The sequence below is a fragment of the Lithobates pipiens genome, unplaced genomic scaffold (genome assembly GCF_037356315.1).
Source record: "Lithobates pipiens isolate NorthernLeopardFrog02 unplaced genomic scaffold, aLitPip1_a1.2 Scaffold_101, whole genome shotgun sequence".
Lineage (NCBI taxonomy): Eukaryota > Metazoa > Chordata > Amphibia > Anura > Ranidae > Lithobates > Lithobates pipiens.
The window spans coordinates 117,335-261,513 of record NW_027507688.1 but is presented as its reverse complement, the minus strand read 5'-3'; the positions used below and the strand labels follow the sequence as shown (position 1 = coordinate 261,513).

The following is a 144,179-nucleotide window of genomic DNA, read 5'->3' as shown; positions in this document are numbered from 1 at the left end:
CACTGATTACTGTGTAAATGTCACTGGCAGTGAAGGGGTTAACACTAGGGGGCAATCAAGGGGTTAACTGTGTTCCCTACTGTGTGTTCTAACTGTGGGGGGAGGGGACTGACTATAGTAGATGACAGATCGTGGTTCCAAGCTATTAGGACTCATGATCTGCCTCTCCTCTCCTCACAGAACAGGGATTTGTGTGTTTTACCCGTTTGGACGCTATTTATGTCGTTCCATGGCGTGCTGGCAAATATCTTCCCTTTACACACAGACATCCCTGTTCTGCCTCTCGTGCCAACGATCTTGTGCGGTCATCGCGTCTGCCGGTCTTGAGCATTGGCACCCCCGTGCAATGCAGCGGGCACACGCATGCCTGCTATCCCGTTTAAAGGAGGCGATGTACAGTGACGACGGCTCGCGGGATCGTGCCGACCTGCCGCAGTATAATGACGGCGGCTGGTTGGCAAGTGGACCAAAATCAGTAACAGTTTGTTCCAGAGGAAGGCAAAAAAAAACTGCGGTCAGGGATGGGGGGGCAGTTTTGTCTCATAAAGATAGATTCCTTGGTGACCTCACACAGGCAGTTGTCGCAATTCCCTGGATCAAACTATTTCCTCTTCAGCTTAATCAGTCAAGCAATGGGAGAAATGCAGAAACTTCTACCAACCAATCAGAAATCATCTATTGCTTCACCTGCTTTGAACTGAAGGATGTTATATGATAGATCTGTTTTATGTCATCCTGGAGCTTCTATGATAATCAATATGACTTTTTTTTACTTTAGTTTTGGATTGAGTCTGAGATGCCCGCTGTCCTACCATCAGAACCCGCCGACATAATATTAGACCTCGAAGATGCCTTTAATGTTGAATCTGGTCTGAGCAGAAGCAGGAATCGTCCCCGCCTGGATGAAGTAAGTATCCTCTATCCTTCTTACATGGCTGAAAAGACTCACCTCTGTCTGGTTCAGTGTTTAACCACTTCAGCCCTGGAAAATTTGGCTGCTCAATGACCAAGCCATTTTTTGCGATTCGGCACTGCGTTGCTTTAACTGACAACTGCGTGCTCGTGCGACGTTGCACCCAAACAAAATTGACATTCTTTTTTCCCCACAAATAGAGCTTTGTTTTGGTGGTATTTGACCACCCCTGCGGTTTTTATTTTTTGCGCTATAAGCAAAAAAAGAAAGACAATTTTGAAAAAAAAAAAAACAATATTTTGTACTTTTTGCTATAATAAATATTCCCCATTTTTGGTAAGAAAAGCAAATTTTTCCTCAGTTTAGGCCGATATGAATTCTTCTACATATTTTTGGTATTAAAAATCGCAATAAGCGTATATTGATTGGTTTGCGCAAAAGTTATCGCGTCTGCAAAATAGGGGATAGATTTATAGCATTTTTATTATTGTTGTTTTTTTTTTTGACCGATAATGGCAACGATCTGGGATTTTTATCGGGACTGCGACATTACGACGGACACATCGGACACTTTTGACACATTTTTGAAACCATTGACAATTATACAGCGATCAGTGCTATAAAAATGCACTGATTACTGTGTAAATGTCACTGGCAGGGAAGGGGTTAACACTAGGGGGCAATCAAGGGGTTAACTGTGTTCCCTAGTGTGTGTTCTAACTGTGGGGGGAGGGGACTGACTATAGTAGATGACAGATCGTGGTTCCAAGCTATTAGGGACTCACGATCTGCCTCTCCTCTCCTCACAAAACAGGGATTTGAGTGTTTTACCCGTTTGGACGCTATTTATGTCGTTCCATGGTGTGCTGGCAAATATCTTCCCTTTACACACAGACATCCCTGTTCTGCCTCTCGTGCCCGCGATCTTGTGCGGTCATCGCGTCTGCTGGTCTTGAGCATTGGCACCCCCCTGCAATGCAGTGGGCACACGCATGCCTGCTATCCCGTTTAAAGGAGCCGATGTACAGTGACGACGGCTCGCGGGATCGTGCCGACCTGCCGCAGTATAATGACGGCGGCTGGTTGGCAAGTGGACCAAAAACAGTAACAGTTTGTTGCAGAGCAAGGCAAAAAAAAAACTGCGGTCAGGGATCGGGGGGCAGTTTTGTCTCATAAAGACAGACGGATTCCTCGGTGACCTCACACAGGCAGTTGTCGCAATTCCCTGGATCAAACTATTTCCTCTTCAGCTTAATCAGTCAAGCAATGGGAGAAATGCAGAAACTTCTACCAACCAATCAGAAATCATCTATTGCTTCACCTGCTTTGAACTGAAGGATGTTATATGATAGATCTGTTTTATGTCATCCTGGAGCTTCTATGATAACGAATATGACTTTTTTTTCTCTTTAGTTTTGGATTGAGAGTGAGATCCCCGCTGTCCCACCATCAGAACCCATCGACATAATGATACACCTCGATGATGGGGAATTCCATACAAGCAGCAGATCTCCAATCAACACGTAAGTTTCTTCATTGGAATTTCCTTTGTACAATGTGACATCACCAATGATGGGGCACTGATCTTTAGATCTGGAGGATAATCTGTAGTGATAGTAAAATTGGAAAAACAGGGTCATGGGAGGGATTTTTGCTACTCTTAATGGAAAGGTTATATTGTATTCTTTGCACAAAGCTCATCTAAGATTCCCCTAATGGTAAATGAATTATGTAAAGTGTTGGTGTCCATGGTAACCAAACTGCAATTATCATTCAGTTGGTTTCCCGATTTCTCGAAACTGATTTGGGATCCAGATGATCATTTGATGTTCTGGATTATTGGACGATGCCAATCACTAATGACTGGAGATGACAAGTCCCATGAGCCCATGATACGAATTCCAGTCACTGGAAGAGAAAACGTCTGGTGGGGAAAAGTGAGAAGAGCCTCTTGGTTAGATAATGATGATTAGTGGTGAAATATGTAACTACCAGCAGCTCACTTTATGAAGAAATAACAAGAGAGCCAGGTCTGCCACCTATGCAGTAGGACCATATAATGTCCTTCCATCCAGCCATTAATGGCATTGCAGATTATGCTGAAGATCCAGATACTAATGTATTCCCCTAGGTGTATATTTGGGTGTGGGGTTAGGAGTGCCGAGTACAAACAGTGTTATTATGTCCTGGGGATTCATTGTACATGTTTTTTAGTTAAGTTGTATACGGCCAAGAAGCCTAGTTTAAGGATAAAATGGCTACATTGTCATGTTCCTTCTAGCCGTATGAGGAGCTATCTCTTTCCCTGGAAACACAGACTAGACCCCCGCATGGGCAATATTCAGCCATGTCCATGGAGGGTTCCTTATTTTCTGGCCAGAAGGTGGCAGAGGAAAGGGGGAGGCAAGACTCCAATACACCACCAAGGCAGCGGCCATGCTTGCTTCCTTCTTGGCCCGGCACATCAGTCCAAGCTCACAAATGATCTCTCCCAGTCCTTCTAATGACATTTTACAACATCTCATAACTTTAGTAGCAAATGATTTACCTTCCAATTTCTCTTACAGGAGTGAAGAAGCTATGGTCACTGAGGATGCATACCCAACTTCATCCTGGCCTGACACAACCACACAACAGACTCACAATGCTGGACTATTCATAAACTTTCTGAGATCCATCCCGATTATCGGGAATATGGCCGGACCATAATAGTAAGTATCCTTTCCTGTAGTTACATAGTTATCTAGGATAAAGTCCCCTGTCTATGAAGTACGATCTCCCATACACGGGGGCAGTTGTGGATTAGAGGAGGGAGAACAAAACCCTTTGGTATCTGGAGGACATTTTAGAGGGGACCAAATCTCAGTTCATATGGAATTTTCCAAAGTTGCAGATCTTTGATGAATGTTCCTTTCCTAGTGTTATGAGGAAGGTGGGGGAGGGGGGGGGGGGTGCTTTGTCCAGGGGGAAGAATAGGGATTAGGAAAGGTTTTCCGGCTTGCTTGGCAGTGGTTGGTCAGCCCAGTTGGGACATCCCATTAAGTGTTCCTCTAACTTCCCTCAGGGATCCCAGTAAAGTAATGTTCTCCTCTATGGCATTTGTTCTCCTCCAGTACCTAAGATGACTTGGCTCATGGCACTAGCTAAACATATAGAGAGGGTTCCTCTACCCAACACCAAAACCTCCGCCAAGTATCTGGCCAGCTGCTTCTGTGGAGAAGACCACCTTATATAAATGGACATTTGGGGAATTGGCATAAACTGATCAGTACTAGAAAACTGAGGGACGTCTTTAATGTAGATGGAAGGCCATAGTCGTGTGTAACATTCTGTAATATCTCTTCTTTTTCTCTTTCCACAGAGCTAGTCCAGTCAAGTGGCCCATTGAACCACTGAATCAGCTCACTGAGGGCTCCATTCAAAGCAGAAGAACCAAAATGCAATGCAGGCCCATTAGGGGCACCAGGGCCCCGCCCCCTCTCTCCTCTCCACCCCTTATATGTATCGTGCTGCAATTCACCTGCTGCCTGACCCACCACTAAGATGGGGTAAGTGGCAGGCATGCAGCAGGCGGGTGTCCTCCCAGATCAGTCCGCACCACTGACCGGGGGGTCTAGGAGGTGGCTGTGTGTCTGTGCTGCTGGCCGTGCATGCCGGAGGGGGTGATTGGTTGGGAAAGTGCACTGGTGGGGGGGAGGGTGTTAGATAAGTCTGCTGGTGGGGGGGAGGGTGTTAGATAAGTCCGCTGGTGGGGGGGAGGGTGTTAGATCAGTCCGCTGGTGGGGGGGAGGGTGTTAGATAAGTCCGCTGGTGGGGGGGAAGGTGTTAGATAAGTCCGCTGGTGGGGAGGAGGGTGTTAGATCAGTCCGCTGGTGGGGGGGAGGGTGTTAGATAAGTCCGCTGGTGGGGGGGAGGGTGTTAGATAAGTAGGCTGGTGGGGGGATGGTGTTAGATAAGTCCGCTGGTGGGGGGGAGGGTGTTAGATAAGTCCGCTGGTGGGGGGGAGGGTGTTAGATAAGCCCGCTGGAGGGGGGAGGGAGTTAGATAACTTCGCTGGTGGGGGGGGTGTTAGATAAGTAGGCTGGTGGGGGGGAGGGAGTTAGATAAGTCCGCTGGTGGGGGGGAGGGTGTTAGATAAGTCCGCTGGTGGGGGGGAGGGTGTTAGATAAGCCCGCTGGAGGGGGGGAGGGAGTTAGATAAGTTCGCTGGTGGGGGGGGTGTTAGATAAGTAGGCTGGTGGGGGGGAGGGTGTTAGATAAGTCCGCTGGTGGGGGGGAGGGTGTTAGATAAGTCCACTGGGGAGTAGGGTGTTAGATAAGTAGGCTGGTGGGGGGGAGGGTGTTAGATAAGTCCGCTGGTGGGGGGGAGGGTGTTAGATAAGTCCACTGGGGAGTAGGGTGTTAGATAAGTCCGCTGGTGGGGGGGAGGGAGTTAGATAAGTCCGCTGGTGGGGGGAGGGTGTTAGATAAGTTCGCTGGTGGGGGGGAGGGTGTTAGATAAGTCCGCTGGCCCAGCCCGCCCCTGTTGGGGGAGGTGCATGCTCACCCCCTCTTTCCTGGCCTGCCAGGCTGGGTGCACGGATGGGGGTCTGGTATAGATTTTGGAGGTCATTTTGTTTGCATGGAGTTCCCCCTTTACAGGTGAGTAGAAATTTTTCGAATGTTGTTGAAGTTGTGCTGTGTGAACGGGAAGACACAACAAATATAAAGCAGTATTGTCAGTGGACTGTCTCCACCATCTATTAGGAGCAAGCCTTCCATTCCCAGGTGAGGTGTCCTGTCCCCGCCCCTTCAGGGTTCAGGTTGAAGATGCGGAGGAGGAGCGAGGGAGGAGGAGGAGGGGAACTTCCCTTTTTAGGTGAAGTTCCACATTAAGATGGGGCAGCACAGAGGCTTAGCGGTGAGCCTTGCAGCACTGGGGTCCTCGGCTCAAGACCTGACCAGGACACCATCTGCATGGAGTTTGCATGTTCTCCCTGTGCTTGCGTGGGTTTTCCCCGGGTACTCCGGTTTCCCCCCACACAACAAAAACATGCAACTTTTTGTGTTGGTGGTGCAGTGGTGAGCACAGCTGCTTTCCAAGCAGACGACCCGGGTTCGATTCCCGGCCAACATAATGGCCAAGATTCTCCCCAGAGACTGGAATTATATATGGAGTGCAGATTAGCGATGGGATAAAATGTAAAGGAATGAAGTGAATGTCGTGGGTTTGTATGGATTTTATTACACACCTTAGAATAGATTTCTTGCAGGTAGGTGTGATTGTTGTGTATTCTCAGTGTCAGCCAGTAGGTGGAGCACTCGGCTACCTTTCAGGTATTTTCTAGGCTCTTCTTCACAACTTTGCTGAAGAAAGGCCGGCTATGTACTATATACAGTGGGGGAAAAAACACCTACCAACCAACAATAACCCTCCCCCCACAGACTGGCTCCAGTAGGTGCTCATGTGGTACACAGATCAGTCCTGACAATGTAAGAAGGTTCTCCTAACGACAACTCGTTATGTGTATAGAAGACGCCTGTCCACAGAATCCCTTCCCTCCAATCCTCACCATCATGGGGAAGACCAAAGAGCTGTCAGAGGACGTCGGGGAGAAGATTGGAGACCTGCACAAGGCTGGAATGGGCTACAAGACCATCAGCAAGAAGCTTGGTGAGATGAAGAAGACAACTGTTGGAGAGATTATTCACGAATGGAAGAAATACAAAATAACCATCAATCGCCCTCAATCTGGAGCTCCATGGAAGATTTCACCTTCATGGGGTGAGGATGGTCATGAGAAAAGTGAGGGATCCGCCCAGAACTACACAGGGGGGAGCTTGTGAATAGGGATGAGCCGAACACCCCCCTGTTCGGTTCGCACCAGAACCTGCGAACAGACCTAAACTTCGTGTGAACTTTAGAACCCTATTAAAGTCTATGGGACTCCAACGTTCACAATCTAAAGCGCTAATTTTAAAAGCTTATATGCAGGTTACTGTCCTAAAAAGTGTTAGGGGACCCGGGTCCTGCCCCAGGGGACATGGATCAATGCAAAAAAAAGTTTTAAAAACGGCTGTTTTTTCAGGAGCGGTGATTTTAATAATGATTAAAGTGAAACAATAAAAGTGTAATATTCCTTTAAAGAGGAAGTAAACCCTGATGAGTTTACTTCCTCTTTTTTTCCCTGCAAAGGTAAAGCATAATGGACTACTATGCATCGCATCACATCGCATCGCAGCCCATTATGTGTCACGTACCTGACACAGGAGCCAGCGAAGTCACCGCTGTCCCCTGTAGTCCGCCGCATCCATCTTGCTTGTCGCGTCTCGCAGCTCCGCCGAATGACAGCGGCGAAGCCGCGATGACGTCACTCCCGCGCATGCGCATGGGAGTGGCGTCTCGCAGCTCCGCCTCTGTCATTCGGCGAAGCCGCGATGACGTCACTCCCGTGCATGCGCACGGGAGTCGACAAATGCGGCAGCTCCATTCTTGGAACTGCCGCGTTCAGTGCGCCTGCGCGCCGCTGTCTACGGCGCATGCGCCGTAGACAGCGGTGCCCGTTTTCGGGCAAATATCTCCTAAACCATATAGGTTTAGGAGATATTTCTTGGACCTACAGGTAAGCCTTAATCTAGGCTTACCTGTAGGTCAAAGTGGTTTGTAAGGGTTTACTTCCTCTTTAAATCTCGTACCTGGGGGGTGTCTATAGTATGCCTGTGAAGGGGCGCATGTTTCCCGTGCTTAGAACTGTCCCTGCACAAAGTGTCATTTGTAGTGATGGCCGAACGGTTCGCCCGGCGGTCGTTTCGCGGCGAATTTCCGACTTTCGCCGTCCGCGGGTTCGAACGCCTTTTTCCGTCGTTCGCCCCGGCGGACTTACGTGTTTAATGTATACAAGAACTTTAACCTTTCGTGACACGTTTATCATGTGTTACAGGACAACCAATTGAGACATGACAGCTCATGGACACTTGGACATTCCCCCTAACCTATAAATACACCCGATCCGGTGGCCATTTTACATTCTTTCTTCTGTCACTGTAGGGAAAGGATCCTGTGTGGAGTAGGGACAGAGAAAACGCTAGCTATTTGGTACACAAAAGTTCTTTTCAGGACTGGTATAGGTGTTAGGTCAGCAGCCTGAGTTTCTTTTGTCAGTTTAGATAAAGGGACAGAGCGCTGTATGCTGCTATTTTAGGGACAGCTCAGCCAGATTAGTCTTTCTTCATCATCATCATCATCATCATCATTAGCTGTTACTATCAGGTCCACAAAAGAGCTGTTCCAGCTAATCGTTCCAGCCTACTCTTTTTTGCCAATTTGTATAGGGACAGGCAGGAAGCAGTGTGTCAGGCAGTGAGGATAATTTTAAAGACTTGCTGTTACTATTAGTTCCACAAAGGTTCTTTTCAGGACTGGTATCAGTGGTACGGTAATAGGCTTGTACACGTATAATATTCTTTCTTCCAAATATAGAAAGAATATTATACTTGACTGCTGCCCTTCTGCTGCAGTCTGCTAATCATTCACAACTCACTTGTTCCACAAAGCTCTTTATCAGGACTGGTAACTTGGTCTGTCTAGGGTGCTACGGTACATAGGCTTGGGTGCGGTACAGTCTGCTGTTCTGTAAGGACCGCTATCGGTCCACAATACATAGGGTTGCCGTGCACTACTGCTGACCGCTGCCCTATACTGCAGCAGTCCTTCATTGGTATAGGGACTGACGTACAGTCTGCTAATCACTAACACACAACCTGCTTGGTCCACAAAAGTTCTTATAAGGACTGGTAACTTGGTATAGGGTGCTACGGTACATAGGCCTGAGTGCGTTACAGTCTGCTGTTCTGTAAGGACCGCTATCGGTCCACAATACATAGGGTTGCCGTGCACTACTGCTGACCGCTGCCCTATACTGCAGCAGTCCTTCAGCGGTATAGGGACTGACGCACAGTCTGCTAAACACTAACACACAACCTGCTTGGTCCACAAAAGTTTTTATAAGGACTGGTAACTTGGTATAGGGTGCTACGGTACATAGGCCTGAGTGCAGTACAGTCTGCTGTTCTGTAAGGACCGCTATCGGTCCACAATACATAGGGTTGCCGTGCACTACTGCTGACCGCTGCCCTATACTGCAGCAGTCCTTCATTGGTATAGGGACTGACGTACAGTCTGCTAATCACTAACACACAACCTGCTTGGTCCACAAAAGTTCTTATAAGGACTGGTAACTTGGTATAGGGTGCTACGGTACATAGGCCTGAGTGCGTTACAGTCTGCTGTTCTGTAAGGACCGCTATCGGTCCACAATACATAGGGTTGCCGTGCACTACTGCTGACCGCTGCCCTATACTGCAGCAGTCCTTCATTGGTATAGGGACTGACGTACAGTCTGCTAATCACTAACACACAACCTGCTTGTTCCACAAAAGTTCTTATAAGGACTGGTAACTTGGTATAGGGTGCTACGGTACATAGGCCTGAGTGCGTTACAGTCTGCTGTTCTGTAAGGACCGCTATCGGTCCACAATACATAGGGTTGCCGTGCACTACTGCTGACCGCTGCCCTATACTGCAGCAGTCCTTCATTGGTATAGGGACTGACGTACAGTCTGCTAATCACTAACACACAACCTGCTTGGTCCACAAAAGTTCTTATAAGGACTGGTAACTTGGTATAGGGTGCTACGGTACATAGGCCTGAGTGCGTTACAGTCTGCTGTTCTGTAAGGACCGCTATCGGTCCACAATACATAGGGTTGCCGTGCACTACTGCTGACCGCTGCCCTATACTGCAGCAGTCCTTCAGCGGTATAGGGACTGACGCACAGTCTGCTAAACACTAACACACAACCTGCTTGGTCCACAAAAGTTTTTATAAGGACTGGTAACTTGGTATAGGGTGCTACGGTACATAGGCCTGAGTGCGTTACAGTCTGCTGTTCTGTAAGGACCGCTATCGGTCCACAATACATAGGGTTGCCGTGCACTACTGCTGACCGCTGCCCTATACTGCAGCAGTCCTTCATTGGTATAGGGACTGACGTACAGTCTGCTAATCACTAACACACAACCTGCTTGGTCCACAAAAGTTCTTATAAGGACTGGTAACTTGGTATAGGGTGCTACGGTACATAGGCCTGAGTGCGTTACAGTCTGCTGTTCTGTAAGGACCGCTATCGGTCCACAATACATAGGGTTGCCGTGCACTACTGCTGACCGCTGCCCTATACTGCAGCAGTCCTTCAGCGGTATAGGGACTGACGCACAGTCTGCTAAACACTAACACACAACCTGCTTGGTCCACAAAAGTTCTTATAAGGACTGGTAACTTGGTATAGGGTGCTACGGTACATAGGCCTGAGTGCAGTACAGTCTGCTGTTCTGTAAGGACCGCTATCGGTCCACAATACATAGGGTTGCCGTGCACTACTGCTGACCGCTGCCCTATACTGCAGCAGTCCTTCATTGGTATAGGGACTGACGTACAGTCTGCTAATCACTAACACACAACCTGCTTGGTCCACAAAAGTTCTTATAAGGACTGGTAACTTGGTATAGGGTGCTACGGTACATAGGCCTGAGTGCGTTACAGTCTGCTGTTCTGTAAGGACCGCTATCGGTCCACAATACATAGGGTTGCCGTGCACTACTGCTGACCGCTGCCCTATACTGCAGCAGTCCTTCATTGGTATAGGGACTGACGTACAGTCTGCTAATCACTAACACACAACCTGCTTGTTCCACAAAAGTTCTTATAAGGACTGGTAACTTGGTATAGGGTGCTACGGTACATAGGCCTGAGTGCGTTACAGTCTGCTGTTCTGTAAGGACCGCTATCGGTCCACAATACATAGGGTTGCCGTGCACTACTGCTGACCGCTGCCCTATACTGCAGCAGTCCTTCATTGGTATAGGGACTGACGTACAGTCTGCTAATCACTAACACACAACCTGCTTGTTCCACAAAAGTTCTTATAAGGACTGGTAACTTGGTATAGGGTGCTACGGTACATAGGCTTGAGTGCGGTACAGTCTGCTGTTCTGTAAGGACCGCTATCGGTCCACAATAGATAGGGTTGACGTGCACCACTGCTGACCGCTGCCCTATACTGCAGCAGTCCTTCAGCGGTATAGGGACTGACGTACAGTCTGCTAAACACTAATACACAACCTGCTTGGTCCACAAAAGTTCTTATAAGGACTGGTAACTTGGTATAGGGTGCTACGGTACATAGGCTTGAGTGCGGTACAGTCTGCTGTTCTGTAAGGACCGCTATCGGTCCACAATAGATAGGGTTGACGTGCACCACTGCTGACCGCTGCCCTATACTGCAGCAGTCCTTCAGCGGTATAGGGACTGACGCACAGTCTGCTAAACACTAACACACAACCTGCTTGGTCCACAAAAGTTTTTATAAGGACTGGTAACTTGGTATAGGGTGCTACGGTACATAGGCCTGAGTGCGTTACAGTCTGCTGTTCTGTAAGGACCGCTATCGGTCCACAATACATAGGGTTGCCGTGCACTACTGCTGACCGCTGCCCTATACTGCAGCAGTCCTTCATTGGTATAGGGACTGACGTACAGTCTGCTAATCACTAACACACAACCTGCTTGGTCCACAAAAGTTCTTATAAGGACTGGTAACTTGGTATAGGGTGCTACGGTACATAGGCCTGAGTGCGTTACAGTCTGCTGTTCTGTAAGGACCGCTATCGGTCCACAATACATAGGGTTGCCGTGCACTACTGCTGACCGCTGCCCTATACTGCAGCAGTCCTTCAGCGGTATAGGGACTGACGCACAGTCTGCTAAACACTAACACACAACCTGCTTGGTCCACAAAAGTTTTTATAAGGACTGGTAACTTGGTATAGGGTGCTACGGTACATAGGCCTGAGTGCAGTACAGTCTGCTGTTCTGTAAGGACCGCTATCGGTCCACAATACATAGGGTTGCCGTGCACTACTGCTGACCGCTGCCCTATACTGCAGCAGTCCTTCATTGGTATAGGGACTGACGTACAGTCTGCTAATCACTAACACACAACCTGCTTGTTCCACAAAAGTTCTTATAAGGACTGGTAACTTGGTATAGGGTGCTACGGTACATAGGCTTGAGTGCGGTACAGTCTGCTGTTCTGTAAGGACCGCTATCGGTCCACAATAGATAGGGTTGACGTGCACCACTGCTGACCGCTGCCCTATACTGCAGCAGTCCTTCAGCGGTATAGGGACTGACGTACAGTCTGCTAAACACTAATACACAACCTGCTTGGTCCACAAAAGTTCTTATAAGGACTGGTAACTTGGTATAGGGTGCTACGGTACATAGGCTTGAGTGCGGTACAGTCTGCTGTTCTGTAAGGACCGCTATCGGTCCACAATAGATAGGGTTGACGTGCACCACTGCTGACCGCTGCCCTATACTGCAGCAGTCCTTCAGCGGTATAGGGACTGACGCACAGTCTGCTAAACACTAACACACAACCTGCTTGGTCCACAAAAGTTTTTATAAGGACTGGTAACTTGGTATAGGGTGCTACGGTACATAGGCCTGAGTGCGTTACAGTCTGCTGTTCTGTAAGGACCGCTATCGGTCCACAATACATAGGGTTGCCGTGCACTACTGCTGACCGCTGCCCTATACTGCAGCAGTCCTTCATTGGTATAGGGACTGACGTACAGTCTGCTAATCACTAACACACAACCTGCTTGGTCCACAAAAGTTCTTATAAGGACTGGTAACTTGGTATAGGGTGCTACGGTACATAGGCCTGAGTGCGTTACAGTCTGCTGTTCTGTAAGGACCGCTATCGGTCCACAATACATAGGGTTGCCGTGCACTACTGCTGACCGCTGCCCTATACTGCAGCAGTCCTTCAGCGGTATAGGGACTGACGCACAGTCTGCTAAACACTAACACACAACCTGCTTGGTCCACAAAAGTTCTTATAAGGACTGGTAACTTGGTATAGGGTGCTACGGTACATAGGCTTGAGTGCGGTACAGTCTGCTGTTCTGTAAGGACCGCTATCGGTCCACAATAGATAGGGTTGACGTGCACCACTGCTGACCGCTGCCCTATACTGCAGCAGTCCTTCAGCGGTATAGGGACTGACGTACAGTCTGCTAAACACTAATACACAACCTGCTTGGTCCACAAAAGTTCTTATAAGGACTGGTAACTTGGTATAGGGTGCTACGGTACATAGGCTTGAGTGCGGTACAGTCTGCTGTTCTGTAAGGACCGCTATAGGTCCACAATAGATAGGGTTGACGTGCACCACTGCTGACCGCTCACCTATACTGCAGCAGTCCTTCAGCGGTATAGGGACTAAGAGTTTTGTCACAGGGTCATTTAAAAAATGACATGCAGAGGAAGAGGCAGGCCCTTCCGCAGGGGTGGTAGGGGTAGGGCAGGAGCAACAGGCTTGAGCCAAAGTGGGAAGTTGCAGAAGGTGCGTTCAATTACTTTAAAGGATGCACCAGACTTGGTTGAGTGGCTCGCTCAGCCTTACTCTTCTGCACCCTCCTCATCCTCTCGATCTGCACCCTCTTCTTCACTCTCTGCTATGTGCACCCCCAAAGACACTACCACCAACAACACGACCACCACCACCACCACCACATACCTTCCGCTTGAGTCACTGGAATTATTTTCCGATCCATATCAAGAGGACATTTCTGATGCGCAGCCACTCTTGGTATTGGATCAGGAAGAGGAGGTAGCAACAAGCGCTACTCAGCAGTCTGACGCCAGTACCCAGATCAGCCCAAGGAGGAGGTTGGTCCCCGGTGTTGCTGCCTACTCTACTTATAGCGGTGGGGAAGGTGACGTTGATGATGACGTGTCTAGTGATGTCACGTGGGTGCCCACAAGAGAGGAAGAGGAGGGGAGTTCAGAGGGAGATATGGACCAGCAGATAGGGAGGAGAAGCAGCAATGACTTACATTGCACAGCAGGGACAAAGCAGACTGCAAATGTATCAGGAGCGAGTCATCGACCATGTACGGTCACATCTGGCGCTCCCAGGACACCGGCACATGGCTCCGCAGTGTGGGCTTTTTTTAACGTGTCCGCTGCTGACAATAGCGTTGCCATCTGCAATCTTTGCAGTCAACGCGTTAGTCGCGGTAAGCCCAATACTCACCTAGGGACGACCGCCTTAAGAAGGCACATGAGCAGCCATCACCGAGCCCAGTGGGAGCAACGGAACACACAAAGCCACACTGCAGGCTCTCACCGTCCAGCCTCGTCTTCTACTTCTCCTTCTCCTCTCTCCTCACAATTGTCCTCCACTCCACCTTCCATCACGCCAAGCTCACATTTTTCTGCAAAAAGGCAGGCTTCCGTGGGCCTAATGTTTGAGCGTAAAAAAATGATGACGCCGGATAACCCTCTTGCCCAACGGTTGGCGGCTGGCTTGTCAGAACTCATAGCCCGCCAACTACTGCCATATAAACTGGTGGACTCGGAGGCCTTTCGCAAATTTGTGGCCATTGGAACACCACAATGGAAGGTCCCAGGAAGGAAGTATTTCTCAGAGAAGGGCATCCCAGAGCTATATGGCCATGTTCAGCGGCAAGTGAATGTATCTCTGGCACACAGTGTCGGTGCCAAGATACATCTGACCACAGACACGTGGTCTAGCAAACACGGGCAGGGAAGGTATATCAGTTTTACTGCCCACTGGGTGAACCTTCTGACGGCCGTCAAGCATGTAACCCGTGGCACCCGTGTAGATTTGGTTTTACCGCCACGGATTGCATGCAGGCCTGACTCTTCTTCTCCTCCTCCTACTCCATCCTCCTCCCTCTCCTCCTCAGCTGCCTCCTCCTTTTCCGCTGCTAGCGTCTCTTCCACTGCACCGCCCAAGCTCCCCAGAACCTATTCCACATGCCAGGTGAGACGTTGCCATGCCGTGCTGCGTCTGTTGTGCCTGGAAGCAAAGAGCCACACTGGCCCGGCACTCCTTTCAGCTTTGCGTTCACAGGCAGATGAGTGGCTAACACCGCTCAATTTGACAGTTGGTAAAGTGGTGTGTGACAACGGTGCCAATCTGCTTAGCGCATTGAAACAGGGCAAAATCACGCACGTGCCGTGCATGGCACACGTCTTAAACTTGGTCGTGCAGCGATTCCTTGTCAAATACCCTGGGGTCCAGGACATCTTGCGGCAGGCAAGGAAAATCTCGGCCCATTTCAGAAGATCTTACACGGCCATGGCTCGCCTTGCTGACATTCAGCGGCGACACCATCTGCCGGTCAGACGTCTTATTTGCGATTGCCCGACGCGATGGAACTCAACCTTCTATATGCTTGATAGGCTGCTCCAGCAGAAACGTGCAGTTAACGTCTACCTGTATGAACTCTGCGAAAGAAACGGTTCTGGGGAGCTGGGTTTTTTTTCACCGCGCCAGTGGCTGCTCATGCGCGACACATGCAGACTTCTGCGGCCATTTGAGGAGATCACCAAACTGGTCAGTCGCAGCCATGGCGCCATCAGTGACATGGTACCTTATGCCTTCTTTCTGGAGCGTGCATTGCGTCGTGTCATTGATCAGGCTGTGGAGGAGCAGGAGCGGGAAGATGAGGAAGTCGCAATGCTGGATGAATTCCCAGGGGGGGCTACTCTATCTGAGACAAGTCAACAACAGGAGTCTGATGAGGAGTCAGAGGAGGATGGTGCCGGGGCGGATGAGCAGGAGCAAGAAGAGCATGCTTTAAACCTTTCTGGGATCCCTGTTGTGCGAGGATGGGGAGAGGAGAATGAAGAGGACGACATTATCCTGGATGATGAGCAGGAGCCAGGCCACCACACCGCTTCCACTTTAGTGCAAATGGGGGCCTTCATGCTCCAGTGTTTTAATAGGGACCCCCGTATAAAAAGCATGAGGGTCAAGGACCAGTACTGGGTGGCAACGTACTTAGACCCCCGGTACAAACACAAAATGGCGGAAATGTTACCGCCGTCGCAGAGGGCTGTCAGAATGCAGCACTTCCAGGCCTTGCTTCGAGAAATGCTGCATTCTGCTTTTGCGTGCGCTGGCAGAGGAGCAATTCCCACTCCCAGAGAAGGATTTGCGGGTACCAATCCAACAGCGCCTGCAAGAAGAGGCCGGTTTGAAGATGTGTTGGTGACTTCGGATATGAGGTCATTCTTTCAGCCGACCCATCGACAGGTGTCATCCGGATCCAGCATCAGGGAACGCCTAGACCGTCAGGTGTCCGACTACATTGGGTTAACGGCCGATGTGGACGCTCTGAGGAGTGATGAACCCCTAGACTACTGGGTGGGCAGGCTTGACCTCTGGCCAGAGCTTGCCCAATTTGCAATCGAACTGTTGGCTTGCCCCTCATCCAGTGTCCTGTCCGAAAGGACGTTCAGCGCAGCAGGGGGGATTGTGACCGATAAGCGTACTCGCCTAGCTCACCACAGTGTTAACTACCTCACATTTCTAAAAATGAATGAGGCATGGATCTCGGAGGAATTCAACACATGTGATCAGTAGACCATGTATATGTCTATAAACAATTTTTGGAATCAAGCACACAGACCTTCTTAATTCATTTGGCTCACTTCCCTGACCCAAAAAAGCACACCGTACTATATGCCCCTACCCTCCTCTTTGAAGAGGTTGAGCGGTGTCATATTTCTACTGGGGCTGCTTATTATGAGGGGTTCCCACCATCCCTGTGCTGTGCTGACTTCCTCCTGGGTGTTCTTATTATGAGGGGCTCCCACCATCCCTGTGCTGTGCTGACTTCCTCCTGGGGGTTCTTATTATGAGGGGATCACACCATCCCTGTGCTGTGCTGACTTCCTCCTGGGGCTGCTTACGGTGCTGCTGTCAGCGCTGTATGTCACGGAGCTGCTGTCAGCGCTGTATGTCACGGAGCTGCTGTCAGCGCTGTATGTCACGGAGCTGCTGTCAGCGCTGTATGTCACGGAGCTGCTGTCAGCGCTGTATGTCACGGAGCTGCTGTCAGCGCTGTATGTCACGGAGCTGCTGTCAGCGCTGTATGTCACGGAGCTGCTGTCAGCGCTGTATGTCACGGAGCTGCTGTCAGCGCTGTATGTCACGGAGCTGCTGTCAGCGCTGTATGTCACGGAGCTGCTGTCAGCGCTGTATGTCACGGTGCTGCTGTCAGCGCTGTATGTCACGGAGCTGCTGTCAGCGCTGTATGTCACGGAGCTGCTGTCAGCGCTGTATGTCACGGAGCTGCTGTCAGCGCTGTATGTCACGGAGCTGCTGTCAGCGCTGTATGTCACGGAGCTGCTGTCAGCGCTGTATGTCACGGTGCTGCTGTCAGCGCTGTATGTCACGGAGCTGCTGTCAGCGCTGTATGTCACGGAGCTGCTGTCAGCGCTGTATGTCACGGAGCTGCTGTCAGCGCTGTATGTCACGGAGCTGCTGTCAGCGCTGTATGTCACGGAGCTGCTGTCAGCGCTGTATGTCACGGTGCTGATGTCAGTGCTCTGTATTACGGTGCTGCTGTCAGTGCTCTGTATCTCCTGCACCCTCTTGTTTGCCTACCCTGGTCCCTGACCTTCCCTCTCCTCCATTGCCTTCATTAGCTCCATAGTCCTGAATTGTCAGAACAATTTCCCAAATAAAAAAAAAATGCTTGTAGTTATCGATCCCAAATTCACCTCATACATGTATTATGCTATTGTCCAGGTGGTGGGACTACGTGCTACCCCCTAATAATTACCCCGTGGCCGCAAATTCGACCTAAAGGTTTGCGAAATTCGCCTCCCATTGAAGTCAATGGAGCCCGCGGCGAACGGTCGTTTTCGCGAACGTTTGTGTCCGTTCGCGTTTCGCGTTCGCGAAACGTCCCGTCGGAAGTTCGTCCATCACTAGTCATTTGTGCAGGAAAAAAAGTCTTTTAAAATCACTTGCGGCTATATTGTCGGCTCCCCGTAATACAGAGAACATTCAATGAGTGTTCTCTGTATTAGCCGACAATTCATTCATTCATTGATAAAAAAAAAAAAAGCGTGGGGGTTCCCCTAAATTCAATTACCAGGCCCTTCAGGTCTGACATGGATATTAAGGGGAACCCCGTGTCAAATTTTAAAAAAAATTGACGTGGGGGTCCCCCTAAATATCCATACCAGACCCTTTGGTTCCAGTGACCCCAATTTTGGAGTTATAATTGCTGAGAGTGACCCCAATGTTGGGGGTTATAATTGTTACCAGTGCCCCCAATGTTGGAGTTTTAATTGCTGCCAGTGACCCCAATGTTGGGGGTTATAATTGCTGCCAGTGACCCCAATGTTGTTGGTAATTATTGGTGCCAGTGACCCGAATGTTGGGGGTTATAATTACTACCAGGGACCCCAATGTTGGGGGTTATAATTGCTACCAGTGACCCCAATGTTGGAGTTATAATTGCTGCCAGTGGCCTCAATGTTGTGAGATAAAATTGCTACCACTGACCCCACTGTTGGGGATTATAATTTCTTCCAGAGACCCCAATGTTGGGGGTTATAATTGCTGCCAGTGACCCCAATGTTGGGGGTTATAATTGCTGCCAGTGACCCTAATGTTGTTGGTAATTATTGGTGCCAGTGACCCTAATGTTGGGGGTTATAATTGCTACCCTTGACCCCAAAATTGGTGGTTATAATTACTTTGTGACCCCAATGTTGAGGGTTGTAATTGCTGCCAGTGACCCCAATGTTGGGGGTTATAATTGCTGTCAGTGACCCCAATATTGGGGGTTATAATTACTGTCATGGGGGGTCCAATCCGGTGGGTGTACAGTAGCTGAAAAAAGTAAGTACACCCCTCAGTAATGTAATTATCACCGGGGGGGGGGGGTATTTTTAACCACTTGAGACCCGTGCTATAGCCGAATGACGGCTACAGCGCGGATCTCCTTTGCCGGGTCTACGTCTATTGACGTCGTCCCGTGCACGAGGGGCGCGCGCGGCACGCTCTGTGATCGGCGAGTCTATGAGACTCGCCTGATCACTGATCCGAGCAAGGGGTCGATCCCGACCCCTTGACACGTGATCAGCTGTCAGCCAATGACAGCTCATCATGTGATATAACGGAGACGGTAATCGGCTATTATTCCTCCTCGCGCTGTCAGCGCGAGGAGAAAAAAAAAGAGCCGATCACCGGCGGCCGTGATCGGGACAGTGCCCACCTGCCCCCTCATCACTGAACATAATAAAAAAAAATAAGTGCCCCCGTCAGTGCCACCCTGCAGTGCCCACAGTGCCACCCAGCAGTGCCCACAACCTGCCTCAACAAAGGTGCTGCACCCCAGTGCCACATATCCGTGCCCATCAGTGTCATCTACCAGTGCCCATCAGTGCTCAGCAGGGCCGCCCAGCAGTGCCACATATCAGTGCCCATCAGTCTCATCTATCAGTGGTACCTATCAGTGCCCCTTAGTGCCACCCATCCGTGCCATCTTATCTGTGCCCATCGGTGCCGCCTTATCTGTGCCCATCGGTGCCACCTTAACTATGCCTATCAGTGCCCACCAGTGCCGCCTCATCAGCGCACTTCAATGAATGAGAAAAATGACCCGTTTGCAAAATTTTATAACAAACTATTAAACATGATTTTTTTTTTTTTTTTGCATTTTTTTTGTTTGTTTAGCAAAAAATAAAACTCCGAGCTGTAATTAAATACCACCAAAAGAAAGCTCTATTTGTGGGGAAAAAAAATGATAAAAATGTCATTTGGGTACAGTGTTGTATGATCGCGTAATTGTCATTCAAAGTGCGACAGCGCTGAAAGCTGAAAATTGGTCTGGGCAGGAGGAGGGGTTTAAGTGCCCAGTAAGCAAGTGGTTAAGTAAATAACAAGGTAGATTGATTTCCAATATTTCATCATAGAATTTGATCAGTGATTGTTTATCATCGTCATGGTGATGGGAATAATTGGTGTCAGTCCCCCCATGATGTGTGGGGTTCCGTGCTCCGGATTTCTGTGGGGGGGTATTGGTTGGTGACCTGAGTGGGGGGTCCTAGCAATACAGACATCCATCTGTGGACTTATAACCCCCAACATTGAGGTCACGGGTGAAAATTGCTACCAATAGGGAATCTAATAAAGGGGGTCCGACCTGCTACTAGCAAGGAGGAAATAATAAAGTGGCCGGTGAGTGTACAGTATATGCAGTATGTGACAAAAGTAAGTACACCCCTCAGTGACATTTCTTCTCTCTTTTCATGTGACAACACTGAAGAAATGACACTTGTCTACAATGTAAAGTAGTGAGTGTACAGCTTGTATAACAGTGTAAATTTCCTGTCCCCTCAAAATAACTCAACACACAGCCATTCATGTCTAAACCGCTGGCAACAAAAGTCAGGACACCCCTAAGTGAAAAACTCCAGATTGGGCCCAAAGTGTCAATAGACGGCACACACATCCAGTGGCGGGAAATGTAAACAGTGTGACGTCCATCACAGGAGGTGGGACTTCGTTACTGCGGCCTCCCGGCCCGAGAAATTCAAATCCAGCTCCATGACACAGCAGGAAATCGCCGCTCTAAACGACCCAGACACTGGTAAGCTGCCTCTGATGGGCGCTGATATTTAAGTAAGGCTGCAGACACGATGCAAGAGAAGGTCAATAGACTGAGGACACGATGCAAGAGACGGTCAGAGACTGAGGACACGATGCATGAGACGGTCAGAGACTGAGGACACGATGCAAGAGACGGTCAGAGACTGAGGACACGATGCAAGAGACAGAGACTGAGGACACGATGCAAGAGACGGTCAGAGACTGAGGACACGATGCAAGAGACAGAGACTGAGGACACGATGCAAGAGACAGAGACTGAGGACACGATGCAAGAGACGGTCAGAGACTGAGGACACGATGCAAGAGACAGAGACTGAGGACACGATGCAAGAGACGGTCAGAGAGGACACGATGCAAGAGACGATCAATAGACTGAGGACACGATGCAAGAGATGGTCAATAGACTGAGGACACAATGCAAGAGACGGTCAATAGACTGAGGACATGATGCAAGAGACGGTCAATAGACTGAGGACACGATGCAAGAGACGGTCAATAGACTGAGGACACGATGCAAGAGACGGTCAGAGACTGAGGACACGATGCAAGAGACGGTCAGAGACTGAGGACACGATGCATGAGACGGTCAGAGACTGAGGACACGATGCAAGAGACGGTCAGAGACTGAGGACACGATGCAAGAGACAGAGACTGAGGACACGATGCAAGAGATGGTCAGAGACTGAGGACACGATGCAAGAGACAGAGACTGAGGACACGATGCAAGAGACGGTCAGAGAGGACACGATGCAAGAGACGATCAATAGACTGAGGACACGATGCAAGAGACGGTCAATAGACTGAGGACACAATGCAAGAGACGGTCAATAGACTGAGGACACGATGCAAGAGACGGCCAATAGACTGAGGACACGATGCAAGAGACGGTCAATAGACTGAGGACACGATGCAAGAGACGGTCAATAGACTGAGGACACGATGCAAGAGACGGTCAATAGACTGAGGACACAATGCAAGAGACGGTCAATAGACTGAGGACACGATACAAGAGACGGTCAATAGACTGAGGACACGATGCAAGAGACGGTCAATAGACTGAGGACACGATGCAAGAGACGGTCAATAGACTGAGGACACAATGCAAGAGACGGTCAATAGACTGAGGACACGATACAAGAGACGGTCAGAGAGGACACGATACAAGAGACGGTCAGAGAGGACACGATACAAGAGACGGTCAGAGAGGACACGATACAAGAGGCGGTCAGAGACTGCAGACTGCATTTTTCCAGAGCTTTTCTTGCAGTAAAAAGGTGCCAATAATGGGCAACAATAATCTCATATTAATTAATATCCTCAATTTAATAAGTCAAATATAATACAATTGTATATAAAAATAAAGGTTTTCGGTTTTCCACTAAGTGCATCCTGCATTTTCGGTTTCAGCACCCCTAATTTTTCGGAATTATGGAGTGTCCAGAATCAGAGCCTGTCGGTGTCGATCGGACGAGGATCTGTTTCTGGCCACTTACAGGACACGGTGTCCCCGCACATGAAAATAAAACACACATCTAGAAACGGTGACACGAGAGATAATTATTTTATTACACGACTACTGAGAGATTCTACATCACTTCCATTAAACAAACTGCATTTCAATATATAGAATTTTTATCTTTTATTTTTTTATTTTTTTGCTGATAGAAATCCACACTGCGGCACACCCGGGAGATGGCGAGGGGGGCGGGGCAGGTGGGAGGAGCCTGGCTCACCCGCTAACCCCCCCAGCTGCTCTATGAGGCGCTGACCAGCGCAAGCTCCCGCAAAACACTGGACCCTGAAAATGCGGCATTACAAGCTGATCCGTATGATAAGAGGCTGCTGAAAGGAGAACAAAGAAGGAATATCGATCGACACATTTATTGTTCCTAAGTGAACAAATAGATTTTACTAGATCACATCCCCGCTTCTGCTCCCTTACCAGGGCTTCAATTACCATCAATAGAGGGGCCCAGGAGGTGGAAGCAGAAGAGGGACTTTTTTTTTTTCATTTCTGGGGCGTAGGTGGATAAAGTCAGTGCTGCTGTTCTGCTACACCCCTTTGTAGGTGAGGTTGGGGGGCCTCATCAGGAAGGATATATGGGGCCCCATGATTTCTAAGTGGCCTTGCCTACATATACTTACCTTTCTGGCAGCTTGTTTCTTGAGAAGCCAATAAGTGGTAAAACAAGCCTTTTTTTTGCACTTGTTGTCCCTGTCGGTATCTTTTAATGTGAACAAAATAGGTCCACTTGGAGGTGTAACTCTAGCATTGCAGTATAAGGATGCTGAGAGCCTGGGGGGGGATTGGTGTTCCAAAAGAGTCATTTACATGAGGAGCCCGGGCACACTGGCAAAGCTGTGCCCATTAAATGTTGCCATCTCTTGGGGCACCATAGAGGTATAAGGAGACGTTGATGCCCATTGTGGTCTCCTGAGGTTGTAATTTGTGCCGTTCTCCTCCACAGTCACCGAAACAGCGCAGTGAGGAAATGTACGGCCAAACATCTGCTCAGGGTGATGGAGCTCCTGGGGGCCCAGAAACTTCTGTGTGGAACCAGACAAAGTACAGACACCTTCCTCCGCACCCTCGTCAGACTGGTTCAGGATGGACAGCAGGATACCAGGTACTTTCATACAGATGTCACCCTCCCACCCATGCCATTTGATGGACTTTGACTTATTATGGGATTATTTTATAGCTCCCTTCCTTGGAGGGGCCCCTTTTCCTCTGCCCAGGGCAACTCACACATGCCATCAGGGCCGCCGATAAGGGGTACCACCAGGCCTCCTGTAGGGGGCCCAGGAACACAGGAGGGCCCAGAGAATTGGCACGGAGGGCTAGAAGGACAAGTACAGAACGATGCACTGTGTCTGTGTCTCTCCCTTCAGCAGCGGAAAGCTGTTTTCTCTCCTCTCCCTCCTGCCAGCTTTTAGCTGCTGGAGGGAGAGACACAGACACAGTGCATCGTTCTGTAATTGTCCTCCCACCATCCCACCGTACTGACCCCCCTCCCTGTGCTGACCACATCTGATTCCCCCATGTACCTCCCCTCCTCCCCCTGCAGACCGCCCCCCCGAATCCAAAGAAAATTCAAAGGGTGCGGGGCCAGGGACACTGGATGTCCTCCTTTTAGGAAATGAGGCAGGGTTTATCTGACTTTCTGCAGCTTCTAATGCCCATTGTGAGAAGCTCACAGTGTGCAGTGACATCAGAGTAAGACATTCCAGTCCATGAGAGCCACTACAACTGTGCAAGACTGAAGGGGGTAGGGGGCGGAGGGAGGATTTAAGTGACCACCTCCCCCACCTACAGTCCTGAGTGTATTCCACACATTGTAATAATGATCACCCGTATTGCAGGTTTTACGGACGTCGGATGTTCAGCCTGGTCATGGCTCATCCCAAGTTCGAGGTGCAGATGGAACGTTTGATCCCGTCACATGAGCTCCGCGACCTCATCGCCACTGTGAAGCAGAAAGTATGTGAGCTGTGTGATGTGCCTCATATGCCTCATATTTCAGGTTTTACACCAGGGGTCTCCAAATGTTCTAAAAACAAAGTGCCAGCTTACTGCCCTTCAAATGTGAAGGGGGCCGGACTGTGGCCAATGGGTATAGAAAATGCCCCGGCATCGGAGGGAGTAATCAATGGCACAGGCTTGGTGGTCAGCGGGAGTAAAATAATCATTGGTGTCAGTGAGAGAATTTGTTTCCCATCTCTGGTATCATTGGGAGGGATAGTGCCCACATCCGGCCCACGGGCCGCAGTTTGGAGATCCTTGTTTTACACAAACTTTATAATACATGATATGATGATTATTCCAGGAGCTGAGTGACAGCGTCTCCGAGATCCCGTCCGCTAGAAGCCAGCGTCCTCCTCAGAAGAATAGCGCCGCCGTGATGACCCAGGATGTCCAGCAACCAGAGGAAAGGTAAAGTGTGCGTGTGTCTGTGTGTATATACATATATATACAGTGCCTTGCGAAAGTATTCACCCCCCTTGAACTTTTCAACCTTTTGCCACATTTCAGGCTTCAAACATAAAGATATAAAATTTTAATTTTTTGTGAAGAATCACCAACAAGTGGGACACAATTGTGAAGTGGAACGAAATCTATTGGATATTTTAAACTTTTTTAGCAAATAAAAAACTGAAAAGTGGTGCGTGCAAAATTATTCGGCCCCTTTACTTTCAGTGCAGCAAACTCACTCCAGAAGTTCAGCGAGGATCTCTGAATGATCCAATGTTGTCCTAAATGACTGATGGTGATAAATAGAATCCACCTGTGTGTAATCAAGTCTCTGTATAAATGCACCTGCTCTGTGATAGTCTCAGGGTTCTGTTGAAAGCGCAGAGAGCATCATGAAGACCAAGGAACACACCAGGCAGGTCCGTAATACTGTTGTGGAGAAGTTTAAAGCCGGATTTGGATACAAAAAGATTTCCCAAGCTTTAAACATCCCAAGGAGCACTGTGCAAGCCATCATTTTGAAATGGAAGGAGTATCAGACCACTGCAAATCTACCAAGACCTGGCCGTCCCTCTAAACTTTCAGCTCAGACAAGGAGAAGACTGATCAGAGATGCAGCCAAGAGGCCCATGATCACTCTGGATGAACTGCAGAGAACTACAGCTGAGGTGGGAGAGTCTGTCCATAGGACAGCAATCAGTCGTACACTGCACAAATCTGCCCTTTATGGAAGAGTGGCAAGAAGAAAGCCATTTCTCAAAGATATCCATAAAAAGTCTGGTCTAAAGTTTGCCACAAGCCACCTGGGAGACACACCAAACATGTGGAAGAAGGTGCTCTGGTCAGATGAAACCAAAATCCAACTTTTTGCCCACAATGCAAAACGATATGTTTGGCGTAAAAGCAACACAGCTCATCACCCTCAACACACCATCCCCACTGTCACACATGGTGGTGGCAGCATCATGGTTTGGGCCTGCTATTCTTCAGCAGGGACAGGGAAGATGGTTAAAATTGAGGGGAAGATGGATGCAGCCAAATACAGGACCATTCTGGATGAAAACCTGTTGGAGTCTGCAAAAGACCTGAAACTGGGACGGAGATTTATCTTCCAACAAGACAATGATCCCAAACATACAGCAAAATCTACAAAGGAATGGTTCACAAATAAACGTATCCAGGTGTTAGAATGGCCAAGTCAAAGTCCAGACCTGAATCCAATCGAGAATCTGTGGAAAGAGCTGAAAACTGCTGTTCACAAACGTTCTCCATCTAACCTCACTGAGCTCCAGCTGTTTTGCAAGGAAGAATGGGCAAGAATTTCAGTCTCTCGATGTGCAAAACTGATAGAGACACCCCAAGCGACTTGCAGCTGTAATCGCAGCAAAAGGTGGCTCTACAAAGTATTAACACAAGGGGGCCGAATCATTTTGCACGCCCCACTTTTCATTTTTTTATTAGTTAAAAAAGTTTCAAAAATCCAATAGATTTCGTTCCACTTCACAATTGTGTCCCACTTGTTGGTGATTCTTCACAAAAAATAAACATTTTATATCTTTATGTTTGAAGCCTGAAATGTGGCAAAAGGTTGAAAAGTTCAAGGGGGCCGAATACTTTCGCAAGGCACTGTATATATATATATATTTATAGCAGGGAGGAGATTCCCTTGGACACTGCAAAGTTGCTCCATCTTTATAATGGGGGCCTTGGTGTGCAGCCTGCATTGTCCCCGGAGGGAACGTCATGGACAGCCATGGACAGCTATGGACAGCTATGGACAGCTATGGACAGCTATGGACAGCTATGGACAGCCATGGACATCTATGGACAGCCATGGACAGCTATGACGTATGAGAACTTGTCCTCTCTCTGGATCCTGAGGATCAGTTTGGAATAAATAAAACATTCTTTTCTGTAGCATTACCAGACCTGCAGATGTGGAAGCAGAAGCGCAGGAATCCCCGGTCCCTGGAAGGCCGCCGGTCCGGGCAGCGGAAGTGACGGAGCAACTGAAGGAGCTCAGCAAACTTCTCTCCGCTAAGGAATATCAAAGCAAAATGGAGGGAGTGACGCTTCTCCTGGAGCGCTGCAAGAACAACGTGAGGTTTGTCACCTCCAACATCACTCCAGTAAGTGGAGAAGCAGAAAAAAAAAGAACGATTTAGAAATAACGATGAATGAGATAAGAGGCTTCTGATCAGTTTAGTTCTGCAGGAGAAACATTATTGGCATCTTGTTATACATTGTAGATCATTTGTTATCCTGTATACACTTACCTCCGTAACCTCTGCTATTGTGGAGCACCCTGCTCTGTAACCTACCTACTCAATAAGCCTTTATTTTATAAAAAAAGAAACATTGTTTCCTGTGACTATAGTTGTGTAATTACTCATTCATATTCACTTTGCTGAAGAATCTGTTGTAGCATGACCACCAATGAGGTCGGTAGTGACCAATCACATTCCAATCCGGCTCTTCTGTAATCTTCAAGACATTTCGTATCTTCTCCAAACCGCTCCATTCAAGAATCTCAGCAATGAAAACTTGGCAGAGGAATCCAACCTTTCCCTAATCTATCCAAATAAAAAAGAATAGATTTGGCTGGAGTTATACTGGAATGCCCCGTCCACACCATCGCACTTCCCCACAACAAAACCGCGGCTCCAACTTGTCTTGTATACACACGGCCAGGGACGGACTGACAACTCATGGGGCCCCCGGGCAATAGGAGAAGATTATGGGGCCCCCGGACAATAGGAGAAGATTATGGGGCCCCCGAGCAATAGGAGAAGATTATGGGGCCCCGGGCAATAGGAGAAGATTATGGGGCCACACAGTATACACACACATACAGTATATACACACAGACACACAATATACACACACAGAATACACACACACACACACACACACACTGAAAAGGTACTGGAGAGGCGGGGCAGCTATAATCTTGGGATTTAAAAAAAACACAGATTTTTACATACTGTCCCTGGTTTTATTAAGGCTGGCAACTCTGATGGGGCCCCTTAGTGGCATGGGTCCTTGGGCAGAGCCCGAGTGCCCGAATGGTCAGTCCGCCCCTGCACACGGCACACAAATGTCGGCCAACAATTCCGAACGTAGTGGCGTACAAGACGTACGATGAGCACGTACGTATGACAGCGGCGACAGAAGACCGGGCCACCGCCTGTAAAAGAGCTACAAGAAGGCGCGGTGGCCCGGCAGAAGAACCGAAGACGGCGACAGAAGAACGGAAGGCAGCGGCGACAGAAGACCGGGCCACCGCCTGCAAAAGAGCTACAAGAAGGCGCGGTGGCCCGGCAGAAGAACCGAAGAGGGGGACAAGACCCCCGAAGTCGGGAGAAGAGGCCAGCGGCGGGGAGGAAGAAAGCCGGACTCCTCCGCTAGCAAAAGAGCTACACACAGATAGCGGAGGAGTCCGGCGAGAAGACCCCCGAAGACGGAAGACCCCCGGAGCTGTGCAATAAAATATTTTTTCCCTGTGTTGTGTTTTTTTTTGTACTTTATTTCACAGGTGAATGGGTAGGGGTACATTGTACCCCATACTCATTCACATAGGGTGGGGGGCCGGTATCCGAGGGCCCCCTTCTTAAAGGGGGCTCCCGGATTCCGATAAGCCCCCCGCCCGCAGACCCCGACAACCAACGGCCAGGGTTGTCGGGAAGAGGCCCTTGTCCTCATCAACATGGGGACAAGGTGCTTTGGGGTGGGGGGGCCGCGCGGCCCCCCCTTCCCCAAGGCACCACCCATGTTGAGGGCACGCGGCCTGGTACGGCTCAGGAGGGGGGGCGCGCTCGCTCGCCCCCCTTTCCTGGCCGGCCGGGTAGCGTGCTCGGACAAGGGTCTGGTGTGGACTTTGGGGGAACCCCCACGCCGATTTTTTTCGGCGTTGGGGTTCCCCTTTAAGCCCATTCCAGGCGGCGGAGCCCGCGACGTCTCCTTCGCGGGCCCCGCCTACCTGTACACGCGCTCGAAATGGGCGGACTTTCCGAGCGGGAACAGTTTGCTCATTTCGAAAGTAGCCTACACACGGGCGGACTGTTCGCTCAAAACACAGTTTCAGCGGACAGTTTTTCGGAATTTCCGAAAGACTTTGTCCGTCCAACTGTCCGCTGAAACTGTCCGCTGAAACTGTCCGCTGAAAGCCCACACACGGGCGGACTGTCCGCCCAAACACTGTTCAGCGGACAAGGTTGGGCGAACAGTCCGCCCGTGTGTACGCGGCCTCATACAAGTTACCGAGATAAAGAATCATACAAGTTACCGAGTTAAAGAATCATACAAGTTACCGAGTTAAAGATTCATACAAGTTACCGAGTTAAAGAATCATACAAGTTACCGAGTTAAAGAATCATACAAGTTACCGAGTTAAAGATTCATACAAGTTACCGAGATAAAGAATCATACAAGTTAATCATATAAGTTACACAAATTATCTACCCTTAAGATTACCCCTCCCAATAACCCCACTGCAAATCCCCCCTTCCAGCACAAAGCGCCCCAATCATCCTTCCTACTACAAATCTTCTTCCCCCCCCATTCCTTCTCCCCCTAAATTTTAGCATAGCCCCGAAATTTCCCCTCCTAGAACAATACTTACTCCCTGCTGCCCCCCAAATCCCCCTTTCCAACATAAATCCCTTCCCCCCTATTTCCTTGTGGTGCCCCCCCCCCACCACCCATGTTACCACAGTGCCCATGGCAGCTGCCCCTCCTGCCCACCCCTTGTCCCGGCCCTGTTTCTAGGGTTGTGATACAGCCGGAGCACCTCTGGGCACACAGATTAAAGGTGTTGAGGGGCTGATAGGATTCCATGATGATCACTTTGGATGAAATTTAAGACTAATATCACGTTTTTTAACTAAACAAAAAATGAATTGGTCTAAAAACTGTAACGTCACATATTGATGACTCAATAATCAATAGACTGAAAACTAGATACGATATATACAATATTCCAAAAATGTATAATCTCCACATCTCAAAGGGCACATCAGTAGAAGACTCCGGACACTGAATAGAAGGACACTGAATAGAAGGACACTGAATAGAAGGACACTGAATAGAAGGACACTGAATAGAAGGACACTCTCAGTAGAATTCCTGGGACACCCAGTAGAAGACCACGGATACTCACTAAAAAACAAGGGCATGCAGTATAAGATTCAGGGTACTCAGTAGAAGATACTGGGCACTTGGTAAAAAAACATGAGGCACTCAGTAAAAGACCCAGGACAATCAGTAGAAGATCTGGGGCACTCAGTAGAAGATTTGAGGCAATTAGTAGAAGATCGGGGCACCCAGTAGAAGACAGACCAAGAACACTCAGTAGAAGACCCCGGGCACTCAGTAGAAAATTCAGGGCAGACCAAAGACACTCAGTAGAAGACTCAGTAGAAAATCCAGGGCACTGAGTAGAAGATTCGGGGGCACTGAGTAGAAGACTCGGGGGCACTGAGTAGAAGACTCGGGGGCACTGAGTAGAAGACTCGGGGCACTGAGTAGAAGACTCAGAGCTCTCAGTAGAATTCCTGGGACACCCAGTAGAAGACCTGGGATACTCACTAAAAAACCAAGGGCATTCAGTATAAGATCCAGGGTACTCAGTAGAAGATACTGGGCACTTGGTAAAAAAACATGGGGCACTAAGTAAAAGACCCAGGGCAATCAGTAGAAGATCTGGGGCACTCAGTAGAAGATCTGGGGCAATCAGTAGAAGATCTGGGGCAATCAGTAGAAGATCTGGGGCAATCAGTAGAAGATCTGGGGCAATCAGTAGAAGATTTGGGGCAATCAGTAGAAGATCTGGGGCAATCAGTAGAAGATTTGGGGCAATCAGTAGAAGATCTGGGGCAATCAGTAGAAGATTTGAGGCAATCAGTAGAAGATCTGGGGCAATCAGAAGAAGATCTGGGGCAATCAGAAGAAGATCTGGGGCAATCAGAAGAAGATCTGAGGCAATCAGTAGAAGATTTGAGGCAATCAGTAGAAGATTTGAGGCAATCAGTAGAAGATTTGAGGCAAACAGTAGAAGATTTGGGGCACTCAGTAGAAGATCTGGGGCACTCAGTAGAAGACCTCGGGCACTCAGTAGAAGACAGAACAAGGACACTCAGTAGAAGACCCCGGGCACTCAGTAGAAGACAGACCAAAGACAATCAGTAGAAGACTCAGTGCTTTCAGTAGAAAATCCAGGGCACTGAGTAGAAGACTCGGGGCACTGAGTAGAAGACTCGGGGCACTGAGTAGAAGACTCGGGGCACTGAGTAGAAGACTCGGAGCACTGAGTAGAAGACTCGGGGCACTGAGTAGAAGACTCAGGGCACTGAGTAGAAGATGATGGGCTCAGCAATGACATGCAATGCCAAAGCAAACAGAATATTGGCATTAAAAAGGGATCAACTCCAGAGATAAAAGGATAATTCTCCCCTCTACAAGACTCTGGTCCGGCCGCACCTGGAGTATACTGTCCAGTTCTGGGCACCAGTCCTCAGGAAGGATGTACTGGAAATGGGGCGACTACAAAGAAGGGCAACAAAGCTAATAAAGGGTCTGGAGGATATTAGTTATGAGGAAAGGTTGTGAGCTCTGAACTTATTCTCTCTGGAGAAGAGACGCCTGAGAGGGGATATGATTTAATTATATAAATACTGGACTGGTGACCCCACAATTTATAAATACCGGACTGGTGACCCCACAATATATAAATACCGGACTGGTGACCCCACAATGTATAAATACCGGACTGGTGACCCCACAATATATAAATACCGGACTGGTGACCCCACAATATATAAATACCGGACTGGTGACCCCACAATATATAAATACCGGACTGGTGACCCCACAATAAATAAATACCGGACTGGTGACACCACTATATATAAATACCAGATTGGTGACCCCACTATATATAAATACCAGATTGGTGACCCCACTATATATAAATACCAGATTGGTGACCCCACAATATATAAATACCGGACTGGTAACCTCACAATATATAAATACCGGACTGGTAACCTCACAATATATAAATACCGGACTGGTGACCTCACAATATATAAATACCGGACTGGTGACCCCACAATATATAAATACCGGACTGGTGACCTCACAATACAGTGGTGTGAAAAAGTGTTTGCCCCCTTCCTCATTTCCTGTTCCTTTGCATGTTTGTCACACTTAAGTGTTTCGGAACATCAAACCAATTTAAACAATAGTCAAGGACAACACAAGTAAACACAAAATGCAATTTGTAAATGAAGGTGTTTATTATTAAAGGTGAAAAAAAATCCAAACCATCATGGCCCTGTGTGAAAAAGTGATTGCCCCCTAAACCTAATAACTGGTTGGGCCACCCTTAGCAGCAACAACTGCAACCAAGCGTTTGCGATAACGTGCAATGAGGCTTTTACAGCGTCCTGGAGGAATTTTGGCCCACTCATCTTTGCAGAATTGTCCTAATTCAGTTACATTAGAGGGTTTTCGAGCATGAACGGCCTTTTTAAGGTCATACCACAACATCTCAATAGGATTCAGGTCAGGACTTTGGCTAGGCCACTCCAAAGTCTTCATTTTGTTTTTCTTCAGCCATTCGGTGGTGGACTTGCTGGTGTGTTTAGGATCATTGTCCTGCTGCAGAACCCAAGTTGGTTTCAGCTTGAGTACACGAACAGATGGTCGGACATTCTCCTTCAGGATCTCTTGGTAGACAGCAGAATTCATAGTTCCTTTTATCACGGCAAGTCTTCCAGGTCCTGAAGTAGCAAAACAGCCCCAGACCATCACACTACCACCACCATATTTTACTGTTGGTATAATGTTCTTTTTATGAAATGCAGTGTTCCTTCTACGCCAGATATACTTGGACACACACCTTCCAAAGAGCTCCACTTTTGTCTCATCGGTCCACAGAATGTTGTCCCAAAAGTCTTGGGGATCATCAAGATGTGTTGTGGAGAAATTGAGACGAGCTTTGATGTTCTTTTTGCTCAGCAGTGGTTTTCTCCTTGGAACTCTGCCATGCAGGCCATTTTTGCCCAGTCTTTTCCTGATGGTGGAGGCATGAACGCTGACCTTAACTGAGGCAAGTGAGGCCTGCAGTTCCTTGGACGTTGTTGTGGGGTCTTTTGTGACCTCTTGGATGAGTCGTCGCTGCGCTCTTGGGGTAATTTTGGGCGGCCGGCCACTCCTGGGAAGGTTCACCACTGTTCCATGTCTTCGCCATTTGTGGATAATGGCTCTCACTGTGGTTCGCTGGATTCCCAAAGCTTTGGAAATGGCTTTATAACCCTTTCCAGACTGATAGATCTCAATTACTTTCTTTCTCAATTGTTCCTGAATTTCTTTGGGTCTCGGCATGATGTGTAGCTTTTAAGGATCTTCTGGTGGACCTTACTGTGTCAAGCAGCTCCTATTTAAGTGATGCCTTGATTGTGAACAGGTGTGGCAATAATCAGGCCTGGGTGTGGCTAGAGAAATTGAACTCAGGTGTGGACAACCACAGTTATAGTATGTTTTAACAAGGGGGGCAATCACTTTTTCACACCACTGTATATAAATACCGGACTGGTGACCCCACAATATATAAATACCGGACTGGTGACCCCACAATATATAAATACCGGACTGGTGACCCCACAATATATAAATACCAGACTGGTGACCCCACAATATATAAATACCGGACTGGTGACCCCACAATATATAAATACCGGACTGGTGACCCCACAATATATAAATACCGGACTGGTGACCCCACAATATATAAATACCGGACTGGTGACCCCACAATATATAAATACCGGACTGGTGACCCCACAATATATAAATACCGGACTGGTGACCCCACAATATATAAATACCAGACTGGTGACCCCACAATATATAAATACCGGACTGGTGACCCCACAATATATAAATACCGGACTGGTGACCCCACAATATATAAATACCGGACTGGTGACCCCACAATATATAAATACCAGACTGGTGACCCCACAATATATAAATACCAGACTGGTGACCCCACAATATATAAATACCGGACTGGTGACCCCACAATATATAAATACCGGACTGGTGACCCCACAATATATAAATACCGGACTGGTGACCCCACAATATATAAATACCAGACTGGTGACCTCACAATATATAAATACCGGACTGGTGACCCCACAATATATAAATACCAGACTGGTGACCCCACAATATATAAATACCGGACTGGTGACCCCACAATATATAAATACCGGACTGGTGACCCCACAATAGGGAGAAAACTTTTTTGTAGAAGGAAGTATAACAAGACTTGTGGCCACTCATTAAAATGAGAAGAAAAGAGGTTTAACCTTATACTATGTAGAGGGTTCTTTACTGTAAGAGCGGCAAGGATGTGGAATTCCCTTCCACAGGCGGTGGTCTCAGTGGGGGGCATCGATAGTTTCAAGAAACTATTAATCACCTGAATGACCACAACATACATGATATACAATGTAACACTGACATATAATCACACAACATACATGATATACAATGTAACACTGACATATAATCACACAACATACATGATATACAATGTAATACTGACATATAATCACACAACATACATGATATACAATGTAACACTGAGGTCGCGTACACACGCGGGGACTGTTCGCCCAACTTTGTCCGTCAAACAGTTTCGGCAAACAGTCCGCTCAAAATTAGCATGGACGGACATGGCCACACACGACGAACGAACAGTTTGCTGAAACCGTGCGCGATGATGTGAACGGCACGTACGACGGGACGAAAAATACGACGTCCTATACACTGCATTATAACTTTCGGCGTGAAAATCCTTTCTGAGCATGCGCGCAACTTTGTTTGACGAACAAGCCTACACACGAGCGGACTGTTCGCTGAAACAAGGTTTCAGCGGACAGTTTTACGGAATTTCCGAAAAACCTTGTCCGTCCAACTGTCCGCTGAAACTGTCCGCTGAAAGCCCACACACGAGCGGACTGTCCGCCCAAACACTGTTCAGCGGACAAAGTTGGGCGAACAGTCCGCGCGTGTGTACGCGGCCTGACATATAATCACACAACATACAGGATATACAATGTAACACTGACATATAATCACACAACATACAGGATATACAATGTAACACTGACATATAATCACACAACATACATGATATACAATGTAACACTGACATATAATCACACAACATACATGATATACAATGTAACACTGACATATAATCACACAACATACATGATATACAATGTAACACTGACATATAATCACACAACATACATGATATACAATGTAACACTGACATATAATCACACACATGGGTTGGACTTGATGGACTTGTGTATTTTTCGTCCTCACCTCCTATGTAATAATATATAATACACCACAATCTAATAAGATCCAATGGTGATTGAGAGACAGGAGAGAAGGGTGCAGGTCACGTGAAGGCAGGGGATGAGTACTCCCGTCATGCCTTCCTCTGCCCTTCTCTGTTGTCTCTGTACATGTCTATAGACACTGCAATGAGGACACATTCTGAACAGGAGTGAATAGTGGGGGTAGTGGAGTATGAGGTCATCGTGACTTCATTTTTAATGATCTCTCTGTGCGCTTGTCTTCCTCAGATGCGGAGAGCCGTCACATATCCGCTGTGGGAAGTGATTTGGATCCAGTCCCCTCCCGGCCGGTGTTACCATCTCTCTCCCCCGATGCCGCACAATCGCCGCCGCTTGTCAGGGACGAGGAGTTGAAGGAAAGCTATTCGCGGGTGAGTCTTCCCTCTGATATTCTCCATGTACGGTCCGTCATATGAAAGCCGCTTGTTTCAGTTTTGGGTGGAGAGGAGCTGATTGTTCTCCTCTGACATGTTTCACCCCCTCCCTCCCCCCCCCCCCACCAATGTGATTCATGTAGGAAAACAGCCCGTGGAGTGTCGCTGTCCATTTGCTCTCAATAAAGTTGTGTTGTCTCCACCAACAATCCTATGTGAGGTGGGCTTCCCTGTTGCTAGGCAACACTGCTAACAGGCGACCCGGCGGTCCTACGGCCATCATCATGCGCACGCTTCTGCTGGTGTCGGAGTTGCTGTTTCTGTCGTTCTTGGCGGGATTGTTAGACGAATTGTTCGATGAAATGTGGAGAAAATTCTGCCAGATCCTCACAGAACTTCTCTGGATTTGGTTCTGACCCGCCTGGCGTGTCGTCACCGGGGGACGGCCTCTGCGCCCGGCTGCCCGGCCGACGGTAAATGGCGATCCGCATTTTTATTCTTTACAAAGAACTTCTGTGAGACTCAACAGACCCAATACACATTCACCCAACATTCACTATACAATAGATCCAACCCCTCCCCCAAAAGAAAATACCCCCCCCCCCATAAAAACAACCCTCACCACAGGAAGCCATGGACATTGGAGATCCCCAAATTATCAGACAGCTGTGCCCTGAAATATGAATGTGGGCGGTCCCAAAAACAACCAATAGAGTGCAAAGTATTCCGCTTGTAGCATCATTGTATCAAACATTCCTATTATATATACAATGTATCGAGCCCCCCGTCCTATCACCTATACCTTATATATAAATACCCATCCCCCAGTCACCCCTTGTCTCCGCCCCCCACCCACCTCCCAGTACCACCCCTTCACAGAATATGTTAACAAAACCGATTCCCTGCACCCAGCAACAGTAGATCCCCCCCCCCACAGCAACAATGATAAAACCCCCTCCAAACAATAGACCCCCCCTCAGCAACCATAAATCTATCCATCAACAATAGATCCCTCAGCAACAATAAAACCCCCTCCAAACAATAGACCTCTCCCCCCTCAGCAACCATAAATCTATCCATCAACAATAGACCCCCAGCAACAATAAAACCCCCTCCAAACAATAGATCCCCCAGCAACAATAAAACCCCCACCAAACAATAGATCCCTCCCCCCTCAGCAACCATAAATCTATCCGTCAACAATAGACCCCCAGCAACAATAAAACCCCCTCCAAACAATAGATTCCCCCCGCAGCAACCATAAATCTATCCGTCAACAGTAGATCCCCCAGCAACAATAAAACCCCCTCCAAACAATAGATCCCCCCTCAGCAACCATAAATCTATCCGTCAACAATAGACCCCCCAGCAACAATAAAACCCCCTCCAAACAATAGATCCCTCCCCCCTCAGCAACCATAAATCTATCCGTCAACAATAGACTAATAGATCACCCCAGCAACAATAAAACCTGCTTCAAACAATAGATCCCACCCCCCCTCCCCCACCCCAGTAGCAACAATTCCACCCAGCAACAATTGATTCTCCCCAGAAACAATAGACTCCCCCCAAGCAGTAATGAAACCCCCCCAAATCCCCCTGCAGCAATAACGGCCCCCACTCCAGCAACAATAGATCCCCCCAGCAACAATAGATCCCGCCCCCTTCAGCAACAATAAATCCACCCTCCAAAAATAGATTCTTCCAAGCAACAATAATAAAACCCCCTCCAAAAAATAGATCCCCCCCCCCCAGCAACCATAAATCTATTCGTCAGCAATAGACCCACAGCAACAATAGATCAATAGATCACCCCAGCAACAATAAAACCCCCTTCAAACAATAGACCCCAACCCCCCCCCCCCCCCCCCCCGTCTTCAGTAGCAACAAATCCACCCAGCAACAATAGATTCTCCCCAGAAACAATAGACCCCCCCCCCAAGCAGCAATGAACCCCCCCCAAAAAATAATCCCCCTGCAGCAATACCGCAATAACTCTCCCACTCCAGCAACAATAGATCCCCCCAGCAATGATAAATCCACCCACCAAAAATATATTCTTCCAAGCAACAATAACAACCAAGCAAACAATAGATCCCCCCCCCCTCAGCAACCATAAATCTAAACAATAGATAACCTCAGCCCCAAGCAGCAAAAGAACCCCCAAAACAATAGACCCCCAAGCAACAATAACCCACAGCAACAATAGATTCTCCCCAGCAACAATAAACCCACCCACCAACAATAGATTCTCCTCAGAAACACTAGATTCCTAAGCAGCAAGAGAACCCCCAAAACAATAGATCCCTCTGCAAATACCCCCAACAAAAGTAGACCCCCACAGCAACAATAGATCCCCAGCAGTCAAGACCAATAGACTCTTTAGCAGCCAGCAACAATAGATCATCCGCCAAAACAACAGACTTTCCAAGCAACAATAGACTCCAACAGCAACAGTAGATCCTCCGCCACAGCAACAGACGCTCCAAACTCAACAATAGACCCCAGCAACATTGGATCCACACAGAAACGTTAGGTCCTCCCCAACAACAACAGACACCCCAAAGCAACAATAGACTCCCACAGCAACAATAGATCCCCCCATAGAAAAGCTTGTTTGCTGATATCCCTTATGGATGGTCGGGGGCCATCATGTGACACTTATAAAAAGCCACTTTTACAAGCGTTTGACTTTTTGTTCTGTCCAGAGCACCCCCCCCCCCCCTTACATCAGATGCCCAAGCACCCCCATCCTCCCCCCTGCCCTCGGCTCTCAATCGATTACAGCAGCGATCCTCTTGTAGGAAAGCCTCCCCACGTAATCAGTGGCCTTTCCTTGTACTGCGGTGGAGGAGCGGGGAGGAGGACGAGGTGGCGGTGCACTGCTGAATTCCGGGGTACTGCTGCTGCCGGGGCGATGCTTCTCCTCCCCGCCAAACAGGAGGCGGGTCCTGAGACCAGTCCTAAGACTCTCGGCCAATGGGGATCTCAGGAGCCACTTCCTGATTGGCCGGGAGGAGAAGCAGGAAGACATTAGTAAATATTAAACCGCTATTGTCACACAACTGGGCGGGATGGGGGTGCAGTGCTCTACGCCCCGAGACCACCCCTTTTTGAAGCCTATTATCATTAAACCCCCCCCCATTGGAATCCATGGTCCGGCGTCCTGCATGTAGTTTAGGGGCCGGGCACATGGATTGGGTGGCGGCATCCCTGTGCCCCTAATGGACGGGCCACCACTGCATCACAGTGCACCCCACCCCCCTCCCATACCATCTGCTGCTGCTGCTGGGAATAAGCTTGGAAGTCGAAAGTGCAGGGTCTGGAGGAGGTCCAAAGGAGGGCTGCAGTCAGCTGGCAGAGTCTGCTAAATTCTGAGACCCCTGATAGGCAAAGACAAAGGGGTGCAGGATCTGGCGGAGGAGTTCTGTCCTCCTCTCTGCTGCTGACTGCTGGGGGGGGGGGAGGGTGGCAGATACAAGCCTCTCTGCAGCTGCATGGAGAGGCACAGGATCTGGTGGAGGAGTTCTGTCCTCCTTTCTGCTGCCAACTAGTAAGACAAGGTGGGGGGCAGAGACGAGGGGGGTGCCGCAGCTGCAGGAGAGGTGCAATGTATAGTGACATTCATATATATATATGTGTGTGTCTTTGTAACAAGAGATACAATGTAACCATTGTAGAGAATGCTAGAGGGAATCAGCACTAATTGTTTATTTCTTACTGTTGGCATTTTCTAGCATTGTTACATTGTATCTCCGGCTACAGTGACCTATGTATTTCCTATGTATTTCCTATGTATTTCCTATGTATTTCCTATGTATTTCCTATTTCCTATGCTCCTCAGCTCCATCTAGTGGCAGATTTTATACTACTGCCCATAATAAAAGAACATTCATTCAGAAGAGAAAACCGACTAAAGAACATTTTGTTTTTGCAATATTTGCACAGAATGAATGTTTGCAGATTTGCCGGACAAATTGCGATGTAATCTACGGGAAGCAGCGATAGGTCATTCAGTAAATTGGACGACCCCTCTAAATGAGACGTAATCATTCGCAGGGGGGTTGGGTTAGCAGCCGATCAAAGAAAAGAAACGATCACTTTGAGGCCAATGTAGGAATCGCCGTCTCTCTGTCATTTCAGGTCAGTTTCTCCATATCCAAGTCTGCTCAGGATAAGATGAGACAGAAACAGCAAGAAATGGAGACGATGCGGATCGAGAGGAGGCGGAGCCAGCAGCAGTTGTGGGAGAAGCTTCAAGGATTGGATGGCGGGGGAGGTGAGTGCCAAATTTACTTCCTTAAAGGACAGTCCTGTCCGCCCCTCTGAAAAGCGATTTGTGCTGGTACACTTTTCAGAGAGTGGTTGACAGGCAGCTGGAAGGCAATATATGCCGCCTCCTCTGCACCTGTTTTATCCTGAAAATCCTGCGCCACCCTGCCACTGTGATCCTGCGCCACCACCCTGCCACTGTGATCCTGCGCCACCACCCTGCCACTGTGATCCTGCGCCACCACCCTGCCACTATGATCCTGCACCACCACCCTGCCACTATGATCCTGCACCACCACCCTGCCACTGTGATCCTGCGCCACCACCCTGCCACTGTAATCCTGCGCCACCACCCTGCCACTATGATCCTGCGCCACCACCCTGCCACTGTGATCCTGCGCCACCACCCTGCCACTGTGATCCTGTGCCACCACCCTGCCACTGTAATCCTGCGCCACCACCCTGCCACTATGATCCTGCGCCACCACCCTGCCACTGTGATCCTGCGCCACCACCCTGCCACTGTGATCCTGCGCCACCACCCTGCCACTGTGATCCTGCGCCACCACCCTGCCACTATGATCCTGCGCCACCACCCTGCCACTGTGATCCTGGGCCACCACCCTGCCACTGTGATCCAGCGCCACCACCCTGCCACTGTGATCCAGCGCCACCACCCTGCCACTGTGATCCAGCGCCACCACCCTGCCACTGTGATCCAGCGCCACCACCCTGCCACTGTGATCCAGCACCACCACCCTGCCACTGTGATCCTGGGCCACCACCCTGCCACTGTGATCCTGCGCCACCACCCTGCCACTATGATCCTGCACCACCACCCTGCCACTGTGATCCTGCGCCACCACCCTGCCACTGTGATCCAGCGCCACCACCCTGCCACTGTGATCCAGCGCCACCACCCTGCCACTGTGATCCAGCGCCACCACCCTGCCACTGTGATCCTGGGCCACCACCCTGCCACTGTGATCCTGCGCCACCACCCTGCCACTGTAATCCTGCGCCACCACCCTGCCACTGTGATCCTGCGCCACCACCCTGCCACTGTGATCCTGCGCCACCACCCTGCCACTGTGATCCTGCGCCACCACCCTGCCACTGTGATCCTGTGCCACCACCCTGCCACTGTGATCCAGCGCCACCACCCTGCCACTGTGATCCAGCGCCACCACCCTGCCACTGTGATCCAGCGCCACCACCCTGCCACTGTGATCCTGGGCCACCACCCTGCCACTGTGATCCTGCGCCACCACCCTGCCACTATGATCCTGCACCACCACCCTGCCACTGTGATCCTGCGCCACCACCCTGCCACTGTAATCCTGCGCCACCACCCTGCCACTATGATCCTGCGCCACCACCCTGCCACTGTGATCCTGCGCCACCACCCTGCCACTGTGATCCTGCGCCACCACCCTGCCACTGTGATCCTGTGCCACCACCCTGCCACTGTGATCCTGTGCCACCACCCTGCCACTGTGATCCTGAGCCACCACCCTGCCACTGTAATCCTGCGCCACCACCCTGCCACTGTGATCCTGCGCCACCACCCTGCCACTGTGATCCTGGGCCACCACCCTGCCACTGTGATCCTGGGCCTCCACCCAGCCACTGTGATCCTGTGCCACCACCCTGCCACTGTGATCCTGCGCCACCACCCTGCCACTGTGATCCTGTGCCACCACCCAGCCACTGTGATCCTGCGCCACCACCCAGCCACTGTGATCCTGCGCCACCACCCAGCCACTGTTATCCTGTGCCACCACCCTGCCACTGTGATCCTGTGCCACCACCCTGCCACTGTGATCCTGTGCCACCACCCTGCCACTGTGATCCTGAGCCACCACCCTGCCACTGTAATCCTGCGCCACCACCCTGCCACTGTGATCCTGCGCCACCACCCTGCCACTGTGATCCTGGGCCACCACCCTGCCACTGTGATCCTGGGCCTCCACCCAGCCACTGTGATCCTGTGCCACCACCCTGCCACTGTGATCCTGCGCCACCACCCTGCCACTGTGATCCTGTGCCACCACCCAGCCACTGTGATCCTGCGCCACCACCCAGCCACTGTGATCCTGCGCCACCACCCTGCCACTGTTATCCTGTGCCACCACCCTGCCACTGTCATCCTGTGCCACCACCCTGCCACTGTGATCCTGGGCCACCACCCTGCCACTGTGATCCTGGGCCACCACCCTGCCACTGTGATCCTGGGCCACCACCCTGCCACTGTGATCCTGGGCCACCACCCTGCCACTGTGATCCTGGGCCACCACCCTGCCACTGTGATCCAGCGCCACCACCCTGCCACTGTGATCCAGCGCCACCACCCTGCCACTGTGATCCAGCGCCACCTCCCTGCCACTGTGATCCAGCGCCACCACCCTGCCACTGTGATCCAGCGCCACCACCCTGCCACTGTGATCCAGCGCCACCACCCTGCCACTGTGATCCAGCGCCACCACCCTGCCACTGTGATCCAGCGCCACCACCCTGCCACTGTGATCCAGCGCCACCACCCTGCCACTGTGATCCAGCGCCACCACCCTGCCACTGTGATGCAGCGCCACCACCCTGCCACTGTGATCCGGGGCCACCACCCTGCCACTGTGATCCTGTGTATCCTAATACTTATATTACCCCTACTACTACTAATACCCCTACTACTTCTGTTACCCCTATTACTTCTATTACCTCTACTACTACTACTTCTATTACCCCTACTACTACTACTACTATTACCCCTACTACTACTTCTATTACTATTTCTTCTATTACCCCTACTACTACTACTACTATTACTACTACTACTACCCCTACTACATCTGTTATCCCTACTACTGCTACTACTTTTATTACCCCTACTACTAATACCACCTCTATTACCCAATGCTCCAACCTCCCTGCTACTGTGAGATAGAGGGACATGTAAGCATACTGTCCAAGATGAGATAGAGGGACATGTAAGCAGACAGTGAAGGTTGTCGCAGCAAAGATGTGGGCGTGTCTTGTTGGGAGTGGGCAGGGCTAAATAGGGTGAAAGTTCGATCAATCAAGATACCCACCCCCATCTTTTTTTCTTTTGCTTGCCTGCATGGGGACGTGCCACAGGAAACTGATCCTCCCAGTGAGCAGTTGTGGAGGGGGGCGTATCAGCACAAGTCTGACCACTGGAAGACAGGTAGGCTGTTCTCCCAGCACAGCCACCAAACTGACCACACTAGGAACAATGTGCTTCTATGCCAAGTGTGGTCAGTTTAAGAAAGGAAAGCAGAGGGACTGACAGGCTTACCAGGGATGGTCACATAGAGGAAGCAATACAAAGAGAACCGGAGACTTCCTCATACCTGTACGTGGGACAGCAGGCACATATCAGGGGGAGGGGATGTTGGAGGGGAACAGATTTTTTAAGGATTTCCAGATAAAATGACACCAAGTGTGGTGGAGATACGAAGGTCTGGAGACTTTGTATGGTAAGTCTCTGATTGGTGTATTCCAGATTCCGTGTCAGTGACCTCTTTCACCCTGAGCGGACTGAACACCGTCCCCATCAGTGCGGAGAAGAGAAGAGGAGGGACCAACATGGCCAACAAGACCAACATGAGCCTCAACAAATGGGTCAGTCGACCATCCCTGCCCAGCATCCCGACCATCAACCCGGAACCTACCGTGAGCGACTTCCGCCATTCTTCCGGTAACTTCCCATGGACATTGAGACTGAGGCTCCATCACGCTGTGCGTTTAGCCCCGGGGCATGAGGCTCTGAGGTTCCGGTGTGGTCAGAGGGCCCAGGCGTCCCCTCCAGTCCAGGCAGGGATAGGTGCTAATCTGTACTGTACGGTGCTGCGCTGTACTGCACGGTGCTGCGCTGTACTGCACGGTGCTGCGCTGTACTGCACGGTGCTGCGCTGTACTGCACGGTGCTGCGCTGTACTGTACGGTGCTGCGCTGTACTGCACGGTGCTGCGCTGTACTGCATGTTGCTGCACTGTACTGTATGGTGCTGCGCTGTACTGCATGGTACTGCATGTTGCTGCACTGTACTGTATGGTGCTGCGCTGTACTGCATGTTGCTGCACTGTACTGTATGGTGCTGCATGGTACCACATGGTAAGGTACCGCATGGTGCTGCTCTGTACCGCATGGTGCTGCTCTGTACCGCATGGTGCTGCTTTGTACTGTATGGTGCTGCTCTGTATCACATCATGTTGCTCTGTATCGCATGGTTCTGCTCTATACTGTATGGTGCTGCGCTGTACTGTATGGTGCTGCGCTGTACTGCATGGTGCTATTCCGTACTGCATGGTGCTATTCTGTACTGTATGGTGCTGCTCTATACTGTCTGGTGCTGCACTGTACTGTATGGTGCTGCACTGTACTGTATGGTGCTGCTCTGTACTGTATGGTGCTGCGCTGTATTGCAGGGTGCTATTCTGTACTGTATGGTGCTATTCTGTACTGCATGGTGCTAATCTGTACTGCATGGTGCTATTCTGTACTGTATGGTGCTGCTCTATACTGTATGGTGCTGTGCTGTACTGTATGGTGCTGCGCTGTATTGCAGGGTGCTATTCTGTACTGTATGGTGCTATTCTGTACTGTATGGTGCTGCTCTATACTGTATGGTGCTGCTCTGTACTGTATGGTGCTGCGCTGTATTGCAGGGTGCTATTCTGTACTGCAGGGTGCTATTCTGTACTGCAGGGTGCTGCTCTGTACTGCAGGGTGCTGCTCTGTACTGTATGGTGCTGCGCTGTATTGCAGGGTGCTATTCTGTACTGTATGGTGCTATTCTGTACTGTATGGTGCTGCGCTGTACTGTATGGTGCTGCGCTGTACTGTATGGTGCTGTGCTGTACTGTATGGTGCTGTGCTGTATACAGGGTGCTATTCTGTACTGCATGGTGCTATTCTGTACTGTATGGTGCTGCTCTGTACTGTATGATGCTGCGCTGTATTGCAGGGTGCTATTCTGAACTGCATTGTGCTGCGCTGTACTGTATTGTGCTGCGCTGTACTGTATTGTGCTGCGCTGTACTGCATGTTGCTGCACTGTACTGTATGGTGCTGCGCTGTACTGTATGGTGCTGCTCTGTACTGTATGGTGCTGCTCTGTACTGTATGGTGCTGTGCTGTATTGCAGGGTGCTATTCTGTACTGTATGGTGCTGCGCTGTACTGTATGGTGCTGCGCTGTACTGTATGGTGCTGTGCTGTACTGTATGGTGCTGTGCTGTATGCAGGGTGCTATTCTGTACTGCATGGTGCTGCGCTGTATTGCAGGGTGCTATTCTGTACTGTATGGTGCTATTCTGTACTGTATGGTGCTGCGCTGTACTGTATGGTGCTGCGCTGTACTGTATGGTGCTGTGCTGTACTGTATGGTGCTGTGCTGTATGCAGGGTGCTATTCTGTACTGCATGGTGCTGCGCTGTATTGCAGGGTGCTATTCTGTACTGTATGGTGCTATTCTGTACTGTATGGTGCTGCGCTGTACTGTATGGTGCTGCACTGTACTGTATGGTGCTGTGCTGTATGCAGGGTGCTATTCTGTACTGCATGGTGCTATTCTGTACTGTATGGTGCTGCTCTGTACTGTATGATGCTGCGCTGTATTGCAGGGTGCTATTCTGTACTGTATTGTGCTGCGCTGTACTGTATTGTGCTGCGCTGTACTGCATGTTGCTGCGCTGTACTGTATCGTGCTGCATGGTGCTGTACTGCATGGTGCTGTACTGCATGTTGCTGCACTGTACTGTATGGTGCTGCGCTGTACTGTATGGTGCTGCTCTGTACTGTATGGTGCTGCTCTGTACTGTATGGTGCTGTGCTGTATTGCAGGGTGCTATTCTGTACTGTATGGTGCTGCGCTGTACTGTATGGTGCTGCGCTGTACTGTATGGTGCTGTGCTGTACTGTATGGTGCTGTGCTGTATGCAGGGTGCTATTCTGTACTGCATGGTGCTGCGCTGTATTGCAGGGTGCTATTCTGTACTGTATGGTGCTATTCTGTACTGTATGGTGCTGCGCTGTACTGTATGGTGCTGCGCTGTACTGTATGGTGCTGTGCTGTACTGTATGGTGCTGTGCTGTATGCAGGGTGCTATTCTGTACTGCATGGTGCTGCGCTGTATTGCAGGGTGCTATTCTGTACTGTATGGTGCTATTCTGTACTGTATGGTGCTGCGCTGTACTGTATGGTGCTGCACTGTACTGTATGGTGCTGTGCTGTATGCAGGGTGCTATTCTGTACTGCATGGTGCTATTCTGTACTGTATGATGCTGCGCTGTATTGCAGGGTGCTATTCTGTACTGTATTGTGCTGCACTGTACTGCATGTTGCTGCACTGTACTGTATGGCGCTGCATGGTACTGTACTGCATGGTGCTGTACTGCATGTTGCTGCACTGTACTGTATGGCGCTGCATGGTGCTGTACTGCATGGTGCTGTACTGCATGTTGCTGCACTGTACTGTATGGTGCTGCACTGTACTGCATGTTGCTGCACTGTACTGTATGGCGCTGCATGGTACTGTACTGCATGGTGCTGTACTGCATGTTGCTGCACTGTACTGTATGGCGCTGCATGGTGCTGTACTGCATGGTGCTGTACTGCATGTTGCTGCACTGTACTGTATGGTGCTGCACTGTACTGCATGTTGCTGCACTGTACTGTATGGCGCTGCATGGTACTGTACCGCATGGTGCTGTACTGCATGTTGCTGCACTGTACTGTATGGCGCTGCATGGTACTGTACCGCGTGGTGCTGCTCTGTGATGCATGGTGCTAATCTGTACTGCGTCATGCGCCACTGTGGCCGATCAACATTTCAGGCCGGCTGATTCATAAGAGATGATTGCACTGAACGCGTTTATTGAGGTGTTTCTGTTGTTTTCTGTCGCAGCGTTTTCCCTGCCGGCCTCCTTGGTGGACCTCTCGGAGTGGGATACAGACTCTCAGGACAGCGGGCCCAGCTCCGGTCCAATGTCCCACCCAGAACAAGGCATGATAGAGGCTCTGAAGTGGCTGAACCACAAGGACTGGTAAGACGCCTCCTGATTTGTGCCGACCGCCATATCCCAACGCACAGAGATCTCTGACTCCTACATCAGATGAACTCCAATCACACTGCTAAACACACAGAAAATACATAGAAGAGAACTGGATCCATCCAGCCCTGAGGTTTACACTGCTCTGCCACTCAGCACAGCCCTGTCTGGTGACCCGACTTTTCTTTACTGCATAAGTAGGTCACCTCCCCACCCCCATCCGGTGATTGGACAGTAAAGGAGAAGCAGCACACTGATGAGCTCATCACTCTGCTCTCTCCTGCAATCACCATGCCCCATGTGCTGATTGGCACCTTCAGCTGTATTTGCACCCCCATCTCTGAGTTCTGCTGTACAGAGCAGGGATGAGTATTTTCACGAGTACTCCTGAAAATGCTCCTGATTTAGAAACGGATACTTTGTGGTGCGATTTGCATCCATTTAAAATGAATGGGTGCAAATTTCACTGCAATGAATTTCATGCATCTCATCACATGCGGTTTCCCGCGCTGCTCCTGTGGGAACCCGGGCTGAAATCACTGTGACAAGCCTGGGATCACACACAGGAGCGATGGGGGAAGCCGCATGTGGAATCGCACCACATTCCTGTTCAAATCGCATGCGATTTTTTTTTTTTTTGCAGTGCAATTCGCGCCCATTCATTTGTATGGATGCAAATCGCACTGCAAAGTATCAGTACTCAGTATCGGAGAGTATTTGACCAAAAGTATCAGTACTCACCAATAAAAAAAAAATATCAGTGCACCCCTAGTACAAAATCCTGGGAAGGTACCTGCATTTCAAATATCACAATTATTATAAAATAAAAATATTTTTTCCAAATAAAATATTAAAAATAAAAAAATATATAAAATATTCTAAAATAATACAATTACTGAATAATAAGTAATAATGATTATCGGGTTACATTAATATAGAATGGAAGTAACAATAAATATTATGAAATGGAAGTAATAATATATAATGTGATGGAAGAAATAATATATGACACAGAATAGGAGTAACCATATATAATATGGTATGAAAGTATCAATATATAATGTGATAAAAGTAACAATATACAGTATAATATATAATATAAAAAACAATAAATAATACCCAATTGAAGTAACAATATATAATTTGGAATATATGTGATAATATATAATATGTGATGGAATTATCAATATATAATAGAAATAACAATAAATAATATCTGATAGAAGTATTAATATATATAATAAGGAATAAAAGTAACAATACTGTATATAATATGGGATAGAAGTAAAAATATATAATACAAAATAGAAGTAACAATAAATATCTCTTTAAAAAAAAATAAAAAAAAATAATATCTGATAGAAGTATCAATATAATATAATAAGGGATAGAATAAACAATACTGTATGTAATATATATGGGATTGAAGTAACAATATACAGTATAATATATAATAGAAGAAACAATAAATAATACCTAATTTAAGTAACAATATATTATTTGGAATATATGTAATAATATATAATATGTGATGGAATTATCAATATATAATAGAAATAACAATAAATAATATCTGATAGAAGTACCAATATATAATAAGGAATAGGAGTAACAATACTGTATATAATATGGGATGGAAGTAAAAATATATAATACAAAATAGAAGTAACAATAAATATCTCTTTAAAAAAAAATAAAAAAAATAATATCTGATAGAAGTATCAATATAATATAATAAGGGATAGAATAAACAATACTGTATGTAATATATATGGGATTGAAGTAACAATATACAGTATAATATATAATAGAAGAAACAATAAATAATACCTAATTTAAGTAACAATATATTATTTGGAATATATGTAATAATATATAATATGTGATGGATTTATCAATATATAATAGAAATAACAATAAATAATATCTGATAGAAGTATTAATATATATAATAAGGAATAAAAGTAACAATACTGTATATAATATGGGATAGAAGTAAAAATATATAATACAAAATAGAAGTAACAATAAATATCTCTTTAAAAAAAAATAAAAAAAAATAATATCTGATAGAAGTATCAATATAATATAATAAGGGATAGAATAAACAATACTGTATGTAATATATATGGGATTGAAGTAACAATATACAGTATAATATATAATAGAAGAAACAATAAATAATACCTAATTTAAGTAACAATATATTATTTGGAATATATGTAATAATATATAATATGTGATGGAATTATCAATATATAATAGAAATAACAATAAATAATATCTGATAGAAGTACCAATATATAATAAGGAATAGGAGTAACAATACTGTATATAATATGGGATGGAAGTAAAAATATATAATACAAAATAGAAGTAACAATAAATATCTCTTTAAAAAAAAATAAAAAAAAATAATATCTGATAGAAGTATCAATATAATATAATAAGGGATAGAATAAACAATACTGTATGTAATATATATGGGATTGAAGTAACAATATACAGTATAATATATAATAGAAGAAACAATAAATAATACCTAATTTAAGTAACAATATATTATTTGGAATATATGTAATAATATATAATATGTGATGGAATTATCAATATATAATAGAAATAACAATAAATAATATCTGATAGAAGTACCAATATATAATAAGGAATAGAAGTAACAATACTGTATATAATATGGGATGGAAGTTACAATATATAATATAAAATAGAAGTAACAATAAATAATTTCTCTTTAGAAAAAAAAAGAAAAACAATAAATAATATCTGATAGAAGTATCAATATATATAACAAGGAATAGAAGTAATAATAATATATAATAGGTGATGGATGTATATCAATATATTACATATTTCCAGCTGTGAATAGAGAGCGGAGATCTGCCCTTTGCTGTGTTTTTCTCTTCGTCTTGCTGTATAAAGTTCTCTTAACTAAAGATTGTTTTGCGAATCCATTTTCAAAGATTCCCACCTGGAGATCCCGCCAGGAACGGCACTTCCTGTCTCAGACTGAGTCCTCTAAGCCTCACAATTAGAAGCAGCAAAAATGATTTGCCATCCAATATTTGTAATTCTGTTCAGCCTGCAGTCTACTTTCTTCACTGCAGGTGGCGCTCAACCGCAGAGGCATTGCAGGGGAGAGAAAGTCAAGAGGAACATGGTTCTTCTATGGTTTCCTGGGTCACTGGGAAAGCTAGCCGATTGGATGCTGCTGCCCCATCATGTGACTCTAGCAGCCATCTTGGGTCAGTCAGAGCCTATTTCTAGCCCTGGCTCTCAGGCTTGGCACGCATTTCCCGTGTGGGTAGCGTAGGGACAGGTCACCCATCTGACATGGACAGGGAATCGTTTTGTTGTCGGGTTGTTTTGTGCAAATGATTTGTGTGTTTTGAAGTTTTGCTTTTTGTTGTAAATTTGAAAACGAAATAAAAAAAAATTACTTGATTAGAAAAAAAAAATAGTGCCAGAGAGAGGTTCTAGAGGGAAAGGATAGAGACCCCCAAACCCCTGTGGAGACCTCCCCATTGGCAGGGCCGGATTAACATAGGGGCTATTGGAGCTGCAGCTCCAGGCCCCTTTCTCAAGATAGGCCCATTTGCCCAAAAAAAAAAAAAAGAAAAGAAGATTGACTTCGAGGATTGTAGCTCGGCGATCATATTCGGGGGGTAGGTAGCTAAAGACCCACTCCAGCACTGGTTAAAATACAGGGCTCCTTGCGCAGCCTGTCAGAAGCTGCATACAGAGCGGCAGTATAAATACAAGCTGGAACACTCTGCAGCAGACGGAGAGGATGAACTCACAGAGCTTATAATAATTATTTGTATATTACTTATGATAATTAACCCCTTGGCAACCAGGCCCATTCTGAGACTTCTCTCCTACATGTAAAAATCATCATTTTTTTATGCTAGAAAATTACTCAGAACCCTCAAGCATTATATATTGTTTTAGCAGAGACCCTATGGAATAAAATGGTGGTATTTGCAACTTTTTATGTTTCATTCATAAAAAAAACCCACTAAAGTTATCACGATTTTTTGTTGTGTATTAAGCGATGCTTTACATTTTTTTACAGGTTACATGTTTAGAGTTACAGAGGAGGTCTAGTGCTAGAATTATTGCTCTCGCTCTAATGATCTTGGCGTATGTAACCTGTGTGTATCTGGCTCTGATACTAACCAGTGCCTACCCAGGGACTGACTAGTATCTCTCCCCAGCCTGTCCCCACACACCCTCTCACCCGCTGACCTGTGAATGGGACAATCTCTACCGCAGTGTTATTGTGTTCTGCCAGTGAATACAATGATTAGTGTTGCTAACTATAGCTGGCAGCACTGATTGTTTTGGGGAAAACCTGACAGGCTGGTTGTACTCAGGTCGTTTAATAGGTTGACTTGTGTAAAACCAGCTAGCCCGTACATAGATCGACTATGGCTGGTCTCTGCTTAATTGGTGTAATTTCAATCCATGTATGGCCCGCTTAACCACTACGCAGTCCCTAATCATCCTTCCACAAACCTTTACATTTTTCCTTCCCAGATTACTTCATCCTCCTCTCCTATACATAGTGCCCACTGTCATACTCTCCACACTTCTCTCCTATACATAGTGCCCACTGTCATACTCTCCACACTCCTCTCCTATACATAGTGCCCACTGTCATACTCTCCACACTTCTCTCCTATACATAGTGCCCACTGTCATACTCTCCACACTTCTCTCCTATACATAGTGCCCACTGTCATACTCTCCACACTTCTCTCCTATACATAGTGCCCACTGTCATACTCTCCACACTTCTCTCCTATACATAGTGCCCACTGTCATACTCTCCACACTTCTGTCCTATACATAGTGCCCACTGTCATACTCTCCACACTTCTCTCCTGTACATACAGCTCACTGTCATACTCTCCACACTTCTCTCCTATACATAGTGCCCACTGTCATACTCTCCACACTTCTCTCCTATACATAGTGCCCACTGTCATACTCTCCACACTTCTCTCCTGTACATACAGCTCACTGTCATACTCTCCACACTTCTCTCCTATACATAACGCCCGCTGTCATATCCTACACACTCCTCACCTGTACATAGTGCCCGCTGTCATACCCTTCATACTCCTCACCTACAGTGGTGTGAAAAAGTGTTTGCCCCCTTCCTCATTTCCTGTTCCTTTGCATGTTTGTCACACTTAAGTGTTTCGGAACATCAAACCAATTTAAACAATAGTCAAGGACAACACAAGTAAACACAAAATGCAATTTGTAAATGAAGGTGTTTATTATTAAAGGTGAAAAAAAATCCAAACCATCATGGCCCTGTGTGAAAAAAAATCCAAACCATCATGGCCCTGTGTGAAAAAAAATCCAAACCATCATGGCCCTGTGTGAAAAAGTGATTGCCCCCCTTGTTAAAACATACTATAACTGTGGTTGTCCACACCTGAGTTCAATTTCTCTAGCCACACCCAGGCCTGATTATTGCCACACCTGTTCACAATCAAGGCATCACTTAAATAGGAGCTGCTTGACACAGTAAGGTCCACCAGAAGATCCTTAAGGCCGGGTTCACACTATAGCGATGCGGGAACGCTGCGAATCCGCGGCATTTTCCCGCATCGCTCACCTCCCGCCGGCAGTTCACACTGCCCTATGCGGACGGCTGGGGGTGTCAATGTTATGTTAATGACACCCCCAGATCCGTCGGCATATCGCAGTGCGATCTGCCGACTCGCACAGGAATCGGATCGCATGGTGTGAACCCCCATGCGATCCGATTCTGTTGCGGACCCAAAAAAGGGTCCCGTGCGAGTTCGCTGCGGGAGCGCTGCGAGTTCAGCCATACTATCTGTATGGCTGAACTCGCAGCGCTACGGAGATCAGATGTGATTTGCTGTGCGAATCACATCCGGATCTCCCCCCGCAGCGGTGTGAACCGGGCCTAAAAGCTACACATCATGCCGAGACCCAAAGAAATTCAGGAACAATTGAGAGAGAAAGTAATTGAGATCTATCAGTCTGGAAAGGGTTATAAAGCCATTTCCAAAGCTTTGGGAATCCAGCGAACCACAGTGAGAGCCATTATCCACAAATGGCGAAGACATGGAACAGTGGTGAACCTTCCCAGGAGTGGCCGGCCGCCCAAAATTACCCCAAGAGCGCAGCGACGACTCATCCAAGAGGTCACAAAAGACCCCACAACAACGTCCAAGGAACTGCAGGCCTCACTTGCCTCAGTTAAGGTCAGCGTTCATGCCTCCACCATCAGGAAAAGACTGGGCAAAAATGGCCTGCATGGCAGAGTTCCAAGGAGAAAACCACTGCTGAGCAAAAAGAACATCAAAGCTCGTCTCAATTTCTCCACAACACATCTTGATGATCCCCAAGACTTTTGGGACAACATTCTGTGGAGCGATGAGACAAAAGTGGAACTCTTTGGAAGGTGTGTGTCCAAGTATATCTGGCGTAGAAGGAACACTGCATTTCATAAAAAGAACATTATACCAACAGTAAAATATGGTGGTGGTAGTGTGATGGTCTGGGGCTGTTTTGCTGCTTCAGGACCTGGAAGACTTGCCGTGATAAAAGGAACTATGAATTCTGCTGTCTACCAAGAGATCCTGAAGGAGAATGTCCGACCATCTGTTCGTGTACTCAAGCTGAAACCAACTTGGGTTCTGCAGCAGGACAATGATCCTAAACACACCAGCAAGTCCACCACCGAATGGCTGAAGAAAAACAAAATGAAGACTTTGGAGTGGCCTAGCCAAAGTCCTGACCTGAATCCTATTGAGATGTTGTGGTATGACCTTAAAAAGGCCGTTCATGCTCCAAAACCCTCTAATGTAACTGAATTAGGACAATTCTGCAAAGATGAGTGGGCCAAAATTCCTCCAGGACGCTGTAAAAGCCTCATTGCACGTTATCGCAAACGCTTGGTTGCAGTTGTTGCTGCTAAGGGTGGCCCAACCAGTTATTAGGTTTAGGGGGCAATCACTTTTTCACACAGGGCCATGATGGTTTGGATTTTTTTTCACCTTTAATAATAAACACCTTCATTTACAAATTGCATTTTGTGTTTACTTGTGTTGTCCTTGACTATTGTTTAAATTGGTTTGATGTTCCGAAACACTTAAGTGTGACAAACATGCAAAGGAACAGGAAATGAGGAAGGGGGCAAACACTTTTTCACACCACTGTATACAGTGCCCACCGCCATACCCTCCATACTCCTCTCCTTTACATAGTGCCCACCTCCATACCCTCCATACTCCTCTCCTATACATAGTGCCCACTGCTATACCCTCCATACTCCTCTCCTGTACATACTACTCACTGTCATACCCTCCACACTCCTCTCCTATACATAGTGCCCACTGCCATACCTCCAACACTTCTCTCCTATACATAGTGCCCACTGTCATACCCTCCACACTCCTCTCCTGTACATACTACTCACTATCATACCCTCCATACTCCTCATATACATAGTGCCCACTGTCATACCCTCCACTCCTGTACATACTACTAACTGTCATACCCTCCATACTCCTCTCCTATACATAGTGCCCACCTTCATACCCTCCCTCCACACTCCTCTCCTGTAATTACTGCTTACTGTCCTACTCTCCTGTATATAGTGCCCACTGTCATACCCTCCACACTCTTCTCTATATAGAGAAGTCTTCTATATAGTGCCCAATGTCATACCCTCTACACTCCTCTGCTGTGCATACTGCCCACTGTCTTACCCTTCACACTCCTCTCCTGTACATAGTGCCTTCTGCCATACCCTCTGCACTCCTCTCATGTACATAGGGCCCACTGTTAGACCCTCCACATTCCTCTCCCTCACCTGCACATACTTCCCACTTTTATACCATCCACACTCCTCCCCTATGCCTCTTACCCACAAAAACTGTTCTTTAAAATTATATGTTAAAATTATATTGTTAGGTGTGACCTCAACAAGTCACCTATTTGTCAGGTTATGTTACCGTTTCCCAATTGTTAGTTAGAGTTCTTATCTGAGCAAAGAGACACAGAAGTATTCAGTATTTCTGCTCAGAAGTCCGTCGTTAACTCTAACTGTCTCTGACTGACTGTGGCTCTGAGGCTTGTTTATTACATCTTTTATAGACAGAAAAGGGCAAACATCAGCAAATGTAAAAAAAACAACATTTTCAAAGTAAAGACAATTCTCCGGGTGTTATCAGCTGATAAGACAATCTTCTGGGCGTAGACTGCTTTTTAGGGCTGATGCGGCCTCTTCTTGATGAGTACGTGACAAAAGATGACGAATGTGGATTTTACAGAGAAGGATAGAAAAATATAAGACATAAGGTCAACCATTTTGTTTCAACATATACCTTAATCCTTACATTTCCCCCTTTGACATCACCCCTCCCTCTTGCCCTGGGTCCACCTGAACAAGTTCTAGTCAGCCTATATCCAGAGTACTCTCCCTGACCGCGAGTTGTCAGAGGGGTATACACCCATCCCCCTGGACAGTACCAACATCTAAAATTCAGGAAGAGTGGCTTTTCTGACAGATGGGTGATGTCAAGAAACTAAATCTACCTATCTTCACAAAAGTTCCATCTTTTCCGCATCATTTACCTTGGCTTTCTTGCAAAAGCACATAAACAACTTAAAGCATGCATAAAAGAAAAATACGAATAAGAGCACCACTATAATTGTCATTGCTGCCTTCTTAACCCAAGAGAATAACCCTGAGAAACTAAAAGTTCCACCAAACGGATCCCAGTCGCGACCAATATTTCGGGCCTTCACGATGTTGTGCAATGATGTCATAATAATCAGGTACCTCAATACTGGTGTTATGTATCCAAGTACAGCACTCATAGTCCTCAGTAGTTTCACAGAGTCCTGTCAGTGCTGCACTCATACTTTCAATTGCTAATTCATGTAATTCTAATTGTTAATGCTACTGTTAGCAAGGTCAGTATAGTTTATAGGAACTGCCATCAGTGGTATACTTGCTGTGCTGGGGTGTAATTTGCTACAAATCCAACATTTCTCATATCCTGACTTCTGGGCATAAGCATATTTAAACTTCAGTAATAACATTTTTTTAGAAAATCCTTCATCCTTGTGTATTTTATTCTGTGAGGTAACCAAACTATTAGCCAGGATTACTGAAACAATAAAAAGATACATGTTGTCATTTGCCAACTGGCTCCTTTTTACAATGAGAAGCGTGGATCCAGGTAGGTTTCCCTTCCAATTTCACTGAGGTTGCTGTAATCAATAGCACCTGGAAAGGACCTTCAAACCTTGGTTCCAGTGTCTTTCTGGTATGTTTCTTTACATACACATAGTCTCCTGGTTGTAGATCATGAGTACCTGTGACAGAATTAGGGTCTGGAAGAGAAGAATACACACTCTTGTGGATTTTAGTCAGACGCTGTTGCAACTGTATTACATACGTAGTTAAACTATCACATTGTAATTGCATACTTTGAGGAAAATATAAACCTAATCTAGGTGCACTTCCAAACAGTATTTCATATGGGGATAACCCTGTTTTTCCTGTTGGGGTGTACCTAATAGAGAACAAAGCTAAAGCTAGGCACTCAGGCCATGGTTTGTTTAACTCTTGCATAGCTTTTTGTATTTTCAGCTTGATTGTACCATTTACTCTTTCTACTGATCCTGAACTCTGTGGGTGGTAAGGAGTATGAAAACTTTGTTGAACCCCTAACATTGCCATCACATTTTGCATTATTTCTCCCGTGAAATGTGTCCCCCTATCTGATTCTATTGTTTCTGGGAGACCAAACCTAGGTATCAGCTCAGTAATCAGTTTCTTGGCGGTGGCTTTTGCCGTAGCTGATTTCACAGGATAACTTTCGGACCAGCCTGAAAAATAGGCAGATGCACACGAGAACAAATTCAAAGGGGCCGCTCTTAGGCATTTGTATGTAGTCAATCTGCAGTCTCTGAAAGGGATATTGGGCCCGGACCTGATGTTTACGTGGGGTTTTCACTCTCTGTCCTGGGTTATTAATCAGACAGATTTGGCATGCAGCACAGTAGTTCCTTGCAGTACTACTGAATCCAGGGGCTAGCCATCCTTGGCTTACAATCCTATACATAGAATTGGAGCTGACATGAGTGGGTAAGTGAACAGCCGCTGCCATTGCTGGGTATAGAGAACCGGGTAGACATATTTTGTCTCCTTCTCTCCATACATTGTCAAGGCCTGGTGCAGCTCCCTCTTTAACCCAACGGTCCTTCTCAATAGCCCCTGCTTGTTCCTGTAGTTCCATTAGCTGCTGCCATGTGGTTTCGGGCATACTCACCTGTACCGTGGCTAAGGTCTCAGGGCTTACTTCCCCTAGAGCTGCCTTCTTTGCAGTTAAATCTGCAAATGCGTTTCCTTTTGCCTCAGTTGTTTTTGCGCTCGTGTGTGCCGCTATCTTCATGATGGCTACTCTTATAACCTTTTGAAGATTGTTCAGGACTCTTTTGATTCCTTCACCATGTTTAACAGGTGTGCCTGCTGCTGTAAGGTAACCTCTAGCTTTCCATATGTGGCCATAATCATGTGCAACACCGTAGGCGTATGCGGAATCAGTGTAAATGTTCCCTTCTTGTCCCTCCAAGTGTTCTAGGGCTTTCTCTAGAGCGGTTAGTTCCGCTTCTTGTGCCGACATGTGTGCTGGTAATGACTTTGCCTCAATTACCTGTGTGTCCGTTACCACAGCATAGCCTGTGTGATATTTACCTTTGTCATCGGCAAATCTACTACCATCTATGTACAGTGTGTGTTCTGCATTTGCAATGGGTATGTCTGTGACATGTGGGAACCCCGTGGTTTCTTGTTCCATAAGTTGAAAACAATCGTGTTCATCAGATGTTATGTCCTGGAACGAAAGTGTGTCAGAATCCTGAGTATCTTGTGCTGTGTCTACACCATTATCATCATTACTCCCCCCTGTCAAATCTGTCTGTAATGGTAAAAGCTGTGCTAAGTTAAAAGAAGTGCATCGCTGAAAGGTAACATTGGGAGGTAGGAGCAAAGTGCATTGTAGACGCAGCTGCCTTGCCATTGATATGTGTTTTGGTTGGAACTGTGATAAGATGGCGTGTATGTCATGTGTGGTATGTACCACTACAGGATTGTCTAAGACAATTTCTGAGGATTTGTCAATGATAATTGACACTGCTGCAACTGCTCGTACACAGGACGGTGATCCTCTAGAGACAGGATCGAGAGCCGCCGAGAAGTATGCTACCGGCCTTTGTTTGATGTGTTGTTGTGTCAACACCCCTGTTGCGTGTCCCGTGATTTCAGCAATGTACAAATGAAATGTTTTGGTATAGTCAGGGATCCCGATCGCAGGTGCCGAAATTAGTAACCTTTTTAAGGTGCTAAAAGATTCATGACCTGCTTCTGTGAGTACATAGGGTACTATTTTCAAGCAATCATATAATGGCTGCATCAGAGAACTGGCATGTGGTATCCATTGTCTACAATATGATACCATTCCCAGAAACATACGAAGTTGCTTAAAGTTGCGTGGGATATTCATTTGTCTTATGGCCTGGACTCGGTCTTCAGTGAGATGTCGAGTACCCTGGGATATACAGTGGCCCAAAAAGACAACCTTTTTCTGACATACCTGTAACTTAGTTCTATTCACCTTGCACCCTTTTTCAGCCAGGAATTGTAACAATGAGAGAGTGGCTTTTAAACAAGTATCGTTATCCGGACAACATAACAATAGGTCATCTACATATTGCAACAATACACAAGTGTCAGGCGGTAGCCATTCTCCTATTTTTACCTTTTAAGGTTTAGTCAGTGGGGCATCAGTCAGGAGTCCGTCATAACCACTTATGGGTATGGTGTCACGGGACGTCATGTGTGGAGGGACTACTGAATCAGACAACAGACTGCGTGACGCTCCTGTGTCAACCAAACAAGGAATATGTTTACCTTCCACCTTCATCAACATGTGGAGCATTTTGTTCTCTGATTCAGCTAGGACTGGGGCAAGTCATGCGGTCGGATCGTCCCTATCATTGGTACGCCTCTGTCTGTAGTCCCTCGTGTCTCTGTCCGTGTTTCCTTCCTGTTCGTCTTTTATTCTTTTCCTACAGTCTCTTTTTATATGTCCCACCTTGTTGCAGTAATAACAGGTAAGAGGTTTACGGGAGGAATTCCCTCCTTCATTGACCCGGGCAACAGTGTTAACTCCCGGTGTCCTTCTGGGTTTAGTTTCTGCTAAATCAGCCTCTATGCCTTGTGCTTTCTGCAACAATGTTCCTCTGTCCCGTATGGCTCTCCATTCGGGAGTACATGCCTTCAGTTTGTCACCTATTTGGGGTACTAGTCCTTCCATAAACTGTCGATTGAAAGCCCTAATGGTGACGGGTAAGGCTAAATCTAGACCTTCGTCAGCCATCATGCTTTCCATGTTGAGGTAAAATTCTGTAACAGTCTGACCTGGGGCCTGTTTTATGGGCGCTGTCGAACCCCTTTCCTGCTGTTTCCCTTGGCAAAATTCTCGTAACTGAGCAATAAACAGGGGTCTAGAGTCTATATGACGGGGGTGTACTCCTGGCGGATCTGCCGCTGGATCCCCTTGTGGTCTATGTGGAGCAATTTCATTCATAAATTGATTAAACATCGTTAGTGTCATTTTATGTCTACACAAATCTTCCCCATCTTGCCAAGTTGCTTCATGTGTGTCTAGTAATTGTGTCACGAATCTACAGAATGCGGCAGGTTTTGCTACGGGATCAGGAGCATTCTGTATTAATGCCATAAGAGTGTCAGCCGACCAAGGTGTCCATGTCCTCAGAACGACTTGTCGGGTCACTGTAGGTGGCTGTCCTGCTTGACCCGCATTTGGATTATTTACTTGTATTACCCTAGTCCGACTATGGACTGGAGCTACGGGCTCTGGTCTTTGAGCGCCGCAATGTACACATTCCTGTGCCCAGTCTGTGTTCTGGGTACCGCATACTCGGCATACCCATCCTCTTCCTCTTAAGGAAGGATAAAGTTTTGGTCTTTCATTACCTGGTGTGGTGGTGTTATAAGGAGGTGGAGTATCTCCCGTATTAACCCTATCGCCGGGAGCAGAAGGAAGACTTTTGTGTCGGACCTTCATATCCCATCCACCTTTTTCCTGACAATACTCCCATCCCTCCTCTTTAGCCCTGTTGGAAACCTTAATTAAACATTGTATTTGTGATACCCATCTGTTCTGCAATATCTCTCCCTGTCTGTCTCTCTTTATTTCTTCCCAACCTTCTACACTTAAGCCATTTTCTCCATCCATCCCCAATTTCTTGAGAATCCTATTTGTGCCCTGTGCCTTATCCTTCCCATACAACATTGTAATTATGTCTTTAACAGCATAACATTTCTGAGATTCCTCCTGGGGTTTACCATGTGTCTGGCCCATTTTGACAGTCCTGCCTAGGTGGCGTTTGGATCACTTACTAAGTGTCTCGTTGCCTTCTCCTCCTAGGGTGCCAAAATACTAAAAACCTCTCCTAGATGAGATTTCTGAAATCGAATTACCTTATATGCTAGCCAACTGACAAATATTATGACCAGACTGACGGCTACAACATATACAAGCATTCCCTTTTGGTGGCCAAACACATATGACTAGGTCTCCGGGCTTTGTGGAGACATTATCCCTTCCCATTACCATGGAATCTCTCAGCATTCGTTTCTTATTCCTGCTTTATTGAGGCAGTCAGGACTTATACTTTCAACCCGTTTTTAGGCTCATGAATCAAAAAGCGTATATCAAACTTAAGTGTCGGACCCCCAAAGTACTCTTACGAGTTAAGGGCGCATTCCGTTACCCATTGGGATGATATATGTTTCAATTCACACCATACAAACAGGGCTTATCTCATTCACAACAGACAGATGACAAGTAGACAGACAAGAAACAACGGTAACATAAGCCAAAATATTAAGTTCAAGACCCGCTTACTACAGAGGTTGGTGTTTACCTGAAGAACAATTCAGACAGATCAGGTGGGCACAAATCTAAGAAGCACAGAGTTTATAAGAAAATAAAGCTTTTCTTACCTGCGCAGGATTTGTCTGTGGTTCTTTGATGTGCCCGACCATTTCGTTCCGTCCTTATGTTCGTTCGCCTCTTGTAGTGTCTTCAGCGAGTCCCTATTCGCGGCGCCAGAAATGTTAGGTGTGACCTCAACAAGTCACCTATTTGTCAGGTTATGTTACCGTTTCCCAATTGTTAGTTAGAGTTCTTATCTGAGCAAAGAGACACAGAAGTATTCAGTATTTCTGCTCAGAAGTCCGTCGTTAACTCTAACTGTCTCTGACTGACTGTGGCTCTGAGGCTTGTTTATTACATCTTTTATAGACAGAAAAGGGCAAACATCAGCAAATGTAAAAAAAACAACATTTTCAAAGTAAAGACAATTCTCCGGGTGTTATCAGCTGATAAGACAATCTTCTGGGCGTAGACTGCTTTTTAGGGCTGATGCGGCCTCTTCTTGATGAGTACGTGACAAAAGATGACGAATGTGGATTTTACAGAGAAGGATAGAAAAATATAAGACATAAGGTCAACCATTTTGTTTCAACATATACCTTAATCCTTACAATATGTTCCTCAATGTTACCAGCTCTAGAATGGGCACTTTTGTCAGTTCAACTAAAGGAAATCTCACAGTCCTCATATTTGTTCTGCCCCATTATTAGTACTTATTTTATTTTGTAATTACTATTGCGATGTATAGAGGAACACGGGGGATGTCAGCTACTCTAAATATAGCACTTGTAAAAAAAGCATCCCTGAAAATTTTTTGAAATGTTGACAACCATGTACTTAGGCACTGCCCAAGGGCCACAGGGTCAGTAGGGGCCCCATGAGAGGCTCCGGTGATAGTAAAGCAGTAGTAAACTTTTCTAACAGTACTACTTTTTAGAGGCCCTGGGGTAGGTTATGCCATAATGTACAAGTATGCCCAGCATTTTAGCACATTAGGGTACACTTAAATTGTCAGACTGAGCCCTCCAGTGCTGTGCTGTGATCAGTCCGGCGGGGCCCGGGCACTTCCACCTTCACCCGGACTTCCTTCTGGGTTCTGTGCCTTCCGTCACTTGCCTTGGCCAGGCTGCCCTGATGTCATTCCCACACATCCTCATGTGCCTCCTCTCTCTCTCATCCCCCCCTTTCTCTCTCATCCTCCCTCCCTTACCCCTCACACCTCTTTCATCCCCTTTCTCTCTCTCTCTCATCCTCCTTCTCTCTCTTTAATTTAATTTGTTATAACAAAATAATAGTTAGCATTTTTATTTATTTATTGTTTATAAAAGGCCCCACCAAAATCCTCAGCACCAGGCCCACAATGTTCTTAATCTGGCCCTGCCCATTGGGGCTCAGACCCCCCACATTCCGTCCCTCAGACAGACGCTATCGGTGCACCTGATTTTCCGATTGGCTGCACATACTTGCTGTGAGTGTCCCCGGTGGTCGGTGTCTACATTAATACAAATTCTGTTCTTTGCAACCGGACTCTGTGAGTTTACTGCCCCCCCCCCCCGCACCGCCCTGCACCCTCCCCCGCACTGCCCTGCACCTCCCCCCGCATGCTAGTCTTGTGATTCTCACACCTCTGCCATGTTGTACAGCCAGGCAGGTGTGTGTCCTTCTCTATAAACTGCCTGCTCATTGGACACGGACTCAGATCCCGGATGGTCCAATCAGCGGATTAGGATAAGGAAGGACTTTTTGCAGTGCATGTGCATTAACAGGGAACACGCTGACAGGAGGAGAGAGCAGAGTGAGTATCTTTGCTGTTGCTCCAGTGGAGGTCATTACCCCGGGATGTCTAGGGGGGGCACTGTGTGTTTTGCACGCCTGGAGTGTAGCTGTAAAATGAAGAGCTGGAAATGTCAGGAGAATTTCCGGAGTGACTGGATTGGTATAATGAGAGATTGTACATTTGATTGGCTGTCTGTCATTTTGCCCCCCCCCCTGTACAAATCATTAGTAAGACCTCATCTGGAATATGCAGTTCAGTTTTGGGCTCCAGTTCTCAAAAAGGATATCGGGGAACTGGAGAAAGTGCAGAGAAGGGCAACCGAACTGATAAGAGGCATGGAGGAGCTCAGCTATGAGGAGAGATTAGAGCGGTGATGGCGAACCTCGGCACCCCAGATGTTTTGGAACTACATTACCCATGATGCCCCGTTACACTGCAGAGTGGATGAGCATCATGGGAAATGTAGTTCCAAAACATCTGGGGTGCCGAGGTTCTCCATCACTGGATTAGAGGAAGTGAATTTGTTCTCTCTTGATAAGAGGAGATTAAGGGGGGATATGATCAACATGTACAAATATATAAGGGGTCCATATAGTGAACTTGGTGTCGAGTTATTCACTTTACAGTCATCACAGAGGACAAGGGGGCGCTCTTTACATCTAGAGGAAAAGAGATTTCATCTCCAAATACGGAAAGGTTTCTTCACAGTAAGAGCTGTGAAAATGTGGAATAGACTCCCTGCAGAGGTGGATCTGGCCCAATCAGTGGATTGCTATAAGAAAGGTCTGGATTATTTCCTAAGTGTACAGAATATAACGGGGTGACATTTATAGGTAAAGGTGATCCGGGGAAAATCCGATTGCCTCTCGGGGGATCAGGAAGGAATTTTTTTCCCCTGCTGTAGCAAATTGGATCATTGGCTCTGCTGGGGTTTTCTCCTTCCTCTGGATCCACTGTGTGTTTATAATTGGGTATATGGGATTGTATGATATTATCATTATTATTATTATTATTATTATTATTTTTTTTTTTGTGGTTGAGGCCGGGTTCACACCACAGCGATGCGGGAAGGCCGCGAATCTGCGGCGTTTTCCCGCATCGCATGCCTCCCGCCGGCAGTTCACACTGCCCTATGCGGACGGCTGGGAGTGTCAATGATATGTTAATGACACCCCCAGATCCGTCGGCATATCGCAGTGCGATCTGCACACTCGCACAGGAATCGGATCGCATGGTGTGAACCCCCATGCGATCCGATTCCGTTGCGGACCCAAAAAAGGGTCCCGTGCGAGTTTGCTGCGGGAGCGATGGGAATTCAGCCATACTATCTGTATACTATCTGTATACTATCTGTATGGCTGAACTCGCATCGCTACGGAGATCGGATGTGATTTGCACTGCAGTGCGGTGCGAATCACATCCGGATCTCCCCCCCGCAGCAGTGTGAACCCGGCCTGAACTGGATGGACTTGCATCTTTTTCAACCTGACTAACTATGTATCTTTGTAACTATGTAACAATGTCGGCTTCTTGCCCTGGAATATATTGGGCCAATCCTGATAATGATCCCCGAATTGTGATCTCTTTAGGGAGCAGAAGGAGAAGGGGCTCCTCAGTGTGCGCTGCCTGGCCTCCTGGCACCCCGAGGTTCTCTGCTCCAGAATCCACGAGGTCTGCATGGCTGTGACCCGAGAGGTAAGTGCACCCGTCCCGTCTGACCAATCAGCACACAGAGATTTCATTGACTCTTCACCTTTACAATCAATGTAAAGCCCAAAGTTAGATTTTGCTTTAGCTGGAGAAGGGAGGAGTCAGAACCTCTGCCAGGTATTTATTGCTGTCTGGGTGCCCTTCGGGTCTGGTATGGATTGGGGGGGGGGGGGCACGCCATTAAAAAAAATATATATATATTTTTATTTGTATCATTTTCCTTCCACTTCACAATTATGTGACACTTTGTGTTGGTCCATCACATAAAATCCCAATAAAATAAATGTATGTTTTTGGTTCTAACAAACTGTGGAGAATGTCAATGGGGTATGAATACTTTTTTCAAAGCACTGTATTTATAGATGGGGTGGCTGCAGTGGTTTTATTTTTTTTCCTTTATCCCCCATCCCCCCCCCCCCCCCCCGGTGATCCCTCCAGTATTTCCCTGTCTTGGCCCCCCTGTTATCACCGGTGGAACTTGTCATGCGATTTGACAGTTCCAGCATCAGAACTGATGTTGCAGCGCTTATGAAAAAGTTTCCCTCACTACTTTTCACTGATTTCATTGCATAGACGGTAGATGAAGTAACAAGCCGCAGGGAAGCCGGCAGTGCAAATCGCAGGGATGTGCCGCACATTGCGCTGAAGTTGTGCAATTTCCAAGCCGCACTGCTGTGAACCGGGACCTGGGCTGACAACGCTCAATCACTGTACTGTCTCTATAGGGGAGCAGTCCCCCGGGGGGCAGGAGGGGTGTCCGGGTTTCTGATCTGGGCTCTCTTGCAGAGTTACGGCCTGCAGCAGAACCTTCGCATTCAACACTTCAGGGTGCATCCAATGTGAGCACCCCACCACACGCTGTGGTTCCATCTGCTACTTCTATCATCAGTACAGGTTCACAGTAGTGAGGTAGGAGTCAGAGGAAGGAACCATAGTGTGTGGCGGGGGGGGGTTTGTGTGCAGACATCGGACGCACCCAGAGGTATTGAATGCGAAGGTTCTGCTGCAGGCCGTAGCTCTGCAAGATCGGAGGAATGGCGGCAGGCCGGGAAACCGATTTGCTTTTCTGCTGCAGTTCTGTCTTTTATCTCCTTGTTTATGTCGGTGACGAGGTCACTTTAATGGTTGTACTCGCCGTCAGGTCGGTAATCTGCGCTCCAAGGTCTCCCGCCACGCCATCAAGACGATCGGCGATCTGTTCAGGTCTCTCCGCAGAAGCGTGGACCAGGAGGTGGAGGAAATCACCCGGGTTTTGCTCCACAAGATCGGCGACTCCAACGATTTCATCCGGGAGGAAGCCGACAAATCTCTGGGGATGATGGTGGAGAACGTGACCCCTTCCAAGGCGCTGTGCGCCCTGATCGCCGCAGGAGGCAGGTGTGTGACCGATCGACTGAAATAATCTGTACTATTTATTAGTAAGCCCATGTTCAGTTCCTCGGGGGCGGAGCTTTGTTAGTGTAGAGCAGGGATATGCAATTAGCGGACCTCCAGCTGTTGCAAAACTGCAAGTCCCATCATGCCTCTGCCTCTGGGTGTGATGCTTGTGGCTGTCGGAGTCTCGCTATGCCTCATGGGATTTGTAGTTCTGCAACAGCTGGAGGTCCACTAATTGCATATCTCTGTTATAGAGAGATGCCTGACCTCTGCCTGGACTCTCCCTATAATACACCCCCGAGACCGATGCCTGAAATACGACACTGTAGGGACGGCAGAGACAAGTATGTAGGTGAAGCAGATGAAGACATTGTCAGGGGGAGTCCCGGGATCTCTATCAGTGGTAATACATACCTGAAAGGGGGTCACTGACACATTACTCCGCATGCATGGACTTAACGTGTCTTAACCCCTTCCCACCTCAGGGTAAAACAAATTTTAATGCCTGAGCACAATTTTGCAACTTTGACCTGTGTTAGTAAAACCGTACATATCATCACATCTGAGATACAAAAAAACACAGTCACTTCCAGCTAATAGGTCTTCCAAGGTGAGGGGTGACAGATGTCAGAAATAATGGTGGTGTGGAAGGTGGATGTGGGATCCCAGAACTGGGTGGATGCGCTTTCCTCCGATGGGGTAATCCGAAAGGAACTACAAGAAGAAGAGAAATGGAAGGCGCACGCACCTAGGGCATTACCAGAGATCATCCAATAAGAAGACATTTGTGTATAAAAGTCTGTACTCACAAAATGCCTAGCTCTGAGGAAGGGGGTGCGTCCCCCGAAACGCGTTGGCTGTGCCCCGTGTTCTGTGCATGTCCATGCACTGGGTTTATGGGCTTTAGTCAGTTGCATTCTGTGAGTACTCACTTTTATACAAGAACTTCTTTTCTATCTCTGCAAGAACAGAGAATGGGGGGGGGGGGGTGTGACTGATCACTGTGGCCATTCTGGGTCCCGATCATTAGAACGGGGCTCGGGGGGAGACCCTGGGTCACTGTGCTGGGTGCTCCAAAGGGAAATACGCAAATATGCGGCCCCGCGGCAAAAAGCCCAGTCCAGTGAGGCTGCATATTTGTGGGACATCGGCATCAAGGGGTTCAGCAGGGGTCTCAAACTGGTGGCCCTCCAGCTGCTGTGAAACTACAAGTCCCATCATGCCTCTGCCTGGGGGAGTCAGGCTTGTAACTGTCAGCCTTGCAATGCCTCATGGGACTTGTAGTTTCGCAATGGCTGAAGGGCCACCAGTTTGAGACCCCCCCTGGGTTCAAGTGACCCTATCAGCCCAGAGCAGCTGGTATGTACAACATACCTGTATACAGGGCCGCTGTACTGGGTCCCCAAGAAGCTTTATTGTTCCTAAGTGAACAAATGGATTTTACTAGATCACATCCCCGCTTCTGCTCCCTTACCAGGGCTTCAATTACCATCAATAGAGGGGCCCAGGAGGTGGAAGCAGAAGAGGGACTTTTTTTTTCCATTTCTGGGGCGTAGGTGGATAAAGTCAGTGCCGCTGTTCTGCTACACCCCTTTGTAGGCGGGGTTGGGGGACCTCATCAGGAAAGATATATGGGGCCCCATGATTTCTAAGTGGCCTTCCCTACATATACTTACCTTTCTGGCAGCTTGTTTCTTGAGAAGCCAATAAGTGGCAGAACAAGCCTTTTTTTTGCACATGTTGTCCCTGTCGGTATCTTTTAATGTGAACAAAATAGGTCCACTTGGAGGTGTAACTCTAGCATTGCAGTATAAGGATGCTGAGAGCCTGGGGGGGGGATTGGCGTTCCAAAAGAGTCATTTACATGAGGAGCCCGGGCACACTGGCAAAGCTGTGCCCATTAAATGTTGCCATCTCTTGGGGCACCATAGAGGTATAAGGAGACGTTGATGCCCATTGTGGTCTCCTGAGGTTGTAATTTGTGCCGTTCTCCTCCACAGCCACCGAAACAGCGCAGTGAGGAAATGTACGGCCAAACATCTGCTCAGGGTGATGGAGCTCCTGGGGGCCCAGAAACTTCTGTGTGGAACCAGAGAAAGTACAGACACCTTCCTCCGCACCCTCGTCAGACTGGTTCAGGATGGACAGCAGGACACCAGGTACTTTCATACAGAGGTCACCCTCCCACCCATGCCGTTTGATGGACTTTGACTTATTATGGGATTATTTTATAGCTCCCTTCCTTGGAGGGGCCCCTTTTTCTCTGCCCAGGGCAGCTCACACATGCCATCAGGGCCGCTGATAAGGGGTACCACCAGGCCTCCTGTAGGGGGCCCAGGAACACAGGAGGGCCCAGAGGAATGGCGCGGAGGGCTGGAAGGACAAGTACAGAACGATGCACTGTCAGTGTCTGTGTCTCTCCCTCCAGCAGCGGAAAGCTGTTTTCTCTCCTCTCCCTCCTGCCAGCTTTTAGCTGCTGGAGAGAGAGACACAGACACAGTGCATCGTTCTGTACTTGTCCTTCCAGCCCTCCGTACCTGATCCCCCTCCCTGTGTTGACCACATCTGATTCCCCCATGTACCCCCCTCCTCCCCCTGCAGACCCCCCCCCCCCCCCCCCCCCGAATCCAAAGAAAATTCAAAGGGTATGGGGCCAGGGGCACTGGATGTCCTCCTCTTAGGAAATGAGGCGGGGTTTATCTGACTTTCTGCAGCTTCTAATGCTCATTGTGAGAAGCTCACAGTGTGCAGTGACATCAGGGGAAGACTTTCCAGTCCAGGAGAAGAGCCGCTACAACTGTGCAAGACTGAAAGGGGGGCCTGAGGGAGGATTTTTTAAGTGACCCCCCTCCCCCACCTACAGTCCTGAGTGTATTCCACACATTGTAATAATGATCACCTGTATTGCAGATTTTACGGACGTCGGATGTTCAGCCTGGTCATGGCTCATCCCAAGTTCGAGGTGCAGATGGAACGTTTGATCCCATCACATGAGCTCCGCGACCTCATCGCCACTGTGAAGCAGAAAGTATGTGAGCTGTGTGATGTGCCTCATATGCCTCGTATTTCATGTTTTACACCAGGGGTCTCCAAATGTTCTAAAAACAAAGTGCCAGCTTACTGCCCTTCAAATGTGAAGGGGGCCGGACTGTGGCCAATGGGTATAGAAAATGCCCCGGCATCGGAGGGAGTAATCAATGGCACAGGCTTGGTGGTCAGCGGGAGTAAAATAATCATTGGTGTCAGTGAGAGAATTTGTTTCCCATCTCTGGTATCATTGGGAGGGATAGTGCCCACATCCGGCCCACGGGCCGCAGTTTGGAGATCCTTGTTTTACACAAACTTTATAATAGATGATATGACGATTATTCCAGGAGCTGAGTGACAGCGTCTCCGAGATCCCGTCCGCTAGAAGCCAGCGTCCTCCTCAGAAGAATAGCGCCACCGTGATGACCCAGGATGTCCAGCAACCAGAGGAAAGGTAAAGTGTGCGTGTGTCTGTGTGTATATACATATATATATACAGTGCCTTGCGAAAGTATTCACCCCCCTTGAACTTTTCAACCTTTTGCCACATTTCAGGCTTCAAACATAAAGATATAAAATTTTAATTTTTTGTGAAGAATCACCAACAAGTGGGACACAATTGTGAAGTGGAACGAAATCTATTGGATATTTTAAACTTTTTTAGCAAATAAAAAACTGAAAAGTGGGGCGTGCAAAATTATTCGGCCCCTTTACTTTCAGTGCAGCAAACTCACTCCAGAAGTTCAGCGAGGATCTCTGAATGATCTAATGTTGTCCTAAATGACTGATGGTGATAAATAGAATCCACCTGTGTGTAATCAAGTCTCTGTATAAATGCACCTGCTCTGTGATAGTCTCAGGGTTCTGTTGAAAGCGCAGAGAGCATCATGAAGACCAAGGAACACACCAGGCAGGTCCGTAATACTGTTGTGGAGACGTTTAAAGCCGGATTTGGATACAAAAAGATTTCCCAAGCTTTAAACATCCCAAGGAGCACTGTGCAAGCCATCATTTTGAAATGGAAGGAGTATCAGACCACTGCAAATCTACCAAGACATGGCGTCCCTCTAAACTTTCAGCTCAGACAAGGAGAAGACTGATCAGAGATGCAGCCAAGAGGCCCATGATCACTCTGGATGAACTGCAGAGAACTACAGCTGAGGTGGGAGAGTCTGTCCATAGGACAACAATCAGTCGTACACTGCACAAATCTGCCCTTTATGGAAGAGTGGCAAGAAGAAAGCCATTTCTCAAAGATATCCATAAAAAGTCTGGTCTAAAGTTTGCCACAAGCCACCTGGGAGACACACCAAACATGTGGAAGAAGGTGCTCTGGTCACATGAAACCAAAATCCAACTTTTTGCCCACAATGCAAAACGATATGTTTGGCGTAAAAGCAACACAGCTCATCACCCTCAACACACCATCCCCACTGTCACACATGGTGGTGGCAGCATCATGGTTTGGGCCTGCTTTTCTTCAGCAGGGACAGGGAAGATGGTTAAAATTGAGGGGAAGATGGATGCAGCCAAATACAGGACCATTCTGGATGAAAACCTGTTGGAGTCTGCAAAAGACCTGAAACTGGGACGGAGATTTATCTTCCAACAAGACAATGATCCCAAACATACAGCAAAATCTACAAAGGAATGGTTCACAAATAAACGTATCCAGGTGTTAGAATGGCCAAGTCCAAAGTCCAGACCTGAATCCAATCGAGAATCTGTGGAAAGAGCTGAAAACTGCTGTTCACAAACGCTCTCCATCCAACCTCACTGAGCTCCAGCTGTTTTGCAAGGAAGAATGGGCAAGAATTTCAGTCTCTCGATGTGCAAAACTGATAGAGACACCCCAAGCGACTTGCAGCTGTAATCGCAGCAAAAGGCGGCTCTACAAAGTATTAACGCAAGGGGGCCGAATCATTTTGCACGCTCCACTTTTCATTTTTTTATTAGTTAAAAAAGTTTCAAAAATCCAATAGATTTCGTTCCACTTCACAATTGTGTCCCACTTGTTGGTGATTCTTCACAAAAAATAAACATTTTATATCTTTATGTTTGAAGCCTGAAATGTGGCAAAAGGTTGAAAAGTTCAAGGGGGCCGAATACTTTCGCAAGGCACTGTATATATATATATATATTTATAGCAGGGAGGAGATTCCCTTGGACACTGCAAAGTTGCTCCATCTTTATAATGGGGGCCTTGGTGTGCAGCCTGCATTGTCCCCGGAGGGAACGTCATGGACAGCTATGGACAGCTATGGACAGCCATGGACAGCCATGGACAGCTATGGACAGCCATAGACAGCTATGGACAGCTATGACGTATGAGAACTTGTCCTCTCTCTGGATCCTGAGGATCAGTTTGGAATAAATAAAACATATTATTTTTTTTTTCTGTAGCATTACCAGACCTGCAGATGTGGAAGCAGAAGCGCAGGAATCCCCGGTCCCTGGAAGGCCGCCGGTCCGGGCAGCGGAAGTGACGGAGCAACTGAAGGAGCTCAGCAAACTTCTCTCCGCTAAGGAATATCAAAGCAAAATGGAGGGAGTGACGCTTCTCCTGGAGCGCTGCAAGAACAACGTGAGGTTTGTCACCTCCAACATCACTCCAGTAAGTGGAGAAGCAGAAAAAAAGAACGATTTAGAAATAACGATGAATGAGATAAGAGGCTTCTGATCAGTTCAGTTCTGCAGGAGAAACATTATTGGCATCTTGTTATACATTGTAGATCATTTGTTATCCTGTATACACTTACCTCCGTAACCTCTGCTATTGTGGAGCACCCTGCTCTGTAACCTACCTACTCAATAAGCCTTTATTTTATAAAAAAGAAACATTGTTTCCTGTGACTATAGTTGTGTAATTACTCATTCCTATTCACTTTGCTGAAGAATCTGTTGTAGCATGACCACCAATGAGGTCTGTAGTCAGTGGCGTAACTAGAACCTTCAGGGCCCCGATGCAAGAAACCATGAAGGGCCCCCCCTTTAGGTGCCCTATTGGGGGACTGTCCCTAGGCAGGATTGGGTCCCCACCCCAGAAGAGATGAGGTCCTTTTCTCCAGGGCAGATGAAGTTACTGCCCACAGGTGAGAAGGGGTCCCTGTCCCCAGGGGAGATGGGGGTCCCTGTCCCCACGTGAGAAGGGGCCTCTGTCCCCTGGGGGAGATGGAGGGGGTAAGTAATGGTGTGTGGGGGATGGGGTCCTCTCACTCACCATGACCAAGCTGTAGGCTGCGCACTCATCCATGTTGGCCTGGGGAGAACAGACATCGGACTGAGAGGCAATGCATGGAGCAGGAGAGGGGTACTCTGAGGAGCCGGCCGAGGACACAGGTCATGCGGGGAATTCACAACTAAAGAGCAGCCAGTGCGATAGTCAAGCATGGAGCTCTGCTAGTCACCCTCCACCTCCAGCCACCCGTGTGCATGGTGCACTGGTACCCCTAGCTGCCTATGCTGCTGCCGGCCATATGTAGAGGGGGTTGCATGGGCCCCCTGCATTACATGGCCCAGTTGCGGTCGCAACTGCTGCACCCCCTATAGTTACGTCCCTGTCTCTAGTGGCCAATCACATTCCAATCTGGCTCTTCTTCTGTAATCTTCAAGACATTTCGTATCTTCTCCAAGCCGCTCCATTTAAGAATCTCAGCAATGAAAACTTGGCAGAGGAATCCAACCTTTCCCTAATCTATCCAAATAAAAAAGAATAGATTTGGCTGGAGTTATACTCGAATGCAACGTCCACACCATCGCACTTCCCCACAACAAAACCGCGGATTATTGTTGGAAGGCTGTTGGCTCCAACTTGTCTTGTATACACACGGCCAGGGGTGGACTGACAACTCATGGGGCCCCCAGGCAATAGGAGAAGATTATGGGGCCTCCGGGCAATAGATTATGGGGCCACACAGTATACACACACATACAGTATACACACAGACACACAATATACACACACAGAATACACACACACACACCCTGAAAAGGTATTGGAGAGGCGGGGCAGCTATAATCTTAGGATTTTTTAAAAAAAAAACACAGATTTTTACATACTGTCCCTGGTTTTATTGAGGCTGGCAACCCTGATGGGGCCCCTTAGTGGCATGGGGCCCTCGGGCAGAGCCCGAGTGCCCGAATGGTCAGTCCGCCCCTGCACACGGCACACAAATGTTGGCCAACAACTCCGAACGTAGTGGCGTACAAGACGTACGACGAGCTGATAAAAAAGAAGTTCTGTAGTCATGTGATCTCTCCATTACCAACGCTAGTTTTACAAGACCTGGCGCTTCCGGCTCATACTTGATTCCGGGCGTGCGTGAACTTTTGTGCGTCAGACTTGTGCGCACACGATCGGAAATTCCCACAACAAAGTTTTGTTGGTGGAAAATTTGAGAACCTGCTAGCCAACATTTGTTGGCAGAAAAAGTCCGACAACAAATGTCCGATGGAGCGTACACACGGTCCGACTTTCAGCCAACAAGCTCACATCCAACATTTCCCATCGGAAAATCCAACCGTGTGTACGAGGCATAAGCCCTTCCCTCATGAAGGCCAAATCCTGCCCCTTGTCAAATGCCAGCACTTTAGTGGGCAGTAGAGCCTCTGGGGCAAGTACTTATCCTCAGCAGGGGGTGGGGCTTATTCTCTTCTTGGGCAGAAGTCCTGGTCTAGGATCCAAGGGATTCTTCAGGGACCGATTTGAAGACCAACACAGGTACCTTTACCATTTATACGAAGCTGCTAAAAACCGCTCTGACCCAAAAGCGGTATATGGATGTGGAGGCTGAAAGGGTTAATGTTTTCACCCAAGATTCTCACAACTTTCACCCAAGGTTCAAATATTTCCCACATAGGATTCCATTAGAAACGAGTGAATCTTACGTGAGAGTCTTGGGAATTTTAAGAGACAACCTTGACAAATAGACCCCTAGTATGGGGAAGGTGAATTTCCAAGGGTAATGGGGACGCTATAATGGAAGACTCCTATAGAAGGTGTGTAGGAGGAACGTCACAAGCTGATCGCTGGGAGATTATAGGTGGCTGTGGAAATGTTTAGTAAATGAACTTTGTTCCAAATTCACATAACTTCATGAAACCGATTCGTATTATACAGGATCCTCGCCAACAACCGTCATTTTATTACATCTTATTTTTATTATATTCACAGATATTTGATGCCTTTAACCCGAGGATGCAGGACGCCAACAAGAAGGTCAATCAGTATGCTCTGGAGTCTGCGGTGGTCATGATCCCGATTCTGAAGGACAGTCTGCACCATGTGTTAGTCCCTATGGTGACCGTCGTTACGGACAACCTGAACTCCAAGCACACCGGTATCTACACGGCCGCAGTGACCGTCCTGGACACACTCATGAAACATATAGGTAAATCATTGCTGACTGTATCCGGTACTCTTCCTTCCCGATAAAGAGGACCGTCCTCCTCCATCCTATATTCATCATTCCTGACGTTATAGCCGGTAACCTTTATTGGGTTTTTTTCCTTTTCTTGCAAACACTCCTCTCACATTTTTTGGGATGAATAAATTCTCATTGACTTCAATGGAGTAGAGTATGTAGCAACCTCATGACCTCCAAGGGCATATGAGGAACCTCAGGCCAACATTTCACCTCTGCATTTAGTTCTCAATGGAGTAGTATATGTTGCAACGCCATGACCCCCAAAGACATATAAGGAACCTCAGGCTAGCATTTCACCTCCTAGGTTTAGTCTTCAGTGGAGTAGTGTATGTTGCAGCACCATAACCCCCAAGGACATACGATGAACCTCAAATGCGGGGCAGGCCAGTATTTCACCCCCAGACCTAGTCCTCAATGGAGTAGTGTATGTAGCAATTCCATGACCCCCAAAGATATGTGAAGAACCTCAGACCAGCTTTTTACCCCCAGGTCTAGTCCTCAATGGAGTAGTGTGTGTGTGTTGCCACCCCATGACCCCCAAATACATATGAGGAACCTCAAATGCTGGTCAGGCCAGTATTTCACCCCCAGATCTAGTTCTCAATGGAGTAGTGTATGTAGCAATTCCATGACCCCCAAAGATATGTGAAGAACCTCAGACCAGCTTTTTACCCCCAGGACTAGTCCTTAATGGAGTAGTGTATGTTGCTACCCCATGACCTCCAAAGGTATATTAGGAACCTCAGGTGCGGGGCAGGTTAGCATTCACGCCAAGGTCTAGTCCTCAGCAGGAGTGAAGCGGTGTGAACAGACGGTCAGTTTTTAGACCAAATAAAGAGTTCATTAGGTTTCACCCAATACTCCCGAAGGAGAGGGCTGGGGCATAGGACACCCATGGACTTGGCATTTCACCTCTACATTTAGTTCTCAATATAGTATTATATGTTGCAACGCCATGACCCCCAAAGACATATAAGGAACCTCAGGCTAGCATTTCACCTCCTAGGTTTAGTCTTCAGTGGAGTAGTGTATGTTGCAGCACCATAACCCCCAAAGACATACGAGGAACCTCAAATGCAGGTCAGGCCAGTATTTCACCCCCAGGCCTAGTCCTCAATGAAGTAGTGTATGTAGCAATTCCATGACCTCCAAAGATAAGTGAAGAACATCAGACCAGCTTTTTACCCCCACGACTAGTCCTCAATGGAGTAGTGTGTATGTTGCCACCCCATGACCCCAAAGACATATGAGGAACCTCAAATGCAGGTCAGGCCAGTATTTCACCCCCAGACCTAGACCTCAATGGAGTAGTGTATGCAGCAATTCCATGACCTCCAAAGATGAGTGAAGAACATCAGACCAGCATTTCACCCCCAGGACTAGTCCTTAATGGAGTAGTGTATGTTGCTACCCCATGACCCCCAAAGTTATATTAGGAACCTCAGGTGCGGGGCAGGTTAGCATTCACGCCAAGGTCTAGTCCTCAGTAGGAGTGAAGCGGTGTGAACAGATGGTCAGTTTTTAGACCAAATAAGGAGTTTATTGGATTTCACCCAATACTGCCGAAGGAGAGGGCTGGGGCATAGGACACCCATGGACTTAACTGGTACCAGGAGAGTGGCAAAAAGTACTTACAGCCTTCACAGATTGAGAACCTTTAAGCCAACCCAACATTCTGTGAAATTAGATACTAAATAGTTCAGTGACCGCCTCCTAGGGGAGAGACCACCACACTGCAGTCAGGGGCAAAGCGTCTGTCCAGTTTCTCAGATACCCGGATTGAAGTTGAGTTCTTCCATGGTGCTTTCACCCCTCACTTACCTCACCAAGTCCCAATCCTTGGCCTCTATCCAAACAAATGGTCACTCTACCCAGGCAGCGGGCCTAAGAGGTCCAGTCAGCCATCTACATCCTCCCACACTCCATGATTAGTGCCGCCCCCCACACCATTCTCTGGGGCACTACCCAGCAGCAGGCAGAAGCAAACGAATACCAGAGAGTTCCAAGAACGACGAACTATCAATCTAGCTCTGGCTGACTACAGCCTAGTAACTCTAATTCTAAATCGATGTTCCTGCTCAGGGCGGGGGGGGGGCTGCATTTAGATGACAGTTCAGAGGCTGCGTTTGGATTTTGCGTTGCATTTCTTTGCATGCAGTGGGTCCAATTGAGGGGAATTTGGATTGCAGGCAAAGCAAGTCCAACAAAGCCTTTCCTTGCCGACCACTGCGGCCTGCATTGGGACGCATGCATTTGTGCAGCTCTGCGTTAGAATGGAGAAGGTTGCGTTTGACTTGAACTCTTCTTCTGCTGTCAGACAGCGTGATGTAGTCGGGGGCGGGGAGAGACGCATTTTTTGGAATGTCGGTCACATGACTGCAGATTAGCGGCAAAGAATGGAGAGAAAAGCGTGAACTCTCAGCTTTCCCTACAAACAGGAAATCTTTATTGACCATCATTTTTACATTACAGACAATCTGTGGCTTCTGCAACCATTCGCCAGCCGCATCCGCTTCCTCAGCGGCCGCGCCATGAGTGACGTGACCGAACGATTGTCAGGTAACTCGCCTCAACGCAGGAAGTAGATTGACTGGAAGGATTAAAGGGGAACCAATGAGGATGGAGACATGGGAGATGCCGTGGCTTTAGAGTTCCATGTTCCTTCATTTTATAGCAAGAAAGGGAAAAGTAAGAACCTTTGTCAGAGTTTTGGTTGTCCGTCTCTGTCAGGGCGACTTCCAGAGACGTGAAGATCGCTGCGTTCCGAATCGGACACGTTTTTCATTATTTGATGAACCCGAATTTCCAAATTACAAGAGAAACAAATTTAAACTGATCCGAAATAATGAAACAAAATTCAGCCGAAATTCAAATAGAAAATTAATAAAAAATTTTATTTGAAAACAAGAAAGAATAAAATAGAGAAAAAAAAAAAGAATAGAACAGATTAGAAAAGAATAGAATAGAAAAAACAATAGAATAGCATCAGAATAATAGAATAAAAAAAAAAAAATAGATAGGCTATAATCACCTTCCGAAATTTGAATTTTGAATAGAAAAGAATATAATAGAATAAAATAGAAAGAAAGATAATACAGTCTTTCAAATTTAGAATAGAATAAATTCGAATGCCGATTCAAATTTTCCAAATTCAACCAAATTGAATTCAATTCAACAGAATTCGGAAAATTTAAATCGAAAAGTCAATAAACTAAACAAATTCCGAAAATGAGTGAAGCGAATTTTAGCAAATTTAACTAGATTCAATTATTTAACAAAACAATTTTTTTCATTCTGCACATGTCTAGTGATTTCTCCTCACTTCCTGTGACGCCTCTAATCAGGACAGGAAGTGAAGGGAAACTTCTGCAATGGAGACACAGCCAACAATAAAAACCTGCCAGAGGTTCCGACTTTTCTCCACTCTATCCAGATCTTCTCCAGTACCGCGCAGTATTCCAAAGAATTCTCACACAGTCATTTATGGATCGCAAGTTTTCATTTTAATGCAAAACAAACACACAACACCATTATACAATACAAACACACAACACCATCATACAATACAAACATACAACACCATCATACAATACAAACATACAACACCATCATACAATACAAACACACAACACCATCATACAATACAAACACACAACACCATCATACAATACAAACACACAACACCATCATACAATACAAACACACAACACCATCATACAATACAAACACACAACACCATCATACAATACAAACATACAACACCATCATACAATACAAACATACAACACCATCATACAATACAAACACACAACACCATCATACAATACAAACATACAACACCATCATACAATACAAACACACAACACCATCGTACAATACAAACACACAACACCATCGTACAATACAAACATACAACACCATCATACAATACAAACACACAACACCATCATACAATACAAACATACAACACCATCATACAATACAAACATACAACACCATCATACAATACAAACATACAACACCATCATACAATACAAACATACAACACCATCATACAATACAAACATACAACACCATCATACAATACAAACACACAACACCATCATACAATACAAACACACAACACCACCATACAATACAAACACACAACACCACCATACAATACAAACACACAACACCATCATACAATACAAACATACAACACCATCATACAATACAAACACACAACACCATCATACAATACAAACACACAACACCATCATACAATACAAACACACAACACCATCATACAATACAAACACACAACACCATCATACAATACAAACACACAACACCATCATACAATACAAACACACAACACCATCATACAATACAAACACACAACACCATCATACAATACAAACACACAACACCATCATACAATACAAACACACAACACCATCATACAATACAAACACACAACACCATCATACAATACAAACATACAACACCATCATACAATACAAACACTCAACACCATCATACAATACAAACACACAACACCATCATACAATACAAACACACAACACCATCATACAATACAAACACACAACACCATCATACAATACAAACACACAACACCATCATACAATACAAACACACAACACCACCATACAATACAAACACACAACACCATCATACAATACAAACACACAACACCATCATACAATACAAACACACAACACCATCATACAATACAAACACACAACACCATCATACAATACAAACATACAACACCATCATACAATACAAACATACAACACCATCATACAATACAAACACTCAACACCATCATACAATACAAACACACAACACCATCATACAATACAAACAAACAACACCATCATACAATACAAACATACAATACAATCATATGATACAAACACAAAATACAAATACATGATACAAACAAACAATACAATCATATGACACAATCACACGATACAAACGCACATAGTATACTTTATTTATGGGGAGCCTGACCTCCCCAACATGTTTATAGGGGAAGAACACAACCATCTGGTTCCTGTAAGTCTTTGTGTCGGTCGGCACACGGCTCCTCGGCTGTTCTGCCTCAAATGTCGCTTTGTGTAGAAGACAAACCTCCTATGACCCAGTCTGTGTGTACAGTGTTGCAATTTGCTGACTCAACAAGATCCACAGCCAGTCTTAGCTCACCAAGAAGACTCAGAGTAAAATCCATGGTGGATCCCTTTTCAGAGGGTGGTAGAGCAACGGCTTCCAAATAGGCCGTGAATCTCCCCAGCGGGCACACGCCACAGAAAAAAGCTGATCAGGATTTCCTTCTCTAAGTTTTGGTTAGACATACACTTTAAGCCCCACCCCCTGCAGTGCTAAACCCCGCCCATCACTAAACTGTCATATACCAGCACTTCAATGGGCAGTAGAGGCTCTGGGGGGCAACGGTTAACATCAGCAGGGGTGGGGCCAGGGGTGTAACTATGAATTATGGGGCTCCTTCTACTCCAGGGCTCTGTGGGGCACTGCCTAGCATCAGCAGGGGTGAACCAAGGAATAATGGGGCCCCTTCTATGCCGGGCTCAGGGGACACTGCTTACCATCAGCAGGGGTGTAACTACAAATTATAGAGCCCCCTTCTAGTCCAGGGCTCTGGGGGCACTGCCTAACATCAGTAAGGATGGGGCCAGAGGTGTAATTACAAATAATCCAAAGATCTGAGGGCACTGGTGGAGCCAGGGGTGCAACTATGAATTCTGGGGCTTCTTTTTCTAAAGGGATCTGAGGGGCACTGCTTAGCATCAGCAGGGGTGTAACCACAAATTATGGAGCCTCCTACTCCACGGCTTCGGGGGCACTTCTTAGCATCAGCAAGGGTGTAACCACAAATTAGGGAGCCCCCTTCTACTCCATGGCTCTGGGGGGCACTGCTTAGCATCAGCAGGGGTGTAACCACAAATTATGGAGCCCCCTTCTACTTCACGGCTCTGGGAGGCACTGCTTAGCATCAGCAGGGGTGTAACCACAAATTAGGGAGCCCCCTTCTACTCCATGGCTCTGGGGGGCACTGCTTAGCATCAGCAGGGGTGTAACCACAAATTATGGAGCCTCCTTCTACTCCAGGGCTTTGGGGGCACTGCTTAGCATCAGCAGGGGTGTAACCACAAATTATGGAGCCTCCTTCTACTCCATGGCTCTGGGGGGCACTGCTTAGCATCAGCAGGGGTGTAACCACAAATTAGGGAGCCCCCTTCTACTCCATGGCTCTGGGGGGCACTGCTTAGCATCAGCAGGGGTATAACCACAAATTAGGGAGCCACCTTCTTCTCCATGGCTCGGGGGGGCACTGCTTAGCATCAGCAGGGGTGGGGCCAGGGGATGTAATTACAAATAATGGGACTCTCTCCTACTCCAAGGATCTAGGGGCACTGCTTAACATCAGCAGGGGTGGAGCCAAGGGTATATAACTATGAAGTATGGGGCCTCGCCTAATTCCGGGCTCTGGTAGGACTGCTCAGCATCAGCAGGGGTTTAACTAGAAATTATGAAGGCCCCTTCTACTTCAGGGATCTTTGAGACACTGCTTAACATCAGCAGGGGTGGGGCCTGCGGTGTGTAACTATGAATTATGAGGCCCCTTCTACTCCTGGTCCAGGGCTCTGAGGGCACTGCTTAGCATCGGCAGAAGGGCGACTAGGGGCATAACTACAAATTACGGGGCCCCCTTTTACCCCAGGTGCCACATGGGCCACTCTGGCTGTTGGTTATGCCACTGGGTGGAGCTTAATCTCTTCCTGGGCAGAATTCTTCATCTAGAATTCAGGGGGTTCAGCGGGGGCTGGGACTGATTTGAAGACTAACACTGGTACTTTCATAGCCTACAAGGTGAGGCACATAGTGCTGTTGCTCTAACAAAAATTTTAGGCCACGTCTGATGGCATTTACAAGACGCCCCTGAAGGCGAATACTGTATTATGTGGCGGGTTCTCACCGCATTATTATTATTATTTCTATAATGAACCCCTCAACATTTCTCCATTGCCCCCCCAGGTCTTGTATCCTCTGTCTACCCCCGGAAACCGCAGGCCGTGGAGCGCCACGTTTTGCCCGTTTTGTGGTTCTTCCTGAGCAATATAACCGGGAACGGAGTGCTGCCCGGCCGAAACGGTAACTTCAAGGACGTCATCACCAAACTTACCAATAACTTACACCGAGTGATGGGGCGGAGCCTGGAGGAGTACGCCTCTGGACAGTCCCAACACGCCACCAAAATGCTGGCCGACATTCTGGGGACCAATAAATAAATACCGACCCCCGATCCACGGTGCCGGAGGAGGCGGAGCACGGTGATGTAATGGGGGCGGAACCTGCGTTCTCTGTATTTAGTGTAAATTCTGTATTTAAGATTAAAAACTATTATAATAGAAGAAGAAGAAGAACTGATTCTTTCTATAGATTGGGAATTTATTAATACGGGATGTGATGCATCTCCGATATATATAACTGAATGGTAGCCTGTTAAAGAGGACCTGTCATGCAAAAGTTCACTATCCTAGTGACGGTACTGCTGTTAGAAATCACGGGGCCCCATACAGCACAGAACCAATCCCCCTGGAGTGCAGCCGGAGGGAGCGAGAAGAGGAGGAGCCAATTTAAGATATTATTCAATGATCTGACACCATAGTAGAGTCTGTCCACATAGCAGCCCATCCTGATGGTAGGTATATATATATATATATATATATATATATATATATATATATATATATATATTGATATGGATATTATATTTTACTATATACTGTAGTTATTAATACAACATGTGAAGTTCTGAAATGAAGACAATCCTATTCCTGAGCTTTCTGTATATTAATTTATAGTCAATATCTGAACAATATGCTGGAATACCCCCATTAAACCCTGATGGAGCTCATGTATGTATATACTGTATTATTGGAATTAGCATTAAATTGTATTTTTATATGTTGTTCTTGTCTTTTTTTTTTTTTTTATAATTCCAAACAATTTGAACTAATTATAAAAAGGTTGAGTTAATCAGATGAGTCAGAGGAATGACTGATCTCCCCCCTTCTCCTTCCCTCCCTGCCCGCTCTCTTCATAGAGGTTTAGGGAGTTTCAATTAGAGAGAGAGAGTCTGAAGGCAAACAGCTTCTGGTTGTTCTTTATAAATGCTCTGTGACACCACTATTGTGTGTGCGTTGGCTATTAATTGCTTACTTGTAAAATGAAGAATATGGTAAGTAAATTAAGATATATATATATTTTTTTTTTTACCATTAGCAAATCAGTATAAAGACGTATAATTCATACAGAAGTAATACAAAGCAGTGTGCAAAAAAAAAAAAAAAAAAATCATACATATGAAATAAAACCATTACAGTGAGATACTAAAGTGAGATATAATCACATTACATCGCATATACAAAAAACAAGTGTTGCGCTAAACATACATTTTGCTCATAAAGTGTTAGAAAAAGTCCAATTGTGAAAAAACAAAAAAAAAACAAATCTGTGAAATTGCAGATGAATCCAGAAGAGCCCCATCTCGTGCAGATACCTCCCCCACAAGCAGCATAGCCTCTTACCAGAGGGCCTGGACCCTTTATTACAGAGGCTTGATGTAATGGTCTTTGCCGGGGTAGTCAGCTGGAGATGTGTCCTCAGATCAAAGTAAGAATTTTCATTGGACAATCGTGGGGCTCCATTCACCCCATGACCTCAATGACGGGTTCCATGGCTTGAATCCAGAACTGCTCAGCTCTTGGCTGGATTGAGGCTTTTCAAGGTCTGAGCAGCAGTAGGGATTGGCGGAGCCGGAAGAGTCTTGTAGAGGGGAGAATTATCGTTTTATCTCTGGAGTTGATCCCTTTTTAATGTCAATATTCTGTTTGCTTTGTTAGCAGCAACTTGGCATTGCTGAGCCTATCGTCTACTAGGACCCCCAGGTCCTTCTCCATCCTACATCCCCCCAGAGGTTCCCCTCCCCCCAGGTCCTCCTCCATCCTAGACCCCCCAGAGGTTCTCCCCCCAGTCTATAGATTGCATTCAGATTTTTGCCGCCCAAATGCATTATTTTATATTTTTCTACATTGAACCTCATTTGCCATGTAGTTGCCCCTCCCCCCATTCATTTGTTCAGATCTTCTTGGAAGGTTTCCACTTCCTGCGGAGAAGTTATTGCCCTGCTTAGCTTAGTATTGTCCGCAAATAGAGAGATTGAACTGTTTCCCCCATACCCATCCTCCAGGTCATTTATATACAAATTAAATAGGATTGGTCCCAGCACAGAACCCTGGGGGATCCCACTACCCACCCCTGACCATTCCGAGTACACCCCATTTATCACCACCCTCTGAACTCGCCCTTGTAGCCAGTTTTCAATCCATGTACTCACTCCTATGGGAGTTATCCAGCCAGGCTTCAGGGGGACAGGAAAGGCCGACAGATCTGACATTTGTAATAAAGAATATTTCTACAAATGGCGCCCTCTATGTGACACTTCAGGGGCCACTTTAATGTAATCGGTGAGCTTAGCCCATGGGCGTCCGCAGCAGGGGGCAAGGGGAGTCAAGTGCCCCCCCCCTGGAATCCCCAAGGTGTTGCAGCAGCCAGCAGCGTCTGCCGCCGCCGCCGCCATGCTGCCTTTTTTTCACTGAGTCCACTGGCAGCTGCATCCTCCGCCCTCTCCTATGGATCACAGCGCTGGCTGGCTGGCTCTGTGTTCGGCGGCCGCGCTGTAACATGGCCCCCCCCCCAAGACCAGCTCGTGTGATAGTAGAGAGAATCAACGTTCCACCTATCACATGAGCCGGTCTGAGGGGGCGGGGCCATGTTACAGAGCGGCCGCCGAACACAGAGCCAGCCAGTGCTGTGATCCATAGGAGGAGATACTGCAGGTACAGCCCGCCTTGTGTGCCACAGTGCCTGGATAGGAGGATCGAAGGGGTGGGGGGGGGGCGATTCTCCTATCCAACTTATTTTACTGTCTCCAGTTCACCTTGTGCTCCCTGCCCCCCCCCCCAGTGCTCTTCTCCACCACCACACTCTCCTGCCCCCCCCACAGTTCTCTCCTCCCCTGTTCTTGCTGCCCGCCCTGCTCTCCAGCTCTCCCCATCCTTCTCTAGCCACCATCCCAGTGCTCTCCCCCCATGTTCCCCCCCAGTCCTATCTCCTCCGTGCTCTTCCCCCGTTCTCCTCCCCAGTGCTCTCCCCCCTGTTTTTCCCCCCCGTGCTCTCCCCCTGTTCTTCCCCCCCCCGTGCTCTCCCCCTGTTCTCCCCCCCAGTGCTCTCCACTCCCTCCAGTGCTCTCCCCCCCAATGCTCTCCCCCTACCCCCACCAGTGCCCTCCACTCCCCCCTGTTCTTTCTCCCCCTTTTCTTTCTCCCCCCGTGCTCTCCACTCCCCCCCCAGTGCTCTCCACTCCCCCAGTGCTCCCCCCGTGCTCTCCCTCCTGTTCTTCCCCGCCACCAGTGCTCTTCAGCTCTCCCCATCACTCTCCAGCCCCCACCCCAGTGCTCTCCAGCCCCCCATTCTCCCCACCCCTGTTCTTTCTGCCCCCCCTGGTGCTCTCCACCCCCCCAGTGCTCTCTACCCTCCGTGCTCTCCACCCCTGTTCTTTTTGGCTCCCCCCAGCACTCTCCACTCCCCACCCCTGTACTCTCCACTCCCCCTGCATTTTGCCCCCACCCATGTGCTCTCCAACCCTACCAGTGCTCTCCACCCCCCATAGTGCTCTCCAGTCCCCCGTGCTTTCCACCCCTGTTTTTTCTGGCCCCCACTGGTGCTCTCCACTCCCCCCTGCTCTTTCTACCCCCCCAGTACTCTCCAGCCCCCATGCTCTCCACCTCGGTTTTTCTACCCCCCCCAGTGCTCTTCACCGCCCCACACTCTTAGCCCCCCCAGTGCTCTCAGCCTACCGTGCTCTCTACCCCTGTTCTTATTGGCCCCCCCAGTGCTCTCAAGTTCCCCCCCAGCGCTCTCTGCTCCCCACCCCTGTGATCTCCACTCCCCCTCGCTCTTTGCCCCCACCCATGTGTTCTCCAACCCTGCCAGTACTCTCTGCCCCCCCTTCTCTCCGACTCCCACCCAGTGCTCTCCACTTCCCCAGAACCAGAGCGCAGGCTGACTGGGGCCGGAAAATGAGGACGGCTGAAGGTGCAGGTGGCCAGGGACCACTCTATCTCACAGCAAACAGATCCTCTGGAAGGAGCACCGTCCCCATCCAAAACGAGAACAGACCCTGCCTGCTGCTGTCCATCATGGATATCCTGATGGCATGCAAGGTACCGTACCGAGCATCAACAACACCCCTTCCCACAGACAGGGACTGCAGACTGGGACATGGGGCACAGGAGGGTCTGCAATGATGGGCACAGTTGAGACTGCATTCACGGCACAGTAAAGCTGCATTTGTTGGGCACAGTGAGGCGGCATTGTTGGGCACAGTGAGGCGGCATTGTTGGGCACAGTGAGGCGGCATTGTTGGGCACAGTGAGGCTGCATTGATGGGCACAGTGAGGCTGCATTGATGGGCACAGTGAGGCTGCATTGATGGGCACAGTGAGACTGCATTGATGGGCACAGTGAGGCTGCATGTAAGGGTGGAGTGAATACGATAATGTAAGGGACACTGATATAAAGGGTTTCCTCCTTATATATTTTTTTTTTTTCACGGTGAATAAAGTTCGCTTTATTGATACTTGACACACAGGTTACAATCCAGAAAAAACAGAGTTAAAACATACAGCAGGAAAAGGAATAGGAATATAGTATATTCCACGTGCAATACAAGATTTTTTGTACAAACTTCTCTGACATTAACCAGGTGAGGCCAGTGGACACCCAGATACCGCAGAACAGTCAATGTAACAAGGTAGCCACTGTACCCCCCATCAGACCCTGCAAGGGGGGAAGGGGGGGAGAAGGGAGGGGGGGCAGGTAGGAAAGGGGAAGGCAAAGGGAGAAGGGGAACAAGAGTAGGAGCATGACAAGGGAAAGAAAAGGGAGAAGGGGGAAGGAAGGGGGGAAGGGAGGGAGACCATCCCCTACGGACCCAGCAGTAGCAGTTCTGATTTCTATATACCCTCTCTATCTCCTCCCGTCCAGGGCAACCATATCAAATTTCTTAGGACACTTCCTGCTTATATATGTCATTATGTATAACGGTAGGGCCTTATTAATGATGTCATCCCACAAAGCCACCGACGGGGGGGAAGCAGAAGTCCAGCGAAGGAGAATGGCCTTCTTGGCATAATAAAGCAAAAACGCTACCAGGAGTCTGGAGTAGCGAGACCGCTGGTCCTCCTCCTGAATGCCAAGAAGAGCCAGCTCTGGGGACCGGGGTAAGGACAAGCCAAGACGCTCATGAATGGTGTCAAACACGTCAGTCCAGAAGCCGGCCACAGCCGGGCAGCTCCAGAACATATGGAAGAACGTTCCCATATCTGTTTTGCACATGGTACAGGCAGGGTCTCTTTGCTGGTACAGTCTGTGCAGCCGCTGTGGGGTATAATAAAATCTATGTAGAAACTTGGTCTGAATTACTTTATCCCTAGATAAAATCACCAGGCCTAGGCTATCCTCAAAGCAGTCATTCCAATCCTCTCTCGCCAGGGTAGGAATATCCCTCTTCCAGGCCTCCCACAATTTCTCCATCTTAGGAGAGTCCACACAAATTAGCGAGATGTATAAGGACGAGAGAGACTTGGAGTGCTGGTCCTGGGTCAATAGCTCCTCCATGGGATCCATAGAGAGGCACGTGACTTCTGGCAGATGCGCCCTGGCTGCATGTTGCAGTTGGTGGTAGCGGAAGTACATCCACCCGGGCAATTTAAATTTGGTGGCGAGTTCCCCATACGACCCCAATCTTCCATCTATGATAATGTCTCCTACCGTCTTCACCCCGTAGCGCACCCACACTATCGGGTCAGGTACAGTCCGAAAATGCGGGAACACAGGGTTCTCCCACAGGGGCTGCCGGGGAGACCAGACCCCTGGCCTAATAAACCGTCTCCTAGCCAACCCCCTACACCCTAAGTGTCGTCCTAGTCGGCAGTGGAAGCCCAGGGTGTGCGCCAGGTCCTCTGTACACTAAATTGCCAAGGTTGTCCAAAGAACCCACTCCAGCTGCCTCAATGCAGACCGCGGCGTTTGTCCTAGAACGGGCAAACCACCAACGGACCGACACGAGGATCGCTGCCCAGTAATAGACCCTAAAGTTGGGTAGGGCCAGCCCTCCACCACTCACGGGTAGACACAGAGTGGATCGTGCAAGTCTAGGGTGGAGCCCCCCCAAATAAATGACCCAACACAACTATCTAGATCAGCAAAAAATACACCCGGGATCAAAACGGGGGAGTTCCTGAATAGATAGATGAATTTGGGGAGGAACACCATTTTCAACAGGTTGATGCGACCCAACAAATTCAGGGGAAGCTTCCCCCAGGAGGCACATCTAGCCTTCAGCTGAAGGAGGGCAGGCTTCAAGTTAAGGTCGTAATAGGTCGACGGGTCACTGCCCACCACCACTCCGAGATACTTAAATTCATTGACCCACTGGAGTTGGGTATCCGCTGCAGCCGCTCTCGACCCCAGGTCCAGAGGAAACAGGACAGATTTGGTCCAGTTTATTCTGACCCCAGAAAAACGACCAAACTCGTTAAAAATTTCCAGAGCCGCTCGTAATGAGGAGTCCGCGTCCTTCAAGTAGAGCAGGGCATCATCGGCGTAGAGCGACACCTTCTCCTCAAGGGAGCCAATTCTCAACCCCTCCACCCTCGAGGACGCTCACAGGGCTACCGCCAGAGGCTCCAGCGCCAGCGCAAATAATGAGGGAGAAAGGGGGCAGCCCTGACGGGGACCCCTCTCCAACTGAAACCCTTCCGATAGCCTACCATTAATCCGCAACCGAGCTCTGGGTCGCCTATAAAGCAGCTGCAGCCAACTCAGGTAATGGGAACCAAACCCATATGTGTGCAATACCGCCATAGGTATCCCCATTCCACTGAGTCAAATGCCTTTTCGGCATCCAGTGAGGCAATGACCCTGGTCCCAGCATTATCATGGGGATAGACAAATTAAGAAACAGATGCCGTACATTAATGTCGGTGCCCTTACCAGGCATAAACCCCGTCTGGTCAACATGGACAAGCTCCTCCAGGACCTGCGCCAGCCGATTCGCCAACACCTTTGCCAGCAATTTGGCGTTGACATTAATCAAGGTTATTGGACGGTAGGACGCACAGTCCTCGGGATCCTTACCTGGCTTGGGCACCAACACAATAATCGCCTCTGACATGGAATAGGGGAGCAACCCCCTCTCCAGAGACTGGGCAAAGATACTAGCTTAGGGGCGACCATCTCCTGATAAATGGAATAAAATTCCACGGTAATACCATCCGCCCCTCGGGGACTTCCCTGCCTGCATTTGGGCCATTGCCACCTGAACCTCCTCCAATGATATGTCCCGCTCCAGGTGGTCCACTGCCCCCCGGGACAGGGTAGGAAGTTCCACCCCGTCCAGGAAGGCCAGCAGCGCCGAGTCATTGTAGTCTACCCTAGTGGAATATAAGGCGCTATAATAGCACACAAACCTAGACAGGATCTCTTCCAGGTCCGGGATAGGGGTCCCCCCTCGTCTCTGACCCTGCCAATATGGGCGCTGGTAGAATGTCCCCGGGCTAACCACGAGAGCAGCCTCCCATTTTTATCCCTATACTCAAAGATTTTCTGAGCAGTGCCCAGCATAGAATTCTTAGTCATGTCTATCCTGTGCAGATCGACCGCCCTAAGTGCCATCTGCCATTCCTGATAGCTAGGGGGGGGGGGGGGGGGTGGGGTCCGCCACGTGTCTACTCTCCTTTTCTCTCAACAACCCCTCTAATTCCTCCAGCAACTGCACAGACCGTTTGCGACACCTGACAATTCGGGAAATGTATTCACCCCTCAGCCAGCCCTTGAACGCATCCCAGACCACCAGGGGTTCGGTAGAGTCCGCATTATCCAACCAGTAGTGACACAGGGCCTCCGGCATATCCTCCTGAACCCCAATATCCGCTATCCAATACCCCGACAGCCTCCACAGTCCCCTCCACAAGGGGAGCCCAAGGGACACCCCAAGGAGGAGGGGAGCGTGATTAGACACCCCCCTAGGCAGAATCCGCACGTTCGCCACTCGCTGCAGAATAGCCTGCGAAACATCCCCCAGGTCTATACAGGAGAAGGTGCGAAACGTGGAGGAATGGCAAGTAAACTCTCTGCCCGAGGGGTGAAAGTGGCGCCAGACATCCATCAACCCAAAAGTATCAGCCCAACGTGTCAGACCCGGCGCCTCACGGGAGGACCGGTGGAGCCTATCCAGCTCTGAGCACGGGGCCATGTTATAATCCCCTATCAACAGAACATTCTCTACGCCATACCTTATAACTAAGTTCATAATGACAAACAAAAGGTCAGTATCCGCAGGGGGAGGCAGGTATATACCCACCAGGACATAGTCCACATTTGCGATGGTAGCATGCAGAACAACAAACCTACCCAGGGCCGTCTTTAATGTTGATTGGGCCCTGGGCAAACATTTTCTTGGGGCCCCCAACTGCTATTAGACATATAACAAATAGCAGCAAGACCCAAATCAGTTTACTGCAGCAGATCAGGCAGCAATTGCAATTGGTTGCCAGAGGATACAGCATATTAATACCGATCACTGACTGGTTGCTAGAGGTTACAACACATAATTTCTGCTTCCACATTCATTGCTAGAGGTTACTGCACATCATTACTGCTCACTGAGAAACGTAAGACAGGAGATGACCAGAGACTGCGGATCTAATACAGGAGATGACCAGAGACTGCGGATCTAATACAGGAGATGACCAGAGACTGCGGATCTAATACAAGAGATGACCAGAGACTGCGGATCTAATACAGGAGATGACCAGAGACTACAGATCTAATACAGGAGATGACCAGAGACTGCGGATCTAATACAGGAGATGACCAGAGACTGCGGATCTAATACAGGAGATGACCAGAGACTGCGGATCTAATACAGGAGATGACCAGAGACTGCGGATCTAATACAGGAGATGACCAGAGACTGCGGATCTAATACAGGAGATGACCAGAGACTGCGGATCTAATACAGGAGATGACCAGAGACTGCGGATCTAATACAGGAGATGATCAGAGACTGCGGATCTAATACAGGAGATGACCAGAGACTGCGGATCTAATACAGGAGATGACCAGAGACTGCGGATCTAATACAGGAGATGACCAGAGACTGCGAATCTAATACAGGAGATGACCAGAGACTGCGGATCTAATACAGGAGATGACCAGAGACTGCGGATCTAATACAGGAGATGACCAGAGACTGCGGATCTAATAGAGGAGATGACCAGAGACTGCGGATCTAATACAGGAGATGACCAGAGACTGCGGATCTAATACAGGAGATGACCAGAGACTGCGGATCTAATACAGGAGATGACCAGAGACTGCGGATCTAATACAGGAGATGATCAGAGACTGCGGATCTAATACAGGAGATGACCAGAGACTGCGGATCTAATACAGGAGATGACCAGAGACTGCGGATCTAATACAGGAGATGACCAGAGACTGCGAATCTAATACAGGAGATGACCAGAGACTGCGGATCTAATACAGGAGATGACCAGAGACTGCGGATCTAATACAGGAGATGACCAGAGACTGCGGATCTAATAGAGGAGATGACCAGAGACTGCGGATCTAATACAGGAGATGACCAGAGACTGCGGATCTAATACAGGAGATGACCAGAGACTGCGGATCTAATACAGGAGATGACCAGAGACTGCGGATCTAATGCAAGAGATGACCAGAGACTGCGGATCTAATAGAGGAGATGATCAGAGACTGCGGATCTAATATAGGAGATGACCAGAGACTGCGGATCTAATGCAAGAGATGACCAGAGACTGCGGATCTAATACAGGAGATGATCAGAGACTGCGGATCTAATACAGGAGATGATCAGAGACTGCGGATCTAATACAGGAGATGACCAGAGACTGCGGATCTAATACAAGAGATGACCAGAGACTGCGGATCTAATACAGGAGATGACCAGAGACTGCGGATCTAATACAGGAGATGATCAGAGACTGCGGATCTAATACAGGAGATGACCAGAGACTGCCGATCTAATACAGGAGATGATCAGAGACTGCGGATCTAATACAGGAGATGACCAGAGACTGCGGATCTAATACAGGAGATGACCAGAGACTGCGGATCTAATTCAGGAGATGACCAGAGACTGCGGATCTAATACAGGAGATGACCAGAGACTGCGGATCTAATACAGGAGATGACCAGAGACTGTGAATCTAATACAGGAGATGACCAGAGACTGCCGATCTAATACAGGAGATGACCAGAGACTGCCGATCTAATACAGGAGATGACCAGAGACTGCGGATCTAATACAGGAGATGACCAGAGACTGCGGATCTAATACAGGAGATGACCAGAGACTGTGAATCTAATACAGGAGATGACCAGAGACTGCGGATCTAATACAGGAGATGACCAGAGACTGCGGATCTAATACAGGAGATGACCAGAGACTGCGGATCTAATAGAGGAGATGACCAGAGACTGCGGATCTAATAGAGGAGATGATCAGAGACTGCGGATCTAATATAGGAGATGACCAGAGACTGCGGATCTAATGCAAGAGATGACCAGAGACTGCGGATCTAATACAGGAGATGATCAGAGACTGCGGATCTAATACAGGAGATGATCAGAGACTGCGGATCTAATACAGGAGATGACCAGAGACTGCGGATCTAATACAGGAGATGACCAGAGACTGCGGATCTAATACAGGAGATGACCAGAGACTGCGGATCTAATACAGGAGATGACCAGAGACTGCAGATCTAATACAGGAGATGACCAGAGACTGCGGATCTAATACAGGAGATGACCAGAGACTGCAGATCTAATACAGGAGATGACCAGAGACTGCAGATCTAATACAGGAGATGACCAGAGACTGCGGATCTATTACAGGAGATGACCAGAGACTGCGGATCTAATACAAGAGATGACCAGAGACTGCGGATCTAATACAGGAGATGACCAGAGACTGCGGATCTAATACAGGAGATGACCAGAGACTGCGGATCTAATACAGGAGATGACCAGAGACTGCGGATCTAATACAGGAGATGACCAGAGACTGCAGATCTAATACAGGAGATGACCAGAGACTGCGGATCTAATACAGGAGATGACCAGAGACTGCAGATCTAATACAGGAGATGACCAGAGACTGCGGATCTAATACAGGAGATGACCAGAGACTGCGGATCTAATACAAAAAACATCCCTTGTGACAGTAATAGGTGGTGACAGGTACTCTTTATGGAGGGACCCCTCCTTTACACTTCAAAGTATTCAGATCGCCAAAAACGGCGATTCTGAATACCGTATATATTTTTAAAACCGGCGCCATTGGCAGCCGAGTAAAAGGGAAGGATATAGTCTCACAGCCCCCTCCCCCTTGATGAAAACAGCCAATAGAGTGACAGTATGAGATGAATATATGACCACAACAGATGTATTGCAATGTAAAGAGATGTAGATTCTCTAGGCTATATGGGCCTGGAACACGGCCGCCAGAGTCACTCCCAATACAAAGTGAAGATGAATTATCTCTTATATAACACAAATGTATTACCAGTGGAAAGATTTTCATGAGATTGCTGAAAAGGGGCGGAGCATGAGCGGCCTTAAAATGATGCCCCCCCTTGGAAAAAGTTCTGCGGACGCCCATGACTTAGCCCATAATAAGGCTGGAGCGGTCACTGTAACCATGGAAACCAAATGTAAGCTGTGGTGAAAAACTGGGATTTCCTATGGCTGCATTCTGTAAACACTTTTCACTAAAACTGAATCTAGAAATCTCTGATCTAGAACTGGAATTTCTATTCTGGGCGGAGCCGGCGAGATTTCTGCATTAAAAGCCCTCTACAGCTCCGGCCCTCGAGGGCCGCCTATGGACAAGGTGTTGGAGGGGACAGAATGATCCCACCGTACCTCCATGCCTGCCGTCCTCCACCTAGAGGAATCCTATGGGAGTGGGCGGAGCCTGGCCCTCGAGGGCCGCCTGTGGACAAGGTGTTGGAGGGGGCAGAATGATCTCACCGTACCTCCATGGCTGCCGTCCTCCACCTAGAGGAATCCTATGGGAGTGGGCGGAGCTTGGCCCCCACGGACTGGAGTTCTGCACATCTCATTATGGAGAGTCCATCCGGATTGGATGTAGGCGCCATAACTGGGAGGAGTTATAATCCGCAGCCGTCCTCTCCCCTCCTCCACCTAATGACAGCTAATAGATGATCAATAAAGTCCCAGTACACAGATGGTGACCATAGCAACAGTCCCCGCCCACCCCCTGTGTCTGCAGAGCTCTCATTGGCTGCTGCAGATTACAGTTTTTTTTATAATAAATCCTGAGAGCTAACAGTTTAGACTGACCTTATTAGCATAATAACAGCCCCCCGCTAACAGTTTTACCGTATTTACCATAATATACCGACCTTGTTTTACCTCCCAAAGTGATGTCACAAGATATAAACCACTTGTCTTGGTAAACATGTCCCGCCTATTAGGGTGAATACAACTAACGGCTAACGGCTGACGGTCATATAAAAGGGCTGCAGCAGAGGGCTGGGCATCATTTGTTCCTGAGCAATCCTGAAGGTAAGTTCACCTTTTCTCCTCTCCTGAGACCCGGGACAGATTTCCACCCAACATACCCAGAATGACCCCACATCACACATTTCCCACAATCCCCCGCTTCTCATGTATTCAATGTATTCATCCATTTACAAAATATATCAAAAATTTTTTTTTTTTTTTTTTATAAATTTGATAAGAAAAAAAATCCCTCCAGATCTCATTATTGATCATCGTTATTGGAGCTCATTGATATTACAGACAGGATTTTATATGTTAAATATCAGATTGATCAGAGTCTCCATAACATGATTGATATTTATAAAAATTATATATATATATATATATATATATATATATATTAAAAAAAAAAAAAATATATATATATATATATATATATATATATATATATATATATATATTTCCCACAATTCCCTGCTTCTCATTTATTCATCCATTTACAAAAATATATCAAAATAATTAAAAAAAAATAACTGATGGGAAATAAAATCCCTCCAGACTTATGATTATTGATCATTTTTATTGGAGCTCATTGATATTACAGAGATTGATAAGTCTCCATAACATGATAGATATTATATATATACATATGTATATTTATTAAAAAATGTTCTATCTAATATTTCATACATAGATGTAATAGATTGATTATGTATATATTATATACAGTCACAGGTCACAAAGCTCCCACACAATGGGGGGGTGGGGTGATCTTTGTTATCAGTCATGTGATTTCAGTTACAAACCCCCCTGAATGGGGTCTGTCAGTGGCAGTTTATTTTTAGCTGATCCCAATGATATTTGAAAATGGCAGCCAGCCAGGCCCGGATTGGCCATAGGGCATACCGGACAATTGCCCGGTGGGCCGGGGCCGCTGGGCTGCAAGTCCATGGAGGGCACAAGGCTCTTTGAGCCCGCGCCCCTCATGCAGTCTCTCCGCGGTAGCTCGGCTCAGCCCATCGGTGGCGGGGGACGTACACAAAGGGGGGGTGGAGCTAGATGAGAAGCCTTCGGCCTCTCCGCGGCTGCTTGTATAGGTCAGCCATCCGTACCAGGGGGCGTGACTGCAAACTTGAAGCCAGATAACAGTAAACGTGAGTTCCGCCCGTGCTCTGCGCTCACCCCCCTGTAACCAGGATAGGAGGAGCGGTGGGGGGCGGCTGCATATAGAACAATCATTCTCTCCATCTTCCTCCTGCAGTATTGGAATGCCTGTGAGAGGGAGAGGAGAAGCAGGAGACTGCAGGAGGAAGATGGAGAGAATGATTGTTCTATATGCAGCCGCCCCCACCGCTCCTCCTATCCTGGTTATTTCTGCTGCCCCTCCCGGCTCCCCACACCACCCATGCTCTTTGCCTCCTCATGCTCTCTGCCACCCCCAGTGCTTTCCACCTCCCCCCTGCTCTCTGCCGCCCTCCCTGTGCTCTCCGCCACCCCCCTGCTCTCTGCCACCCCCCATGCTCTTTGCCCCCCCACGTGCTCTTTGCCAACCCCCGTGCTCTCCGCCACCCACCCCGTGCTTTCCGCCACCCACCCCATGCTCTCCGCCACCCACCCCATGCTCTTTTCCACCCCCCATGCTCTTTTCCACTCCCCGTGCTCTTTGCCACTCCCCGTGCTCTTTGCCACTTCCCGTGCTCTCTGCCAACCCCCTTCTTCTCTCCGCCCCCCCCCCCCTGTGCTCTCTGCCGCCCTCCCCGTGCTCTCTGCCGCCCTCCCTGTGCTCTCTGCTGCCCTCCATGCTCTCCGCCACCCCCATGCTCTCCACAACCCCCCATGCTCTCTGCCGCCCTCCCTGTGCTCTCTGCCATCCCAGCATGCTCTCCACCACCCCCGCATGCTCTCTGCCACCCCCCCATGCTCTCCGCCACCCTCCATGCTCTGCGCTCACCCCCCTGTGCTGTTCATATCCCCCCATGCTCTCCGCTTCCCCCTCATGCTGTTTGCTTTCCCCTGTGCTCTCCACCTTCCCCAGGTGCTCTTCACATCCCCCCATGCTCTCCACCTTCCCTTTGTGCTCTCCCACGCCCTCCCTGTGCTCGCTACCCCCATACGTTCTTCAAATCCACCATGCTCCCCGCCGCCATCCCTGTGCTCTCCACTTCCCCCATGCTCTCCGCCGCCCTCCCTGTGCTCTCCACCAGCCCCCCTGTGCTCTCCACCTCCCCCATGCTCTCCCCCACCCTCCCTGTGCTCTCCACCTCCCCCCCATGCTCCCCACCACCCTCCCTGTGCTCTCCACCTCCCCCCATGCTCTCCACCACCCTCCCTGTGCTCTCCACCTCCCCCATGCTCTCCACCACCCTCCCTGTGCTCTCCACCTCCCCCCATGCTCCCCACCACCCTCCCTGTGCTCTCCACCTCCCCCCATGCTCTCCACCACCCTCCCTGTGCTCTCCACCTCCCCCCATGCTCCCCACCACCCTCCCTGTGCTCTCCACCTCCCCCCATGCTCTCCACCACCCTCCCTGTGCTCTCCACCTCCCCCCATGCTCCCCACCACCCTCCCTGTGCTCTCCACCTCCCCCCATGCTCTCTGCTGCCTCTTGTGTTCTTCTCTTCCTCCCTATGCTCTCGTCCCACCCCATGTTCTCAAGGTTCTTCCCTGTGTTCTCCATCCCCCCATGCTCTTTCCTGGTCTCACCTCACCTCGCCCCCCCCCCCCACACACACACACACCTCTGCTGGGTTCCCCTCTCACAGGGGATCTGTCAGGGTGAAGAGTGGGGAAGGGGTCGGTTAACATGTCATGGGCTGCTCAATCCAAAATGCCTGGGCCTATTTTTTGTCCCAGTCTGGGCCTGCAGCCAGCTGTGTAATATGAAGGTCCTCAGCCTTGTGTTAGAGCTTTGTGAATGAAGCCTCTCTGATTCAATTGCCCGGGGGATGTGTACATCCGATTTGTACCCGTCTGCACTGACTTAGAAGATCCCATTATTTCCGGTTATACGTCCGCCCCGTTACATAAGCCCATTTCCAGCTGAACTCTCACCCGGCAGTTTCCCTTGACAACGACATCACCCACAATTCTCCATAGGGGGCACTCTGAGAGCCTTTACATTCCATCGGTTTAGAGTTATCTGTGAATGGCGGCCCCAGAACGATCAATGTCATTGGGGTGTGTGCGCCCCATCCCTAATATGTGCACCCCACACCCGCGCTTAAATTGTAGCCCCGCCCCCTATTAGTCTCACTGTTATTTAGCACCTTCAAAATGTTCCTCATTGAAATAATCTGCAACTCTTTATAAGAATTTCGGGGGGGGGGGGATGGAACCTCAGTTGGTGATAATTACTGGCATCTGTGATGTGGTTGGTAGACTTTCCCTCACTTCTTTTCCTTCTGAGAGGACAGGAAGTGCGGGAAACTTTCCCAGGCAGGTCACAGAAAACAAGGAAAACCTCAGAAAAGTTTGAGCCCCGCCCCCAACTCCATACAAATCTAAAAGAAAATGTTTTGGAGTGAAGTTTTGCTTTACAATCTGAACGTCTACTTACCCTTTCTTTTTTCTTTTTATAGGTTCAAAGTGATTGAGTGATGTATTACAAAACTAAAAATATGATGTCGGAATTAGACGAATGGAGAAGAGTGGAGGAGGATTGGGATTTTATAAGGGTGACCGAAAGACAAGTGAACGAGAGGAGAGAGTTTCTAAACAGAGCTAAAGACATGGTGGCGGAAATTAAGAGAATGGCGGAGGATGAATGGAAGAAATTCCGCGCTCTGAAGGCACTCTCCAGAGGAGAAGCCGAGATGGAGGAGAAGAAATATGAGGAGGGTAAGGTGGAGGAGCAGACAGGCGGGGAGCTGAAGAAAGCAGAGGAGAGAAGACTTTTCCAGAAAGCCTATACACTGAAGGCATACTGGGAGAAGGAAAGAAAGATGCTTACAGCAGAAAGAAAAAGAGAGCTTCTGCAGAAAGTTCGGGCAAGAAAAGCCCAGATAGAGGAGAGTAAGGTGGAGGAGCAGACAGACCTGCAGCTGAAGAAAGAGGAGAGAAGACTTTTCCAGAAAGCCTATACACTGAAGGCATACTGGGAGAAAGAAGGAAAGCAGCTGACAACAGAAAGAAAACGAGAGCTTCTGCAGAAAGTTCGGGCAAGAAAAGCCCAGATGGAGGAGAGTAAGGTGGAGGAGCAGACAGACCTGCAGCTGAAGAAAGAGGAGAGAAGACTTTTCCAGAAAGCCTATACACTGAAGGCATACTGGGAGAAAGAAGGAAAGCAGCTGACAACAGAAAGAAAACGAGAGCTTCTGCAGAAAGTTCGGGCAAGAAAAGCCCAGATGGAGGAGAGTAAGGTGGAGGAGCAGACAGGCCTGCAGCTGAAGAAAGAGGAGAGAAGACTTTTCCAGAAAGCCTATACACTGAAGGCATACTGGGAGAAGGAAGGAAAGCAGCTGACAACAGAAAGAAAACGAGAGCTTCTGCAGAAAGTTCGGGCAAGAAAAGCCCAGATGGAGGAGGGTAAGGTGGAGGAGCAGACAGACCTGCAGCTGAAGAAAGAGGAGAGAAGACTTTTCCAGAAAGCCCATGCACTGAAGGCATACTGGGAGAAAGAAGGAAAGCAGCTGACAACAGGAAGGAAAAGAGAACTCCTAGAGAAAGTGCGGGCAAGAAAAGCCGCGATGGACAATCAAAGATACGGGGATCAATGGGAAGTCGGCCCTGATGAAGGCAGAGACAGACAGGTAAGTACATGTTCTTGCATATAGAATATATAAAGTGAAGGGGGGACATTGCCTTCATGGAGGATTACACATCAGTAGGAGGATATTATGCTGGTTGGGTATAAAATATCCGTATGTTATAGACACGCCCAGATATAGGCAACAGAGATTGTTGGGGGACCTTCTCATGTCCCTCATATGGAAATCCATAGAAGTGATCAGTAGGCAGAGCTCCTCCAATGATCAGATAGATTAGATCTAGAGCAGATATAACCATACAGGAAGGCAATGAATGGACTATATAGAAGGTGATCCTTCCTTCATTGTTGGATAGTGGAGGAATGAGCGGCAGGGAGGCTCCGTACCTAAAGACAATATATCCGAGTGAAATATAGGAAAGTTATCACGTCTGTAAAATAGGGGATAGATTTATAGCATTTTTATTATTGCTCTTTTTTTTTTTACCGGTTATGGCGGCGATCTGCCATTTTTATCGGGACTGCGACATTACGACACATCGGACACTTTTGACACATTTTTGAAACCATTGACAATTATACAGCGATCAGTGCTATAAAAACGCACTGATTACTATGTAAATGTCACTGGCAGGGAAGGGGTTAACACTAGGGGGCAATCAAGGGGTTAACTGTGTTCCCTAGTGTGTGTTCTAACTGTGGGGGGAGGGGACAGACTATAGTAGATGACAGATCGTGGTTCCTAGCTATTAGGACTCACGATCTGCCTCTCCTCTCCTCTCCTCACAGAACAGGGATTTGTGTGTTTTACCCGTTTGGATGCTATTTATGTCGTTCCCTGGTGTGCTGGCAAATATCTTCCCTTTACACACACACATCCCTGTTCTGCCTCTCGTGCCCATGATCGCATGCTGTCATCGCGTCTGCCGGTTTTGAGCATTGGCACCCCCCTGCAATGCAGCGGGCACGCGCATGCCTGCTATCCCGTTTAAAGGAGCCGACGTACAGTGACGACGGCTCGCGGGATCGTGCCGACCTGCCGCAGTATAATGACGGCGGCTGGTTGGCAAGTGGACCAAAAACAGTAACAGTTTGTTCCAGAGGAAGGCAAAAAAAAAACTGCGGTCAGGGATCGGGGGGCAGTTTTGTCTCATAAAGACAGACGGATTCCTCGGTGACCTCACACAGGCAGTTGTCGCAATTCCCTGGATCAAACTATTTCCTCTTCAGCTTAATCAGTCAAGCAATGGGAGAAATGCAGAAACTTCTACCAACCAATCAGAAATCATCTATTGCTTCACCTGCTTTGAACTGAAGGATGTTATATGATAGATCTGTTTTATGTCATCCTGGAGCTTCTATGATAACGAATATGACTTTTTTTTCTCTTTAGTTTTGGATTGAGAGTGAGATCCCCGCTGTCCCACCATCAGAACCCATCGACATAATGATACACCTCGATGATGGGGAATTCCATACAAGCAGCAGATCTCCAATCAACACGTAAGTTTCTTCATTGGAATTTCCTTTGTACAATGTGACATCACCAATGATGGGGCACTGATCTTTAGATCTGGAGGATAATCTGTAGTGATAGTAAAATTGGAAAAACAGGGTCATGGGAGGGATTTTTGCTACTCTTAATGGAAAGGTTATATTGTATTCTTTGCACAAAGCTCATCTAAGATTCCCCTAATGGTAAATGAATTATGTAAAGTGTTGGTGTCCATGGTAACCAAACTGCAATTATCATTCAGTTGGTTTCCCGATTTCTCGAAACTGATTTGGGATCCAGATGATCATTTGATGTTCTGGATTATTGGACGAGGCCAATCACTAATGACTGGAGATGACAAGTCCCATGAGCCCATGATACGAATTCCAGTCACTGGAAGAGAAAACGTCTGGTGGGGAAAAGTGAGAAGAGCCTCTTGGTTAGATGATGATGATTAGTGGTGAAATATGTAACTACCAGCAGCTCACTTTATGAAGAAATAACAAGAGAGCCAGGTCTGCCACCTATGCAGTAGGACCATATAATGTCCTTCCATCCAGCCATTAATGGCATTGCAGATTATGCTGAAGATCCAGATACTAATGTATTCCCCTAGGTGTATATTTGGGTGTGGGGTTAGGAGTGCCGAGTACAAACAGTGTTATTATGTCCTGGGGATTCATTGTACATGTTTTTTAGTTAAGTTGTATACGGCCAAGAAGCCTAGTTTAAGGATAAAATGGCTACATTGTCATGTTCCTTCTAGCCGTATGAGGAGCTATCTCTTTTTCCCTGGAAACACAGACTAGACCCCCGCATGGGCAATATTCAGCCATGTCCATGGAGGGTTCCTTATTTTCTGGCCAGAAGGTGGCAGAGGAAAGGGGGAGGCAAGACTCCAATACAGCACCAAGGCAGCGGCCATGCTTGCTTCCTTCTTGGCCCGGCACATCAGTCCAAGCTCACAAATGATCTCTCCCAGTCCTTCTAATGACATTTTACAACATCTCATAACTTTAGTAGCAAATGATTTACCTTCCAATTTCTCTTACAGGAGTGAAGAAGCTATGGTCACTGAGGATGCATACCCAACTTCATCCCGGCCTGACACAACCACACAACAGACTCACAATGCTGGACTATTCATAAACTTTCTGAGATCCATCCCGATTATCGGGAATATGGCCGGACCATAATAGTAAGTATCCTTTCCTGTAGTTACATAGTTATCTAGGATAAAGTCCCCTGTCTATGAAGTACGATCTCCCATACACGGGGGCAGTTGTGGATTAGAGGAGGGAGAACAAAACCCTTTGGTATCTGGAGGACATTTTAGAGGGGACCAAATCTCAGTTCATATGGAATTTTCCAAAGTTGCAGATCTTTGATGAATGTTCCTTTCCTAGTGTTATGAGGAAGGTGGGGGAGGGGGGTGCTTTGTCCAGGGGGAAGTATAGGGATTAGGAAAGGTTTTCCGGCTTGCTTGGCAGTGGTTGGTCAGCCCAGTTGGGACATCCCATTAAGTGTTCCTCTAACTTCCCTCAGGGATCCCAGTAAAGTAATGTTCTCCTCTATGGCATTTGTTCTCCTCCAGTACCTAAGATGACTTGGCTCATGGCACTAGCTAAACATATAGAGAGGGTTCCTCTACCCAACACCAAAACCTCCGCCAAGTATCTGGCCAGCTGCTTCTGTGGAGAAGACCACCTTATATAAATGGACATTTGGGGAATTGGCATAAACTGATCAGTACTAGAAAACTGAGGGACGTCTTTAATGTAGATGGAAGGCCATAGTCGTGTGTAACATTCTGTAATATCTCTTCTTTTTCTCTTTCCACAGAGCTAGTCCAGTCAAGTGGCCCATTGAACCACCGAATCAGCTCACTGAGGGCTCCATTCAAAGCAGAAGAACCAAAATGCAATGCAGGCCCATTAGGGGCACCAGGGCCCCGCCCCCTCTCTCCTCTCCACCCCCTATATGTATCGTGCTGCAATTCACCTGCTGCCTGACCCACCACTAAGATGGGGTAAGTGGCAGGCATGCAGCAGGCGGGTGTCCTCCCAGATCAGTCCGCACCACTGACCGGGGGGTCTAGGAGGTGGCTGTGTGTCTGTGCTGCTGGCCGTGCATGCCGGAGGGGGTGATTGGTTGGGAAAGTGCACTGGTGGGGGGGAGGGTGTTAGATAAGTCTGCTGGTGGGGGGGAGGGTGTTAGATAAGTCCGCTGGTGGGGGGGAGGGTGTTAGATCAGTCCGCTGGTGGGGGGGAGGGTGTTAGATAAGTCCGCTGGTGGGGGGGAAGGTGTTAGATAAGTCCGCTGGTGGGGAGGAGGGTGTTAGATCAGTCCGCTGGTGGGGGGGAGGGTGTTAGATAAGTCCGCTGGTGGGGGGGAGGGTGTTAGATAAGTAGGCTGGTGGGGGGATGGTGTTAGATAAGTCCGCTGGTGGGGGGGAGGGTGTTAGATAAGTCCGCTGGTGGGGGGGAGGGTGTTAGATAAGCCCGCTGGAGGGGGGGAGGGAGTTAGATAACTTCGCTGGTGGGGGGGGTGTTAGATAAGTAGGCTGGTGGGGGGGAGGGAGTTAGATAAGTCCGCTGGTGGGGGGGAGGGTGTTAGATAAGTCCGCTGGTGGGGGGGAGGGTGTTAGATAAGCCCGCTGGAGGGGGGGAGGGAGTTAGATAAGTTCGCTGGTGGGGGGGTGTTACATAAGTAGGCTGGTGGGGGGGAGGGTGTTAGATAAGTCCGCTGGTGGGGGGGAGGGTGTTAGATAAGTCCACTGGGGAGTAGGGTGTTAGATAAGTAGGCTGGTGGGGGGGAGGGAGTTAGATAAGTCCGCTGGTGGGGGGAGGGTGTTAGATAAGTTCGCTGGTGGGGGGGAGGGTGTTAGATAAGTCCGCTGGCCCAGCCCGCCCCTGTTGGGGGAGGTGCATGCTCACCCCCTCTTTCCTGGCCTGCCAGGCTGGGTGCACGGATGGGGGTCTGGTATAGATTTTGGAGGTCATTTTGTTTGCATGGAGTTCCCCCTTTACAGGTGAGTAGAAATTTTTCGAATGTTGTTGAAGTTGTGCTGTGTGAAGGGGAAGACACAACAAATATAAAGCAGTATTGTCAGTGGACTGTCTCCACCATCTATTAGGAGCAAGCCTTCCATTCCCAGGTGAGGTGTCCTGTCCCCGCCCCTTCAGGGTTCAGGTTGAAGATGCGGAGGAGGAGCGAGGGAGGAGGAGGAGGGGAACTTCCCTTTTTAGGTGAAGTTCCACATTAAGATGGGGCAGCACAGAGGCTTAGCGGTGAGCCTTGCAGCACTGGGGTCCTCGGTTCAAGACCTGACCAGGACACCATCTGCATGGAGTTTGCATGTTCTCCCTGTGCTTGCGTGGGTTTTCCCCGGGTACTCCGGTTTCCCCCCACACAACAAAAACATGCAACTTTTTGTGTTGGTGGTGCAGTGGTGAGCACAGCTGCTTTCCAAGCAGACGACCCGGGTTCGATTCCCGGCCAACATAATGGCCAAGATTCTCCCCAGAGACTGGAATTATATGTGGAGTGCAGATTAGCGATGGGATAAAATGTAAAGGAATGAAGTGAATGTCGTGGGTTTGTATGGATTTTATTACACACCTTAGAATAGATTTCTTGCAGGTAGGTGTGATTGTTGTGTATTCTCAGTGTCAGCCAGTAGGTGGAGCACTCGGCTACCTTTCAGGTATTTTCTAGGCTCTTCTTCACAACTTTGCTGAAGAAAGGCCGGCTATGTACTATATACAGTGGGGGAAAAAACACCTACCAACCAACAATAACCCTCCCCCCACAGACTGGCTCCACTAGGTGCTCATGTGGTACACAGATTAGTCCTGTCAATGTAAGAAGGTTCTCCTAACGACAACTCGTTATGTGTATAGAAGACGCCTGTCCACAGAATCCCTTCCCTCCAATCCTCACCATCATGGGGAAGACCAAAGAGCTGTCAGAGGACGTCGGGGAGAAGATTGGGGACCTGCACAAGGCTGGAATGGGCTACAAGACCATCAGCAAGAAGCTTGGTGAGATGAAGAAGACAACTGTTGGATCGATTATTCACGAATGGAAGAAATACAAAATAACCATCAATCGCCCTCAATCTGGAGCTCCATGGAAGATTTCACCTTCATGGGGTGAGGATGGTCATGAGAAAAAGTGAGGGATCCGCCCAGAACTACACAGGGGGGAGCTTGTGAATAGGGATGAGCTGAACACCCCCCTGTTCGGTTCGCACCAGAACCTGCGAACAGACCTAAACTTCGTGTGAACTTTAGAACCCTATTAAAGTCTATGGGACTCCAACGTTCACAATCTAAAGTGCTAATTTTAAAAGCTTATATGCAAATTACTGTCATAAAAAGTGTTTGGGGACCCGGGTCCTGCCCCAGGGGACATGGATCAATGCAAAAAAAAGTTTTAAAAACGGCTGTTTTTTCAGGAGCAGTGATTTTAATAATGATTAAAGTGAAACAATAAAAGTGTAATATTCCTTTAAATTTCGTGCCTGGGGGGTGTCTATAGTATGCCTGTGAAGGGGCGCATGTTTCCCGTGCTTAGAACTGTCCCTGCACAAAGTGTCATTTGTGCAGGAAAAAAAGTCTTTTAAAATCACTTGCGGCTATATTGTCGGCTCCCCGTAATACAGAGAACATTCAATGAGTGTTCTCTGTATTAGCCGACAATTCATTCATTCATTGATAAAAAAAAAAAAAGCGCAGGGGTTCCCCTAAATTCAATTACCAGGCCCTTCAGGTCTGACATGGATGAACCCCGTGTCAAATTAAAAAAAAAAATTGACGTGGGGGTCCCCCTAAATATCCATACCAGACCCTTTGGTTCCAGTGACCCCAATTTTGGAGTTATAATTGCTGAGAGTGACCCCAATGTTGGGGGTTATAATTGTTACCAGTGCCCCCAATGTTGGAGTTTTAATTGCTGCCAGTGACCCCAATGTTGGGGGTTATAATTGCTGCCAGTGACCCCAATGTTGTTGGTAATTATTGGTGCCAGTGACCCGAATGTTGGGGGTTATAATTACTACCAGGGACCCCAATGTTGGGGGTTATAATTACTACCAGGGACCCAAATGTTGGGGGTTATAATTGCTGCCAGTGGCCTCAATGTTGTGAGATAAAATTGCTACCACTGACCCCACTGTTGGGGATTATAATTTCTTCCAGAGACCCCAATGTTGGGGGTTATAATTGCTGCCAGTGATCCCAATGTTGGGGGTTATAATTGCCACTAGTGACCCCAATGTTGGGGGTTAAAATTGCTGCCAGTGACCCCAATGTGGGGTGTTATAATATCTGTCAGCGACCCCAATGTTGGAGGTTACAATTGCTGTCAGTGACCCCAATGTTGGGGGTTATTATTGCTGACAGTGACCCCAATGTTGGGGGTTATTATTGCTGACAGTGACCCCAATGTTGGGGGTTGTAATTGCTGCCAGTGAACCCAATTTTGGGGGTTATAATTGCTGCCAGTGACCCCAATGTTGGGGGTTATAATTGCTACCAGTGACCCCAATGTTGTTGGTAATTATTGGTGCCAGTGACCCGAATGTTGGGGGTTATAATTGCTACCAGTGACCCCAAAATTGGTGGTTAGAATTACTTTGTGACCCCAATGTTGAGGGTTGTAATTGCTGCCAGTGACCCCAATGTTGGGGGTTATAATTTCTACCAGTAACCTCAATGTTGGGGGTTGTAACCTCAATGTTGGGGGTTATAATTTCTACCAGTAACCTCAATGTTGGGGGGGGGGGGGTATTTTTAACCACTTAAGACCCGTGCTATAGCCGAATGACGGCTACAGCGCGGATCTCCATTGCCGGGTCTACGTCTATTGACGTCGTCCCGTGCACGAGGGGCGCGCGCGGCACGCTCTATGATCGGCGAGTCTATGAGACTCGCCTGATCACTGATCCGAGCAAGGGGTCGATCCCGACCCCTTATCACGTGATCAGCTGTCAGCCAATGACAGCTGATCATGTGATATAACGGAGACGGTAATCGGCTATTATTCCTCCTCGCGCTGACAGCGCGAGGAGAAAAAAAAAGAGCCGATCACCGGCGGCCGTGATCGGGACATTAGTCCCGATCACGGCCTGCCCTGCCAGTGCCCACCTGCCCCCTCATCACTGAACATAATAAAAAAATAAGTGCCCCCCTCAGTGCCACCCTGCAGTGCCCACAGTGCCACCCAGCAGTGCCCACAGTGCCACCCAGCAGTGCCCACAACCTGCCTCAACAAAGGTGCTGCACCCCAGGGCCACATATCCGTGCCCATCAGTGTCATCTACCAGTGCCCATCAGTGCTCAGCAGGGCTGCCCATCAGTGCCACCTATCAGTGCCCATCAGTCTCATCTATCAGTGGTACCTATCAGTGCCCCTTAGTGCCACCCATCCGTGCCATCTTATCTGTGCCCATCGGTGCCGCCTTATCTGTGCCCATCGGTGCCGCCTTATCTGTGCCCATCGGTGCCGCCTTATCTGTGCCCATCGGTGCCGCCTTAACTATGCCTATCAGTGCCCACTAGTGCCGCCTCTTCAGCGCACTTCAATGAATGAGAAAAATTACCTGTTTGCAAAATTTTATAACAAACTATTAAACATGATTTTTTTTTTTTTTTTGCATCTTTTTTTGTTTGTTTAGCAAAAAATAAAACTCCCAGCTGTAATTAAATACCACCAAAAGAAATATCTATTTGTGGGAAAAAAATGATAAAAATTTCATTTGGGTACAGTGTTGTATGACCGCGTAATTGTCATTCAAAGTGCATCAGCGCTGAAAATTGGTCTGGGCAGGAGGGGGGTTTAAGTGCCCAGTAAGCAAGTGGTTAAGTAAATAACAAGGTAGATTGATTTCCAATATTTCATCATAGAATTTGATCAGTGATTGTTTATCATCGTCATGGTGATGGGAATAATTGGTGTCAGTCCCCCCATGATGTGTGGGGTTCCGTGCTCCGGATTTCTGTGGGGGGGGGGTATTGGTTGGTGACCTGAGTGGGGGGTCCTAGCAATACAGACATCCATCTGTGGACTTATAACCCCCAACATTGAGGTCACGGGTGAAAATTGCTACCAATAGGGAATCTAATAAAGGGGGTCCGACCTGCTACTAGCAAGGAGGAAATAATAAAGTGGCCGGTGAGTGTACAGTATATGCAGTATGTGACAAAAGTAAGTACACCCCCTCAGTGACATTTCTTCTCTCTTTTCATGTGACAACACTGAAGAAATGACACTTGTCTACAATGTAAAGTAGTGAGTGTACAGCTTGTATAACAGTGTAAATTTCCTGTCCCCTCAAAATAACTCAACACACAGCCATTCATGTCTAAACTGCTGGCAACAAAAGTCAGTACACCCCTAAGTGAAAATCTCCAGATTGGGCCCAAAGTGTCAATAGACGGCACACACATCCAGTGGCGGGAAATGTAAACAGTGTGACGTCCATCACAGGAGGTGGGACTTCGTTACTGCGGCCTCCCGGCCCGAGAAATTCAAATCCAGCTCCATGACACAGCGGGAAATCGCCGCTCTAAACGACCCAGACACTGGTAGGCTGCCTCTGATGGGCGCTGATATTTAAGTAAGGCTGCAGACACGATGCAAGAGAAAGTCAATAGACTGAGGACACGATGCAAGAGACGGTCAGAGACTGAGGACACGATGCAAGAGACAGAGACTGAGGACACGATGCAAGAGACGGTCAGAGACTGAGGACACGATGCAAGAGACAGAGACTGAGGACACGATGCAAGAGACAGAGACTGAGGACACGATGCAAGAGACGGTCAGAGACTGAGGACACGATGCAAGAGACAGAGACTGAGGACACGATGCAAGAGACAGAGACTGAGGACACAATGCAAGAGATGGTCAGAGACTGAGGACACGATGCAAGAGACGGTCAGAGACTGAGGACACGATGCAAGAGACAGAGACTGAGGACACGATGCAAGAGACGGTCAGAGACTGAGGACACGATGCAAGAGACAGAGACTGAGGACACGATGCAAGAGACAGAGACTGAGGACACAATGCAAGAGACGGTCAGAGACTGAGGACACGATGCAAGAGACAGAGACTGAGGACACGATGCAAGAGACGGTCAGAGACTGAGGACACGATGCAAGAGACAGAGACTGAGGACACGATGCAAGAGACGGTCAGAGAGGACACGATGCAAGAGACGATCAATAGACTGAGGACACGATGCAAGAGATGGTCAATAGACTGAGGACACGATGCAAGAGACGGTCAATAGACTGAGGACACAATGCAAGAGACGGTCAATAGACTGAGGACACGATGCAAGAGACGGTCAATAGACTGAGGACACGATGTACGAGACGGTCAATAGACTGAGGACACGATGCAAGAGACGGTCAATAGACTGAGGACACGATGCAAGAGACGGTCAATAGACTGAGAACACGATGCAAGAGACGGTCAGAGAGGACACGATACAAGAGACGGTCAGAGAGGACACGATACAAGAGACGGTCAATAGACTGAGGACACGATGCAAGAGACGGTCAATAGACTGAGGACACGATACAAGAGACGGTCAGAGAGGACACGATACAAGAGACGGTCAGAGAGGACACGATACAAGAGACGGTCAGAGACTGCAGACTGCATTTTTCCTGAGCTTTTCTTGCAGTAAAAAGGTGCCAATAATGGGCAACAATAACCTCATATTAATTAATATCCTCAATTTAATAAGTCAAATATAATACAATTGTATATAAAAATAAAGGTTTTCGGTTTTCCACTAAGTGCATCCTGCATTTTCGGTTTCAGCACCCCTAATTTTTCTGAATTATGGAGTGTCCATAATCAGAGCCCGTCGGTGTCGATCGGACGAGGATCTGTTTCTGGCCACTTACAGGACACGGTGTCCCCGCACATGAAAATAAAACACACATCTAGAAACGGTGACACGAGAGATAATTATTTTATTACACGACTACTGAGAGATTCTACATCACTTCCATTAAACAAACTGCATTTCAATATATAGAATTTTTCTCTTTTATTTTTTTATTTTTTTGCTGATAGAAATCCACACTGCGGCACACCCGGGAGATGGCGAGGGGGGCGGGGGCAGGTGGGAGGAGCCTGGCTCACCCGCTAACCCCCCCAGCTGCTCTATGAGGCGCTGACCAGCGCACGCTCCCGCAAAACACTGGACCCTGAAAATGCGGCATTACAAGCTGATCCGTATGATAAGAGGCTGCTGAAAGGAGAACAAAGAAGGAATATCGATCGACACATTTATTGTTCCTAAGTGAACAAATAGATTTTACTAGATCACATCCCCGCTTCTGCTCCCTTACCAGGGCTTCAATTACCATCAATAGAGGGGCCCAGGAGGTGGAAGCAGAAGAGGGACTTTTTTTTTTTTCATTTCTGGGGCGTAGGTGGATAAAGTCAGTGCTGCTGTTCTGCTACACCCCTTTGTAGGCGAGGTTGGGGGGCCTCATCAGGAAGGATATATGGGGCCCCATGATTTCTAAGTGGCCTTGCCTACATATACTTACCTTTCTGGCAGCTTGTTTCTTGAGAAGCCAATAAGTGGTAAAACAAGCCTTTTTTTTGCACATGTTGTCCCTGTCGGTATCTTTTAATGTGAACAAAATAGGTCCACTTGGAGGTGTAACTCTAGCATTGCAGTATAAGGATGCTGAGAGCCTGGGGGGGGATTGGCGTTCCAAAAGAGCCATTTACATGAGGAGCCCGGGCACACTGGCAAAGCTGTGCCCATTAAATGTTGCCATCTCTTGGGGCACCATAGAGGTATAAGGAGACGTTGATGCCCATTGTGGTCTCCTGAGGTTGTAATTTGTGCCGTTCTCCTCCACAGTCACCGAAACAGCGCAGTGAGGAAATGTACGGCCAAACATCTGCTCAGGGTGATGGAGCTCCTGGGGGCCCAGAAACTTCTGTGTGGAACCAGAGAAAGTACAGACACCTTCCTCCGCACCCTCGTCAGACTGGTTCAGGATGGACAGCAGGACACCAGGTACTTTCATACAGAGGTCACCCTCCCAGCCATGCCATTTGATGGACTTTGACTTATTATGGGATTATTTTATAGCTCCCTTCCTTGGAGGGGCCCCTTTTCCTCTGCCCAGGGCAACTCACACATGCCATCAGGGCCGCCGATAAGGGGTACCACCAGGCCTCCTGTAGGGGGCCCAGGAACACAGGAGGGCCCAGAGAATTGGCACGGAGGGCTAGAAGGACAAGTACAGAACGATGCACTGTGTCTGTGTCTCTCCCTCCAGCAGCAGAAAGCTGTTTTCTCTCCTCTCCCTCCTGCCAGCTTTTAGCTGCTGGAGGGAGAGACACAGACACAGTGCATCGTTCTGTAATTGTCCTCCCACCATCCCACCATACTGACCCCCCTCCCTGTGCTGACCACATCTGATTCCCCCATGTACCTCCCCTCCTCCCCCTGCAGACCGCCCCCCCGAATCCAAAGAAAATTCAAAGGGTGCGGGGCCAGGGACACTGGATGTCCTCCTCTTAGGAAATGAGGCAGGGTTTATCTGACTTTCTGCAGCTTCTAATGCCCATTGTGAGAAGCTGACAGTGTGCAGTGACATCAGAGTAAGACATTCCAGTCCATGAGAAGAGCCGCTACAACTGTGCAAGACTGAAGGGGGGGGGGGGCGGAGGGAGGATTTAAGTGACCACCTCCCCCACCTACAGTCCTGAGTGTATTCCACACATTGTAATAATGATCACCCGTATTGCAGGTTTTACGGACGTCGGATGTTCAGCCTGGTCATGGCTCATCCCAAGTTTGAGGTGCAGATGGAACGTTTGATCCTGTCACATGAGCTCCGCGACCTCATCGCCACTGTGAAGCAGAAAGTATGTGAGCTGTGTGATGTGCCTCATATGCCTCATATTTCAGGTTTTACACCAGGGGTCTCCAAATGTTCTAAAAACAAAGTGCCAGCTTACTGCCCTTCAAATGTGAAGGGGGCCGGACTGTGGCCAATGGGTATAGAAAATGCCCCGGCATCGGAGGGAGTAATCAATGGCACAGGCTTGGTGGTCAGCGGGAGTAAAATAATCATTGGTGTCAGTGAGAGAATTTGTTTCCCATCTCTGGTATCATTGGGAGGGATAGTGCCCACATCCGGCCCACGGGCCGCAGTTTGGAGATCCTTGTTTTACACAAACTTTATAATACATGATATGATGATTATTCCAGGAGCTGAGTGACAGCGTCTCCGAGATCCCGTCCGCTAGAAGCCAGCGTCCTCCTCAGAAGAATAGCGCCGCCGTGATGGCCCAGGATGTCCAGCAACCAGAGGAAAGGTAAAGTGTGTGTGTGTCTGTGTGTATATATATATATATATATATATATACAGTGCCTTGCGAAAGTATTCGGCCCCCTTGAACTTTTCAACCTTTTGCCACATTTCAGGCTTCAAACATAAAGATATAACATTTTAATTTTTTGTGAAGAATCACCAACAAGTGGGACACAATTGTGAAGTGGAATGAAATCTATTGGATATTTTAAACTTTTTTAGCAAATAAAAAACTGAAAAGTGGTGCGTGCAAAATTATTCGGCCCCTTTACTTTCAGTGCAGCAAACTCACTCCAGAAGTTCAGCGAGGATCTCTGAATGATCTAATGTTGTCCTAAATGACTGATGGTGATAAATAGAATCCACCTGTGTGTAATCAAGTCTCTGTATAAATGCCCCTGCTCTGTGATAGTCTCAGGGTTCTGTTGAAAGCGCAGAGAGCATCATGAAGACCAAGGAACACACCAGGCAGGTCCGTAATACTGTTGTGGAGAAGTTTAAAGCTGGATTTGGATACAAAAAGATTTCCCAAGCTTTAAACATCCCAAGGAGCACTGTGCAAGCGATCATTTTGAAATGGAAGGAGTATCAGACCACTGCAAATCTACCAAGACCTGGCCGTCCCTCTAAACTTTCAGCTCAGACAAGGAGAAGACTGATCAGAGATGCAGCCAAAAGGCCCATGATCACTCTGGATGAACTGCAGAGGACTACAGCTGAGGTGGGAGAGTCTGTCCATAGGACAACAATCAGTCGTACACTGCACAAATCTGCCCTTTATGGAAGAGTGGCAAGAAGAAAGACATTTCCAAAAGATATCCATAAAAAGTCTTGTCTAAAGTTTGCCACAAGCCACCTGGGAGACACACCAAACATGTGGAAGAAGGTGCTCTGGTCACATGAAACCAAAATCCAACTTTTTGCCCACAATGCAAAACGATATGTTTGGCGTAAAAGCAACACAGCTCATCACCCTCAACACACCATCCCCACTGTCACACATGGTGGTGGCAGCATCATGGTTTGGGCCTGCTTTTCTTCAGCAGGGACAGGGAAGATGGTTACAATTGAGGGGAAGATGGATGCAGCCAAATACAGGACCATTCTGGATGAAAACCTGTTGGAGTCTGCAAAAGACCTGAAACTGGGACGGAGACTTATCTTCCAACAAGACAATGATCCCAAACATACAGCAAAATCTACAAAGGAATGGTTCACAAATAAACGTATCCAGGTGTTAGAATGGCCAAGTCAAAGTCCAGACCTGAATCCAATCGAGAATCTGTGGAAAGAGCTGAAAACTGCTGTTCACAAACGCTCTCCATCCAACCTCACTGAGCTCCAGCTGTTTTGCAAGGAAGAATGGGCAAGAATTTCAGTCTCTCGATGTGCAAAACTGATAGAGACATCCCCCAAGCGACTTGCAGCTGTAATCGCAGCAAAAGGCGGCTCTACAAAGTATTAACGCAAGGGGGCCCAATCATTTTGCACGCCCCACTTTTCATTTTTTTATTAGTTAAAAAAGTTTCAAAAATCCAAAAGATTTCGTTCCACTTCACAATTGTGTCCCACTTGTTGGTGATTCTTCACAAAAAATTAAAATTTTATATCTTTATGTTTTGAAGCCTGAAATGTGGCAAAAGGTTGAAAAGTTCAAGGGGGCCGAATACTTTCGCAAGGCACTGTATAGCAGGGAGGAGATTCCCTTGGACACTGCAAAGTTGCTCCATCTTTATAATGGGGTCCTTGGTGTGCAGCCTGCATTGTCCCCGGAGGGAACGCCATGGACAGCCATGGACAGCCATGGACAGCTATGGACAGCCATGGACAGCCATGGACAGCCATGGACAGCTATGGACAGCCATGGACAGCCATGGACAGCCATGGACAGCTATGGACAGCCATGGACAGCCATGGACAGCTATGGACAGCCATGGGCAGCCATGGACAGCTATGGACAGCCATAGACAGCTATGGACAGCTATGACGTATGAGAACTTGTCCTCTCTCTGGATCCTGAGGATCAGTTTGGAATAAATAAAACATATTTTTTTTTTCTGTAGCATTACCAGACCTGCAGATGTGGAAGCAGAAGCGCAGGAATCCCCGGTCCCTGGAAGGCCGCCGGTCCGGGCAGCGGAAGTGACGGAGCAACTGAAGGAGCTCAGCAAACTTCTCTCCGCTAAGGAATATCAAAGCAAAATGGAGGGAGTGACGCTTCTCCTGGAGCGCTGCAAGAACAACGTGAGGTTTGTCACCTCCAACATCACTCCAGTAAGTGGAGAAGCAGAAAAAAAAGAACGATTTAGAAATAACGATCAATGAGATAAGAGGCTTCTGATCAGTTTAGTTCTGCAGGAGAAACATTATTGGCATCTTGTTATACATTGTAGATCATTTGTTATCCTGTATACACTTACCTCCATAACCTCTGCTATTGTGGAGCACCCTGCTCTGTAACCTACCTACTCAATAAGCCTTTATTTTATAAAAAAGAAAAATTGTTTCCTGTGACTATAGTTGTGTAATTACTCATTCCTATTCACTTTGCTGAAGAATCTGTTGTAGCATGACCACCAATGAGGTCTGTAGTCAGTGGCGTAACTAGAACCTTCAGGGCCCCGATGCAAGAAACCATGAAGGGCCCCCCCTTTAGGTGCCCTATTGGGGGACTGTCCCTAGGCAGGATTGGGTCCCCACCCCAGAAGAGATGAGGTCCTTTTCTCCAGGGCAGATGAAGTTACTGCCCACAGGTGAGAAGGGGTCCCTGTCCCCAGGGGAGATGGGGGTCCCTGTCCCCACGTGAGAAGGGGCCTCTGTCCCCTGGGGGAGATGGAGGGGGTAAGTAATGGTGTGTGGGGGATGGGGTCCTCTCACTCACCATGACCAAGCTGTAGGCTGCGCACTCATCCATGTTGGCCTGGGGAGAACAGACATCGGACTGAGAGGCAATGCATGGAGCAGGAGAGGGGTACTCTGAGGAGCCGGCCGAGGACACAGGTCATGTGGGGAATTCACAACTAAAGAGCAGCCAGTGCGATAGTCAAGCATGGAGCTCTGCTAGTCACCCTCCACCTCCAGCCACCCGTGTGCATGGTGCACTGGTACCCCTAGCTGCCTATGCTGCTGCCGGCCATATGTAGAGGGGGTTGCATGGGCCCCCTGCATCACATGGCCCAGTTGCGGTCGCAACTGCTGCACCCCCTATAGTTACGTCCCTGTCTCTAGTGGCCAATCACATTCCAATCCGGCTCTTCTTCTGTAATCTTCAAGACATTTCGTATCTTCTCCAAGCCGCTCCATTTAAGAATCTCAGCAATGAAAACTTGGCAGAGGAATCCAACCTTTCCCTAATCTATCCAAATAAAAAAGAATAGATTTGGCTGGAGTTATACTCGAATGCAACGTCCACACCATCGCACTTCCCCACAACAAAACCGCGGATTATTGTTGGAAGGCTGTTGGCTCCAACTTGTCTTGTATACACACGGCCAGGGGTGGACTGACAACTCATGGGGCCCCCAGGCAATAGGAGAAGATTATGGGGCCTCCGGGCAATAGATTATGGGGCCACACAGTATACACACACATACAGTATACACACAGACACACAATATACACACACAGAATACACACACACACCCTGAAAAGGTATTGGAGAGGCGGGGCAGCTATAATCTTGGGATTTTTTTAAAAAAAAACACAGATTTTTACATACTGTCGCTGGTTTTATTGAGGCTGGCAACCCTGATGGGGCCCCTTAGTGGCATGGGGCCCTCGGGCAGAGCCCGAGTGCCCGAATGGTCAGTCCGCCCCTGCACACGGCACACAAATGTTGGCCAACAACTCCGAACGTAGTGGCGTACAAGACGTACGACGAGCTGATAAAAAAGAAGTTCTATAGTCATGTGATCTCTCCATTACGGACGCTAGTTTTACAAGACCTGGCGCTTCCGGCTCATACTTGATTCCGGGCGTGCGTGAACTTTTGTGCGTCAGACTTGTGCGCACACGATCGGAAATTCCCACAACAAAGTTTTGTTGGTGGAAAATTTGAGAACCTGCTAGCCAACATTTGTTGGCAGAAAAAGTCCGACAACAAATGTCCGATGGAGCGTACACATGGTCCGACTTTCAGCCAACAAGCTCACATCCAACATTTCCCATCGGAAAATCCAACCGTGTGTACGAGGCATAAGCCCTTCCCTCATGAAGGCCAAATCCTGCCCCTTGTCAAATGCCAGCACTTTAGTGGGCAGTAGAGCCTCTGGGGCAAGTACTTATCCTCAGCAGGGGGTGGGGCTTATTCTCTTCTTGGGCAGAAGTCCTGGTCTAGGATCCAAGGGATTCTTCAGGGACCGATTTGAAGACCAACACAGGTACCTTTACCATTTATACGAAGCTGCTAAAAACCGCTCTGACCCAAAAGAGGTATATGGGTGTGGAGGCTGAAAGGGTTAATGTTTTCACCCAAGATTCTCACAACTTTCACCCAAGGTTCAAATATTTTCCACATAGGATTCCATTAGAAACGAGTGAATCTTATGTGAAAGTCTTGGGAATTTTAAGAGACAACCTTGACAAATAGACCCCTAGTATGGGGAAGGTGAATTTCCAAGGGTAATGGGGACGCTATAATGGAAGACTCCTATAGAAGGTGTGTAGGAGGAACGTCACAAGCTGATCGCTGGGAGATTATAGGTGGCTGTGGAAATGTTTAGTAAATGAACTTTGTTCCAAATTCACATAACTTCATGAAACCAATTCATATTATACAGGATCCTCGCCAACAACCGTCATTTTATTACATCTTATTTTTATTATATTCACAGATATTTGATGCCTTTAACCCGAGGATGCAGGACGCCAACAAGAAGGTCAATCAGTACGCTCTGGAGTCTGCGGTGGTCATGATCCCGATTCTGAAGGACAGTCTGCACCATGTGTTAGTCCCTATGGTGACTGTCGTCACGGACAACCTGAACTCCAAACACACCGGTATCTACACGGCCGCAGTGACCGTCCTGGACACACTCATGAAAAATATAGGTAAATCATTGCTGACTGTATCCGGTACTCTTCCTTCCACATTAGGAGGACCTTCCACCTCCATCCTATATTCATCATTCCTGGCGTTATAGCCGGTAACCTTTATTGGGGTTTTTTCCTTTTCTTGCAAACACTCTTCTCACATTTTTTGGGATGAATAAATTCTCATTGACCTCCAAGGGCATATGAGGAACCTCAGGCCAACATTTCACCTCTGCATTTAGTTCTCAATGGAGTAGTATATGTTGTAACGCCATGACCCCCAAAGACATATGAGGAACCTCAGGCTAGCATTTCACCTCCTAGGTTTAGTCTTCAGTGGAGTAGTGTATGTTGCAGCACCATAACCCCCAAAGACATATGAGGAACCTCAAATGCGGGGCAGGCCAGTATTTCACCCCCAGGCCTAGTCCTCAATGAAGTAGTGTATGTAGCAATTCCATGACCCCCAAAGATATGTGAAGAACCTCAGACCAGCTTTTTACCCCCAGGTCTAGTCCTCAATGGAGTAGTGTGTGTGTGTTGCCACCCCATGACCCCCAAATACATATGAGGAACCTCAAATGCTGGTCAGGCCAGCATTTCAACCCTAGGTCTAGTACTCAATGGAGTAGTGTATGTTGCTACCCCATGAACTCCAAAGACATATGAAGAACCTCAGACCAGCATTTCACCCCCATGACTAGTTCTCAATGGAGTAGTGTATGTAGCAATTCCATGACCTCCAAAGATAAGTGAAGAACATCAGACCAGCTTTTCACCCCCAGGACTAGTCCTTAATGGAGTAGTGTATGTTGCTACCCCATGACCCCCAAAGGTATATTAGGAACCTCAGGTGCGGGGCAGGTTAGCATTCACGCCAAGGTCTAGTCCTCAGCAGGAGTGAAGCAGTGTGAACAGACGGTCAGTTTTTAGACCAAATAAAGAGTTCATTACGTTTCACCCAATACTCCCGAAGGAGAGGGCTGGGGCATAGGACACCCATGGACTTGGCATTTCACCTCTACATTTAGTTCTCAATATAGTATTATATGTTGCAACCCCATGACCCCCAAAGACATATAAGGAACCTCAGGCTAGCATTTCACCTCCTAGGTTTAGTCTTCAGTGGAGTAGTGTATGTTGCAGCACCATAACCCCCAAAGACATATGAGGAACCTCAAATGCAGGTCAGGCCAGTATTTCACCCCCAGGCCTAGTCCTCAATGAAGTAGTGTATGTAGCAATTCCATGACCTCCAAAGATAAGTGAAGAACATCAGACCAGCTTTTTACCCCCACGACTAGTCCTCAATGGAGTAGTGTGTGTGTTGCCACCCCATGACCCCAAAGACATATGAGGAACCTCAAATGCAGGTCAGGCCAGTATTTCACCCACAGATCTAGTTCTCAATGGAGTAGTGTATGCAGCAATTCCATGACCTCCAAAGATAAGTGAAGAACATCAGACCAGCTTTTCACCCCCAGGACTAGTCCTTAATGGAGTAGTGTATGTTGCTACCTCATGACCCCCAAAGTTATATTAGGAACCTCAGGTGCGGGGCAGGTTAGCATTCACGCCAAGGTCTAGTCCTCAGTAGGAGTGAAGCGGTGTGAACAGATGGTCAGTTTTTAGACCAAATAAGGAGTTTATTGGATTTCACCCAATACTGCCGAAGGAGAGGGCTGGGGCATAGGACACCCATGGACTTGGCTGTCACCAGGAGAGTGGCAAAAAGTACTTACAGCCTTCACAGATTGAGAACCTTTAAGCCAACCCAACATTCTGTGAAATTAGATACTAAATAGTTCAGTGACCGCCTCCTAGGGGAGAGACCACCACACTGCAGTCAGGGGCAAAGCGTCTGTCCAGTTTCTCAGATACCCGGATTGAAGTTGAGTTCTTCCATGGTGCTTTCACCCCTCACTTACCTCACCAAGTCCCAATCCTTGGCCTCTATCCAAACAAATGGTCACTCTACCCAGGCAGCGGGCCTAAGAGGTCCAGTCAGCCATCTACATCCTCCCACACTCCATGATTAGTGCCGCCCCCCACACCATTCTCTGGGGCACTACCCAGCAGCAGGCAGAAGCAAACGAATACCAGAGAGTTCCAAGAACGACGAACTATCAATCTAGCTCTGGCTGACTACAGCCTAGTAACTCTAATTCTAAATCGATGTTCCTGCTCAGGGCGGGGGGGGGGGGGGCTGCATTTAGATGACAGTTCAGAGGCTGCGTTTGGATTTTGCGTTGCATTTCTTCGCATGCAGTGGCTCCAATTGAGGGGAATTTGGATTGCAGGCAAAGCAAGTCCAACAAAGCCTTTCCTTGCCGACCACTGCGGCCTGCATTGGGACGCATGCATTTGTGCGTTAGAATGGAGAAGGTTGCGTTAGACTTGAACTCTTCTTCTGCTGTCAGACAGCGTGATGTAGTCGGGGGCGGGGAGAGACGCAATTTTTGGAATGTCGGTCACATGACTGCAGATTAGCGGCAAAGAAAGGAGAGAAAAGCGTGAACTCTCAGCTTTCCCTACAAACAGGAAATCTTTATTGACCATCATTTTTACATTACAGACAATCTGTGGCTTCTGCAACCATTCGCCAGCCGCATCCGCTTCCTCAGCGGCCGCGCCATGAGTGACGTGACCGAACGATTGTCAGGTAACTCGCCTCAACGCAGGAAGTAGATTGACTGGAAAGATTAAAGGGGAACCAATGAGGATGGAGACATGGGAGATGCCGTGGCTTTAGAGTTCCATGTTCCTTCATTTTATAGCAAGAAAGGGAAAAGTAAGAACCTTTGTCAGAGTTTTGGTTGTCCGTCTCTGTCAGGGCGACTTCCAGAGACGTGAAGATCGCTGCGTTCCGAATCGGACACGTTTTTCATTATTTGATGAACCCGAATTTCCAAATTACAAGAGAAACAAATTTAAACTGATCCGAAATAATGAAACAAAATTCAGCCGAAATTCAAATAGAAAATTAATAAAAAATTTTATTTGAAAACAAGAAAGAATAAAATAGAGAAAAAAAAAAAGAATAGAACAGATTAGAAAAGAATAGAATAGAAAAAACAATAGAATAGCATCAGAATAATAGAATAATAAAAAAAAAACAAATAGACTATAATCACCTTCCGAAATTTGAATTTTGAATAGAAAAGAATATAATAGAATAAAATAGAAAGAAAGATAATACAGTCTTTCAAATTTAGAATAGAATAAATTCGAATGCCGATTCAAATTTTCCAAATTCAACCAAATTGAATTCAATTCAACAGAATTCGGAAAATTTAAATCGAAAAGTCAATAAACTAAACAAATTCCGAAAATGAGTGAAGCGAATTTTAGCAAATTTAACTAGATTCAATTATTTAACAAAACAATTTTTTTCATTCTGCACATGTCTAGTGATTTCTCCTCACTTCCTGTGACGCCTCTAATCAGGACAGGAAGTGAAGGGAAACTTCTGCAATGGAGACACAGCCAACAATAAAAACCTGCCAGAGGTTCCGACTTTTCTCCACTCTATCCAGATCTTCTCCAGTACCGCGCAGTATTCCAAAGAATTATCACACTTAGTCATTTATGGATCGCAAGTTTTCATTTTAATGCAAAACAAACACACAACACCATTATACAATACAAACACACAACACCATCATACAATACAAACATACAACACCATCATACAATACAAACACACAACACCATAATACAATACAAACACACAACACCATCATACAATACAAACATACAACACCATCATACAATACAAACACACAACACCATCATACAATACAAACACACAACACCATCATACAATACAAACACACAACACCATCATACAATACAAACACACAACACCATCATACAATACAAACACACAACACCATCATACAATACAAACACACAACACCATCATACAATACAAACATACAACACCATCATACAATACAAACATACAACACCATCATACAATACAAACACACAACACCATCATACAATACAAACATACAACACCATCATACAATACAAACACACAACACCATCGTACAATACAAACACACAACACCATCGTACAATACAAACATACAACACCATCATACAATACAAACACACAACACCATCATACAATACAAACATACAACACCATCATACAATACAAACATACAACACCATCATACAATACAAACATACAACACCATCATACAATACAAACATACAACACCATCATACAATACAAACATACAACACCATCATACAATACAAACACACAACACCATCATACAATACAAACACACAACACCACCATACAATACAAACACACAACACCACCATACAATACAAACACACAACACCATCATACAATACAAACATACAACACCATCATACAATACAAACACACAACACCATCATACAATACAAACACACAACACCATCATACAATACAAACACACAACACCATCATACAATACAAACACACAACACCATCATACAATACAAACACACAACACCATCATACAATACAAACACACAACACCATCATACAATACAAACACACAACACCATCATACAATACAAACACACAACACCATCATACAATACAAACACACAACACCATCATACAATACAAACATACAACACCATCATACAATACAAACACTCAACACCATCATACAATACAAACACACAACACCACCATACAATACAAACACACAACACCATCATACAATACAAACACACAACACCATCATACAATACAAACACACAACACCATCATACAATACAAACACACAACACCACCATACAATACAAACACACAACACCATCATACAATACAAACACACAACACCATCATACAATACAAACACACAACACCATCATACAATACAAACACACAACACCATCATACAATACAAACATACAACACCATCATACAATACAAACACTCAACACCATCATACAATACAAACATACAACACCATCATACAATACAAACACACAACACCATCATACAATACAAACAAACAACACCATCATACAATACAAACATACAATACAATCATATGATACAAACACAAAATACAAATACATGATACAAACAAACAATACAATCATATGACACAATCACACGATACAAACGCACATAGTATACTTTATTTATGGGGAGCCTGACCTCCCCAACATGTTTATAGGGGAAGAACACAACCATCTGGTTCCTGTAAGTCTTTGTGTCGGTCGGCACACGGCTCCTCGGCTGTTCTGCCTCAAATGTCGCTTTGTGTAGAAGACAAACCTCCTATGACCCAGTCTGTGTGTACAGTGTTGCAATTTGCTGACTCAACAAGATCCACAGCCAGTCTTAGCTCACCAAGAAGACTCAGAGTAAAATCCATGGTGGATCCCTTTTCAGAGGGTGGTAGAGCAACGGCTTCCAAATAGGCCGTGAATCTCCCCAGCGGGCACACGCCACAGAAAAAAGCTGATCAGGATTTCCTTCTCTAAGTTTTGGTTAGACATACACTTTAAGCCCCACCCCCTGCAGTGCTAAACCCCGCCCATCACTAAACTGTCATATACCAGCACTTCAATGGGCAGTAGAGGCTCTGGGGGGCAACAGTTAACATCAGCAGGGGTGGGGCCAGGGGTGTAACTATGAATTATGGGGCTCCTTCTACTCCAGGGCTCTGTGGGGCACTGCCTAGCATCAGCAGGGGTGAACCAAGGAATAATGGGGCCCCTTCTATGCCGGGCTCAGGGGACACTGCTTACCATCAGCAGGGGTGTAACTACAAATTATAGAGCCCCCTTCTAGTCCAGGGCTCTGGGGGCACTGCCTAACATCAGTAAGGATGGGGCCAGAGGTGTAATTACAAATAATCCAAAGATCTGAGGGCACTGGTGGAGCCAGGGGTGCAACTATGAATTCTGGGGCTTCTTTTTCTAAAGGGATCTGAGGGGCACTGCTTAGCATCAGCAGGGGTGTAACCACAAATTATGGAGCCTCCTACTCCACGGCTTCGGGGGCACTTCTTAGCATCAGCAAGGGTGTAACCACAAATTAGGGAGCCCCCTTCTACTCCATGGCTCTGGGGGGCACTGCTTAGCATCAGCAGGGGTGTAACCACAAATTATGGAGCCCCCTTCTACTTCACGGCTCTGGGAGGCACTGCTTAGCATCAGCAGGGGTGTAACCACAAATTAGGGAGCCCCCTTCTACTCCATGGCTCTGGGGGGCACTGCTTAGCATCAGCAGGGGTGTAACCACAAATTATGGAGCCTCCTTCTACTCCAGGGCTTTGGGGGCACTGCTTAGCATCAGCAGGGGTGTAACCACAAATTATGGAGCCTCCTTCTACTCCATGGCTCTGGGGGGCACTGCTTAGCATCAGCAGGGGTGTAACCACAAATTAGGGAGCCCCCTTCTACTCCATGGCTCTGGGGGGCACTGCTTAGCATCAGCAGGGGTATAACCACAAATTAGGGAGCCACCTTCTTCTCCATGGCTCGGGGGGGCACTGCTTAGCATCAGCAGGGGTGGGGCCAGGGGATGTAATTACAAATAATGGGACTCTCTCCTACTCCAAGGATCTAGGGGCACTGCTTAACATCAGCAGGGGTGGAGCCAAGGGTATATAACTATGAAGTATGGGGCCTCGCCTAATCCCGGGCTCTGGTAGGACTGCTCAGCATCAGCAGGGGTTTAACTAGAAATTATGAAGGCCCCTTCTACTTCAGGGATCTTTGAGACACTGCTTAACATCAGCAGGGGTGGGGCCTGCGGTGTGTAACTATGAATTATGAGGCCCCTTCTACTCCTGGTCCAGGGCTCTGAGGGCACTGCTTAGCATCGGCAGAAGGGCGACTAGGGGCATAACTACAAATTACGGGGCCCCCTTTTACCCCAGGTGCCACATGGGCCACTCTGGCTGTTGGTTATGCCACTGGGTGGAGCTTAATCTCTTCCTGGGCAGAATTCTTCATCTAGAATTCAGGGGGTTCAGCGGGGGCTGGGACTGATTTGAAGACTAACACTGGTACTTTCATAGCCTACAAGGTGAGGCACATAGTGCTGTTGCTCTAACAAAAATTTTAGGCCACGTCTGATGGCATTTACAAGACGCCCCTGAAGGCGAATACTGTATTATGTGGCGGGTTCTCACCGCATTATTATTATTATTTCTATAATGAACCCCTCAACATTTCTCCATTGCCCCCCCAGGTCTTGTATCCTCTGTCTACCCCCGGAAACCGCAGGCCGTGGAGCGCCACGTTTTGCCCGTTTTGTGGTTCTTCCTGAGCAATATAACCGGGAACGGAGTGCTGCCCGGCCGAAACGGTAACTTCAAGGAAGTCATCACCAAACTTACCAATAACTTACACCGAGTGATGGGGCGGAGCCTGGAGGAGTACGCCTCTGGACAGTCCCAACACGCCACCAAAATGCTGGCCGACATTCTGGGGACCAATAAATAAATACCGACCCCCGATCCACGGTGCCGGAGGAGGCGGAGCACGGTGATGTAATGGGGGCGGAACCTGCGTTCTCTGTATTTAGTGTAAATTCTGTATTTAAGATTAAAAACTATTATAATAGAAGAAGAAGAAGAACTGATTCTTTCTATAGATTGGGAATTTATTAATACGGGATGTGATGCATCTCCGATATATATAACTGAATGGTAGCCTGTTAAAGAGGACCTGTCATGCAAAAGTTCACTATCCTAGTGACGGTACTGCTGTTAGAAATCACGGGGCCCCATACAGCACAGAACCAATCCCCCTGGAGTGCAGCCGGAGGGAGCGAGAAGAGGAGGAGCCAATTTAAGATATTATTCAATGATCTGACACCATAGTAGAGTCTGTCCACATAGCAGCCCATCCTGATGGTAGGTATATAATATATATATATATATATATATATATATATATATATATATATATATATATATATATATATATTGATATGGATATTATATTTTACTATATACTGTAGTTATTAATACAACATGTGAAGTTCTGAAATGAAGACAATCCTATTCCTGAGCTTTCTGTATATTAATTTATAGTCAATATCTGAACAATATGCTGGAATACCCCCATTAAACCCTGATGGAGCTCATGTATGTATATACTGTATTATTGGAATTAGCATTAAATTGTATTTTTATATGTTGTTCTTGTCTTTTTTTTATTTTTTATAATTCCAAACAATTTGAACTAATTATAAAAAGGTTGAGTTAATGAGATGAGTCAGAGGAATGACTGTTCTCCCCCCTTCTCCTTCCCTCCCTGCCCGCTCTCTTCATAGAGGTTTAGGGAGTTTCAATTAGAGAGAGAGAGTCTGAAGGCAAACAGCTTCTGGTTGTTCTTTATAAATGCTCTGTGACACCACTATTGTGTGTGCGTTGGCTATTAATTGCTTACTTGTAAAATGAAGAATATGGTAAGTAAATTAAGATATATATATATTTTTTTTTTTACCATTAGCAAATCAGTATAAAGACGTATAATTCATACAGAAGTAATACAAAGCAGTGTGCAAAAAAAAAAAAAAAAAAATCATACATATGAAATAAAACCATTACAGTGAGATACTAAAGTGAGATATAATCACATTACATCGCATATACAAAAAACAAGTGTTGCGCTAAACATACATTTTGCTCATAAAGTGTTAGAAAAAGTCCAATTGTGAAAAAACAAAAAAAAAACAAATCTGTGAAATTGCAGATGAATCCAGAAGAGCCCCACCTCGTGCAGATACCTCCCCCACAAGCAGCATAGCCTCTTACCAGAGGGCCTGGACCCTTTATTACAGAGGCTTGATGTAATGGTCTTTGCCGGGGTAGTCAGCTGGAGATGTGTCCTCAGATCAAAGTAAGAATTTTCATTGGACAATCGTGGGGCTCCATTCACCCCATGACCTCAATGACGGGTTCCATGGCTTGAATCCAGAACTGCTCAGCTCTTGGCTGGATTGAGGCTTTTCAAGGTCTGAGCAGCAGTAGGGATTGGCGGAGCCGGAAGAGTCTTGTAGAGGGGAGAATTATCGTTTTATCTCTGGAGTTGATCCCTTTTTAATGTCAATATTCTGTTTGCTTTGTTAGCAGCAACTTGGCATTGCTGAGCCCATCATCTACTAGGACCCCCAGGTCCTTCTCCATCCTACATCCCCCCAGAGGTTCCCCTCCCCCCAGGTCCTCCTCCATCCTAGACCCCCCAGAGGTTCTCCCCCCAGTCTATAGATTGCATTCAGATTTTTGCCGCCCAAATGCATTATTTTATATTTTTCTACATTGAACCTCATTTGCCATGTAGTTGCCCCTCCCCCCATTCATTTGTTCAGATCTTCTTGGAAGGTTTCCACTTCCTGCGGAGAAGTTATTGCCCTGCTTAGCTTAGTATTGTCCGCAAATAGAGAGATTGAACTGTTTCCCCCATACCCATCCTCCAGGTCATTTATATACAAATTAAATAGGATTGGTCCCAGCACAGAACCCTGGGGGATCCCACTACCCACCCCTGACCATTCCGAGTACACCCCATTTATCACCACCCTCTGAACTCGCCCTTGTAGCCAGTTTTCAATCCATGTACTCACTCCTATGGGAGTTATCCAGCCAGGCTTCAGGGGGACAGGAAAGGCCGACAGATCTGACATTTGTAATAAAGAATATTTCTACAAATGGCGCCCTCTATGTGACACTTCAGGGGCCACTTTAATGTAATCGGTGAGCTTAGCCCATGGGCGTCCGCAGCAGGGGGCAAGGGGAGTCAAGTGCCCCCCCCCTGGAATCCCCAAGGTGTTGCAGCAGCCAGCAGCGTCTGCCGCCGCCGCCGCCATGCTGCCTTTTTTTCACTGAGTCCACTGGCAGCTGCATCCTCCGCCCTCTCCTATGGATCACAGCGCTGGCTGGCTGGCTCTGTGTTCGGCGGCCGCGCTGTAACATGGCCCCCCCCCCAAGACCAGCTCGTGTGATAGTAGAGAGAATCAACGTTCCACCTATCACATGAGCCGGTCTGAGGGGGCGGGGCCATGTTACAGAGCGGCCGCCGAACACAGAGCCAGCCAGTGCTGTGATCCATAGGAGGAGATACTGCAGGTACAGCCCGCCTTGTGTGCCACAGTGCCTGGATAGGAGGATCGAAGGGGTGGGGGGGGGGGCGATTCTCCTATCCAACTTATTTTACTGTCTCCAGTTCACCTTGTGCTCCCTGCCCCCCCCCCCAGTGCTCTTCTCCACCACCACACTCTCCTGCCCCCCCCACAGTTCTCTCCTCCCCTGTTCTTGCTGCCCGCCCTGCTCTCCAGCTCTCCCCATCCTTCTCTAGCCACCATCCCAGTGCTCTCCCCCCATGTTCCCCCCCAGTCCTATCTCCTCCGTGCTCTTCCCCCGTTCTCCTCCCCAGTGCTCTCCCCCCTGTTTTTCCCCCCCGTGCTCTCCCCCTGTTCTTCCCCCCCCCGTGCTCTCCCCCTGTTCTCCCCCCCAGTGCTCTCCACTCCCTCCAGTGCTCTCCCCCCCAATGCTCTCCCCCTACCCCCACCAGTGCCCTCCACTCCCCCCTGTTCTTTCTCCCCCTTTTCTTTCTCCCCCCGTGCTCTCCACTCCCCCCCCAGTGCTCTCCACTCCCCCAGTGCTCCCCCCGTGCTCTCCCTCCTGTTCTTCCCCGCCACCAGTGCTCTTCAGCTCTCCCCATCACTCTCCAGCCCCCACCCCAGTGCTCTCCAGCCCCCCATTCTCCCCACCCCTGTTCTTTCTGCCCCCCCTGGTGCTCTCCACCCCCCCAGTGCTCTCTACCCTCCGTGCTCTCCACCCCTGTTCTTTTTGGCTCCCCCCAGCACTCTCCACTCCCCACCCCTGTACTCTCCACTCCCCCTGCATTTTGCCCCCACCCATGTGCTCTCCAACCCTACCAGTGCTCTCCACCCCCCATAGTGCTCTCCAGTCCCCCGTGCTTTCCACCCCTGTTTTTTCTGGCCCCCACTGGTGCTCTCCACTCCCCCCTGCTCTTTCTACCCCCCCAGTACTCTCCAGCCCCCATGCTCTCCACCTCGGTTTTTCTACCCCCCCCAGTGCTCTTCACCGCCCCACACTCTTAGCCCCCCCAGTGCTCTCAGCCTACCGTGCTCTCTACCCCTGTTCTTATTGGCCCCCCCAGTGCTCTCAAGTTCCCCCCCAGCGCTCTCTGCTCCCCACCCCTGTGATCTCCACTCCCCCTCGCTCTTTGCCCCCACCCATGTGTTCTCCAACCCTGCCAGTACTCTCTGCCCCCCCTTCTCTCCGACTCCCACCCAGTGCTCTCCACTTCCCCAGAACCAGAGCGCAGGCTGACTGGGGCCGGAAAATGAGGACGGCTGAAGGTGCAGGTGGCCAGGGACCACTCTATCTCACAGCAAACAGATCCTCTGGAAGGAGCACCGTCCCCATCCAAAACGAGAACAGACCCTGCCTGCTGCTGTCCATCATGGATATCCTGATGGCATGCAAGGTACCGTACCGAGCATCAACAACACCCCTTCCCACAGACAGGGACTGCAGACTGGGACATGGGGCACAGGAGGGTCTGCAATGATGGGCACAGTTGAGACTGCATTCACGGCACAGTAAAGCTGCATTTGATGGGCACAGTGAGGCGGCATTGTTGGGCACAGTGAGGCGGCATTGTTGGGCACAGTGAGGCGGCATTGTTGGGCACAGTGAGGCTGCATTGATGGGCACAGTGAGGCTGCATTGATGGGCACAGTGAGGCTGCATTGATGGGCACAGTGAGACTGCATTGATGGGCACAGTGAGGCTGCATGTAAGGGTGGAGTGAATACGATAATGTAAGGGACACTGATATAAAGGGTTTCCTCCTTATATATTTTTTTTTTTTCACGGTGAATAAAGTTCGCTTTATTGATACTTGACACACAGGTTACAATCCAGAAAAAACAGAGTTAAAACATACAGCAGGAAAAGGAATAGGAATATAGTATATTCCACGTGCAATACAAGATTTTTTGTACAAACTTCTCTGACATTAACCAGGTGAGGCCAGTGGACACCCAGATACCGCAGAACAGTCAATGTAACAAGGTAGCCACTGTACCCCCCATCAGACCCTGCAAGGGGGGAAGGGGGGGAGAAGGGAGGGGGGGCAGGTAGGAAAGGGGAAGGCAAAGGGAGAAGGGGAACAAGAGTAGGAGCATGACAAGGGAAAGAAAAGGGAGAAGGGGGAAGGAAGGGGGGAAGGGAGGGAGACCATCCCCTACGGACCCAGCAGTAGCAGTTCTGATTTCTATATACCCTCTCTATCTCCTCCCGTCCAGGGCAACCATATCAAATTTCTTAGGACACTTCCTGCTTATATATGTCATTATGTATAACGGTAGGGCCTTATTAATGATGTCATCCCACAAAGCCACCGACGGGGGGGAAGCAGAAGTCCAGCGAAGGAGAATGGCCTTCTTGGCATAATAAAGCAAAAACGCTACCAGGAGTCTGGAGTAGCGAGACCGCTGGTCCTCCTCCTGAATGCCAAGAAGAGCCAGCTCTGGGGACCGGGGTAAGGACAAGCCAAGACGCTCATGAATGGTGTCAAACACGTCAGTCCAGAAGCCGGCCACAGCCGGGCAGCTCCAGAACATATGGAAGAACGTTCCCATATCTGTTTTGCACCTGGTACAGGCAGGGTCTCTTTGCTGGTACAGTCTGTGCAGCCGCTGTGGGGTATAATAAAATCTATGTAGAAACTTGGTCTGAATTACTTTATCCCTAGATAAAATCACCAGGCCTAGGCTATCCTCAAAGCAGTCATTCCAATCCTCTCTCGCCAGGGTAGGAATATCCCTCTTCCAGGCCTCCCACAATTTCTCCATCTTAGGAGAGTCCACACAAATTAGCGAGATGTATAAGGACGAGAGAGGCTTGGAGTGCTGGTCCTGGGTCAATAGCTCCTCCATGGGGTCCATAGAGAGGCACGTGACTTCTGGCAGATGCGCCCTGGCTGCATGTTGCAGTTGGTGGTAGCGGAAGTACATCCACCCGGGCAATTTAAATTTGGTGGCGAGTTCCCCATACGACCCCAATCTTCCATCTATGATAATGTCTCCTACCGTCTTCACCCCGTAGCGCACCCACACTATCGGGTCAGGTACAGTCCGAAAATGCGGGAACACAGGGTTCTCCCACAGGGGCTGCCGGGGAGACCAGACCCCTGGCCTAATAAACCGTCTCCTAGCCAACCCCCTACACCCTAAGTGTCGTCCTAGTCGGCAGTGGAAGCCCAGGGTGTGCGCCAGGTCCTCTGTACACTAAATTGCCAAGGTTGTCCAAAGAACCCACTCCAGCTGCCTCAATGCAGACCGCGGCGTTTGTCCTAGAACGGGCAAACCACCAACGGACCGACACGAGGATCGCTGCCCAGTAATAGACCCTAAAGTTGGGTAGGGCCAGCCCTCCACCACTCACGGGTAGACACAGAGTGGATCGTGCAAGTCTAGGGTGGAGCCCCCCCAAATAAATGACCCAACACAACTATCTAGATCAGCAAAAAATACACCCGGGATCAAAACGGGGGAGTTCCTGAATAGATAGATGAATTTGGGGAGGAACACCATTTTCAACAGGTTGATGCGACCCAACAAATTCAGGGGAAGCTTCCCCCAGGAGGCACATCTAGCCTTCAGCTGAAGGAGGGCAGGCTTCAAGTTAAGGTCGTAATAGGTCGACGGGTCACTGCCCACCACCACTCCGAGATACTTAAATTCATTGACCCACTGGAGTTGGGTATCCGCTGCAGCCGCTCTCGACCCCAGGTCCAGAGGAAACAGGACAGATTTGGTCCAGTTTATTCTGACCCCAGAAAAACGACCAAACTCGTTAAAAATTTCCAGAGCCGCTCGTAATGAGGAGTCCGCGTCCTTCAAGTAGAGCAGGGCATCATCGGCGTAGAGCGACACCTTCTCCTCAAGGGAGCCAATTCTCAACCCCTCCACCCTCGAGGACGCTCACAGGGCTACCGCCAGAGGCTCCAGCGCCAGCGCAAATAACGAGGGAGAAAGGGGGCAGCCCTGACGGGGACCCCTCTCCAACTGAAACCCCTCCGATAGCCTACCATTAATCCGCAACCGAGCTCTGGGTCGCCTATAAAGCAGCTGCAGCCAACTCAGGTAATGGGAACCAAACCCATATGTGTGCAATACCGCCATAGGTATCCCCATTCCACTGAGTCAAATGCCTTTTCGGCATCCAGTGAGGCAATGACCCTGGTCCCAGCATTATCATGGGGATAGACAAATTAAGAAACAGATGCCGTACATTAATGTCGGTGCCCTTACCAGGCATAAACCCCGTCTGGTCAACATGGACAAGCTCCTCCAGGACCTGCGCCAGCCGATTCGCCAACACCTTTGCCAGCAATTTGGCGTTGACATTAATCAAGGTTATTGGACGGTAGGACGCACAGTCCTCGGGATCCTTACCTGGCTTGGGCACCAACACAATAATCGCCTCTGACATGGAATAGGGGAGCAACCCCCTCTCCAGAGACTGGGCAAAGATACTAGCTTAGGGGCGACCATCTCCTGATAAATGGAATAAAATTCCACGGTAATACCATCCGCCCCTCGGGGACTTCCCTGCCTGCATTTGGGCCATTGCCACCTGAACCTCCTCCAATGATATGTCCCGCTCCAGGTGGTCCACTGCCCCCCGGGACAGGGTAGGAAGTTCCACCCCGTCCAGGAAGGCCAGCAGCGCCGAGTCATTGTAGTCTACCCTAGTGGAATATAAGGCGCTATAATAGCACACAAACCTAGACAGGATCTCTTCCAGGTCCGGGATAGGGGTCCCCCCTCGTCTCTGACCCTGCCAATATGGGCGCTGGTAGAATGTCCCCGGGCTAACCACGAGAGCAGCCTCCCATTTTTATCCCTATACTCAAAGATTTTCTGAGCAGTGCCCAGCATAGAATTCTTAGTCATGTCTATCCTGTGCAGATCGACCGCCCTAAGTGCCATCTGCCATTCCTGATAGCTAGGGGGGGGGGGGGGGGGTGGGGTCCGCCACGTGTCTACTCTCCTTTTCTCTCAACAACCCCTCTAATTCCTCCAGCAACTGCACAGACCGTTTGCGACACCTGACAATTCGGGAAATGTATTCACCCCTCAGCCAGCCCTTGAACGCATCCCAGACCACCAGGGGTTCGGTAGAGTCCGCATTATCCAACCAGTAGTGACACAGGGCCTCCGGCATATCCTCCTGAACCCCAATATCCGCTATCCAATACCCCGACAGCCTCCACAGTCCCCTCCACAAGGGGAGCCCAAGGGACACCCCAAGGAGGAGGGGAGCGTGATTAGACACCCCCCTAGGCAGAATCCGCACGTTCGCCACTCGCTGCAGAATAGCCTGCGAAACATACCCCAGGTCTATACGGGAGAAGGTGCGAAACGTGGAGGAATGGCAAGTAAACTCTCTGCCCGAGGGGTGAAAGTGGCGCCAGACATCCATCAACCCAAAAGTATCAGCCCAACGTGTCAGACCCGGCGCCTCACGGGAGGACCGGTGGAGCCTATCCAGCTCTGAGCACGGGGCCATGTTATAATCCCCTATCAACAGAACATTCTCTACGCCATACCTTATAACTAAGTTCATAATGACAAACAAAAGGTCAGTATCCGCAGGGGGAGGCAGGTATATACCCACCAGGACATAGTCCACATTTGCGATGGTAGCATGCAGAACAACAAACCTACCCAGGGCCGTCTTTAATGTTGATTGGGCCCTGGGCAAACATTTTCTTGGGGCCCCCAACTGCTATTAGACATATAACAAATAGCAGCAAGACCCAAATCAGTTTACTGCAGCAGATCAGGCAGCAATTGCAATTGGTTGCCAGAGGATACAGCATATTAATACCGATCACTGACTGGTTGCTAGAGGTTACAACACATAATTTCTGCTTCCACATTCATTGCTAGAGGTTACTGCACATCATTACTGCTCACTGAGAAACGTAAGACAGGAGATGACCAGAGACTGCGGATCTAATACAGGAGATGACCAGAGACTGCGGATCTAATACAGGAGATGACCAGAGACTGCGGATCTAATACAAGAGATGACCAGAGACTGCGGATCTAATACAGGAGATGACCAGAGACTACAGATCTAATACAGGAGATGACCAGAGACTGCGGATCTAATACAGGAGATGACCAGAGACTGCGGATCTAATACAGGAGATGACCAGAGACTGCGGATCTAATACAGGAGATGACCAGACACTGCGGATCTAATACAGGAGATGACCAGAGACTGCGGATCTAATACAGGAGATGACCAGAGACTGCGGATCTAATACAGGAGATGACCAGAGACTGCGGATCTAATACAGGAGATGACCAGAGACTGCGGATCTAATACAGGAGATGACCAGAGACTGCGGATCTAATACAGGAGATGACCAGAGACTGCGGATCTAATACAGGAGATGACCAGAGACTGCGGATCTAATACAAGAGATGACCAGAGAGTGAAAATCTAATACAGGAGATGACCAGACACTGCAGATCTAATACAGGAGATGACCAGAGACTGCGGATCTAATACAGGAGATGACCAGAGACTGCGGATCTAATACAGGAGATGACCAGAGACTGCGGATCTAATACAGGAGATGATCAGAGACTGCGGATCTAATACAGGAGATGACCAGAGACTGCGGATCTAATACAGGAGATGACCAGAGACTGCGGATCTAATACAGGAGATGACCAGAGACTGCGAATCTAATACAGGAGATGACCAGAGACTGCGGATCTAATACAGGAGATGACCAGAGACTGCGGATCTAATACAGGAGATGACCAGAGACTGCGGATCTAATAGAGGAGATGACCAGAGACTGCGGATCTAATACAGGAGATGACCAGAGACTGCGGATCTAATACAGGAGATGACCAGAGACTGCGGATCTAATACAGGAGATGACCAGAGACTGCGGATCTAATGCAAGAGATGACCAGAGACTGCGGATCTAATAGAGGAGATGATCAGAGACTGCGGATCTAATATAGGAGATGACCAGAGACTGCGGATCTAATGCAAGAGATGACCAGAGACTGCGGATCTAATACAGGAGATGATCAGAGACTGCGGATCTAATACAGGAGATGATCAGAGACTGCGGATCTAATACAGGAGATGACCAGAGACTGCGGATCTAATACAAGAGATGACCAGAGACTGCGGATCTAATACAGGAGATGACCAGAGACTGCGGATCTAATACAGGAGATGATCAGAGACTGCGGATCTAATACAGGAGATGACCAGAGACTGCCGATCTAATACAGGAGATGATCAGAGACTGCGGATCTAATACAGGAGATGACCAGAGACTGCGGATCTAATACAGGAGATGACCAGAGACTGCGGATCTAATTCAGGAGATGACCAGAGACTGCGGATCTAATACAGGAGATGACCAGAGACTGCGGATCTAATACAGGAGATGACCAGAGACTGTGAATCTAATACAGGAGATGACCAGAGACTGCCGATCTAATACAGGAGATGACCAGAGACTGCCGATCTAATACAGGAGATGACCAGAGACTGCGGATCTAATACAGGAGATGACCAGAGACTGCGGATCTAATACAGGAGATGACCAGAGACTGTGAATCTAATACAGGAGATGACCAGAGACTGCGGATCTAATACAGGAGATGACCAGAGACTGCGGATCTAATACAGGAGATGACCAGAGACTGCGGATCTAATAGAGGAGATGACCAGAGACTGCGGATCTAATAGAGGAGATGATCAGAGACTGCGGATCTAATATAGGAGATGACCAGAGACTGCGGATCTAATGCAAGAGATGACCAGAGACTGCGGATCTAATACAGGAGATGATCAGAGACTGCGGATCTAATACAGGAGATGATCAGAGACTGCGGATCTAATACAGGAGATGACCAGAGACTGCGGATCTAATACAGGAGATGACCAGAGACTGCGGATCTAATACAGGAGATGACCAGAGACTGCGGATCTAATACAGGAGATGACCAGAGACTGCAGATCTAATACAGGAGATGACCAGAGACTGCGGATCTAATACAGGAGATGACCAGAGACTGCAGATCTAATACAGGAGATGACCAGAGACTGCAGATCTAATACAGGAGATGACCAGAGACTGCGGATCTATTACAGGAGATGACCAGAGACTGCGGATCTAATACAAGAGATGACCAGAGACTGCGGATCTAATACAGGAGATGACCAGAGACTGCGGATCTAATACAGGAGATGACCAGAGACTGCGGATCTAATACAGGAGATGACCAGAGACTGCGGATCTAATACAGGAGATGACCAGAGACTGCAGATCTAATACAGGAGATGACCAGAGACTGCGGATCTAATACAGGAGATGACCAGAGACTGCAGATCTAATACAGGAGATGACCAGAGACTGCGGATCTAATACAAAAAACATCCCTTGTGACAGTAATAGGTGGTGACAGGTACTCTTTATGGAGGGACCCCTCCTTTACACTTCAAAGTATTCAGATCGCCAAAAACGGCGATTCTGAATACCGTATATATTTTTAAAACCGGCGCCATTGGCAGCCGAGTAAAAGGGAAGGATATAGTCTCACAGCCCCCTCCCCCTTGATGAAAACAGCCAATAGAGTGACAGTATGAGATGAATATATGACCACAACAGATGTATTGCAATGTAAAGAGATGTAGATTCTCTAGGCTATATGGGCCTGGAACACGGCCGCCAGAGTCACTCCCAATACAAAGTGAAGATGAATTATCTCTTATATAACACAAATGTATTACCAGTGGAAAGATTTTCATGAGATTGCTGAAAAGGGGCGGAGCATGAGCGGCCTTAAAATGATGCCCCCCCCTTGGAAAAAGTTCTGCGGACGCCCATGACTTAGCCCATAATAAGGCTGGAGCGGTCACTGTAACCATGGAAACCAAATGTAAGCTGTGGTGAAAAACTGGGATTTCCTATGGCTGCATTCTGTAAACACTTTTCACTAAAACTGAATCTAGAAATCTCTGATCTAGAACTGGAATTTCTATTCTGGGCGGAGCCGGCGAGATTTCTGCATTAAAAGCCCTCTACAGCTCCGGCCCTCGAGGGCCGCCTATGGACAAGGTGTTGGAGGGGACAGAATGATCCCACCGTACCTCCATGCCTGCCGTCCTCCACCTAGAGGAATCCTATGGGAGTGGGCGGAGCCTGGCCCTCGAGGGCCGCCTGTGGACAAGGTGTTGGAGGGGGCAGAATGATCTCACCGTACCTCCATGGCTGCCGTCCTCCACCTAGAGGAATCCTATGGGAGTGGGCGGAGCTTGGCCCCCACGGACTGGAGTTCTGCACATCTCATTATGGAGAGTCCATCCGGATTGGATGTAGGCGCCATAACTGGGAGGAGTTATAATCCGCAGCCGTCCTCTCCCCTCCTCCACCTAATGACAGCTAATAGATGATCAATAAAGTCCCAGTACACAGATGGTGACCATAGCAACAGTCCCCGCCCACCCCCTGTGTCTGCAGAGCTCTCATTGGCTGCTGCAGATTACAGTTTTTTTTATAATAAATCCTGAGAGCTAACAGTTTAGACTGACCTTATTAGCATAATAACAGCCCCCCGCTAACAGTTTTACCGTATTTACCATAATATACCGACCTTGTTTTACCTCCCAAAGTGATGTCACAAGATATAAACCACTTGTCTTGGTAAACATGTCCCGCCTATTAGGGTGAATACAACTAACGGCTAACGGCTGACGGTCATATAAAAGGGCTGCAGCAGAGGGCTGGGCATCATTTGTTCCTGAGCAATCCTGAAGGTAAGTTCACCTTTTCTCCTCTCCTGAGACCCGGGACAGATTTCCACCCAACATACCCAGAATGACCCCACATCACACATTTCCCACAATCCCCCGCTTCTCATGTATTCAATGTATTCATCCATTTACAAAATATATCAAAAATTTTTTTTTTTTTTTTTTATAAATTTGATAAGAAAAAAAATCCCTCCAGATCTCATTATTGATCATCGTTATTGGAGCTCATTGATATTACAGACAGGATTTTATATGTTAAATATCAGATTGATCAGAGTCTCCATAACATGATTGATATTTATAAAAATTATATATATATATATATATATATATATATATATTAAAAAAAAAAAAAAATATATATATATATATATATATATATATATATATATATATATATATTTCCCACAATTCCCTGCTTCTCATTTATTCATCCATTTACAAAAATATATCAAAATAATTAAAAAAAAATAACTGATGGGAAATAAAATCCCTCCAGACTTATGATTATTGATCATTTTTATTGGAGCTCATTGATATTACAGAGATTGATAAGTCTCCATAACATGATAGATATTATATATATACATATGTATATTTATTAAAAAATGTTCTATCTAATATTTCATACATAGATGTAATAGATTGATTATGTATATATTATATACAGTCACAGGTCACAAAGCTCCCACACAATGGGGGGGTGGGGTGATCTTTGTTATCAGTCATGTGATTTCAGTTACAAACCCCCCTGAATGGGGTCTGTCAGTGGCAGTTTATTTTTAGCTGATCCCAATGATATTTGAAAATGGCAGCCAGCCAGGCCCGGATTGGCCATAGGGCATACCGGACAATTGCCCGGTGGGCCGGGGCCGCTGGGCTGCAAGTCCATGGAGGGCACAAGGCTCTTTGAGCCCGCGCCCCTCATGCAGTCTCTCCGCGGTAGCTCGGCTCAGCCCATCGGTGGCGGGGGACGTACACAAAGGGGGGGTGGAGCTAGATGAGAAGCCTTCGGCCTCTCCGCGGCTGCTTGTATAGGTCAGCCATCCGTACCAGGGGGCGTGACTGCAAACTTGAAGCCAGATAACAGTAAACGTGAGTTCCGCCCGTGCTCTGCGCTCACCCCCCTGTAACCAGGATAGGAGGAGCGGTGGGGGGCGGCTGCATATAGAACAATCATTCTCTCCATCTTCCTCCTGCAGTATTGGAATGCCTGTGAGAGGGAGAGGAGAAGCAGGAGACTGCAGGAGGAAGATGGAGAGAATGATTGTTCTATATGCAGCCGCCCCCACCGCTCCTCCTATCCTGGTTATTTCTGCTGCCCCTCCCGGCTCCCCACACCACCCATGCTCTTTGCCTCCTCATGCTCTCTGCCACCCCCAGTGCTTTCCACCTCCCCCCTGCTCTCTGCCGCCCTCCCTGTGCTCTCCGCCACCCCCCTGCTCTCTGCCACCCCCCATGCTCTTTGCCCCCCCACGTGCTCTTTGCCAACCCCTGTGCTCTCCGCCACCCACCCCGTGCTTTCCGCCACCCACCCCATGCTCTCCGCCACCCACCCCATGCTCTTTTCCACCCCCCATGCTCTTTTCCACTCCCCGTGCTCTTTGCCACTCCCCGTGCTCTTTGCCACTTCCCGTGCTCTCTGCCAACCCCCTTCTTCTCTCCGCCCCCCCCCCCCCCTGTGCTCTCTGCCGCCCTCCCCGTGCTCTCTGCCGCCCTCCCTGTGCTCTCTGCTGCCCTCCATGCTCTCCGCCACCCCCATGCTCTCCACAACCCCCCATGCTCTCTGCCGCCCTCCCTGTGCTCTCTGCCATCCCAGCATGCTCTCCACCACCCCCGCATGCTCTCTGCCACCCCCCCATGCTCTCCGCCACCCTCCATGCTCTGCGCTCACCCCCCTGTGCTGTTCATATCCCCCCATGCTCTCCGCTTCCCCCTCATGCTGTTTGCTTTCCCCTGTGCTCTCCACCTTCCCCAGGTGCTCTTCACATCCCCCCATGCTCTCCACCTTCCCTTTGTGCTCTCCCACGCCCTCCCTGTGCTCGCTACCCCCATACGTTCTTCAAATCCACCATGCTCCCCGCCGCCATCCCTGTGCTCTCCACTTCCCCCATGCTCTCCGCCGCCCTCCCTGTGCTCTCCACCAGCCCCCCTGTGCTCTCCACCTCCCCCATGCTCTCCCCCACCCTCCCTGTGCTCTCCACCTCCCCCCCATGCTCCCCACCACCCTCCCTGTGCTCTCCACCTCCCCCCATGCTCTCCACCACCCTCCCTGTGCTCTCCACCTCCCCCATGCTCTCCACCACCCTCCCTGTGCTCTCCACCTCCCCCCATGCTCCCCACCACCCTCCCTGTGCTCTCCACCTCCCCCCATGCTCTCCACCACCCTCCCTGTGCTCTCCACCTCCCCCCATGCTCCCCACCACCCTCCCTGTGCTCTCCACCTCCCCCCATGCTCTCCACCACCCTCCCTGTGCTCTCCACCTCCCCCCATGCTCCCCACCACCCTCCCTGTGCTCTCCACCTCCCCCCATGCTCTCTGCTGCCTCTTGTGTTCTTCTCTTCCTCCCTATGCTCTCGTCCCACCCCATGTTCTCAAGGTTCTTCCCTGTGTTCTCCATCCCCCCATGCTCTTTCCTGGTCTCACCTCACCTCGCCCCCCCCCCCCACACACACACACACCTCTGCTGGGTTCCCCTCTCACAGGGGATCTGTCAGGGTGAAGAGTGGGGAAGGGGTCGGTTAACATGTCATGGGCTGCTCAATCCAAAATGCCTGGGCCTATTTTTTGTCCCAGTCTGGGCCTGCAGCCAGCTGTGTAATATGAAGGTCCTCAGCCTTGTGTTAGAGCTTTGTGAATGAAGCCTCTCTGATTCAATTGCCCGGGGGATGTGTACATCCGATTTGTACCCGTCTGCACTGACTTAGAAGATCCCATTATTTCCGGTTATACGTCCGCCCCGTTACATAAGCCCATTTCCAGCTGAACTCTCACCCGGCAGTTTCCCTTGACAACGACATCACCCACAATTCTCCATAGGGGGCACTCTGAGAGCCTTTACATTCCATCGGTTTAGAGTTATCTGTGAATGGCGGCCCCAGAACGATCAATGTCATTGGGGTGTGTGCGCCCCATCCCTAATATGTGCACCCCACACCCGCGCTTAAATTGTAGCCCCGCCCCCTATTAGTCTCACTGTTATTTAGCACCTTCAAAATGTTCCTCATTGAAATAATCTGCAACTCTTTATAAGAATTTCGGGGGGGGGGGGGATGGAACCTCAGTTGGTGATAATTACTGGCATCTGTGATGTGGTTGGTAGACTTTCCCTCACTTCTTTTCCTTCTGAGAGGACAGGAAGTGCGGGAAACTTTCCCAGGCAGGTCACAGAAAACAAGGAAAACCTCAGAAAAGTTTGAGCCCCGCCCCCAACTCCATACAAATCTAAAAGAAAATGTTTTGGAGTGAAGTTTTGCTTTACAATCTGAACGTCTACTTACCCTTTCTTTTTTCTTTTTATAGGTTCAAAGTGATTGAGTGATGTATTACAAAACTAAAAATATGATGTCGGAATTAGACGAATGGAGAAGAGTGGAGGAGGATTGGGATTTTATAAGGGTGACCGAAAGACAAGTGAACGAGAGGAGAGAGTTTCTAAACAGAGCTAAAGACATGGTGGCGGAAATTAAGAGAATGGCGGAGGATGAATGGAAGAAATTCCGCGCTCTGAAGGCACTCTCCAGAGGAGAAGCCGAGATGGAGGAGAAGAAATATGAGGAGGGTAAGGTGGAGGAGCAGACAGGCGGGGAGCTGAAGAAAGCAGAGGAGAGAAGACTTTTCCAGAAAGCCTATACACTGAAGGCATACTGGGAGAAGGAAAGAAAGATGCTTACAGCAGAAAGAAAAAGAGAGCTTCTGCAGAAAGTTCGGGCAAGAAAAGCCCAGATAGAGGAGAGTAAGGTGGAGGAGCAGACAGACCTGCAGCTGAAGAAAGAGGAGAGAAGACTTTTCCAGAAAGCCTATACACTGAAGGCATACTGGGAGAAAGAAGGAAAGCAGCTGACAACAGAAAGAAAACGAGAGCTTCTGCAGAAAGTTCGGGCAAGAAAAGCCCAGATGGAGGAGAGTAAGGTGGAGGAGCAGACAGACCTGCAGCTGAAGAAAGAGGAGAGAAGACTTTTCCAGAAAGCCTATACACTGAAGGCATACTGGGAGAAAGAAGGAAAGCAGCTGACAACAGAAAGAAAACGAGAGCTTCTGCAGAAAGTTCGGGCAAGAAAAGCCCAGATGGAGGAGAGTAAGGTGGAGGAGCAGACAGGCCTGCAGCTGAAGAAAGAGGAGAGAAGACTTTTCCAGAAAGCCTATACACTGAAGGCATACTGGGAGAAGGAAGGAAAGCAGCTGACAACAGAAAGAAAACGAGAGCTTCTGCAGAAAGTTCGGGCAAGAAAAGCCCAGATGGAGGAGGGTAAGGTGGAGGAGCAGACAGACCTGCAGCTGAAGAAAGAGGAGAGAAGACTTTTCCAGAAAGCCCATGCACTGAAGGCATACTGGGAGAAAGAAGGAAAGCAGCTGACAACAGGAAGGAAAAGAGAACTCCTAGAGAAAGTGCGGGCAAGAAAAGCCGCGATGGACAATCAAAGATACGGGGATCAATGGGAAGTCGGCCCTGATGAAGGCAGAGACAGACAGGTAAGTACATGTTCTTGCATATAGAATATATAAAGTGAAGGGGGGACATTGCCTTCATGGAGGATTACACATCAGTAGGAGGATATTATGCTGGTTGGGTATAAAATATCCGTATGTTATAGACACGCCCAGATATAGGCAACAGAGATTGTTGGGGGACCTTCTCATGTCCCTCATATGGAAATCCATAGAAGTGATCAGTAGGCAGAGCTCCTCCAATGATCAGATAGATTAGATCTAGAGCAGATATAACCATACAGGAAGGCAATGAATGGACTATATAGAAGGTGATCCTTCCTTCATTGTTGGATAGTGGAGGAATGAGCGGCAGGGAGGCTCCGTACCTAAAGACAATATATCCGAGTGAAATATAGGAAAGTTATCACGTCTGTAAAATAGGGGATAGATTTATAGCATTTTTATTATTGCTCTTTTTTTTTTTACCGGTTATGGCGGCGATCTGCCATTTTTATCGGGACTGCGACATTACGACACATCGGACACTTTTGACACATTTTTGAAACCATTGACAATTATACAGCGATCAGTGCTATAAAAACGCACTGATTACTATGTAAATGTCACTGGCAGGGAAGGGGTTAACACTAGGGGGCAATCAAGGGGTTAACTGTGTTCCCTAGTGTGTGTTCTAACTGTGGGGGGAGGGGACAGACTATAGTAGATGACAGATCGTGGTTCCTAGCTATTAGGACTCACGATCTGCCTCTCCTCTCCTCTCCTCACAGAACAGGGATTTGTGTGTTTTACCCGTTTGGATGCTATTTATGTCGTTCCCTGGTGTGCTGGCAAATATCTTCCCTTTACAGACACACATCCCTGTTCTGCCTCTCGTGCCCATGATCGCATGCTGTCATCGCGTCTGCCGGTTTTGAGCATTGGCACCCCCCTGCAATGCAGCGGGCACGCGCATGCCTGCTATCCCGTTTAAAGGAGCCGACGTACAGTGACGACGGCTCGCGGGATCGTGCCGACCTGCCGCAGTATAATGACGGCGGCTGGTTGGCAAGTGGACCAAAAACAGTAACAGTTTGTTCCAGAGGAAGGCAAAAAAAAAACTGCGGTCAGGGATCGGGGGGCAGTTTTGTCTCATAAAGACAGACGGATTCCTCGGTGACCTCACACAGGCAGTTGTCGCAATTCCCTGGATCAAACTATTTCCTCTTCAGCTTAATCAGTCAAGCAATGGGAGAAATGCAGAAACTTCTACCAACCAATCAGAAATCATCTATTGCTTCACCTGCTTTGAACTGAAGGATGTTATATGATAGATCTGTTTTATGTCATCCTGGAGCTTCTATGATAACGAATATGACTTTTTTTTCTCTTTAGTTTTGGATTGAGAGTGAGATCCCCGCTGTCCCACCATCAGAACCCATCGACATAATGATACACCTCGATGATGGGGAATTCCATACAAGCAGCAGATCTCCAATCAACACGTAAGTTTCTTCATTGGAATTTCCTTTGTACAATGTGACATCACCAATGATGGGGCACTGATCTTTAGATCTGGAGGATAATCTGTAGTGATAGTAAAATTGGAAAAACAGGGTCATGGGAGGGATTTTTGCTACTCTTAATGGAAAGGTTATATTGTATTCTTTGCACAAAGCTCATCTAAGATTCCCCTAATGGTAAATGAATTATGTAAAGTGTTGGTGTCCATGGTAACCAAACTGCAATTATCATTCAGTTGGTTTCCCGATTTCTCGAAACTGATTTGGGATCCAGATGATCATTTGATGTTCTGGATTATTGGACGAGGCCAATCACTAATGACTGGAGATGACAAGTCCCATGAGCCCATGATACGAATTCCAGTCACTGGAAGAGAAAACGTCTGGTGGGGAAAAGTGAGAAGAGCCTCTTGGTTAGATGATGATGATTAGTGGTGAAATATGTAACTACCAGCAGCTCACTTTATGAAGAAATAACAAGAGAGCCAGGTCTGCCACCTATGCAGTAGGACCATATAATGTCCTTCCATCCAGCCATTAATGGCATTGCAGATTATGCTGAAGATCCAGATACTAATGTATTCCCCTAGGTGTATATTTGGGTGTGGGGTTAGGAGTGCCGAGTACAAACAGTGTTATTATGTCCTGGGGATTCATTGTACATGTTTTTTAGTTAAGTTGTATACGGCCAAGAAGCCTAGTTTAAGGATAAAATGGCTACATTGTCATGTTCCTTCTAGCCGTATGAGGAGCTATCTCTTTTTCCCTGGAAACACAGACTAGACCCCCGCATGGGCAATATTCAGCCATGTCCATGGAGGGTTCCTTATTTTCTGGCCAGAAGGTGGCAGAGGAAAGGGGGAGGCAAGACTCCAATACAGCACCAAGGCAGCGGCCATGCTTGCTTCCTTCTTGGCCCGGCACATCAGTCCAAGCTCACAAATGATCTCTCCCAGTCCTTCTAATGACATTTTACAACATCTCATAACTTTAGTAGCAAATGATTTACCTTCCAATTTCTCTTACAGGAGTGAAGAAGCTATGGTCACTGAGGATGCATACCCAACTTCATCCCGGCCTGACACAACCACACAACAGACTCACAATGCTGGACTATTCATAAACTTTCTGAGATCCATCCCGATTATCGGGAATATGGCCGGACCATAATAGTAAGTATCCTTTCCTGTAGTTACATAGTTATCTAGGATAAAGTCCCCTGTCTATGAAGTACGATCTCCCATACACGGGGGCAGTTGTGGATTAGAGGAGGGAGAACAAAACCCTTTGGTATCTGGAGGACATTTTAGAGGGGACCAAATCTCAGTTCATATGGAATTTTCCAAAGTTGCAGATCTTTGATGAATGTTCCTTTCCTAGTGTTATGAGGAAGGTGGGGGAGGGGGGTGCTTTGTTCAGGGGGAAGAATAGTGATTAGGAAAGGTTTTCCGGCTTGCTTGGCAGTGGTTGGTCAGCCCAGTTGGGACATCCCATTAAGTGTTCCTCTAACTTCCCTCAGGGATCCCAGTAAAGTAATGTTCTCCTCTATGGCATTTGTTCTCCTCCAGTACCTAAGATGACTTGGCTCATGGCACTAGCTAAACATATAGAGAGGGTTCCTCTACCCAACACCAAAACCTCCGCCAAGTATCTGGCCAGCTGCTTCTGTGGAGAAGACCACCTTATATAAATGGACATTTGGGGAATTGGCATAAACTGATCAGTACTAGAAAACTGAGGGACGTCTTTAATGTAGATGGAAGGCCATAGTCGTGTGTAACATTCTGTAATATCTCTTCTTTTTCTCTTTCCACAGAGCTAGTCCAGTCAAGTGGCC

The 144,179-nt window shown here is 47.9% G+C and overlaps 2 protein-coding genes and 2 non-coding genes across 5 annotated transcripts; all 4 read left to right on the top strand.

Moving 5' to 3' along the window:
• Positions 1 to 5,956: 5,956 nt before the first annotated feature.
• On the top strand, positions 5,957 to 6,028 carry TRNAG-UCC (transfer RNA glycine (anticodon UCC)). Its single transcript has one exon. It is a non-coding gene; the product is annotated as a tRNA-Gly (tRNA).
• Positions 6,029 to 34,558: 28,530 nt separating this feature from the next.
• On the top strand, positions 34,559 to 110,011 carry LOC143958011 (TOG array regulator of axonemal microtubules protein 2-like). 2 transcript variants are annotated; one of them, XM_077467458.1, is made up of 8 exons: positions 34,559 to 35,252; positions 39,399 to 39,534; positions 43,048 to 43,242; positions 46,453 to 46,591; positions 64,006 to 64,111; positions 65,268 to 65,503; positions 67,504 to 67,662; positions 68,414 to 68,978. In XM_077467458.1, exons 2-8 carry the CDS (start codon positions 39,435 to 39,437, stop codon positions 68,886 to 68,888), a joined length of 1,410 nt encoding a protein of 469 aa, XP_077323584.1. In that variant the 5' UTR covers positions 34,559 to 35,252; positions 39,399 to 39,434; the 3' UTR covers positions 68,889 to 68,978. The 2 variants fall into 2 exon arrangements, with proteins under 2 accessions (XP_077323584.1, XP_077323590.1); XM_077467464.1 differs by lacking the exons at positions 67,504 to 67,662; positions 68,414 to 68,978 and adding an exon at positions 109,796 to 110,011 and having other exon boundaries at positions 34,597 to 35,252.
• On the top strand, positions 103,329 to 103,400 carry TRNAG-UCC (transfer RNA glycine (anticodon UCC)). The gene has a single exon. It is a non-coding gene; the product is annotated as a tRNA-Gly (tRNA).
• A 713-nt stretch (positions 110,012 to 110,724) lies between the features above and the next one.
• Positions 110,725 to 123,770, top strand: LOC143958026 (TOG array regulator of axonemal microtubules protein 2-like). The gene is made up of 6 exons (XM_077467475.1): positions 110,725 to 110,811; positions 111,158 to 111,264; positions 113,324 to 113,534; positions 116,093 to 116,309; positions 118,867 to 118,953; positions 123,517 to 123,770. The coding sequence occupies exons 1-6, from the start codon at positions 110,725 to 110,727 to the stop codon at positions 123,768 to 123,770; spliced, it is 963 nt and encodes a 320-aa protein (XP_077323601.1).
• The last annotated feature ends 20,409 nt before the right edge of the window (positions 123,771 to 144,179 follow it).

What these genes read in the sequence shown, in the direction of transcription:
- LOC143958011 (XM_077467458.1), top strand. Translation starts at nt 39,435, where the DNA reads ATGAGACAGAAACAGCAAGAAATGGAGACGATGCGGATCGAGAGGAGG. An exon ending in AGGATTGGATGGCGGGGGAG is followed by an intron (nt 39,535 to 43,047) that starts GTGAGTGCCAAA and finishes GGTGTATTCCAG; the next exon opens with ATTCCGTGTCAGTGACCTCT. An exon ending in CTGATCGCCGCAGGAGGCAG is followed by an intron (nt 65,504 to 67,503) that starts GTGTGTGACCGA and finishes TCTCCTCCACAG; the next exon opens with CCACCGAAACAGCGCAGTGA.
- LOC143958026 (XM_077467475.1), top strand. Translation starts at nt 110,725, where the DNA reads ATGGCTCATCCCAAGTTTGAGGTGCAGATGGAACGTTTGATCCTGTCA. An exon ending in GTCCAGCAACCAGAGGAAAG is followed by an intron (nt 111,265 to 113,323) that starts GTAAAGTGTGTG and finishes TTTTTTCTGTAG; the next exon opens with CATTACCAGACCTGCAGATG. An exon ending in CGTGACCGAACGATTGTCAG is followed by an intron (nt 118,954 to 123,516) that starts GTAACTCGCCTC and finishes TTGCCCCCCCAG; the next exon opens with GTCTTGTATCCTCTGTCTAC.